The sequence below is a fragment of the Oncorhynchus keta genome, chromosome 26 (genome assembly GCF_023373465.1).
Source record: "Oncorhynchus keta strain PuntledgeMale-10-30-2019 chromosome 26, Oket_V2, whole genome shotgun sequence".
In the NCBI taxonomy this organism is placed as follows: domain Eukaryota; kingdom Metazoa; phylum Chordata; class Actinopteri; order Salmoniformes; family Salmonidae; genus Oncorhynchus; species Oncorhynchus keta.
Genome location: NC_068446.1, coordinates 65,842 through 210,020, shown reverse-complemented (window position 1 = coordinate 210,020; position 144,179 = coordinate 65,842). Strand labels below are relative to the sequence as shown.

At 42.9% G+C, this 144,179-nt stretch overlaps 1 pseudogene; it reads left to right on the top strand.

Annotated features, from left to right (window-relative positions):
- The first annotated feature begins 23,345 nt into the window (after nucleotides 1–23,345).
- On the top strand, nucleotides 23,346–130,581 carry LOC118358603 (cadherin-2-like; annotated as a pseudogene).
- The last annotated feature ends 13,598 nt before the right edge of the window (nucleotides 130,582–144,179 follow it).

The window sequence follows — 144,179 nt, the reverse complement described above, 5'->3', positions numbered from 1 at the left end:
TGTGCGCCTGCAACGGGCCTTCAGGCGACAGAAGGCGAGCACCGACCACCACCTCAGTGAGGCATATGCACTGGGAGACTGGGTCTGGCTCTCGACCCAAAACCTGCCCCTTCGCCTGCCCTGCCGGAAGCTGGGTCCGCAGTTTGTGGGGCCATTTAAAGTCCTGAGGAGACTGAACGATGTATGTTATACATTACAGCTTCCCCTAATTATCGTATTAACCGCTCGTTCCATATGTTTCTCCTCAGGCTGGTGATGGCTGGTCCGTTTCAGCAGTCTGAGGTGCGGGAGGTTCCTCCGTCCCCTTTGCACATCGAGGGGGGGAATAATCTGTGCGAGCCATCATGGACTCAAGGCGATCGGGCGAGGTGCCTTCAGTACCTCGTGGAGTGGGAGGGGTACGGTCCAGAGGTAGAGATGCTGGGTGCTGGTGGAGGACATCCTGGACCCTTCCTTACTGCAGGAATGTCACTGTCTCCACCCAGATCACCCTGCGCCTCGTCCTCCGGGTCGTCCCCGAGGCCGGTGACGGCGCTCTGCTGGAGCCGCACGTCAGGGGGGGGGGGTACTGTCACGACTTCCGCCGAAAGTTGATGCCTCTCCATGTTCAGGCGGCATTCGGCGGTCGTCTTCTCCGGCTTTCTAGCTGCCACCGATCTACGTTTATTTTTCTATGTTGTTTTGTCTTGATTGTACACACCTGGTTCCCATTACGTTAATATTATTTTCCCTGTTTAGCCCTCTGGTTCCCATTATGTTTTAAGCTTGTTTGTTCCTTGTTGAGTATTAGAATGCTGTGTTATGGTGTGTTTTCATTGTGTGGAATTTATGGTTGTTTCTTTTCGATTAAATGCATAAGTAATATTTTCCAAATTCTCGCTCTCTTTATGATATCGATCTCTCTCAATTTCCAACTCAATCCAAACACTCTCTTCGACAATCTTCCACAACTTTATTTTAGTGTAAGTTGAGTAGGACTCAGAGAATATAGAGTCAAGGAGAGAATATACAGTAAAAATAGCTCTATTGACGGGCCTTGGTTGAGTGGATTTCAATGGTATTCAACGGCAAGGCATTTCTGGGTCTCGGGCAAGACTTAGCCATCCTCTACATTAGCCCCACACTTTTAATGGATCTTGCACTGTGTTAGCAAGCCCCATATTAACCCTGTATTACTGTAAACTAGCAAAGCTACATTGTGTGACTACTGCATCCCACAAGTCCCTGACTGACTGATTGGGTTGCTTGTTAGCTTGTCTTTGATCATTAGGCAGAGCGATGTCACGGCCTCTAGTGTCATAAATTATAACGTCGCCAGCCCAACTTTTATCTAGACAAATATTATTCCTCTTTTTCCCCCGTTGCTTGGAAACTTGTTACAGACTACATCTCCTACAGTCTTCCTTGTTAAAGTGAGGCAGCTGATGCATAATTTACATGAGTGTTTTCTGTTCTCTTTTTCTGCTCTGTTCCTTTCATCCTCCTATCCTCCTCTCACGTATCACCATGTCTTCAACCTCTCAACCTGGGTGCTTTTGAGCAGGCAATAAATGGATGAAAATGTCCTGAAACAGGGAGGAAATACCTGAACTTGTGCAATAAGAAACACAACTTATTTTGTTTTCCATTGCAAAGCACTTTAAAGGTTTTCTGTTGCATGGTTTCTGTTGCCCTCCAGCCAGCCTACACACACACACACACACCCACACACACACAAATGCAGACACACAGGGATACACACAAACAGAAACACACACATGCACACTTATTGATTCCCTGTTCACAGAAATACACAAGCGCCCGCCAAAAAACTCACACACTCTCTCGCACACACGCATTTCCCCATATCCAACCCTTTGGCAGGGTATCTGCATCAAAAGCTGTTGAGGAAACAGTGCTAGTTTGTGGTTTGTTTTATAACTTCTCTCCATGGCTCGAGGTGAGATCCGGGCCTGCTTCTCTTGTTTTACACCTCATAAATATGTAGGAACAGTTGGTGCAATTGGCCCTGAGGTGGAGTAGAGATATGGTTGACTTTTTAAGAGAGCTCAACTTGTTTAGGTGCAATGAAAGAAAGCTAAACTTCAAAAGATAGCTAAACTTGTCTGGGTGCGTGGTTGAAAGAATCATCACGCAGTTTAGTAGTAGGTACATTGTGTTTTGGTCACAGTCTTGCGGTAGGAGACATTGTGTGGAAGGAAAGCATCTGCATCAAACTAGTTTCCTTTCGACATCATTATATTACAGCTTGCCAAGCAGAGGTCTGGGTAACGTCCCAAATACTATAGCAACCTATTCCCTATATAGTGCACTACTTTTGACCATAGCCCTATGGGCCCTGGTTAAACATATAGCACACTAAATAGGGAATAGGGTGCCATTTGGGACAAATATATCCTGGCCAAAAAGCGGGCACATCCTTTGTTTTATTCTGTCTTTACCCAGTCTCTGTAGTAGCAGGATACTCTCCTGATTGCTTAAATATACTCTCATTCTGTCTGTGTGACAAAGTGACAGAGGCCAGGTGACATTGAGATCGCATGGGAATACAATTTTGCATCCTAAATGGCGCCCTATTCGCTACATAGTGCACTTTTGACCAGAGCCATATAAGCCCTGGTTAAAAGTAGTGCACTATATAGGGAATAGGGTGCCATTTGGGACACACACCAATGTGAGCCTGAGACCCACTTTATTTACATTCATTGTCACTGCCGTGATACTTAACCAACTCAAGACAAACAATGGCCTTTGCTGTGATTAGCACACTTACGGTAATGACAGTCAATGTTAGTGCTGTATGCTAATGCTATCTCTTAATCTGTTTTAATGAACAAGGGCTATGGAGGACAAATCACTCACTCTCTCATGTGTGACTAGGCTCAGCTAGACCTCCCTGTACTGTGTACAGCCTGCTGAACCATAGCAACCCAGACAGCCTGCAGAAACTAGAGATAACAGAGACAGACACTAAGGCTCTATGACAGAGAAGAGGATAGAGATATAGGGGAGAGAGATATAGGGAATAAGAGGGAAAGACATTTGAGGGAACTGGAGGAAGAGAGAGAAGGAAAGAGAGAAAGGTAGAGGGAGAGAGAGAGGACAATAAAGTGGAGGGAAACAGGGAGAGAGACAGATAATGTGTGTGGGGGGGCAACGAGAGAGAGGGTGGATGGGAATTGGTGGGAGGTAGAAGGGACAACAGAGGAGAGAAATATATAGAAGGAGTTGAGTATCCAAAAGAAGTAGAGAAAAAGATCAGTGTCGTTAACATGTTCACGCTGTCACAGAGATAGATATAGAGATAGATATAGAGATAGATATAGAGATAGATATAGAGATAGATATAGAGATAGATATAGAGATAGATATAGAGATAGATATAGAGATAGATATAGAGCGAGGAGGGGGTGGTTGTACCAAACAGTCAGTCCAGTTGTGTGGGGAGAAATGGAGGAAAGTGTCCCGACATGGTGATGGCTCATAGGCACATCGTCACACACTCATTCTTTGTTTCTATTGCCAAGCACTTTGAAACATTTTCCGTTGCATCAACTGATGAATAGAACCCATATTTGTGTTGGAGGATGTGAGAGAGCATCACAGGCACTCACACTTCTGACATTTTGCTCCGTTAGACCCAGAAAACAATATATCCCAGTGCTTCTATTCTGAGATAATTTCTGTGTTAAACATGTCTCTCTTCTCATGAGGCGTGCACAGTGCATGTGACGGCAAGTCCAACAATAACACTGTTACGTTACAAATGGCACACTATTCCCTGTACAGTGAACTTGTTTTGACCAGAGCCCTTTGACCGGAGCTTGTGAAATCAAATAAACTTTATTGCAAACAGTAACAAAGCCGAGCAATTCCATGGAAGAACTGACTCTCCATTCTTAGTACTTTACTTTTTGTCACGTCCTGACCATAGAGAGACCTTATTTTCTATGGTAGAGTAGTTCAGGGCGTGACTGGGGGTTAGTCTAGTTTATTATTTCTAAAAATTTGATTCCCAATTAGATTCCCAATTAGAGGCAGCTGGTAATCGTTGTCTCTAATTGGGAATCATATTTAGGAAGATTTTTTCCACCTGTGTTTTGTGGGATATTGTTTATGTGTAGTTGCATGCTAAAACTCCATTGTCGTCATGTATCGTTTAGTCTTTATTGTTTTGTTGTGTGGTTCACTTATTTCAAATAAAAGATACGGAACCCAGATCACGCTGCACGTTGGTCCGAGTATGCTTCCAACGATCGTGACACTTTTATGCAGTCTTACCCTTACATAACATCGTCACTCCACTTTATGAATCTTGTTGTCTTCCTAAGTTTCCATTCTCTTATTGGCTCAGACATTGGGGCATAGATTATATTATATATGCCATTTAGCAGACGCTTTTATCCAAAGCGACTTACAGTCATGTGTGCATACATTCTACGTATGGGTGGTCCCGGGAATCGAACCCACTACCCTGGCGTTACAAGTGCCATGCTCTACCAACTGAGCTACATGACATGCACACTCCTATTGCTCTGATGGTGCCTCGAACTGATGAACTAATGTTCCTGTCCATAGTTCTTCATATGACTGTGACTGGTCTGGGCCGATGTTGTCTATGTATGATGAAACCATGTGCATGTCCAGTAGCCTTCACAAGATCAGATATGACCCAGACCAGTCACATCTTCTTGGTCTACCTTGCCTCATCCACGCGGATTCTGCTCAGATATGGCCCAGACCAGTCACATCTTCTTGGTCTACCTTGCCTCATCCACGCGGATTCTGCTCAGATATGGCCCAGACCAGTCACATCTTCTTGGTCTACCTTGCCTCATCCATGCGGATTCTGCTCAGATATGGCCCCGACCAGTCACATCTTCTTGGTCTACCTTGCCTCATCCACGCGGATTCTGCTTACGTTCTGTTTTGTACATGTTTAATATTTAAACTTATATCGATTTTTCTTTCTACTTCAAAGAGAACAGTATATTGTTACTGAAAATCACCAGATGACTCGAAAATCTCTAACAATTCCATTGCAATGTTATAAGAAGAAAATTAAAGAAAATTAAAGATGTTAGCTGCGCCACAATGGGCAAACACATCAAACTGAATCACTGTGTGAAAAGATGCCTTCATGCACTTAAATGATAAATAATTTCCCTGCTACCAGTCAGTGATGTGGCGTCAGCGAGACAATGAGATTCCTATTGATGGGTTTTATCTCATCAAGGTGAAGAAAGCTCTTAGTGGGAACCGGGGAGGGGCAGTGTGTAAAGGTAAACTGGGAGAATAGGGTTGAGTTGATGGTTCAGTATAGTTCTGTTCCCTGTTAACTACCTCTGTCGTGTCTTTTATTATGTCTCACTCAGTACACAGTAGACTGCAATACAGCAGAGTACAGTAGTATGCGGTACAATGTTCATACATCCATCGAGTCCATTCCATTCAAATCTACTTCTTTCTCCTATCCTTTCCTTCCTCCGTTCTTCCTCCACCTCTCTTCCTAGTCACATACTGTATTATCGACACAAACACAAAATAGTATCTTCTTCAGTACAGATGCATTTCATTGATCTAGGTTCCTACTATATCCCCAGCTAGCACATAATGTTCTGAGGACCATATGCTTCTTAGAGCTGAGTGAGACAGTGGTTGTCCTATGGTTATTTTGTACACAACCTTCCCACAATTTTATGGGAATGCTGCAGGATAGTTGCTTGGATTTGGAAAATTCTCAGCACATTTAAGAAATGGAACACTAGTCACTTTAATAATGCCGCTTTAACAATGTTAACATATCTCACATTGCTCATCTGATATGTATAGACTGTATACTTTATCCTTCACCTTCTATTCTTTACCATCTATTGCATCTCAGCTGCTCTGTCACTGCTCATCCATATATTTTATACTTATATATTCTTATCCCATTCCTTTACTAGATTGTGTGTATTAGGTTTTGTTGTGGAATTTGTTAGATATTAGGGTTGATGTGGAATTGTTAGATTATTATCTGTTAGATACTGCTGTACTGTCAGATCTAAAAGCAGAAGCATTTCCCTACACTAACACTTGCTAACCATGTATGGGAGAATAGGGTTGAGTTGATGATATGTGACCAATAGAATTTGATTTGATTTACATTTGAGATTGCTCAGTGTGTTCACAATGCCTGGAGGCGAAGGAGAAATATATTGTTTGTGTAGATGTTAGATGGTATAGATGGTATCTGTGCTTGCCATAATTATTCTATGAGTTTAATTTGTAAAATATTATTTTGTTTGTAGTACATGGAAAACTATACTATGTTCAGTAGTGTAGGGCACTGGTAGCTATATAACACTTAAATAAATCATATCAATCAAAATAGAGTTAACTGTAAATACTACAATATAGTACCGTTTACTACAGTAAATACTACAGTATTCACTGTTGTCACGCCTTGGTCTTAGTATTTTGTGTTTTCTTTAATTATTTGTTCAGGCCAGGGTGTGACATGGGTTTATTGTATTGTCGTATTGGGTTTTTGTAGGCATTGGGATTGTGGTTGATTAGGGGTGTGTCTAGTATAGGCTTGGCTGCCTGAGGCGGTTCTCAATCAGAGTCAGGTCATTCTTGTTGTCTCTGATGGGGAACCGTATTTAGGTAGCCGGGGTTTCACTTTGTCTTTCGTGGGTGATTGTTCCTGTCTCTGTGTAGTGTTCACCAGATAGGCTGTAATAGGTTTCACGTTCCGTTTGTTGTTGTACCTCCAGGCTCTGATCAGGCCCTACACCCAAACAAGGGCACTGCGTTCATCCACCTCTGGCCTGCTCGCCTCCCTACCACTGAGGAAGTACAGTTCCCGCTCAGCCCAGTCAAAACTGTTCGCTGCTCTGGCCCCCAATGGTGGAACAAACTCCCTCACGACGCCAGGACAGCGGAGTCAATCACCACCTTCCGGAGACTCCTGAAACCCCACCTCTTTAAGGAATACCTAGGATAGGATAAGTAATCCTTCTCACCCCCCTTTAAGATTTAGATGCACTATTGTAAAGTGACTATTCTACTGGATGTCTTAAGGTGAATGCACCAATTTGTAAGTCGCTCTGGATAAGAGCGTCTGCTAAATGACTTAAATGTAAATGTGTAATGTGAATGTTGTTTTTGTGTATATTACGTTATTTCATGTATCGTCATAGTTTCATTAAAGACATGAGTAACCACCACGCTGCATTTCGGTCCGATTCTCTTTCGACAAACGAAGAACGCCGTTACAACTGTTGTGTTTCTGCTGACTTTAGTCCACAAAAACAATACAGTGAATACTATAGTATTAATACCATTGTATACTATAGTGTTTTTAAGTGGACTGAAAGGCATTGATTGTCTTCAGAGCTGATTATTAACCCATAAACCAAATAGGACAGTATCTCACTTCCTCTCTTGACCAGTTCAATGGATCTTAAAGGTGTGTGAGATAGATAAGAGAGGCACGCAGAATTCTGCAAAAATATCCTCAGTGTACAACGTAAAACACCAAATAATACATGCAGAGCAGAATTAGGCCGATACCCACTAATTATCCAAATCCAGAAAAGAGCCGTTAAATTCTACAACCACCTAAAAGGAAGCGATTCACAAACCTTCCATAACAAAGCCATCACCTACAGAGAGATGAACCTGGAGAAGAGTCCCTAAGCAAGCTGGTCCTGGGGCTCTGTTCACAAACACAAACACACCCTACAGAGCCCCATGACAACAGCACAACTAGACCCAACCAAATCATGAGAAAACTAAAAGATAATTACTTAACACATTGGAAAGAATTAACAAAAAACAGAGCAAACTAGAATGCTATCTGGCCCTACACAGAGAGTACACAGTGGCAGAATACCTGTCCACTGTGACTGACCCAAAATTAAGGAAAGCTTTGACTATGTACAGACTCAGTGAGCATAGCCTTGCTATTGAGAAAGGCCGCCGTAGGCAGACATGGCTCTCAAGAGAAGACAGGCTATGTGCTCACTGCCCACAAAATGAGGTGGAAACTGAGCTGCACTTCCTAACCTCCTGCCCAATGTATGACCATATTAGAGAGACATATTTCCCCCAGATTACACAGATCCACAAAGAATTCGAAAACAAATCCAATTTTGAAAAACTCCCATATCTACTGGGTGAAATTCCACAGTGTGCCATCACAGCAGCAAGATTTGTGACCTGTTGCCACGAGAAAAGGGCAACCAGTGAAGAACAAACACCATTGTAAATACAACCCATATTTATGCTTATTTATTTTATCTTGTGTCCTTTAACTATTTGTATAATATATATATATAATATGACATTTGTAATGTCTTTACTGTTTTGAAACTTCTGTATGTGTAATGTTTACTGTTAATTTTTGTTGTTTTTCACTTTATATATTCACTTTGTATGTTGTCTACCTCACTTGCTTTGGCAATGTTAACACATGTTTCCCATGCCAATAAAGCCCTTGAATTGAATTGAATTGAGAGCATGTCCGTGGGGGATGTGCGGGTGGGCCTATATCTAGAATTATTGGAAAGTGACATAGCACAACTCTCATACTATAAAAATACTTCAGAAAGTTATCTTTCTCTTACAATTCATTCCAGCTTTATACAGTGGCAATCCAAGGCTTTTGCTGAGGTATTTCTCATTAACTGCTGCTATACAGTCCTGAATTTCTCCTCATATTACTGTGGGCTTGTGCATTGTCTCAATAAATTGCTTTTTTTTTTATTGCAGACAGACAATAAAAACAACCAATAAAATGTCTGAATGGCTATATATTTTTCACTAACCCAATAAAATGTCTGAATGGCTGCATTTAGACAGGCGGCCCAATTCAGATATTTTTCCTACTAATTGGTATTTTAACCAATCACATCAGAGCTTTTCACATCAGCTCTTTATCAGAACCTATCTGATTGTCTTAATGCAGCCTGTGCATCCGTTTTCCAAAAGTGTCTCAATCAGTGAAGACTAAAACTCTTACACATGCATGCACACACAAATAAAAACATACTTTGTCGAACTACTTTGTAATAATACGTTGTATGTGCTTTCTACGCCAACGGATGGCTGTGTGGGTATTTGGTTAACTGGTGTCATTGGGTAACAAGGCTCATGAGCCATTAGTGTGTGTGCCTTGAGGTGTGTGTGTGTGTGTGTGTGTGTGTGTGTATGTATGTATGTATGCATGTATGTATGTATGTATGTATGTATGTATGTATATATATATTATATATACTATATATATACTATATATATACTATATACTATATGTATATAGTATACATGTGATATATATATAAATATAGTATATATAATATATACTATATATACTATATATATATATATATACACACACACACACACACATACACATATATATATTATATATACTATATATATATATATATATATATATATATTATATATATTATATATATACTATATGTATACTATATATATATATATATACTATACATGTGATATATATATAAATATAGTTATATACACATATATATACACATATATGTGTGTTTGCGTGTGTGTGCCCTAATGAAGGAGCAGGTGTTGCTGGTTTTGATCCACTTGACTGAGTGTGATGCTGTTGTTTGACTTGATTCATTGGTCTGATTAGAATTCCCTCTGTTCTTCCTTTTGCATAATTTTGCATTTGTTAGTCTGTGATTTTTTTTTTTACATCATTGGGCAACACAGCCTAGCCCTTGTTACCAAAGAATTTTATACATATACTGTGCTCATATAAAAGTTGTGTTTCATCCTCTGTATAAATGTACTGTAAATTTCATTAGATAAGAATTTTGTGTAAATCTACGTCCCAAACGGCATCCTATTACCTAAACAAAACCCTATGGCCCCTGGTCAAAAGTAGTGCACTATATGGGAAAAACCCTATAACCCTATGGCCCCTGGTCAAAAGTAGTGCACTATATGGGAAAAAGGGGGCAATTTGGGACAAATTCAAAGTTAATGAAAAGTAAATGAAAGGCCACAGAGAACAGGTTGACTGTTTTCCACCAGAGGAGACTCTTTGTTAAAATAGACTAGGAGAGTTTGAGTTTCATCAGTGTGTGTGTGTGTGTGTGTGTGTGTGTGTGTGTGTGTGTGTGTATGTGTGAGAGAGAGAGAGAGAGTGAGAGATAGAGGGAGAGAAAGAGGGGTTAACAGACACAGGTGCATGGCTGATACAATGTTAGACTTTCAAAGTTGCAGACTCATCACAGAGCGTGAACGTCCACTCTATACAAGAAGTTTGCTATATACCAGCTCTAAACTTTTTACTGACAAAGAGAAGACCTCTCTGGGAGTTAAATGTAAGCTTTATTGCATGTGATCTCTCTTTATTGAGTTAAAGTCTAGAGTCGTAAAAGCTGATGGTCAGCAGAAGGAGGCCCAGCAGTGAGTGATTATATACCTTACATTCCCACAGGGATTTTGGGCAGCTGCCCACACGTCTGATGATGTGTAAATAACATGACAGAGCATCATTTAAGTGTCTGTGTTCCAGAGAGACAGAAAGTGGGAAGGAGAGAAAGAGTGAGATAAAACAGTGTGTGTGTGTGTGTGTGTGTGTGTGTGTGAGTGGCGTGCATGTATAAAGGTTCAGGTCTATTACACTGGAGAAATCTGAAGTGTTAAGATCCCTAAAAGGCAGAGGATGATGAGATAAACAGAGAGACGAAGAAAGACTAAGATACTGTACATAAAGAGAAAAATACACTATGGTACACAAAGCTTTTACTATCTCATACTAGAATATACCATTTCTGGGGTCATCTTACTTTGGCCTAAAGAGCAGGAACCCAGACTTCATCAAATAAATTGGAAACACATTGTCCTCCTACAAGAAACCTGGTATAAAGGAGACCTACCCACTGGTTGCCAGCTAGGTTACAGAGAGCTGGTAGTCCCAGAGCTTTGCTCAATCATGAGGCATCAAAGCCAAAGGAACCGAATAATATTAAGAAATTCTATAGATGGAGGGATGATAGTGTGGAAATTTACCAAAAAACATTTAGGCGACAACAAATTCAAACCCTTCTAGACAATTTCCTGACTCGTACATGTCCTCTATGAAAACAATGTAGTGAGCAAATGTCAAATTGGCTTTTTAGCAAATTACCGTGCGACAGACCACGTATTCCCTGAAGGAACTGCAAAGCTCCACAGCGGAGATTGGAGTATCTGTTCATAGGACCACTTTAAGCCATACACTCCACAGAGCTTGGCTTTACGGAAGAGTGGCCAGAGAAAGCCATTGCCTAAAGAAAAAATAAGCAAATACGTTTTGTGTTTGTCAAAAGGCATGTGGGAGACTCCCCAAAGATATGGAAGAAGATACTCTGGTCAGATGAGACTAAAATGGAGCTTTTTGGCCATCAAGGAAAACGCTATGTCTGGCGCAAACTCAACACCTCTCATCACCCCAAGAATATGATCCCCACAGTGAAGCATGTGGGTGGCAGCATCATGCTGTGGGTATGTTTTTCATCAGTAGGGACTGGGAAACTCGTCAGAATTGAAGGAATGATGGACGGACCGAAATACAGGAAAATTCTGTTTCAGTCTTCCAGAGATTTTAGATTGGGACGGCGGTTCACCTTCCAGCAGGACAATTACCCTAAGCATACTGATAAAGCAACACTTGAGTGTTTTACGGGAAACATTTGAATGTATTGGAATGGCCTAGTCAATGCCCAGACCTCAATACAATTGAGTATGACTTAAAGAATGCGGTGCACCAGCGGAATAATAATAATAATAATAATAATAATAATAAATGCCATTTAGCAGACGCTTTTATCCAAAGCGACTTACAGTCATGTGTGCATACATTCGACGTATGGGTGGTCCCGGAATCGAACCCACTACCCTGGCGTTACAAGCGCCATGCTCTACCAACTGTGCTACAAAAGGACAAGCGGAACTCATCCAACTTGAAGGAGCTGGAGCAGTTTTTCCTTGTGGAATGGGCAAAAATCCCAGTGGCAAGATGTGCCAAGCTTATAGAGACATACCCCAAGAGACTTGCAGCAAAAAGTGGCTCTACAAAGTATTAACTTTGGGGGCGTGAATAGTTATGCACGTTCAAGTTTTCAGTTTTTATATCTTTTCTTGTTTGTTTCACAATAAAAATATTTTGCATCTTCAAAGTGGTAGGCACGTTGTGTAAATCAAAAGATACTAACCACCCAAAAAAAGCTATTTTAATTCCAGGTTGTAAGGCAACAAAATAGGAAAAATTCCAAGGGGGATGAATCCTTTCCCAAGTCACTGTACATGGTCTCTGCCCATATCATTGCATAGTGCAGAAAATACATCAGAGTTCAGGGATCTTCCTTTATTACCAAAGTTAACCATTTTCGCCGTGGTGTCCAAAACATCTTTCAAGTTGTCAGGCATTCCCTTGGCAGCAAGAGCCTCTCGCTGGATGCTGCAGTTAACCCAAGTGGCACCGGGAGCAATTGCTTGCACGCTTGTACCACTCCACTATATCTCCCTGTCATTTATTTTGCTCCATCAGTACAGATACCAACATGAGTGGCAACTACGTTTGGCTACATATGGAGCGTTAGTGGAATTCCAGTGAGAGTAACGGTTAATGTGATTGGATGTTAATTATTTGACTAGGCTACCTGTATTTGACATTGTGTTGTTATTTCGCTGAACACTAGTTTTTTTTTAATGTGAATCACATTTTTATTTGGCGTACCCCTGACGGCATTGGGAGAAATACTAAAGCACACAAACAAAAAACAATGCATACAGTACCTTGGCCTAAACATCAGTGCCACAGGTAACTTTCATAAATCTGAGAGACAAGGCAAGAAGGGCATTCTATGACATCAAAAGGAACATAAAATTTGACATACCAATTAGGATCTGGCTAAAAAAGACTTGAATCAGTTATAGAAACAATTGCCCTTTGTGGTTGTGAGGTCTGGTGTCCGCTCACCAACCAAGAAATCACAAAATGGGAAAAACACCAAATTGAGACTCTGCATGCAGAATTCTGCTAAAATATTGTCTGTGTACCATGTAAAACACAAAATAATGCATGCAGAGCAGAATTATGCCGATACTAATTATCAAAGTCCAGAAAAGAGACGTTGAATTCTACAACCGCCTAAAAGGAAGTGATCCATAACAAAGCCACCACCTACAGAGAAATTACCCTGGGGAAGAGCCCCTAAGCTCTGCTCTAAAATACACACCCCACAGATCCCCAGGACAGCAACACAATTAGACCCAACCAAATCAGGAGAAAACAAAAAGATAATTACTTGATACATTGGAAAGAATTGACAAAAAAGAGCAAACTACAATGCTATTTGGCCCAAACAGAGAGTGCACAGTGGCAGAATAGCTGACTACCGTGACTGCCCCAAAATTAAGGACATCTTTGACTATGTCCAGACTATTGAGAAAGGCTGCTGAAGGCAGCCGTGGCTCTCAAGAGAATACAGTCTATTTGCATACTGCCTACAAAATGAGATGGAAACTGAGCTGCACTTCCTAACTTCCTGCCAAATGTTTGACCATATTAGAGACACATATTTCCCTCAGATTACAAAGTATTCGAAAACAAATTCAATTTTGATAAACTCACATATCTTTTGGGTGATTTACCACAGTGTGAAAACACTGCAGCAATGGATGATGAGGTGCATCCAGTAGTGGAAATATGTAAAGAGGGCCCCAATGTTGTGTGGGTAAGGCGGCCCTTACACAAAAGTAGTGCACTATATAAGGAATAATAGGGTGCCATTTGGGACGCAACTACACTGTAACAATGTCACAGGCTGACCTAACTCACTTTATTCCAGTATACAGCAGTGGAGGGAAGCTCTGAGCTTTGCTCACTAATGGTAACTTGACAAATGTTGATGTGCAGCACAGCACTTAAAGGCTGAGTGCTGAGAGCAGGGAGGTTATGGATCAGTGTTTAACAGTGCAGGCCTGGCCAGGACCCATTAGAAAGCATTCTGTGTCAGACCAAGCTAAAGTGCTAAAGATAATTAGAGTACAGTGAGCATATAACTGTACCTAGCCTATTTCTCTAATGGCTAATGTTATGCTAGACTATGCTAGGCCAGTTACTATGAACACACAGCTAGCATTGATGCTAATGCGAAAAGTGCTAAGGGAGAAGGTATCAGTGCTGAACTCCACAGACAGGACTGAATGCTGCTCATTGCCCAGCCCAGATAAGTGCCCGGGCCCAGGGTTATCTATTAGATCCATCTCATCAGAGCGGTTCGCCATTTAGAGCACTAACCCTCCGGCCCTATAGACTGAATATGCGATATCTCATATATAAACAGGAGCTCCAATCATCAGACATCCTGACACTGGGGCTCAGAGTGAAAGTAATATAGTTTTGCATATAATGTTTTTGTTCTAATGACTGAGACCACAGTCAAAATCTTACACAAGCAGTAAAACAAATCAAAACATTTTTATTAGACACACACGCACACACTGCCTAATGCCTAGCCTACACACACACACACACACACATACACACCACAGTGCTAAAAGGTACACACACCACACCACAGTGCTAAAATGTACACACACACAGTGCCTAATGCCTAGCCTACACACACACACACACACACACACTCGCAGCACAGTGCTAAAAGGTACACACACACACACACATTGCCTAATGCCTACACACAAACACAGACACACACTATACTAACATGCCACAGTACCCTAGTAAGATCTCTGGAATGATTTGAGGAAACAGATAGTAATCAAGATGAGACACATGGCTAATCAGAGACAGATTAGGGATAGAGGAAGAGAGTGGGCATGAGAGTATGTGGAAATAAAAAAAGAGACGTGGTAAATGCAGGGAGAGAGAGAAAGAGAGCGAGGGGAGGATGCAATATAGAAAGGGAAGCAAGGAACCCTTACAGGAAAAACACCTGAATTTCACACGCGAAGACATGAAAACATATGATCTTGTGTGATCTCAAGTGATCAATGTGACAATATGTGATTAAAAAAAAAATATATATATATATATATATATTCACCTTTATTTAACCAGGTAGGCCCGTTTAGAACAAGTTCTCATTTACAACTGCGACCTGGCAAAGATAAAGCAAAGCAGTGCGACACAAACAACAGAGTTACACATGGGATAAACAGTCAATAACACAATAGAAAATGAACATGTGATAACATGAAACTACATGTGACAACATGATCTGTGAAATAAATGCTACACAAGGGATGTAACATTTTTACATGTGCTACCATGAAATTACACGTAACAACATTTGAGCACATGTGAAAGCATGATCTTTTGAACCAAATGGGAAAACATGGGGATGCTAGTAAAGAACAAGAAGGCCCGCACACTGTTAAAGCTCCCAATTCACCGCTTTAATGACAACTTTTCAATCCGAAACGGAGCTTTGTCAGGTCAAACAAATAAACAAAATGAGTGCTCACATCCCAAAATATTTCACCTCACATGACCATTGCGGACATGACGCATGGTGGGTGCAAAAACAATTTGTGTATCTCTAATAATTATCTCTATCTCTATAATTTGACAACAATGAGATGGGCACATGTAGTAGTTACAGAAAATAAAATGTATTTATAAAAATGACCAAGTAGGTGACATGGAAGGCAAGACAAATCAAAGTGACATATTCATGTAAGAAATGGTCTGATAGGTCAAACTCTTGGTCAAACTCTTGGTTCAAACTCTTGGTTCAGACCTCTAGGAGACGTGGTACACAAATGGTGAATCCAATACAATTCTCTTCACAATGACATATTATGAGTATCTCATGGGGATCATGGGGATGCACCACTCTGATACCGTCAAACTACACGTGCCGAAATGTGAGCATGTGAAAAACCCGGGTGTCAAATGTTATTGAGAATATTTGACTTTAAAAGTCATAATTTACATTTAAACAGTCATGGTTTAATGCAGGTTCAGCACCTCATTTGACACGGTCTCTTCTGCATACTTTGTAAGAACATTGTAAGAACTCAGTAATTGGCTGCACTGTAAAGAGGTGGGAGTGCATTTCCAATAACTTAATGACAACTTGTTGCCAGAATTTACAGTCAATTTGTCATTTCTTAACTGAAAACCCTTTGTCAGTAAGTTATTGTAGAAATCACAGTAACTTACTGGAAAAATGATACCAATAACCTACAGGCAACTTGCTGTCACTAGCAATAGATGCCATTAATCTACTACACGTGGTTCTTCCTTTAAAAGTTGTGTCGTACTGCAGCACAGCTTGCGGGCTGCCGCAGAATTCTACGGCACGTTATTTACGTGGTCAGCCATTGTTGCCATTAATGCTAGTTAGTGCTAGTTTGACCACCAGAGGGGATCTTTGAGAAGCATTTTAATCTTGTCTGTACTAGGGAATTTAAAACCTTTTTTTATAAGAACATAGTATATGGGATTGATTTTAAGAAATGTATCTTAATTAATTTGATTAATATTATAGTGTTTTTATTCCAAGAAAAAAAAAATCCTCAAGGAAAATATAGAGCTGTACAACGTGACCGGTCGGGAGTAGGCTACTAAGTGACTGCGTTGAAGAGCAAAATAATCCTAACATAATAATCCACACCCTAATTGTAGGCTAACCAATACCCAAATGGAGAGTCAGTGAAAATAAATCAAATTGATTTATAAAGACCAGTCCCCATCAAGGGTGCAAGTAGTACCTGCAAAACACCACTCAACGTCAACAGTGAAGAGGCGATTCCGGGTTGCTGGCCTTCTAGACAGAGTACCTCTGTCCAGTGTCTGTGTTCTTTTGCCAATCTTAATATTTTCTATTTATTGGCCAGTCTGAGATATGTTTTTTTCTTTGCAACCCTGCCTAGAAGGCCAGAATCCCGGAGTCACCTCTTCACTGTTGTCACGATCTTTTGTATAGACGGACCAAGACGCAGCATATGTTGAGTTCCACATAATATTTAATAGTGAAACTTTGCAAAACAAACAAACAAAACAACAAACCGTGACAACAGAGGTGCTACATACACCTACTCAAAACAACAAACCGCAACAGAGGTGCTACATACACCTACTCAAAACAACAAACCGCAACAGAGGTGCTACATACACCTACTCAAAACAACAAACCGCGACAACAGAGGTGCTACATACACCTACTCAAAACAACAAACCGCGACAACAGAGGTGCTACATACACCTACTCAAAACAACAAACCGTGACAACAGAGGTGCTACATACACCTACTCAAAACAACAAACCGTGACAACAGAGGTGCTACATACACCTACTCAAAACAACAAACCGCGACAACAGAGGTGCTACATACACCTACTCAAAACAACAAACCGTGACAACAGAGGTGCTACATACACCTACTCAAAACAACAAACCGTGACAACAGAGGTGCTACATACACCTACTCAAAACAACAAACCGTGACAACAGAGGTGCTACATACACCTACTCAAAACAACAAACCGCGACAACAGAGGTGCTACATACACCTACTCAAAACAACAAACCGCGACAACAGAGGTGCTACATACACCTACTCAAAACAACAAACCGCGACAACAGAGGTGCTACATACACCTACTCAAAACAACAAACCGCGACAACAGAGGTGCTACATACACCTACTCAAAACAACAAACCGCGACAACAGAGGTGCTACATACACCTACTCAAAACAACAAACCGCGACAACAGAGGTGCTACATACACCTACTCAAAACAACAAACCGCGACAACAGAGGTGCTACATACACCTACTCAAAACAACAAACCGCGACAACAGAGGTGCTACATACACCTACTCAAAACAACAAACCGCGACAACAGAGGTGCTACATACACCTACTCAAAACAACAAACCGCGACAACAGAGGTGCTACATACACCTACTCAAAACAACAAACCGCGACAACAGAGGTGCTACATACACCTACTCAAAACAACAAACCGCGACAACAGAGGTGCTACATACACCTACTCAAAACAACAAACCGCGACAACAGAGGTGCTACATACACCTACTCAAAACAACAAACCGCGACAACAGAGGTGCTACATACACCTACTCAAAACAACAAACCGCGACAACAGAGGTGCTACATACACCTACTCAAAACAACAAACCGCGACAACAGAGGTGCTACATACACCTACTCAAAACAACAAACCGCGACAACAGAGGTGCTACATACACCTACTCAAAACAACAAACCGCGACAACAGAGGTGCTACATACACCTACTCAAAACAACAAACTGTGACAACAGAGGTGCTACATACACCTACTCAAAACAACAAACTGTGACAACAGAGGTGCTACATACACCTACTCAAAACAACAAACCGCGACAACAGAGGTGCTACATACACCTACTCAAAACAACAAACCGCGACAACAGAGGTGCTACATACACCTACTCAAAACAACAAACCGCGACAACAGAGGTGCTACATACACCTACTCAAAACAACAAACCGTGACAACAGAGGTGCTACATACACCTACTCAAAACAACAAACTGTGACAACAGAGGTGCTACATACACCTACTCAAAACAATATCCCATAACATACAGGTGGAAAAATGCTACTTAAGTATGATCCCCAGATCGAGACAACGATAGTCAGCTGCCTCTAATTGGGAATCACACCAACATAGAAAAAACAAACTAGAACCCAACATAGAAAATATAAACTAGCCTAAATCCCTAGTCACGCCCTGACCTACTCTACCATAGAAAATAAAGGCGTCCTATGGTCAGGACGTGACAACTGTTGACATTGAGAATGGTGTTTTGAGGGTACTATTTGATGAAGCTGCCAGTTGAGGACTTGTGAGGAGTCTTTTTCTCAAACTAGACACTCTGATGAACTTGTCCTCTTGCTCAGTTGTGCATCCCACTCCTCTTTCTATTCTGGTTAGAGCCAGTTTGCGCTGTTCTGTGAAGGGAGAAGTACACAGCTTTGTACGAGATCTTCAGTTTATTGGAATAAGAAAGAATAGACTGACGAGATAGACTGACAAAATAAAGTTATTTGTTTCTGGACATTTTGAGCCTGTAATTGAACCCACAAATCCTGATGATCCAGATACTCAACTACTCTAAAGAAGGTCAGATGTATTGCTTATTTACCCAACACAACCATTTTCAGCTGTGCTAACATAATCTGTCACGGATCCATTGATATATTTAAAGTACCTAAACTCAGAGTCTAATATCCTGCTGATAGTTGAAATAAACATCTGTATTTTGAAAGAGTATTTTTATCATTATTTTAACGAATGCATAAAAATATTGAAGAAATACTGTACAGTGTATGCTTTACCCGACATTTTGCGGTTGCATGATGTTTGTAGTTAGAAATGTAAAACTTTAAAGTACTTAATACATTGCAATTTTTTATTTTTTTTTCACACCTAGCCAAGCTATTCTTTTGGAAAGGTTGAAGAGTCTATTGTTTTGCTAATTGCCATGGAAACTTTGTTTGCACCAATAGGTTTTAGGCTGCAGTAGGTTATAATATAATCCATGCCTTCTGGGAATTTTTTAAAGTCCAAAAGTTATGGGTGGAGTCAGAACTCTGGCTGTCAGAAGTATTAAAAATCAACCAATGTATTACGCTCCTCCTTTGTAGAATGGTGGTAGGCGTACATTTTCTTTATTAATGTTCCACAAAAAAAAAACACAACGAACGTAAAGCTTCGTAGTGCAAAAACATGCAACAAAACTAGACAAGATCCCACAACTGAAGGTGGGATAAATGGCTGCCTAAATATGATCCCCAATCAGAGACAACGATAGACAGCTGCATTTGACTATTTTTAATATTAGGTCTTTCAGGAGGAACGTAAATGAAGTGTCAATTTATAAATGATGTTGCCATGGAATCGGTACATAAAAAAATCTCTCCCCAACTATTTTGTAATCTAATGTATATGGCACTGTCACGTCTGTTGTAAGGAGGAGACCAAGGCGCACTGTGGTAAGTGTACATTCTTAATTTATTAAACGAATGAACACTGAAACAAACTAACAAAATAAAAAAAATAACAGCGCGAACCGTGAAGCTATAAACATGAGTGCTATAACAGGCAACTACACATAGACAAGAACCCACAAAATACCCCAGGGAATATGGCTACCTAAATATGGTCCCCAATCAGAGACAACGATAAACAGCTGCCTCTGATTGGGAACCAATTCAAGCCACCATAGACATACAAATACCTAGACTTACAAAAGCTCTAGATATACAAAAAACTCTAGTTATACAAAAAAACCTAGACAATACAAAAACTAACATACCCACCCTAGTAACACCCTGACCTAACCAAAATAATAAAAACTAACATACCCACCCTAGTAACACCCTGACCTAACCAAAATAATAAAGACTAACACACCCACCCTAGTAACACCCTGACCTAACCAAAATAATAAAAACTAACATACCCACCCTAGTAACACCCTGACCTAACCAAAATAATAAAAACTAACATACCCACCCTAGTAACACCCTGACCTAACCAAAATAATAAAAACTAACATACCCACCCTAGTAACACCCTGACATAACCAAAATAATAAAAACTAACATACCCACCCTGGTAACACCCTGACCTAACCAAAATAATAAAAACTAACATACCCACCCTAGTAACACCCTGACCTAACCAAAATAATAAAAACCAACATACCCACCCTAGTAACACCCTGACCTAACCAAAATAATAAAGAAAACAAATATAACTAAGGTCAGGGCCTGACAGGCACAGATGTCAGTTTTTGGGTCCTTAAATGAAACTGGTATATATTTTTTATTATAACAATTTTCTTTAACCAATTTTGGTCTTTAATGCAGGGCCAACAGACAAGTTCCTTATTCCCCCCTTCCACTTGATAAAGGACGTGCGCTGTGTTAAGAAGCAGTACGGCTGGTTGGGTTGTGTATCGGAGGACGCATGACTTTCAACCTTCGTCTCTCCCGAGCCCGTACGGGAGTTGTAGCGATGAGACAAGATAGTAGCTACTACAGCAATTGGATACCATGAAATTGGGGAGAAAAAGGGGTAAAATAAAAAAATACAAAATAATAATCATTGGACAACAGATCGTCTCTCGAAACTCATTAGGAGTTCAGTTCTATCTTCAATATGCTTTAAATGCTTTATTATCCAAATATTTAAAGTGCATGTAGGCAACGGAGAGAAAAAAAATGGTGCAGTTGAGGCCATGAGGTGGGGCATGGTTTATAAATCTAGATAGCTGGTGTCGAAATTTGACCGTTGGGTGTCAGCAAATATCATTTAAAGTTTACCCTGTTCATCTATGGCAAAGAAACGCATATGTTTATTGATGGAACAAATGACAAGCTTTGTTACGCACATGCGCTGTATGAGCCTTGAACCTGTACATTTCCACTGTCTGTTTCTCTGATGTAAGAAGAAGCCAGTGTTTTTCCTCTCTTGTTTCTGAGTAACTTAGTCACGTTGCCAAAGACAAAGGGATGTCTGAGAGTGACCCGTTTTTGGTCCATCCTGTTATTTTCAGATGTTTCAAGGGCACAGCTGTGTGGACATATGAAGAGAACAGAGGCTAGCTTGAGCAGCAGTGACAATTCTAATGCAGAAAGGAGTAACAAAACTGCCCCAGACCCACCTGGCCACGGAGTACTCACAAACAGTTGGTAGGTGCGTTCAGTGTGAGTGCCTCCGTGGGGGCAGGATTTCGTCTATGGATGGATTCCATCATGAGGAGGCAACCGTGAACAGTTGTCTGAAGAAAGTCCTTCTGTTCTGAGTGTGTTGTCAGGGTCATGATGAGGGTTATAGAGAAGAGAGTGAGATGGAGAAAGAGAAGGAGAGAGAGAAAAGCACAGGTGGAGAAAGAGAGAGTAAAGGCATATAGAGAAAGCAAAAGCCCGAGGGAGAAAGATAGAGGAAGGTTCAGAAAGAGAAGGAAGAGAGAGACATAGAGAGAGAGAGGGTCTAGAGGTGTGCAGGAGGAGTGTAGTGATCAGCGTTGGGCTTTGACTCCACTTAGTGGAACTGCTGAAAGCTTTTCGCTTCACTGAGGCACGGCATGAAAACACACACACACACAAACAATTAGCCTACAAATAACAAACATACACCTGCAATGTCCTTGCAATCCCAGGACAATTAGTGTGTGTGTGAGTGTGTGTGTATGTGAGAGAGAGAGAGAAAGCGCAAGTATGAAGTAATGAGTGTGTGTGTATGTACTGGCTGCATCACCAATCCTGCAATGTCTCACCATTGTTGAGTCCAGCTCCTGCTTCCGACATCTGCTCACTTCATCCTCGCCCATCTCTCAGCCTGCAGTATAATCCTAGTGCACTAAAAAGCTCCAGTAATTCGCTTTATCGCTCTCAGCACTTATCCTTAACCCTTATTCTAAACCTAACCGTAACCTTAGCAAGCAGTTGCTTATCAACAGATAGTTTGTTAATAGCATGAGCATCTACAGATGGACCATCCGGACTATCCAAATAAAGTGTTAACCCATTGTTCCTCGGTAGACTGTCATTGTAACTAAGAATTTGTTCTTAACTGACTTGCGTAGTTAAACATGCAAATGGCCTCAATGGTGCTGCCTGTGCGCTCAGATAAAATGCCATAGTGGGACAGATACAAAGAAGAGTTCTCTATGGCGTTACCAGAGTTGATTTACTGTCTAGTTAGTTGGGTTAGGCGCCTTTCCTTCGAACTAATATAATCCCTCACTCTGCATGTCCGTTGCAAACATCTTGTCTTGCCTCCTCACTGAAGAGCCAGGTCACCCGTGATACAAGTCAGTATTAGATGTCCATATCCATGTCTGAGGACATCGGGAGATGATGTGGATACCGGCCACTAGGGGAAACAGTGATTGCTGTTACCTTTAAGTAGGTTTCAGTATTGCTAGACTAACCCTTTACTTTAACCCTTATTTTAACCATTAAGAGTTAATGACTAATCTTAAGATTTCGGAGTTAATGCCTAAACTTAACCTTAAACACTTCTAAATGTGATGAATGTCTAATTCTGACATGAGACTGTGAGAGCTCCAAGAGCGCCACTTCACATCATGGTCATTCATTGGCCTCATTTTTTACTGCTCAAACATAGGCTGTCATTGTTTCACATCAAAAGACAATTCCTATACCCAACTCCCTCCTCCAACCATGTTTACCCCTCCAAGAGTTGTGTAGGGTAGGACTAATTTGGTTGTACAGGAGGGGCGTGGTCTGTCATTCTCTGCAGGAAGAGAAGAGGAGAGAGACAGGGCGAAGAGGGAGAGAAAATTATCTTTGTGTGATTCCTGCCATATCTGATGTTATCCGGTAGGTAGAGACACTGAGGCCCGTGTTGTCGGTCGGTCCGACTGGTAGCCAGTTAAGTCATTCAGCCTCAGTACCAGACAGAGTGCACTCCGCTCAGCAGCACAGCACAGAACTGGGACGGCGAGGAGAGAGACGAGGCTGCTACATGCTGCAGCTGCTCGTTTACTACTGAACATTCTCGCGTTGATCCGCGAAGAGAGATTGGGGCTTTTCCCAACACATTCGAAGGAGGGATTTTATCATGTTTCGTACCTTAGTCGCGCTGCTGATGCGACTGGCAGCTGTGCAGGTAGGCTACGAAACCGTTTCTTCGGTTTGGTATAGTGGTGGGGTTCGTTGGTTGGCTATGGGACAGGGGTCTGACGGCTTGGTTTTTGCTCTATGATGATGGTCAACTCACTAGGGGAGACCGGGGTTGGTTGTCACAAGTATTAATCTCATTTGTATTTCTCAGCACCAGTATCCTTTACAGTATTATTTTCAATATTAAGAGAAAGACCAAGGTCTGGGGTTGAAATGAGGACCCTTTTTATATTCCAAAGAAGAGTTATAAGCCACCAAACATTCAGTCCACTTGCGACAACCAGTTACCAGCCCTATTGCAGGGTTGGATGACACACAGTATGGGGTTGGATGACACACAGTATGGGGTTGGTTGTCACACAGTATGGGGTTGGTTGTCACAATATTTGCAAGTAGCTTATTCCTTTTGTAACATGAAATTAAGCAATTTGCATTCAGTCTTATAAATAGCCGAGCCTTTGTTTGATGGAACGATATTCCTAACAAAATTAAGCATTTACTCCGTTAGAATAACATTACGTTTTTTTGTAAATTTGTGTGTGTGCACATAATTATTCAAGGATACTCCCATAATTCAAACATTTACGAGTAATATACCAATAATTTCCTTTTTACTAATTCTCCTCACCTCAAATGTTTTGTCATGTTGACATGAGTTGACCAGGTGGATGAGTTATTTCAAAGAATTCACACTTTTAAACCAAATATTACACAGTGCCATTTAGATTGGGAGTAATTAACGTTGTGACAACCAACCATTGAGACAACCAACTCGGCGTAAGTCTGCAGGATATGACTGCATTCATTTCCTTCTACATTGCCTACATATTAGGCTGTTGGTTTATATTGATTTTAAACTACACTCTTAGAATTAAAGGTGCTAAGTAGAACTGAACAGTGCTGGGTAGAACCCTCTTTGCAGGGATCTGCAAAGAACCCCCTGTATATGGTTCTGCCTCAAACCCTCTATGTAGGCTTCTACCAAGAACCATTTTTATCATCTAAAGGTTTGTCCTAGAAGGACCGTTTAGTTTACGCTCAGCTCTGTATTCACCCATGATTCATAGCGGTCGTTAACTGTAGGCTTGATCTGTAACCTAGGCTATGCAGGGTTATGGGACGGGTGTAGAAAGCTCGACTTTTCTAGCCTATGTGATGCCGTTATGGCTATTTGAGACGATACCGTTAATATTGTGTACTGCAGACAGGTCACAAGGCTGAAGTTGCGCCCGTGCACTAAATCGGATGTGTATTTAGAGATACACTATAACCTAATTTGATTCAGCCCTCACCTAGACACTAAGAAAAGAGGGTTAATCAAGAGTTCTTTGGGAATAGTGATGGTTCTATGTGGAACCATAATTACTCAAGGAACTCTTTGCAGTTCCCAAAAGGTGACGGCTCATTTACATTTTTTGGGGGCGTAGCGTATGGCTCTTTTTTGTGCAATGGTGAGGGAGAGTGCCATTCCAGTTCTTCTAATCTGTTGTGTTATGCCAGTACAACATGTTATAGATGACTATGGCTGGTAGCATTATTTTATGAAAGACTCATCTATGGCCTTGTCAGTGGTCAATTTTTCTTCTCAGCAACATCTAGTGGTTCCAGTGCTATCACACCTGAGTCAACTTGTCAATTAACACAATCATAACACAATCATAACACTCATGGAATTTTAAAGGTCCTGAACAGTCAATCTGATTCCCATGTAAAATAACATTTTGAGTGACTAAAATATCACCCATAATATTTCGGGGGGATAGAAAAGCACAAAATGTAAGATACTTACTTTCTTATCATGGCTAACTACCAATATATTTTAAAAGACAGGCTGAGTGGGCGGGAAGCTTATATTAATTTATTCACTTTGACTGACTCCTCTTTGTAAGGCCTATGTCAAGAAACTTGGGTGCAGTGTTGCAGTAGAATTTTGTTTTTATACATCTCCCATTTGGTGTGTCTTTCGTGATGTGGCACTGACAGATGTGTTGACATGACAACTGCGTCAGAGTTTTGAATCTCCCCCCCCCACACTGTTGTTCCATGCTGACTGAAGACCTAGCTAGCCAGTAACTAGCTAACACCAGACACACATGAAAGGAGAAACATATATGTGTCTTTGCCATAGGTTAATATTGTAATCTTTGAATTATACTTGCTGACACCATACAGTCAATTTATGGCACCAGTAGAGTAACTATCCATCTACTTAAACCACACCCCTATGCATACATGCCTTTTCCGATATTAGTTAGAAGGCGGTGCTTATTTAAATTAAGTAAGAGAATGTCACGCTACCATTGGTGTATTAAAACGAGAGAGTTATGGTGACGTCACCCTATCCCCTTAATAATCCCGCCTCCTGAATCCAAGTGTTTGACACGGGGAGGGGACCAGTAACTTCATGATCAAACTTTAGGTCAAGCACACTTTTACACTCATCACACACACCTTTTGACTGGAAGGAGAGCCAGTGCACATATTTGTTTGACAGTGAATTGTTTTTCACAGGATGTTATGTTTAACAGGCTACAGTCTTTAATCCCTTTAATCTTTTTGGTTGTTGTATTGGCTGTATTTACCAACGGTCTGTATAGGTCCAGAAAAATACATCAGTTATTGTCTATTTTTATTTTTATATTTTTGCTTTGCCTGAAATTGCTGTCTCTGCGCCACGGATGTATTTCCTATGTCTCTTCCCTTGGAGGCTTCCCCAATTCAGGGTAAAAAGCAAGCATCTCATGCACTGCAGGAGCTGTACTTATACTACGCTCTCTTCTGGAACAATGTGGACCAACCAGAATTCCGATGTTTACTCGCAGAGGACCATAGGGAAGAAGCGGCTACTATTAGAAAACAAATTCAAAACTTGCCTAATCTACTTGGGAAAGTACCCCCGCCTACCTTCTCCTTCTCTACACCACAGCCTGGACGCCATTCCGAGGTGTTGAGAGTATCACCACCATGTCAACACTCCTTGACTTAATAGCCAATGCTTTCCAGGGACACCTTCCCGAAGAAGTCTCCCACTCCCCTGGGAAATGGAGCAGGACCGTTACCTCTGGTGGATTTAGCGGATTATACTGTCTCCAATCCTGCTGCCCAACCATGAAAGCATGTCACCCGCCGTAGGCCAAATGGAGGGAAGTGGCTTGTGGCTAGTGGGGCTTCTTTGGTGTTTGGAAGCTCAACCCAAATCCAATTGTTCAACAGCTTCGCCGTCTTGGCTATGGAGATTCTCGCGCCTTCGTCCCTATCCACCCTCCTTCCCAGGGAGATTCTGCCTCGGACTAGGATTCTCCAAGTTCCCGAGAGGGACTCTGCCCCAGACTCAGATCCGCTCACCGTCAAAAACATTGTGCTATCCTGGGGCTTGGTTACAAGACAATAATAGGCTGCTTCCTACCATTTTACACCAGAACATGGGAGCTGTCGCTATAGTAATCCATGTGGGATCTAATTACATTAGGATTGCTAGCTCGGAGTGGCTGAAACAGGATTTAATAGAACTGATTGGAACTCTGAAAGAATCCAACAAGCATCCAAGTATTTCAGGCCCCCAGTGCCACCACTGAGTCGTGTCAGCGAAAGATTCAGTAGGTTGCTGGCACTACATGATTCGCTACCAGTCTACTCTAACTCTGTTGGAGTTACTTTTGTGGATAACTTTGACAACTTTGGAAACAAGAGATACTCTACAGAGAGGATGGGGTCCATCCAAATCATCTTGGTGCCTGGACCCTGGTCTTGCATTTCAAGGCTGCGCTGAGACATTGATTTACCAACACCCCATGTTCCGCTTAGGTAATCCCAACCATAAATTATCAGCATTATCTTCATACTGCATGTTCGCAACAGGTAACCCTCATTGACTCTTGTTTTAGTCCACTTCCTCGCTCAAAGCATAGGCACAATGGTACAGTTCTAGACAATCTTTTATCTATACCATTTCAAACTAGCCCTATGGTATTTTCAAGTAAGGGGTTATCAATTGAGCATAGTATGCTTGTATTAGAGACTCCATCTGATCTGAAATCCTGCAGCTGTGGCATTGAACTGATTCATGTAAATGCCAGCAGTTTGATCTCAAAAATGTATTTTATTATAGCTCTGGCCTCTCAAACCATATTTACAACCAACAAGTGCTCTTAGCCAATTGTCTGACTTGTTATCTGACTATGCTAAATCTGATTTATTCATTTTGGTTGATCTTAATCAGGATTAGTTGATGCTAGCTTCTGATTGAGCTAAATCTAACTCAGTTGATAACTGAATCAGTCCGCCCTTTAAACACACTGAAAAATCTACTATTTTTAGATATTATTTTGACAAATGCCCCTCACAAGTATACAACCAATGGAATATTTGCTAATGAGTTCAGTGACCATTGTCCCATTGCCTGCATAAAACGACCTAAATCTCGCACTCACATTGTTACATGACAAATGATATGACTTTCAATGACAACCATTCTTGTCTGTTCTAGGATTTGTGTGACTGGGGGTTGTGACAGATATCTCTGACTCGGATCAGTCCCTACATTATTTTATTGCAGATAAGCATGCTCCATTCAATAAACTAAGTGTAAGGGATAGAGCTAATCCCTGAACTATCAAAAAAACTTCAGGTGAGAAATTTAGCTTGGGCTAAGACTAGGCTGATTCTATGTAAAAGCTTAAAAAATAGATGCCTATCCCAGGTTAGAAAAGCACAATCCTCATACAGTACTTCTTGAAATGTATATCTGAGAATCGTGGGAATCCAGCTTCATTCTGGAAGGTAGTCAAATCTCTAAAACAAAACGCCATCCCCTCGTTATCAAAGCAGGTTATGACAGCCTCGGCTCACATAACAGATAAGATGGACATTTGGTGTGCTTTTAATAACCACTTTGCCTCAGTAGGTAAAGATGGCGCTGACAGATAGGGCAGCTGTGCTTCTAGCTCCTAAGCAACTTTGCAGTATTTGTTTTTCTGTGTTATTTATTACATTATTATCCCAACATTTTTTGTGGTGTTATTACTGTAAATACAACCGGAAACAGCAGAGGGAGCACCCCTCTATCCACATCGATGGGACTGCAGTAGAGAAGGTGGAAAGCTTCAAGTTCCTCAGTGTACACATCACTGACGAACTGAAATGGTCCACCCGCACAGATAGTGTGGTGAACAAGGCGCAACAGTGCCTCTTCAACCTCAGGAGGCTGAAGAAATTTGGCTTGACACCTAAAACCCTCACAAACTTTTACAGATGCACAATTGAGAGCATCCTGTCGGGTTGTATCACCGCCTGGTACGGCAACTGCACAGCCCACAACCGCAGGGCTCTCCAGAGGGTGTTGCGGTCTGCCCAACGCTTCCCCGGGGGAAAACACCTACAGCACCCAATGTCACAGGAAGGCCAAAAAGATAATCATGGACAACAACCACCCGAGCCACATCCTGTTCTCCCTGCTATCATCCAGAAGGCGAGGTCAGTACATGTGCATCATAGCTAGGACCGAGAGACTGAAAAACAGCTTCTATCTCAAGGCCATCAGTCTTTTATTAAATCGCCATCACTAGCACCTTAGAGGCTGCTGCCCTATATACATAGACTTTAAATCACTGGCCACTTTAATAAATGGAACACTAGTCACTTTAATGATGTCGATATCTTTCGCATTACTCATCTCATATGTATATACTGTATTCTATTCTACTGTATTTTAGTCAATGCCACTCCAACATTGCTCGTCCAAATATTTATATATTCTTAATTCCATTCCTCTACTTTAGATTTGTGTGTATTGTGTGTATTGTTGTGAAATTGTTCAATATTACTTGTTAGTGTCACGCCCTGACCTTAGAAATCCTTATTTATTCTCTATGTTTGGTTAGGTCAGGTTGTGACTTGGGTGGTAAAATCTATGTTTCCTATTTCTTTGATTTTTTTTGTCGAGTGTGGTTCCCAATCAGAGGCAGCTGTCTATCGTCGTCTCTGATTGGGGATCATATATAAGTTGTGATTTTCCCTTTGGGTTTTGTGGGGTGTTATTTTCTGTTTAGTGTCTGTGCCTGACGGAACTGTTCGATTTCATTTTTGGATTTGTTATTTTTGTTTGTAAATAAATATCACTTTCCACGCTGCGCTTTGGACCACTCTTCCTTCCACCGACGACGAGAGTTACAGTTAGAAATGATTGTACTGTTGGAGCTAGAAACACAAGCGTTTCGCCACACCCACAATAACATCTGCTAAACATGTGTATGTGACCAATAACATTTTGATTTGATTCGAGGTCCACCGATTTGATATAATAAGCTTCTGAAAACTCTGATTCCAGCTGAGTTCTTAATGCACTTCGAGCCAAGTCCCAGAGAACGAACGATACATTCCTCATTTTCATTTCAACCATTGGATGTCTATGATATGCTAAGTGTCTTATTGAAAATGTATGTTGATCCTTTTTGCTATAGCTTTCTGACCCACTTATCATTAACCTTAGAATCATTAACCTATGTTTTTAACTTGACAATTGTTTCTGGGGTCATCCCTAAAATCTGGAAGTCCTCCCCGTACACAAAGGCTGAGATCCTTCTGAATTGGATAACTGCTGTCCAATTGCCAAGCTATTTTGCAACGCCAACGAGTCCCTGGCCAACTCTCAGCTGAGAACTTAAACTTCTCATTATATTCTTAATGAGCACCAATCTGGTTTTAGACCTGGACATAGCACTGTTTCAGCAGCTACACTTGTCTTAGATTAGGTGCTGTATTGTTTAGACCATAAAACTATTGTCTTAGATCATGTGCTGTATTGTTTAGACCATAAAACTATTGTCTTAGATCATGTGCTGTATTGTTTAGACCATAAAACTATTGTCTTAGATCATGTGCTGTATTGTTTAGACCATAAAACTATTGTCTTAGATCATGTGCTGTATTGTTTAGACCATAAAACTATTGTCTTAGATCATGTGCTGTATTGTTTAGACCATAAAACTATTGTCTTAGATCATGTGCTGTATTGTTTAGACCATAAAACTATTGTCTTAGATCATGTGCTGTATTGTTTAGACCATAAAACTATTGTCTTAGATCATGTGCTGTATTGTTTAGACCATAAAACTATTGTCTTAGATCATGTGCTGTATTGTTTAGACCATAAAACTATTGTCTTAGATCATGTGCTGTATTGTTTAGATCATAAAACTATTGTCTTAGATCATGTGCTGTATTGTTTAGACCATAAAACTATTGTCTTAGATCATGTGCTGTATTGTTTAGACCATAAAACTATTGTCTTAGATCATGTGCTGTATTGTTTAGACCATAAAACTATTGTCTTAGATCATGTGCTGTATTGTTTAGACCATAAAACTATTGTCTCAGATTATGTGCCATATTGAAAAAAAGTGGAGATTTAAGATTAGTTTATTTTCTAGAAATACATCCAGCCTCATGTGGATTGTTCAAGCAGCGCTTCTCCTCCCAGTGCTTGATAATGGGGATATAATCCACATGCATGCGGCATCCTCTGCTTTAAAACCTTTACATTCAGTCTATTATTCAGCACTGCGTTCTTTTCACTGGGGACCATTTTTGTTGACATCGCTGCATTTCGTATAGTTCTGTTGGCTGGGACTCTCTGACTACCAGAAGGGCTCAAAATGGGTTACTTTTTGTATATACAGCGGTTCTCCAGAGACTCCCCCACTAGCTCAGATATTAACTGGAGATCCATCACTTGTAATACCCACTCTCTACACTGGCTGGTTCTGGAGGTCCCACGGGAACATATCCTTTTAGTTTTTATGCCCCCAGCTCATGGAATAGTCTTCAGGCAACCTTGGAATTAGACTCGCTGGCCCCTATTGGACAGTTTAGTTTTTATGCCCCCAGCTCATGGAATAGTCTTCAGGCAACCTTGGAATTAGACTCGCTGGCCCCCATTGGACAGTTTAGATCGAGTTTAAGGAAGGTCATATGTGAGAGTTGTGTTTGTTTTGAATAATCTTGTTGTATTTATTATATTGATATTATTTATTGTATATTCATGTTCACAGGGCTCCCTTGCAAATGAGACCCTGTTTTCAATGGTGACCCACCCTGTATACATATGAAGTAAATGAATGTATAAGCAACAGTAATTTTTCGTACTTTGGTCATCATACTTTGATCTGGTTTCATCCAAATATCATCACATTTGATTAAAAACATGATTTTGATTTTGAAATGGTTCTTTAAACACTCTTAGAAAAAAGGGTTCCAAATGGGTTCTGTGCAGAGGGATAGGGTTCTACCAAGAACTGTTTTGATCAGAATAAACCTTTTTGGATGACAAGGGTTCTTTGTGAGGCAAAGGGTTCTATCTAGAACATTTAACATCCTAAAGAAATCTCAGTCGTCCAACAGCCTATCGACCAAACAATCAACCTGTCGACTAAATGGGGTCAGCCCTACTACCCAACCTATTTGGTTTTGCATCCTCATTGCATTAATGTATTCATTTAGAAGAGTATGAGAGTGTTTGAAACACGCTTGGAGATGTTTTATGTTAGAAATTAGGCTACGATAAGCAACAGAGATACAAATAAATAGAGACAGATGAGTTATTTGCAGAGTGTTGGCAGATTAGAGGTTTTGATTAGAATGAAATAGAAAAGGCATGAGATGAATGAGTTAGGTCACGTCATGGAAAGGTCAAGGGTTACAGCTTTTTGACACACACATCTATGATGTGAGCTGGTCTGGTTTGTTCTCGGCTCCGTTTCCCCATGATAGTGCACCAATGTTTCAGTACTTCTGTAGTACCCTATTCCTCCATATCTTCCCTGAATGAATCACTGATCTGAAAAGAGGTAGGTGAAAGCAAGCAAGGGGTTCCAAGACATTTCAGTTGTGTAGCCATATCAGATCTGTGATCACCATTTATTTTTTATTTTTTTATTTTACCTTTATTTTACTAGGCAAGTCAGTTAAGAACAAATTCTTATTTTCATTGACGGCCTAGGAACAGTGGGTTAACTGCCTGTTCAGGGGCAGAACGACATGATGGTGGAGAAGAGGGAGGGTGCGTTTCTGAAGTGCATTTCTGAAGTGCTGTATAGGTTCTGCATCCCAAACGGCACCCTATTCCTTATGTAGTGCACCACTTTTGACCAGAGCCCATTGGTAGTGCACAAATAGGGTGCCATTTGGGACGCCGACAGGAGGTCTTTCTCAGTCTAATCATACTACCTGCTTACCCTTTCACTCATTACTCCAATCACCAGCCTGAGTTGACTCTTAACAACAACATATGTCATTGTGCCGTTCTGTGAGGGGGGTAGGGCGGAGGGCATAGAGAGGTAGCCTACACGCTAGATATTAGTTGTCTGTCTGCCGCTGGGCTAGGCCCCTCCTCATGTGCAAATACTGTTGCTGTTATTTGACACAGTTCTAGACCTTTATGTTGTTATGTTATACATTATACATTAGAATAGTATGTCTCTTTTATGCAGCCTATAATATATAATATATTGCATTTGGTGGTGGTTATTATGTCACTTCTCTTGCCTATTATGATAGTTATTAGTGGTTATTACATCGTTGTGAACTCTTTTAATTTAAGCTACTCTGTAGACACTTTTTTTCACATATTTAAGTATGTGTAACCTATCCAGGACTATATTGATCTTTTTTCTCACACCCTTCTGTTCTTCCTCTCTGTTCTCCAGATTGCTGTGCAGGGCGGAGGTGCCGTGGGGTCATTGCCATGGAGGCAGGGATCGTTGCCGTGCACACGAGGCTTCTCCCAGGAGGAGTACAGTGTTGCCGTGGACGAGGAGCTAAGAGAGGGACAAGCACTCCTCACCGGTACACACACACACACAAACACACATACACACACACATACACGCCTTACTTCACCACAAGGGCTGGCGATTCAAACAACAACCTAAAACTCTGGGTGGGGATATTTTTGGAGACCTAACATGATATGTTTTGGGAGTAGCTTCATATTATGTTTGGGTGATATTTGAGTCGTCATGTTTTTAGCTGCGGGCCAGGACTGAGGGTTGGGTAATCAAATCAAATCAAACAGTATTTGTCACATGCGCTGAATACAACAGACTTTACCATGAAATGCTTACTTAAGAAACTTAAGACTTAAGAAAATATTTATTAAATAAACTAAAATAAAACAAATAAAAGAGAAACAAGAAAATAACAATTCTGAGTCAGGGTACCGAGTCAGGGGGTACTGGTACCGAGTCAATGTGCGGGGGTACAGGTTAGTTGAGGTAATTGAAGAACCGTAATTGCTGGACTATTAAGCGCACCTGAATATAAACTGCACCCACTGAATTATTAAAAAATATGTATTTTGTACATAAATACGCAACACATGTCTATAAGTTGCAGGTGCCTACCGGTACATTGAAACAAATTAACTTTACACAGCCTTTAAATGAAACACGGCTTGTAACAAAAATAAATAGGCTTTAACGAAACACGGCTTGTAACAAAAATTTAAACAGTAGCCTACCAAGCCTCCTCCTGTGCACTGAAACCACTAAAGTCATCTCCTTCAGGGTCGGAGTTGAATAGCCTCAGAATTGCTTCATCCGATGTTGGATCGTTTTCATTGTCGCTCTCCTCACTTTCATCCGGAGGCAAATACCCTGCTGAGCTCATGCTGCCCCTTCAACACGCAGCAGTCCAGCCGCCCCTTCAACACGCAGCAGTCCAGCCACCCCTTCAACACGCAGCAGTCCAGCCGCCCCTTCAACACGCAGCAGTCCAGCCTTTCGAAACCCGTTGATGATAGTGGATTTTTTGACAATGCTCCAATGCTCCACGTTGCTCTTCGCATGCGGCCCGTTTTAGTGAAGGATTTCTCCCCACTTGTCATCCAAGCCTCCCACTGAACACGGAGCGCCACCTTAAATGCACGATTTACACTGATGTCGAGTGGCTGCAAATACTTTGGGCCATCTGCTTTTCTTCCCTCTGAAAGGTTTGTTGTCTTTTTGCACCGAGTCAGTTCCTCATGCTGCTGTTTACAACGTCTTATAATCGACTCATTAAGGCCAAGCTCCCATGCAGCAGCTCTATTTCTTTTTCCAACAGCCAGATCGATCGCCTTCAACTTGAAAGCTGCATCATATGCATTTCTCCGTGTCTTTGCCATGATGAGGGTGACAAAATTACTACCGTAATCAGAATGATGGGAAGTTTGAGCGCGCTCGATTTACGTCACATTATGTGACGGTGCTCAGTTTTTGGCGGCATGAATCTTGTGAAAGCGGGAAAAATCCATAAATTAGCTGCGTCATTGTATAAACCGCGAGGTTCAGAGTGTGGGAATAAAGTAGCGGCTTATAGTCCAGCAATTACAGTAATATGTGCATGTAGGTAGGGGTAAAGTGACTATGCATAGATAATAAACAGTGAGTAGCGGCAGTGAAAAAAAGGGGGGTGGCATTGTAAATAGCCCGGGTAGCCATTTGATTAGCTGTTTTATGGCTTATGGGGTAGAAGCTGTTAAGAAGCATTTTGGATCTAAACTTGGCACTCTGGTACTGCTTGCCGTGCGGTAATAGTGAGAATATTCTATGACTAGGATGGCTGGAGTCTTTGGCAATGTTTAGGGCCTTCCAGTGACACCACTTGGTATATCCTGGATGGCAGGAAGCCTGGCCCCAGTGAAGTACTGGGCCGTATGTACTACTCTCTGTAGCTCCTTGCGATTAGAGGCCGAGCATTTGCCATACCAGGCGGTGATGCAACCCGTCAGGATGCTCCCGATGGTGAATCTGTAGAAGTTTTTGAGGATCCGAGGACCCATGCCAAATCTTTTCAGTCTCCTGAGGGGGAATAGGTTTTGTTGTGCCCTCTTCACGACTGTCTTGGTGTGTTTGGACCATTTTAGTTTGTTGGTGATGTGGGCACCAAGGAACTTGAAGCTTTCAACCTACTCCACTAAAGTCCTGTCAAAGGGAATGAGGGTGTGCTCGGACCCCTTTTTCTTGTAGTCCACAAAGTCTCTGACCTCCTCCCTATAGGCTGTCTCATCGTTGACTGTGATCAGGCCTACCACTATTGTGTCGTCTGCAAACTTAATGATGGTGTTTGAGTCGTGCTTTGCCACGCAGTCATGGGTGATTAGGGAGTACTGGTAGGGACTAAGCATGCACTCCTGAGGGGCCCCCCGTGTTGCGGATCAGAGTGGCAGATGTTTTGTTGCCTACCTTTACCACCTGGGGGCATCTCGTCAGGAAGTCCAGGATCCAGTTGCAGAGGGAGGTGTTTAGTCCCAGGGTCCTTAGCTTAGTGATGAGCTTTGAGGGCACTGTGGTGTTGAACGCTGAGCTGTATTCAATGAACAGCATTCTCATGTAGGTGTTGCTTTTGTCCAGGTGGGAAAGGGCAGTGTTTAGTGCAATAACGATTGCGTCATCTGTGGATCTGTTGGTGCGGTATGCAAATTGGAGTGAGTCCAGGGTTTCTGGGATGATGGTGTTGATGTGAGCCATGACCAGCCTTTCAAAGCATTTCATGGCTACAGACGTGAGTGCTACGGGTCAGAAGATATTTAGGCAGGTTACCTTGGTGTTGTTGGGCACAGGGACTATGGTGGTCTGCTTGAAGCATGTAGGTATTACAGACTCTCTCAGGGAGAGGTTGAAAATGTCAGTGAAGACACTTCCCAGTTGGTCAGTGCATGCTCAGAGTACACGTCCCGGTAATCTGTCTGGCCATCCGCCCTTGTGAATGTTGACCTGTTTGAAGGTCTTACTCACATCGTCTACGGAGTGCATGATCACACTATCGTCCCGAACATCTGGTGCTCTCATCCATGATTCAGTGTTGCTTACCTGGAAGCGCGCATATAAGTAATTTCGCTCGTCTGGTAGTCTCGTGTCACTTGTCTACTCGTGGCTGGGATTCTTAGCATCTGCATAATCTGACCACCTCCGTATTGAGCGAGTCACTGGTACTTCCTGCTTTTGTTTTTGCTTGGAAGGACAGAATTATGGTCAGATTTGCCAAATGGAGGGCGAGGGAGAGCTTTGTACGCGTCTCTGTGTGTGGATTAATTGTGGTCTAGAGTTTTTCTTCCATCTATTTGCTCAAGTAACATGCTCAAGTAACATGCTGGTAGAAATGAGGTAAAACAGATTTAATTTTCCCTGCATTAAAGTCACAGGCCGCCTCTGGATTTGCATTTTCTTGTTTGCTTCGTGCCAGCATCGTTTTGTGATGGTAAATAGACAGCTACAAAAAATATTAATTAAAACTTTCTTGCCGAGCAAAACCTCGAGACTTCCTAATATTACATTTCATGCACCAGCTGTTATTGACAAATAGACACAGACCGCCACCCTTTGTCTTACCGGAGGCAGCTGTTCTGTCTTGCCGATGCACGTACATTTTTTTACCGGAACAACCAACTGTATATTATCCATGTCGTCGTTCAGCCACGACTCGGTGAAACATAAGATCTTACAGTTTTTAATGGCCCGTTGGTAATATAAGATATCACAGTTTGGCTTGTTGGTAAGTGTTGCAGTCAGTGGGTGGAGTCTCTGCACTATGCAACAATATGGAGGAGTGTTTCATTATGATCAGGGGAGGACGTGAGGGTTGGGGGAGGATGTGAGGGTTGGGGGAGGACGTGAGGGTTGGGGGAGGACGTGAGGGTTGGGGGAGGACGTGAGGGTTGGGGGAGGACGTGAGGGTTGGGGGGTGGAAGGGGCTGAAACCATCTGCCTCGTCACACACACAGTGGGTGTTTTCCCACACACTCATTCACACACGCACACTCCACATACAAATGAAACATTGTGTGATAAATTATATTCATCTTGTCAGCCTGTATCTATCCTCTGATCAATGACCTTTGTGTGTGTACAGACAGGATGACCCACCCGGGGTCTCACTATTTTGTGTGTGTGTGTGTGTGTTGTTAATACTAGTGCCAGAGGCATACAGAGGCAGACCTAGCTGTGAGTCTGTCTGTTCAGGATGGTTAATTCAGAGTGTATTGTGCTACCTGTCCTGTTGTCGTCTCTAGTCTGTTGGCTATTTATTTTATTTACTTTTCTATTGGCTCCTGTGACTGACTTGTGATCTGACTTTTTATGCTAGTGTTCTGACAGGGTACCATGGTAAAACACAGAGAGGGAGGGAGAGGGAGAGAGGAGAAGGAAAGCGAGAGAGACGTGTGTGTGTTTTACAACGTCACCTGTGCTAAATATGGTTTTGATTGTCCTGCTGAATCATTTTGTTGGTTCTTTGTATCTGGAGATTAGCCATTAGGTTGTATATACACACAAAAACACACACACACACCAGGAGGACACCTTATTGGTTTGGTTTTAGTTTGAAAGGCCAACGTCCAAATGTGTGTTTTAGTTGAAACCACCATTTTTAAAAGAATCAATCCAGTACGAGCATGGTTCTCTTTGTCTCAGAGGGCTTCCTGTATCCCAAATGACACCCTACTCTGTACATGGGGCCCATAGGGCTCTGGTCAAAAGTAGTGCACTATGCAAGGAATCGGGTGCCATTTGGGACATAACCATGATACAGATGGCATAGCCTGGAGATAAACTCTTCCTGTTTCCTGCCTCGTTATTTTCTCATCCAGGAAGTCATGGAATCCCTTTGATATTATTATGTGTGAATATTAACTCAAAAAGAGGGGTCTGGTCAAAAGGGTGTCCTAAGTGATGCAGCCCAACACTTGGTTTAGTGTTGGAGAAACTGCGTCAACCAATCACAGGGAGCTTACATAGAGAGGAGGGGGTGGAGGCATCCTGTATCTGTTTCAGTTGGGAAAAGGCTTTCAACAGTTAAGTCACGGGGTGGTGTGTGTGTGTGTGTGTGTGTGTGTGTGTGTGTGTGTGTGTGTGTGTGTGTGTGTGTGTGTGTGTGTGTGTGTGTGTGTGTGTGTGTGTGTGTGTGTGTGTGTGTGTGTGTGTGTGTGTGTGTGTGTGTGTGTGTGTGTGTGTGTGTAGTTCTGCATGCACCCAGTGTACCAAAACAGGACAACACAGGACAACACAACAGACTGAGAGACAGGATAACATGGCAGTAGAGTGTTGGCAGTAGAGTGTTTGACCATGCCTCTGACTGAGTGTGTATTGAGTGTGGGTGTTAGTGCATGTGTGTGCATGTGCATGTGTGTGTTACCCACACTATATTGTAGCATGCTTAAAAACAGGATAAGGTGACGGAAGGAACAACACACAGTGCGCTGTAAACCCCAATGTGCTGTCATTACTCAAAACGTTTGAGGAAACCCATTGCACTTAATACAGTTGCTTAAAGTGATGTTGTAGTCATTAATCAAACTGATAGTCAATGAGTCACTGTGACACCCCCAATATGCCTCCAATATAATGTCTGAGTGCGCCTTATCGAGTGAATTGTAGGGTTACCAGCCATGACTGTATTTGTGACAGCGTCCCACCTGGCCAAATGCCAGGGAAAATGCAGAGCGCCAAATTCAAATAAATTACTATAAAAATCTAACTTTCATTAAATCACACATGTAAGATAGAAAATTAAAGCTACACTTGTTGTGAATCCAGCCAACATGTCAGATTTCAAAAAGGCTTTTCCGCGAAAGCAAACGATGCTATTATCTGAGGATAGCACCTCCGTAAACAAAGAGAGAAACCATATTTCAACCCTGCAGGCGCGGCACAAAACGCAGAAATAAAAATATAATTCATGCTTTATCTTTGACGAGCTTCTTTTGTTGGCACTCCAATATGTCCCATAAACATCACAAATGGTATTTTTGTTTGATTAATTCCGTCCATATATCCAAAATGTCCATTTATTTGGCGCGTTTGATCCAGAAAAACACCGGTTCCAACTTGCGCAACGTGACTACAAAATATCTCAAAAGTTACTTGTAAAGTTTGCCAAAACATTTCAAACTACTTTCGTAATACAACTTTAGGTATTTTTTTAACGTAAATAATCAATAAAATTGAAGACGGGATGATCTGTGTTCAATACAGGAGGAAAACAAACTGTAGCTTTCTGGACACGCGCCTCTAATCTAACATTACACTACAAGTGACTCTCGTTCAAGATGGCCGTACTTCTTCATTACACAAAGCAATAACCTCAACCAATTTCTAAAGACTGACATCCAGTGGAAGCAATAGGAACTGCAACTTAGAAATCTGAATTCCCAATGAAAACCCATTGAATAGAGAGTGACCTCAAAGAAAAAGAAATCTGAATGGTTTGTCTGTGTGTATAACAGAACTTATTTAGCATTCGAAACCCAGAGGACATGATTCAAACAGTTTTAGAAACTTCAGAGTGTTTTCTATCCAAATCTACTAATAATATGCATATCTTATCTTCTGGGGATGAGTAGCAGGCAGTTAAATTTGGGCATGCATTTCATCCGGACGTGAAAATACTGCCCCCTGTCACCAAGAAGTTAAATTAGTTTATTTTAATTCCTGTGGCCTTCACCAAGTGAGTTCCTAGGTGAATGTTATCATTGTGGGTAACGTCTTTACGACAATACTTACCTAATATGGCCTTATTTTGAGACCTGAAACGGTTTACATGCCACATCAGGCCTGCAAGTAGATTGCAAAATTCCAGTAACTTCGACAAAACTCCAAGATTTTCATAAAAATCCTGGTTGAAGGATTTCATTTCATCTGGGGTTTTTTGGAAACTTGGGAAATTTACTTGGGAAATGCAACCCTACCTGCAAGTCACATTATGTTGGCTTGATGTGTGAAGTGTGATTGCTGTTGGATTCCAGCCAGAGATAATATAGCCACCAGTTGGAATGTTTATTTAACTGCAACCTGCATTCATAATGATTGCATTCATAAATGACCTTAGCCATTTAAACTAAAACAACCATTTCAGTAGTTTAGAAAAACGTATGTTATTCATCTTTGTGTATCAATAATCACTCAATCACTCAATCTACATGAAAAAAAAAACACAGATATGAAAAAACAATTCCCCAAAAGATCAACCTGCAGTAGAGCATGTTGGGAAGAAGCATATATTTGTTATCATAACTTTAACAAATGTAGTTGATATGACTTCTCATTTCATGTTGATTCAGTACCACATAAACATGTTTTTTTTAAACTTAATTAAATTTGAGTTCAACTTACTAGAAATATTTGAGTTAATGTCTTGGGGTTTACAGTGTGAGACCGAGACAAACAGATAGCAGGACAGACAGTCACATACAGGCAGGCCTGTATGACAGAGAGTGACAGGGACAGAGAGATTCTAACATAGACAGAGGAAAAGACAGAGTGACACACACACACACACACACACACACACACACACACACACACACACACACACACACACACACACACACACACACACACACACACACACACACACACACACACACACACACACACACACACACACAGAGAGTGAGAGTGACAGAGACAGACAGACAAATAGAGGGGTACAGGCGGCTGGAGGCTTAGTTAATTATTTAATTGGAGCAGGAGGAAGAGAGTCAATTATTAATGAAGGGATGGAGAGAAGCAATCATTCAAATCAGAAGGAGGGGGATGGAGGGTGCAATAGATGCTTAAAACGGTGTGAGGGGTGGAGAGAGGAGCTAGGCTGTAGTAGAGGTTAGGTAAGGGACAAAAAAGAGGGTTAAGATATGGAGAGATAAGAGTGAAAGGATAGAAAGAGAGGGATGAGGAAAGGGATGAGGAAAGGGATGAGGAAAGTTCATAGATGCTCCATGTATGGGCCACATTCTATGGTCTTTGTTTCCACGTCTTCCTGTGATTCTCTGTGGTTGCTGCTTCTAGTGGTGATCTGGCGTTCCTGGCTGGTGAATAGGTTATTTTTTTTTATTTTTATTTCACCTTTATTTAACCAGGTAGGCTAGTTGAGAACAAGTTCTCATTTGCAACTGCGACCTGGCCAAGATAAAGCATAGCAGTGTGAACAGACAACACAGAGTTACACATGGAGTAAACAATTAGCAAGTCAATAACACAGTAGAAAAAAATGGGCAGTCTATATACAATGTGTGCAAAAGGCATGAGGAGGTAGGCGAATAATACAATTTTGCAGATTAACACTGGAGTGATAAATGATCAGATGGGCATGTACAGGTAGAGATATTGGTGTGCAAAAGAGCAGAAAAGTAAATAAATAAAAACAGTATAAAAACAGTATGGGAATGAGGTAGGTGAAAAGGGTGAGCTATTTACCTATAGACTATGTACAGCTGCAGCGATCGGTTAGCTGCTCGGATAGCTGATGTTTGAAGTTGGAGAGGGAGATAAAAGTCTCCAACTTCAGCGATTTTTGCAATTCGTTCCAGTCACAGGCAGCAGAGTACTGGAACGAAAGGCGGCCAAATGAGGTGTTGGCTTTAGGGATGATCAGTGAGATACACCTGCTGGAGCGCGTGCTACGGATGGGTGTTGCCATTGTGACCAGTGAACTGAGATAAGGCGGAGCTTTACCTAGCATGGACTTGTAGATGACCTGGAGCCAGTGGGTCTGGCGACGAATATGTAGTGAGGGCCAGCCGACTAGAGCATACAAGTCGCAGTGGTGGGTGGTATAAGGTGCTTTAGTGACAAAACGGATGGCACTGTGATAGACTGCATCCAGTTTGCTGAGTAGAGTGTTGGAAGCCATTTTGTAGATGACATCGCCGAAGTCGAGGATCGGTAGGATAGTCAGTTTTACTAGGGTAAGCTTGGCAGCGTGAGTGAAGGAGGCTTTGTTGCGGAATAGAAAGCCGACTCTGGATTTGATTTTTGATTGGAGATGTTTGATGTGAGTCTGGAAGGAGAGTTTGCAGTCTAGCCAGACACCTAGGTACTTATAGATGTCCACATATTCAAGGTTGGAACCATCCAGGGTGGTGATGCTAGTCGGGCATGCGGGTGCAGGCAGCGATCGGTTGAAAAGCATGCATTTGGTTTTACTCGCGTTTAAGAGCAGTTGGAGGCCACGGAAGGAGTGCTGTATGGCATTGAAGCTCGTTTGGAGGTTGGATAGCACAGTGTCCAATGACGGGCCGAAAGTATATAGAATGGTGTCGTCTGCGTAGAGGTGGATCAGGGAATCGCCCGCAGCAAGAGCAACATCATTGATATATACAGAGAAAAGAGTCGGCCCGAGAATTGAACCCTGTGGCACCCCCATAGAGACTGCCAGAGGACCGGACAGCATGCCCTCTGATTTGACACACTGAACTCTGTCTGCAAAGTAATTGGTGAACCAGGCAAGGCAGTCATCCGAAAAACCGAGGCTGTTGAGTCTGCCGATAAGAATTTGGTGATTGACAGAGTCGAAAGCCTTGGCGAGGTCGATGAAGACGGCTGCACAGTACTGTCTTTTATCGATGGCGGTTATGATATCATTTAGTACCTTGAGTGTGGCTGAGGTGCACCCGTGACCGGCTCGGAAACCAGATTGCACAGCGGAGAAGGTACGGTGCGATTCGAGATGGTCAGTGACCTGTTTGTTGACTTGGCTTTCGAAGACCTTAGATAGGCAGGGCAGGATGGATATAGGTCTATAGCAGTTTGGGTCCAGGGTGTCTCCCCCTTTGAAGAGGGGGATGACTGCGGCAGCTTTCCAATCCTTGGGGATCTCAGACGATATGAAAGAGAGGTTGAACAGGCTGGTAATAGGGGTTGCGACAATGGCGGCAGATAGTTTCAGAAATAGCGGGTCCAGATTGTCAAGCCCAGCTGATTTGTACGGGTCCAGGTTTTGCAGCTCTTTCAGAACATCTGCTATCTGGATTTGGGTAAAGGAGAACCTGGAGAGGCTTGGGTGAGGAACTACGGGGGGCGGAGCTGTTGGCCGAGGTTGGAGTAGCCAGGCGGAAGGCATGGCCAGCCGTTGAGAAGTGCTTATTGAAGTTTTCGATAATCATGGATTTATCGGTGGAGACCGTGTTTCCTAGCCTCAGTGCAGTGGGCAGCTGGGAGGAGGTGCTCTTGTTCTCCATGGACTTCACAGTGTCCCAGAACTTTTTGGAGTTGGAGCTACAGGATGCAAACTTCTGCCTGAAGAAGCTGGCCTTAGCTTTCCTGACTGACTGCGTGTATTGGTTCCTGACTTCCCTGAACAGTTGCATATCACGGGGGCTATTCGATGCTATTGCAGTCCGCCACAGGATGTTTTTGTGCTGGTCGAGGGCAGTCAGGTCTGGAGTGAACCAAGGGCTGTATCTGTTCTTGGTTCTGCATTTATATCTCTGTAGGTGGCAGGAAAGTCAATCGCAGGAGAATCAAACCTGGTATAAATTGAGTATTTTATTAACTTCAAACTCCAAAATCAAAGTCCATAATAAAATAAATGTGGGTACAAGAACCCGTCGCACACCGATCAATAAAACATGAACATAACAATAAACCATCTCTGACAAGGACATGAGGGGAAACAGAGGGTTAAATACACATAATATAATGAATGGGATTGGAACCAGGTGTGTAAGAAGACCAGACAAAAGCAATGGAAAATGAAACATACATCAATGATGGCTAGAAGACCGGTGACGTCGATCACCACCCGAACAAGGAGAGGTATCGACCTCGGCAGAAGTCGTGACAATCATTTGACCACAACACTCTTTAGAAATAGGCATGTGGGAGTTTTGGGGCTGTTTTTGGAGTTATTGTGGAGATTAATGCTTGATGTGACTGTCATTGTGTTTGTGTATTTCTGGTCAATGAATCACCTGATCACCCTGGTGACAGAGACTAGGGGTGTGGAGTGGTGGTAGGCTGACTCAAACCATGCTCATCCTTCCAGGTAATGGAGTGTGCGTGTGAGAGAGAGAAAGACAGAGATTTTTTTTTTTTTTTACTTAACTAGGCAAGTCAGTTAAGAACAAATTCTTATTTTCAATGACAGCCTCGGAACAGTGGGTTAACTGCCTGGTCAGGGGCAGAACGACAGATTTGTACTTTGTCAGTTTGGGGATTTGAACTTGCAACCTTTCGGTTACTAGTCCAATGCTCTAACCACTAGGCTAAAGAGCGAAAGAGTGACAGACTGAGCGAGATAGAGGGATTGTATTACGGTTAGCTAGTCAGTGTGTTGTGCAGTGGCATCCTCTCAATTCATTCACACACGTGTAAATTCCACACACAACTGCACTGCCTCTTGGGAAGCAGAAGACACTGATTTGATTCATGCTTGACCTCACTATCTCCCTTCTATCTTTTCTCTATTTCCTCTCTCTCTCACTCTGCTCTCCCTCTTTTCTCTGTGTGGGAGATTGTCCCAGTTACGCTCAACCCCATATGCCGCTGTCTCTGTCTCAGTGGCGTAGCGCAGTTTCGTGCCCCCCACAAGGTCCATACATTTTGTAGTTTAAAGCAAATTCATATTTTTTTTGTTATGGTTTATGACATGTTCATATGCTGGGGGGCCCGACCTCCAGGGGGAACCCAAAACTTGGGGGGTCCACTCGCCTTGCCTGGGCAGCTGGGGTGAATGCTACACATATTTTGAGACTGGAGACAAAGAGCTCTATCTGTCTCTTTATATTCTCTCTCTCTCTCTCTTCCTCTAATCTCTCTCCTTCTGTTTCTGTCCACTCCTTTTCTCTCTCTCCCCCTGTCTCTCTCTCTGTCTCTACCCCCTCCTTATATATGTTTATCTCTCTTACCTCCCCCATGTCCTTCATCACCCCCCCTCTCACTGTGAGAGAATGGAGTTGTATGTATCTGAGGTATAGTGTGTGACATGTGTTAGCGTGTTAGCGTGGGTAGTAGGAAGTGCTGGCGCAGGTCTTCAGGGGAACTAGCTAACAGAGGAGGGAGGGGCTCCTGTCAAACACAATCACTCCACATGTCTGATTAGAGGACTTGACCATCTGAAAACAATGAAAACACATCCCTCTTTTCTCCCCTCTATCCCTCCATATTTTCCCCTCTCTCCTTTGAGACCGTTTCCATGTAGATCAACAGCCGTCAACTTAAAACCCTCTTCTATTTCCTTCTCCATCCCATCATATACTTTCTCCTCTTTCTTTGTTTTCCTCTGAGACTTGCTCCGCGCTCTCTCTCCCTGCCCTGGGCGGTTTCTGTTTTGAGCTACAATCACAGCGGTTGGTTTGTCAGTGGTTGGACCGCACTGGAGCGATAGGGAGGTCAGGAGACGGTTAGTGACCGCAGAGCCAGATACAGTTCAGCGTTCACCATGAACTCTACTCAAAGTACCATGCACAACAACCAGGCAGAGAGGGTGTGTGTGCGTGTGTGTGTGTGTAAGAGGGTTTTGTCTTTGATTTGGACTGGGTCTGGTTCTCATTATATGTCTGTGTGTGTGTGTGTCCGACTTACTGAGAAACACCAGCCGTGCCACGCAGACCTCTACAAGTATCTAAGGAATGCTCGTCAGGGGGAGTGAGGATCAGGAGTTTGGCTCGTTGGCGGACTATGATGACCCTGTGTGTGTGTGTGTGTGTGTGTGTGTGTGTGTGTGTGTGTGTGTGTGTGTGTGTGTGTGTGTGTGTGTGTGTGTGTGTGTGTGTGTGTGTGTGTGTGTGTGTGTGTGTGTGTGTGTGTGTGTGTGGGTGGGTGTGTGTGTTTCTTCGACTTCATTTTCATGTCCATAGTCCTCTGTCTATCTCTGTTCCTGTTTTTTCATTACCTCCTTTTTTGGATAGATCCTGTGTCTTAGAGGATCATGACTGTTTGTGTGGGTGCATGTGTACGTGTGTATGTGTGTCTGTTTGTGTGTTGAGTGTGTGTGCCTTTGCGAGCACTGGTGTGTGTTAATTGATATCAGTGTTTTGAAAGCCTCTCCTCCGTGTGGTACTATCAGATAAGCAGTGCAGCTATTGTATGTCTGTCTGTGTGTCTGTCTGTCTGTCTGTCTGTCTGTCTGTCTGTCTGTCTGTCTGTCTGTCTGTCTGTCTGTCTGTCCGTCCGTCTGTCCGTCTGTCCGTCCGTCCGTCCGTCCGTCCGTCCGTCCGTCCGTCCGTCCGTCCGTCCGTCCGTCCGTCCGTCCGCCCGCCCGCCCGCCCGCCCGCCCGCCCGCCCGCCCGCCCGCCCGCCCGCCCGCCCGCCCGTCCGTCCGTCCGTCCGTCCGTCCGTCCGTCCACTCTGAGTATCTGTCCTTATCCTTATTTAAACTCCTAATGTGACTTACTGACCCTCTGAAGGTTGTGTGTTTAAGAGCGAGAGAGAGAGCGAGAGAGAGAAAGAATATAAGGGAATTTCCTCTCACTGTTTTCCAAAAGTGCAGGAAAACAGTGAGCGGACATTGCTCTTTCCTCTACATTTTTGCTCTTTCCTCTATGTATTTGATTACATTTTTTGTCCAGCTCCTGTGAATATTTTAGATGTTTGTAAAAACCATCTCCTTTCCTCTCCACTGCTTCTCAGCTCCTACCATATATACTAAAATGCAGATATATGGGATTTGTTTCAGGAACCTAGGTGTATGTCGCACGTCACTACTTCACAGGAAAGACATTTGAACATAAACATTTATTTTCTATCAAAATGTTGCCAGAAATGACTTCTGGAACATGTGACCTTTCATGTGCTTTAATAACAAACGTGTATTCCATCCATAAATACATCAAAATAGTTACATTACGAGCACAGTTGGTTTAGCCACGGAAAAGGGAAGGAACCGTCCTGCTTGCCATGATTGGCTGAGATAAGGGATTTGTACCTTGTCAGCTCAGGGATTTGACCTTCCAACCTTTCGGTTACTAGTCCAACAGTTGCATTGCTAGTTATAGCCTAATGTTAGCTAGCTAACATTGAACCTAGTTGGTTAGCTCTTTAGCTACCTGCAGATTGTTTGTATTGGTAGCGGTATGAGTTGGCATTATGCCGGTTCATTGTTTAGCTAGCAGGCTACAAAATACTGAATTTCACCAGATGATTACATCACCCATCAAGTTAGCCAGGTGTGTCTGGGGGTGATTACGGCCATCTATTGTATTTCATCAACATGTGTACATGTCTAGACAATAGTGATCCATCCACTTAGTTAGATGTGGCTGGGGGGTGATTATAGCATTTCCTTCACATCAATTTAGTGTGTTGGGTAAGCGTCATCTAATAATGATAAAATATTTTTATCTGGACACTTTCTGTTTTTGATTTTGCTACTAAGCAAGTAAACATGTGTCAGGTAAGAATTATCAAATAATTATAAAATATATGCAAGTAACCATTTCACTGTACCGTTGACACCTTCTGCATCCTGTTTGTGTTTCTGTCTGTTTGTGTTTGTGCAGAGGGTGTTTCCTGTTGGGGTCTCTGTGGTACTCTTGTATAGTCATCCTTTCTGGTCTGTCAGCTCTGATACACTCAGCCAGCCTGTCAGTCTGAGTCAGGGCTTTAGAGTAGCCACTTGTCTTCAACTTCACAGACACACTCTTAGGCATGTCCAGCACCCGTAGCACTCCAGGTCCATTCTTGTCCATCTCTTTGACAGCGAGCGGCTGTAGGAGGTTCAACATATCCATGTTAGGCATCCAGGAGAAACTCAACACATCAGGGTCTGTGTAGATATAGTAGTTGGAGAGGTGGTCAGCAGAGAGGAGGTGGTCTATGATCTGTCCTGGGCCACACTTCTCCTCACAACTGTGACAAAGGTAGAAAGTATCCCTCCCCTCTGGACTGACACACAATGTCACCAGGCACAGACCGATGATGGGATATGGGGTGTTTTGGGGTTTTCTTGGCCAGATGCTCCAGAACCAAGAAAGGGGCAAAGTAGACTTGACCGTGGTACTGATCTGTCTGGAAGAGCTCTGCCACTTGCTGTTGATGTTGCTTCCTGCGGACATGCTGCTTGAAGCGGCGGATGGTGTCAAACTTCACACCACAGTCCTGACAAGCGAGCCGATAAGGCAACATTTATCTTGCTTGGTTTGCGTTTCGTTTCCTCGACCCAGTCCGTCAAAATCCATGTGACAAATACACTTAGATTTTATTTGATAGAGTGTGTGTTTACCAGAGACGGTAATGTGAAGAACAGCACGGCCTGCACCAAAATCAGATAAAGGATAAAGGCCAAGGACGAGATACGAGGTATTTTTACCTGGGGGTTTTCCTTATTGTAGGCTACTACTTTTACCGCATTTAGTCTGGAAATCTTTGGTTGTTCACTAAACTAATCTCTCTGTTTGTTTAGTACATAGCCTCACATATGAATCCTTAAAGAGGTGGGTGGGGCGAAGGCTTAAGAGAGTGTGGACGATGCTGAATGGGTGTAGACAAAGAAGAGCTCTCCAGTAGGTGTACCAAAACATTCAAGGGACATTTTCTCAAAAGTGGGTTACAAAGTTTATCAACTTTCAAAGCAGAAATACTTTCCCATTGTTCCTCAACTGCAGTATATAATATACAATTTTCCAGCTTTGAGTCTCTACTTTTTATCCAATTCATAAATCAACGTTTAAAATGTTGCTACACAAGACAGAATTGATGCAGTTGGTCACACAGATATGTAGTCGTACTATGACTGACAGATAAAACCCAGTATTATCAGGCATGTGTGTTCTCCTCCCTGGCTGGTCTCTCTCTCTCTCTCTCTCTCTCTCTCTCTCTCTCTCTCTCTCTCTCTCTCTCACTCTCTCTCACTGACTGACTGACTGACTGACAGACAGACCAGTCTGTTTGCATCCCAAATGGCTCCCTATATAGTGCTACCTTTGACCAGAGCTCTACGGGTCTTGGTCTAAAGTAGTGAACCGAATAGTTAATGGAGAGGAAATGTAATCAGTCGGGCTTGTCAGTGGCGTTTAGGCCTGTCACACACTGTTAGATCTCCATCCACATCATGAAGACATACACACACGGACAACAGGCACAACCATTTCTCGACCTCAGAGAGGGAAGCGGTAGGAGATAAGGAGAGTTCATTGCAGAGGCACAGAGAGTTTCTGTGTTGACAGTGTCTCTATAGGCTCTCACACACACAGAGTCAGTGACACACTCTGGGTTGTGTTCAAGGGTGGGGGGGAAAGCGAGTACAGCACATTCATCTGTAATGTCATTTTTCTCACCCACCCAGCTCCCCATTCTCTGTCCACCGTCAGCGACCGTTAGCAGTCGATGTCCGTCATGCTGTGTGTGTGTGTGTGTGTGTGTGTGTGTGTGTGTGTGTGTGTGTGTGTGTGTGTGTGTGTGTGTGTGTGTGTGTGTGTGTGTGTGTGTGTGTGTGTGTGTGTGTGTGTGTGTGTGTGTGGCAGCAACATTCCTAACTACCACATATGTTTTGCTCTTGCGGTTCAGAGGGGTGGACTGGTTTCTTCTGAGAGGATTTCTAGGGGACACGTTTCAGACAGCCTGTATCCATGTCATTGTTGTGGTATCAGCCTGACAAACAACCTTTCTCCATGTGTGTCTGCCTTTGCATCTCTGTGTGTGTAGGCTATATTATACCACCCGTCTGGCATAACCATTTGTTGTTATCGGGGTCAGGAGTATGTGAGTTTGTGTGTGTCCGGCCTGGAATCAGAGTCAGGTCTGTAACATGACAGCTGACCTATAATGATTAGCTCTGTTTGTATTTACAGTCTCCTGTCTGTCAAAACCACTTACCCCTATCAAACTCCTAACCCCTACCCCCTCCGCAACCGCCTACCCCCTTCCCCGACCTTCTCTGTTTAGAACTAGCCACTTGTCATATAGTACCTTTACCTCACCATAAAACAACCTCACACATTGTATGAAACATAGGCCTAACTATGAAGCATAAAACAACCTTACACAATCCATACACAAGGCCACCTTAGATCTAGTAATGTTTACTGCAGCAGCATTATCACGCAACCATTTATTATAATGAGACACAGAGAGACAGGCTACCATATACTGCCTGCTGCTGGAGATTCAACAATGTCTTTTCCTCTCCAACCCTCTCCACAGACAATGTCCCAGATTCATCAATGTCTTTTCCTCCACAGACAACGTCCCAGATTCATCAATGTGTTTTCCTCTCTAACCCTCTCCACAGACAACGTCCCAGATTCATCAATGTGTTTTCCTCTCTAACCCTCTCCACAGACAATGTCCCAGATTCATCAATGTCTTTTCCTCCACAGACAACGTCCCAGATTCATCAATGTCTTTTCCTCCACAGACAACGTCCCAGATTCATCAATGTCTTTTCCTCCACAGACAATGTCCCAGATTCATCAATGTCTTTTCCTCCACAGACAACATCCCAGATTCATCAATGTCTTTTCCTCCACAGACAACGTCCCAGATTCATCAATGTCTTTTCCTCCACAGACAATGTCCCAGATTCATCAATGTCTTTTCCTCCACAGACAACGTCCCAGATTCATCAATGTCTTTTCCTCCACAGACAACGTCCCAGATTCATCAATGTCTTTTCCTCCACAGACAACGTCCCAGATTCATCAATGTCTTTTCCTCCACAGACAACGTCCCAGATTCATCAATGTGTTTTCCTCTCCAACCCTCTCCACAGACAACGTCCCAGATTCATCAATGTCTTTTCCTCCACAGACAACGTCCCAGATTCATCAATGTCTTTTCCTCTCTAACCCTCTCCACAGACAACGTCCCAGATTCATCAATGTCTTTTCCTCTCTAACCCTCTCCACAGACAATGTCCCAGATTCATCAATGTCTTTTCCTCCACAGACAATGTCCCAGATTCATCAATGTCTTTTCCTCCACAGACAACGTCCCAGATTCATCAATGTCTTTTCCTCCACAGACAACGTCCCAGATTCATCAATGTCTTTTCCTCCACAGACAACGTCCCAGATTCATCAATGTCTTTTCCTCTCTAACCCTCTCCACAGACAACGGCCCAGATTCATCAATGTCTTTTCCTCCACAGACAACGGCCCAGATTCATCAATGTCTTTTCCTCTCCAACCCTCTCCACAGACAACGTCCCAGATTCATCAATGTCTTTTCCTCCACAGACAACGTCCCAGATTCATCAATGTCTTTTCCTCCACAGACAACGTCCCAGATTCATCAATGTGTTTTCCTCTCCAACCCTCTCCACAGACAACGTCCCAGATTCATCAATGTCTTTTCCTCTCCAACCCTCTCCACAGACAACGTCCCAGATTCATCAATGTCTTTTCCTCTCTAACCCTCTCCACAGACAACGTCCCAGATTCATCAATGTCTTTTCCTCTCTAACCCTCTCCACAGACAATGTCCCAGATTCATCAATGTCTTTTCCTCCACAGACAACGTCCCAGATTCATCAATGTCTTTTCCTCCACAGACAACGGCCCAGATTCATCAATGTCTTTTCCTCTCTAACCCTCTCCACAGACAACGTCCCAGATTCATCAATGTCTTTTCCTCCACAGACAACGTCCCAGATTCATCAATGTCTTTTCCTCCACAGACAACGTCCCAGATTCATCAATGTCTTTTCCTCTCTAACCCTCTCCACAGACAACGGCCCAGATTCATCAATGTCTTTTCCTCCACAGACAACGTCCCAGATTCATCAATGTCTTTTCCTCTCCAACCCTCTCCACAGACAACGTCCCAGATTCATCAATGTGTTTTCCTCTCTAACCCTCTCCACAGACAACGTCCCAGATTCATCAATGTCTTTTCCTCCACAGACAACGTCCCAGATTCATCAATGTGTTTTCCTCTCTAACCCTCTCCACAGACAACGTCCCAGATTCATCAATGTCTTTTCCTCTCTAACCCTCTCCACAGACAACGTCCCAGATTCATCAATGTCTTTTCCTCCACAGACAACGTCCCAGATTCATCAATGTCTTTTCCTCTCTAACCCTCTCCACAGACAACGTCCCAGATTCATCAATGTCTTTTCCTCCACAGACAACGTCCCAGATTCATCAATGTCTTTTCCTCCACAGACAACGTCCCAGATTCATCAATGTGTTTTCCTCTCTAACCCTCTCCACAGACAACGTCCCAGATTCATCAATGTCTTTTCCTCCACAGACAACGTCCCAGATTCATCAATGTGTTTTCCTCTCTAACCCTCTCCACAGACAACGTCCCAGATTCATCAATGTCTTTTCCTCCACAGACAACGTCCCAGATTCATCAATGTCTTTTCCTCCACAGACAACGTCCCAGATTCATCAATGTCTTTTCCTCTCTAACCCTCTCCACAGACAACGGCCCAGATTCATCAATGTCTTTTCCTCCACAGACAACGGCCCAGATTCATCAATGTCTTTTCCTCTCCAACCCTCTCCACAGACAACGTCCCAGATTCATCAATGTGTTTTCCTCTCTAACCCTCTCCACAGACAACGTCCCAGATTCATCAATGTCTTTTCCTCCACAGACAACGTCCCAGATTCATCAATGTCTTTTCCTCTCTAACCCTCTCCACAGACAACGTCCCAGATTCATCAATGTCTTTTCCTCCACAGACAACGTCCCAGATTCATCAATGTCTTTTCCTCCACAGACAACGTCCCAGATTCATCAATGTGTTTTCCTCTCTAACCCTCTCCACAGACAACGGCCCAGATTCATCAATGTCTTTTCCTCTCTAACCCTCTCCACAGACAACGTCCCAGATTCATCAATGTCTTTTCCTCCACAGACAACGTCCCAGATTCATCAATGTCTTTTCCTCCACAGACAACGTCCCAGATTCATCAATGTGTTTTCCTCTCCAACCCTCTCCACAGACAACGTCCCAGATTCATCAATGTCTTTTCCTCCACAGACAACGTCCCAGATTCATCAATATGTTTTCCTCTCTAACCCTCTCCACAGACAACGTCCCAGATTCATCAATGTCTTTTCCTCTCTAACCCTCTCCACAGACAACGTCCCAGATTCATCAATGTCTTTTCCTCCACAGACAACGTCCCAGATTCATCAATGTCTTTTCCTCCACAGACAACGTCCCAGATTCATCAATGTCTTTTCCTCCACAGACAACGTCCCAGATTCATCAATGTGTTTTCCTCTCCAACCCTCTCCACAGACAACGTCCCAGATTCATCAATGTCTTTTCCTCCACAGACAACGTCCCAGATTCATCAATGTCTTTTCCTCTCTAACCCTCTCCACAGACAACGTCCCAGATTCATCAATGTGTTTTCCTCTCCAACCCTCTCCACAGACAACGTCCCAGATTCATCAATGTGTTTTCCTCTCTAACCCTCTCCACAGACAACGTCCCAGATTCATCAATGTCTTTTCCTCCACAGACAACGTCCCAGATTCATCAATGTCTTTTCCTCTCTAACCCTCTCCACAGACAACGTCCCAGATTCATCAATGTCTTTTCCTCTCTAACCCTCTCCACAGACAACGTCCCAGATTCATCAATGTCTTTTCCTCTCCAACCCTCTCCACAGACAACGTCCCAGATTCATCAATGTGTTTTCCTCTCTAACCCTCTCCACAGACAACGTCCCAGATTCATCAATGTCTTTTCCTCCACAGACAACGTCCCAGATTCATCAATGTCTTTTCCTCTCTAACCCTCTCCACAGACAACGTCCCAGATTCATCAATGTGTTTTCCTCTCTAACCCTCTCCACAGACAACGTCCCAGATTCATCAATGTCTTTTCCTCCACAGACAACGTCCCAGATTCATCAATGTCTTTTCCTCCACAGACAACGTCCCAGATTCATCAATGTCTTTTCCTCTCTAACCCTCTCCACAGACAATGTCCCAGATTCATCAATGTCTTTTCCTCCACAGACAACGTCCCAGATTCATCAATGTCTTTTCCTCCACAGACAACGTCCCAGATTCATCAATGTGTTTTCCTCTCTAACCCTCTCCACAGACAACGTCCCAGATTCATCAATGTCTTTTCCTCTCTAACCCTCTCCACAGACAACGTCCCAGATTCATCAATGTCTTTTCCTCCACAGACAACGTCCCAGATTCATCAATGTCTTTTCCTCCACAGACAACGTCCCAGATTCATCAATGTCTTTTCCTCCACAGACAACGTCCCAGATTCATCAATGTGTTTTCCTCTCCAACCCTCTCCACAGACAACGTCCCAGATTCATCAATGTGTTTTCCTCTCTAACCCTCTCCACAGACAACGTCCCAGATTCATCAATGTCTTTTCCTCCACAGACAACGTCCCAGATTCATCAATGTGTTTTCCTCTCTAACCCTCTCCACAGACAACGGCCCAGATTCATCAATGTGTTTTCCTCCACAGACAACGTCCCAGATTCATCAATGTCTTTTCCTCTCCAACCCTCTCCACAGACAACGTCCCAGATTCATCAATGTGTTTTCCTCTCTAACCCTCTCCACAGACAACGTCCCAGATTCATCAATGTCTTTTCCTCCACAGACAACGTCCCAGATTCATCAATGTGTTTTCCTCTCCAACCCTCTCCACAGACAACGTCCCAGATTCATCAATGTGTTTTCCTCTCTAACCCTCTCCACAGACAACGTCCCAGATTCATCAATGTCTTTTCCTCCACAGACAACGTCCCAGATTCATCAATGTCTTTTCCTCTCTAACCCTCTCCACAGACAACGTCCCAGATTCATCAGTCTTTTCCTCTCTAACCCTCTCCACAGACAACGTCCCAGATTCATCAATGTGTTTTCCTCTCTAACCCTCTCCACAGACAACGTCCCAGATTCATCAATGTCTTTTCCTCCACAGACAACGTCCCAGATTCATCAATGTGTTTTCCTCTCTAACCCTCTCCACAGACAACGTCCCAGATTCATCAATGTCTTTTCCTCCACAGACAACGTCCCAGATTCATCAATGTCTTTTCCTCCACAGACAACGTCCCAGATTCATCAATGTGTTTTCCTCTCTAACCCTCTCCACAGACAACGTCCCAGATTCATCAATGTGTTTTCCTCTCCAACCCTCTCCACAGACAACGTCCCAGATTCATCAATGTGTTTTCCTCTCTAACCCTCTCCACAGACAACGTCCCAGATTTATTTTAACCTTTATTTACCAGGACATGTTTATCAATGACAGCATCCCCTGTGTCTAGCCGGTCTCTCAGGTTCTCATGTCACGTGTTACTCTTTTGCAACATTGTGCAACACCATTCATATGTTTTGTATGTGATATGCTATATGTACTGTACGTAGTTGTACATGCACACTCCGCCTCCTCCCTTGAGTGTCAAAATATAGTTAAGTAGAGTAGTGATCTATGTCGAAAAACATCCTTCATTTGTTCAGCTATAGCTCCATCAGTTACAAAGTCATGCCCGATGAGCTACAGAGATCCTATAATTCATAGTGTTTCTATATATACAGTAATTGTGTGCGGTGATCCACCTCTTTATTGTCTGGCTAATCTTCCATAAACCCACTAATCTATGCTGTGTTTGCTGTATGTCTGTATCCCGAAGTGCACATTTGTCCAGAGCCCATCTGTCTGCCCCCTCACACACACACACACACACACACACACACACACACACACACACACACACACACACACACACACACACACACACACACACACACACACACACACACACACACACACATGGATGGATGTTATTATGTTACAGTATATGTGTAAATGGCTTCAAACAGTGAAAATGGCCCTACCATTACTGGTGGATAGAGGGACTGAAGGAGGCTGACTTTTGAGTGGATGTCTTCTACTCTGACTGTAATGAATCTGCTGTGTGTGACTGGGTGGATATCATTCATCAGGACTTCTCTTCAGTCTTAATGTTGCATGGTGGATAAATGCAGGTGGATGGGATCGACAGTGTAGCCTAGCACATCACACTGCTTACTTACTGTATTCACAAAGCAACACAACTCAACACAGCTATCTACAGTAAATCAAATCAAATCAAATTTATTTATATAGCCCTTCGTACATCAGCTGATATCTCAAAGTGCTGTACAGAAACCCAGCCTAAAACCCCAAACAGCAAACAATGCAGGTGTAAAAGCACGGTGGCTAGGAAAAACTCCCTAGAAAGGCCAAAACCTAGGAAGAAACCTAGAGAGGAACCGGGCTATGTGGGGTGGCCAGTCCTCTTCTGGCTGTGCCGGGTAGAGATTATAACAGAACATGACCAAGATGTTCAAATGTTCATAAATGACCAGCATGGTCGAATAATAATAAGGCAGAACAGTTGAAACTGGAGCAGCAGCAGTCAGGTGGAATGGGGACAGCAAGGAGCCATCATGTCAGGTAGTCCTGGGGCACTGTCCTAGGGCTCAGGTCCTCCGAGAGAGAGAGAGAAAGAAAGAGAGAATTAGAGAGAGCATATGTGGGGTGGCCAGTCCTCTTTTGGCTGTGCCGGGTGGAGATTATAACAGAACGTGGCCAAGATGTTCAAATGTTCATAAATGACCAGCATGGTTGAATAATAGTAAGGCAGAACAGTTGAAACTGGAGCAGGAGCATGGCCAGGTGGACTGGGGACAGCAAGGAGCCTTCATGTCAGGTAGTCCTGGGGCACGGTCCTAGGGCTCAGGTCAGTTGAAACTGGAGCAGGAGCATGGCCAGGTGGACTGGGGACAGCAAGGAGTCCTCATGTCAGGTAGTCCTGGGACATGGTCCTAGGGCTCAGGTCCTCCGAGAGAAGAAAGAAAGAGAGAAGGAGAGAATTAGAGAACGCACACTTAGATTCACACAGGACACCGAATAGGACAGGAGAAGTACTCCAGATATAACAAACTGACCCTAGCCCCCGACACAAACTACTGCAGCATAAATACTGGAGGCTGAGACAGGAGGGGTCAGGAGACACTGTGGCCCCATCCGAGGACACCCCGGACAGGGCCAAACAGGAAGGATATAACCCCACCCACTTTGCCAAAGCACATCCCCCACACCACTAGAGGGATATCTTCAACCACCAACTTACCATCCTGAGACAAGGCCGAGTATAGCCCACAAAGATCTCCGCCACGGTACAACCCAAGGGGGGCAACCCAGACAGGCCGACCACAACAGTGAATCAACCCACCCAGGTGACGCACCCCCAGGGACGGCACGAGAGAGCCCCAGCAAGCCAGTGACTCAGCCCCGTAACAGGGTTAGAGGCAGAGAATCCCAGTGGAAAGAGGGGAACCGGCCAGGCAGAGACAGCAAGGGCGGTTCGTTGCTCCAGAGCCTTTCCGTTCACCTTCCCACTCCTGGGCCAGACTACACTCAATCATATGACCCACTGAAGAGATGAGTCTTCAGTAAAGACTTAAAGGTTGAGACCGAGTTTGCGTCTCTGACATGGGTAGGCAGACCGTTCCATAAAAATGGAGCTCTATAGGAGAAAGCCCTGCCTCCAGCTGTTTGCTTAGAAATTCTAGGGACAATTAGGAGGCCTGCGTCTTGTGACCGTAGCGTACGTGTAGGTATGTACGGCAGGACCAAATCAGAGAGGTAGGTAGGAGCAAGCCCATGTAATGCTTTGTAGGTTAGCAGTAAAACCTTGAAATCAGCCCTTGCTTTGACAGGAAGCCAGTGTAGAGAGGCTAGCACTGGAGTAATATGATCAAATTTTTGGTTCTAGTCAGGATTCTAGCAGCCGTATTTAGCACTAACTGAAGTTTATTTAGTGCTTTATCCGGGTAGCCGGAAAATAGAGCATTGCAGTAGTCTAACCTAGAAGTGACAAAAGCATGGATTAATTTTTCTGCATCATTTTTGGACAGAAAGTTTCTGATTTTTGCAATGTTACGTAGATGGAAAAAAGCTGTCCTCGAAATGGTCTTGATATGTTCTTCAAAAGAGAGATCAGGGTCCAGAGTAACGCCGAGGTCCTTCACAGTTTTATTTGAGACGACTGTACAACCATTAAGATTAATTGTCAGATTCAACAGAAGATCTCTTTGTTTCTTGGGACCTAGAACAAGCATCTCTGTTTTGTCCGAGTTTAATAGTAGAAAGTTTGCAGCCATCCACTTCCTTATGTCTGAAACACATGCTTCTAGCGAGGGCAATTTTGGGGCTTCACCATGTTTCATTGAAATGTACAGCTGTGTGTCATCCGCATAGCAGTGAAAGTTTACATTATGTTTTCGAATAACATCCCCAAGAGTAGCTCATAACATTGTGTGTGGAGTCTCTGTGTGTGTGTGTCCGTGCGCGCATGTGTGTCGTTACAGTGTTTGTGCATGTGATGGGTCACTGTTCCCTTAGGAACAGTGTTTATGGGCACCATATTGGCTTTTCAGGGCGTGGCCGATTGATTTGATATGATTTCCATGCTGGTGTCAGAGGAGCTGGTAGTGAACAATGGAGCCACGGCCCCTCCCCCTTAATACCCAGCCCCGCCACCCGGGCGAGAGAAAGGCATCACCTTCTGGGGGTTGTCGGGGTGACCAAAGCAGCGCTAAGCAACCAGCTCCTCTCTGCAGGAGTGGGTGCCTGTGTCCCAAATGACACCCTGTTCTCTATATATCTTTATCCCAAATGACACCCAACTCCTTATTTAGTGCACTACTTTTGACCAGAGCCCAAAATAGTGCACTACCTAGGGAATAAAGTGCCATTTGGTATGCAGGCTGTGTTCTTAGCAGAGACTGGGGACAGAGCTGATGGTCATGTTTAATTACTAAGGGTCATGTTTAATAACGATATAATGAAGGGGGTTGAAAATGGCTTTGCAACTGTAACTGGTTGCTGTCGTTTCTGAGGGGTAGTTATTGGAGCATGTATGGTATAGTATGTGGGAGTTGAAATGGACATGTTTTGTTAATGTGGAGTTTATGAGGCAGGGAATAGTATCTGGTGCCCGGTTAGTGATTGTGACAGGAGAGGAGAGGGAGGCTTGGATGGAGGGAGGGATGTATAGAGGCTTGGATGGAGGGAAGGAGGGAAGTTCTATCATCCACTGACCCCCAACTGTCACTGTAACCACACACACACACACACACACACACACACACACACACACACACACACACACACACACACACACACACACACACACACACACACACACACACACACACACGTTTAACAGCTGTTATACCCATCAATCATCTACAGCCGTGGCCAAAAATATTGTCACCCTTGCACCAAGTAACTCAAAATGTTCCCTATTAATAAGTTGAAATTTAACAATGTATTTGGTCTCCACAATTATTTAATTCATTGTTAATATTACAGAACCTTTGTTTTTGATTAAGATTAATGTATCCATTTAAATCAGAAAATAAACAGAAATGGCAAAAGACAAAATTATTGACACCATAGACTTAACCCATTTAATCCCCAATTCTTCCCACACATGAAAATATTCAAATCATATGTCATTAGTAACCCTTTGAAATAATCAATCATCATTTGTTGACATTTTCATGGGAAAGTAGGTGAAAAAGTGTGTTTATGGTCGGTCACTGACAATTGTGACAATTGTGACCGGTGGGATAATGTTTATTTGTATTTTTTTATTTCACCTTTATTTAACCAGGTAGGCAAGTTGAGAACAAGTTCTCATTTACAATTGCGACCTGGCCAAGATAAAGCAAAGCAGTTCGACAGATACAACGACACAGAGTTAGTTACACATGGAGTAAAACAAACATACAGTCAATAATACAGTATAAACAAGTCTATATACGATGTGAGCAAATGAGGTGAGAAGGGAGGTAAAGGCAAAAAAGGCCATGGTGGCAAAATAAATACAATATAGCAAGTAAAACACTGGACTGGTAGTTTTGCAATGGAAGAATGTGCAAGGTAGAAATAAAAATAATGGGGTGCAAAGGAGCAAAATAAATAAATTCATTAAATACAGTTGGGAAAGAGGTAGTTGTTTGGGCTAAATTATAGGTGGGCTATGTACAGGTGCAGTAATCTGTGAGCTGCTCTGACAGCTGGTGCTTAAAGCTAGTGAGGGAGATAAGTGTTTCCAGTTTCAGAGATTTTTGTAGGTCGTTCCAGTCATTGGCAGCAGAGAACTGGAAGGAGAGGCGGCCAAAGAAAGAATTGGTTTTGGGGGTGACTAGAGAGATATACCTGCTGGAGCGTGTGCTACAGGTGGGAGATGCTATGGTGACCAGCGAGCTGAGATAAGGGGGGACTTATCTAGCAGGGTCTTGTAGATGACATGGAGCCAGTGGGTTTTGGCGACGAGTATGAAGCGACGGCCAGCCAACGAAGCGTACAGGTCGCAATGGTGGGTAGTATATGGGGCTTTGGTGACAAAACGGATTGCACTGTGATAGACTGCATCCAATTTGTTGAGTAGGGTATTGGAGGCTATTTTGTAAATGACATCGCCAAAGTCGAGGATTGGTAGGATGGTCAGTTTTACAATGGTATGTTTGGCAGCATGAGTGAAGGATGCTTTGTTGCGAAATAGGAAGCCAATTCTAGATTTAACTTTGGATTGGAGATGTTTGATATGGGTCTGGAAGGAGAGTTTACAGTCTAACCAGACACCTAAGTTTTTGTAGTTGTCCACGTATTCTAAGTCAGAGCCGTCCAGAGTAGTGATGTTGGACAGGCGGGTAGGTGCAGGTAGCGATCGGTTGAAGAGCATGCATTTAGTTGTACTTGTATTTAAGAGCAATTGGAGGCCACGGAAGGAGAGTTGTATGGCATTGAAGCTTGCCTGGAGGGTTGTTAACACAGTGTCCAAAGAAGGGCCAGAAGAATACAGAATGGTGTCATCTGCGTAGAGGTGGATCAGAGAGTCAGTCCAAGAATTGAACCCTGTGGCACCCCCATAGAGACTGCCAGAGATCCGGACAGCAGACCCTCCGATTTGACACACTGAACTCTATCAGAGAAGTAGTTGGTGAACCAGGCGAGGCAATCATTTGAGAAACCAAGGCTGTCGAGTCTGCCAATGAGGATGTGGTGATTTACAGAGTCGAAAGCCTTGGCCAGATCAATGAATACGGCTGCACAGTAATGTTTCTTATCGATGGCAGTTAAGATATCGTTTAGGACCTTGAGCGTGGCTGAGGTGCACCCATGACCAGCTCTGAAACCAGATTGCATAGCAGAGAAGGTATGGTGAGATTCGAAATGGTCGGTAATCTGTTTGTTGACTTGGCTTTCGAAGACCTTAGAAAGGCATGGTAGGATAGATATAGGTCTGTAGCAGTTTGGGTCAAGAGTGTCCCCCCCTTTGAAGAGGGGGATGACCGCAGCTGCTTTCCAATCTTTGGGGATCTCAGACGACACGAAAGAGAGGTTGAACAGGCTAGTAATAGGGGTGGCAACAATTTCGGCAGATAATTTTAGAAAGAAAGGGTCCAGATTGTCTAGCCCGGCTGATTTGTAGGGGTCCAGATTTTGCAGCTCTTTCAGAACATCAGCTGAACGGATTTGGGAAAAGGAGAAATGGGGAAGGTTTGGGCGAGTTGCTGTTGGGGGTGCAGTGCTGTTGACCGGGGTAGGAGTAGCCAGGTGGAAAGCATGGCCAGCCGTAGAAAAATGCTTATTGAAATTCTCAATTATGGTGGATTTATCAGTGGTGACAGTGTTTCCTATCTTCAGCGCAGTGGGCAGCTGGGAGGAGGTGTTCTTATTCTCCATGGACTTTGTGTCCCAGAACTTTTTTGAGTTAGTGTTGCATGAAGCAAATTTCTGCTTGAAAAAGCTAGCCTTGGCTTTTCAAACTGCCTGTGTATAATGGTTTCTAGCTTCCCTGAACAGCTGCATATCACGGGGGCTGTTCGATGCTAATGCAGAACGCCATAGGATGTTTTTGTGTTGGTTAAGGGCAGTCAGGTCTGGGGAGAACCAAGGGCTATATCTGTTCCTGGTTCAACATTTGTTGAATGGGGCATGTTTATTTAAGATGGTTAGGAAGGCATTTAAAAAAAATATCCAGGCATCCTCTACTGACGGGATGAGATCAATGTTCTTCCAGGATACCCCGGCCAGGTCGATTAGAAAGGCCTGCTCGCTGAAGTGTTTCAGGGAGCGTTTTACAGTGATGAGTGGAGGTCGTTTGACCGCTGACCCATTACGGATACAGGCAATGAGGCAGTGATCGCTGAGATCTTGGTTGAAGACAGCAGAGGTGTATTTAGAGGGCAAGTTGGTTAGGATGATATCTATGAGGGTGCCCGTGTTTAAGGCTTTGGGGAGGTACCTGGTAGGTTCATTGATCATTTGTGTGAGATTGAGGGCATCAAGTTTAGATTGTAGGATGGCTGGGGTGTTAAGCATGTTCCAGTTTAGGTTGCCTAGCAGCACGAGCTCTGAAGATAGATGGGGGGCAATCAGTTCACATATGGTGTCCAGAGCACAGCTGGGGGCAGAGGGTGGTCTATAGCAGGCGGCAACGGTGAGAGACTTGTTCAAATACCTCTATCCTAAATGTTACTTTTATGTTCAGTGGGAATGAATTACACGACTGCTATACAGTTGTTAGTGAATGTTGCACTGAAATGTCACAATGACAATGTTACGATGAATATTGCACTAAAGTACAAGTTCAAATGTTACAAAATGATTGTTTCAATACATGTTGCACTAAAGGAACAATGTTGAAATACCTTGATGTTTTTTTGTCTTTGCTCTCGGTGTTCATATCGGTGTTGTGTAAGGAGTTTAGAAATGTGAAATAGTCACACTAGACGGGTCATTCTAGTGGCAATGCTGGGGACTGCCAGTGACAGAGTTGTAAATGTGTTTATAACTGGGCTGGGATATATAAGAAGTTTGATGACGGCATAGGAGAAATACGTTAATTCAGTATATATCACATCACCAAGATGGCATAGCAGTTCAGACGTCTTTTGTCCTCGTCTTGTCGTGCCCCGTATATATATATATATTCCACTTTTTTCACTTACATTTTATTTTTTAATCTTCAAAACACTCTCCTGCAACCCGCCTCACCAATTTATATTTATAAAAAAGTATTATTTACCTCAAATCTGTAATCCTCCAAGAAGCTAGCCAGAAACTTCAAGAAGCTAGCCAGAAACTAGCCAGAAGCTAGCCAGGAGCTAGCCAGAAGCTAGCCCAGAAGCTAATCCAGAAGCTAATCCAGAAGCTAATCAGAAGCTAGTTCAGAAGCTAGTTAGCTTCTTTACTGGCAAATCGTTAGTATTCAGCTAACCACGGTTTGTGGTCATCAGCTATCCTTTAGCTCGAAAATCTATCCCCAGTTTTGTACAGCGCAGCGCGGCTCGGAACGGAACATACCGGACCAATTTTTCTCTCCATGTCCCTGGATTTCAACTGCTCTCTGGACATTCATATCTGGATCTCACAGCTAGCTAGCTGCTATCCGTGTGACTATCGGCTTTCGTCGATTCCGGAGCAAACATCAATTATTCTGGAGCTAGCCAGCTCCGTCAATCACTCCTGAGTTCCATCAATCACTCCTGGGCTGCAGTCACCTATCCGGACCCGTTTTACTGCCTACGTGGAGCCCCACCGGGCCTTCACAACTGGACTGCCGACGTTATCTACCCGAAGGAGTTATCCGGCTGGCTCCTCCGTCGCAACGTTACCTGAACGCCCATCTATACAATCCATACAACACTCCTTCCGTGGCCTCCAACTGCTCTTAAACGCTAGTAAAACCAAATGCATGCTTTTCAACCAATCGCTGCCTGCACCCGCATGCCCGACTAGCACCACCACCCTGGATGGTTCCGACCTTGAATATGTGGACATCTATAAGTACCTAGGTGTCTGGCTAGACTGTAAACTCTCCTTCCAGACTCATATCAAACATCTCCAATCGAAAATCAAATCAAGAGTCGGCTTTCTATTCCGCAACAAAGCCTCCTTCACTCACGACGCCAAACTTACCCTAGTAAAACTGACTATCCTACCGATCCTCGACTTCGGCGATGTCATCTACAAAATTGCTTCCAACCCTCTACTCAGCAAACTGGATGCAGTTTATCACAGTGCCATCCGTTTTGTCACTAAAGCACCTTATACCACCCACCACTGCGACTTGTTTGCTCTAGTTGGCTGGCCCTCGCTACATATTCATAGCCAGACCCACTGGCTCCAGGTCATCTACAAGTCCATGCTAGGTAAAGCTCCGCCTTATCTCAGTTCACTGGTCACGATGGCAACACCCATCCGTAGCACGCACTCCAGCAGGTGTATCTCACTGATCATCCCTAATGCCAACACCTCATTTGGCCGCCTTTCGTTCCAGTTCTCTGCTGCCTGTGACTGGAACGAATTGCAAAAATCGCTGAAGTTGGAGACTAATCTCCCTCACCAACTTCAAACATCTGCTATCTGAGCAGCTAACCGACCGCTGCAGCTGTACATAGTCCATCGGTAAATAGCCCACCCATTTTTACCTACCTCATCCCCATACTGTTTTTATTTATTTACTTTTCTGCTCTTTTGCACACCAATATCTCTACCTGTACATGACCATCTGATCATCTATCACTCCAGTGTTAATCTGCAAAATTGTAATTATTCGCCAACCTCCTCATGCCTTTTGCACACAATGTATATAGACTCCCCTTTTTTCTTTTTTTTCCTACTGTGTTATTGACTTGTTAATTGTTTACTCCATGTGTAACTCTGTGTTGTCTGTTCACACTGCTATGCTTTATCTTTGCCAGGTCGCAGTTGCAAATGAGAACTTGTTCTCAACTAGCCTACCTGGTTAAATAAAGGTGTTCTCAACTAGCCTACCTGGTTAAATAAAGGTGTTCTCAACTAGCCTACCTGGTTAAATAAAGGTGTTCTCAACTAGCCTACCTGGTTAAATAAAGGTGTTCTCAACTAGCCTACCTGGTTAAATAAAGGTGTTCTCAACTAGCCTACCTGGTTAAATAAAGGTGTTCTCAACTAGCCTACCTGGTTAAATAAAGGTGTTCTCAACTAGCCTACCTGGTTAAATAAAGGTGTTCTCAACTTGCCTACCTGGTTAAATAAAGGTGTTCTCAACTAGCCTACCTGGTTAAATAAAGGTGTTCTCAACTAGCCTACCTGGTTAAATAAAGGTGTTCTCAACTAGCCTACCTGGTTAAATAAAGGTGTTCTCAACTAGCCTACCTGGTTAAATAAAGGTGTTCTCAACTTGCCTACCTGGTTAAATAAAGGTGTTCTCAACTGGCCTACCTGGTTAAATAAAGATGAAATAAATAAATAAATAAAATCGGTCCACAGGACATTCTCCCATAATGATTTTGGCATGTTGAGGTGTGTTTTGGCAAATAGCAGTCGGGCTTTCTTATGTCTCTCTCTCTGCAGTGGGATCCTCCTGGGTCTCCTACCATATAACCCCCTTTCCGTCGTTGGCTACGGACGGTGTGAGTTGAAGCTGTCGTACCTTGTGTCTGAAGGTCAGCTTGAATCTGTGTGGCAGTTGATCCAGGTGTTTTCTCCACCAATCCAAACAATCCTTCGCTGCAATATTCCATCAATGTTTCACTTGAGGCCACATCCAGTGAGGTTTGTAACAGTGGCACGGGCCTTAAACATCTTGATAACATTACGTACGGTGGAAACAGGAACATCAAGGACTCTGGAGATGGACTTGTAGCCTTGAGATTGTCCATGCTTGGCTACAATCTTGTGTCTGACCTCCTCAGATTATTCTATTTGTTTCTTTCTTTTCTCCATACTCATTGTGGTACACACCCTGGTTGAATTGGTGATTTTCATATTTTGCAGGCACCTGCAACTCACCACAGGTGATTTCAATTCGAAACTAAAGGAGAATCACCTGCTTGAAATCAAATTATTTCTAACTACTTCTAGAAGGTGCCAATAATATTGTCCAGGCCATTTCTTTGTGACCAGTCCAAATATATTTTGGGCCCAGTTGACCAACCCCCCCTTCAGGCATTGATTCTTGTGGCGTCTCTTTGTTGTCTTCTTCAGATAGCTTTACGGTTCAAAGTGGATGGCCCATGATAATGTCCCAATTTCAATGTCTCACCTGGGCAGCCAACACCTTTGCCACCCATTATGTTTGTCCATTCCTCAACCAGTATACCAGCAACATAAGAGAACATATCTCTTCCCATGCTCACTCCACGTGGACTCCTGTCACACTCCTGAGAGAAAAGACATGAGAGCTAAAGCAGTTGATAGCTTAGATTGGATGCTGTACACCGGTTGCTCGGACTCGGGTCTCTTGGTAGAAGTGGTGAGGGCCGTATTTGAATGCCTTTGTCTCTCTTCTTCAGCCAGTTAGAGGGGGTTTTGTGGTTCACATCATTACCGTGGTCAAATTATCCCTTCCATGCATTAAGACACCGACTGACGTCACCTTTCATGAAAACCTCAAGAGAGGACAGATCAGAACAACAGTTTAGTTCAGTTCATTTCTGATTCAGGAAATCCAGACAAGCAGTGACGATATGACAAATTATTACGTTTACCAATTATTCTTAATACAAACCTCTATATCAAAGAAAATAACAACACATTCTATTGAATTTTTAAAAATCGCTTATACTCCCCATCACACTGTCAACTTGATCGCACAGCCACAGGGTCAGGAAGTTAGGCCTCTAACCCATCAGAAGAAATCCCAACATTCCAGCAGACCTAATCGAGATTTGTATCAAAACACAACACAACAGAACAAACAACACAATACACTCCTTATCATATCACTCAATACACTCCGACATATCACTCAACATGTGTAAACTTCAATCCAAAACCTCAGAGGAATGGTAACTCCCACATTTTGACACGTGACTCAATTTCAAATAACAAAATCAAATTAGAATCACTACCCTTATGACTCCATGAATAAAAATAATTGTACCCATACAGTCATAGTAAAATAGACTTAAGACATACTACTCTTATTCAAAGGCAACGCCCTCTCCTTCTTCCCATTGGTTCAAATCACAATTAGGGCTATGAACTATAAACTTCATCATAATTATCAATATTACAAATGACCTTCAAAACGGTATTACAAATGACCATACATTACATTCATTATCCAAATGGCTTTCCAGTGAGGGTGATCAAACCACACTGGTAAGTCAGGACAGATGTCAGATGTCATACAAACCCTTCAAAGAAGGGTTTCTAACTATATTAGATTAATTAATTAAAATTAGTCAAACATTTCATGCATTTTGTATCCCATGTTTACATTAAGTTTCCAGTACATTTCTTATCAAAATAATTCACGTGTTTATTTATTTTTTAAATCCATGTGTGTGTGTGCCCCTTTAAGATACCTCAGCACTGAGACAAATGGGAAACCCACTAAACCAAATGAAATAGAACACTCACAATAAATCATACATAGTATTTTAAAAACATCAACAAATATTCATAACAAGTGTGTTATGTGTGAGTATTTACAAACCATATGGTAAAAACATAAACAATGGCCAGGCCTTATTTAATTTGGTAGTTTATGGCCTAATCTCACTCACTGCTCTCCCAAGACCATTGCCTCTGGAAAAATTCCAAAGAAAGAATTTCTTTAGCATTCACTATGCTAATATCATAATCAGCAACCTAAAGGTTTTATCTACAAACAAAACATGATAATAAAAAGTCCACTGTACTCCCTCAAATAGATTTTTTTATCTACCCCAACATTTATGTGTGCTTAATTTAGCATGCACTACTCTCAGACACTGTAACATGTATCTCGCCACAAGTCTAACAATTCACTCCCATATTATATTATATGACTGGTCTCTCTTTTCCATAACCATGCAAAATTATCTTGGTGTCGTTACTAACTGTAATAGAATCAGGCATCCAAATAAGTTGTTTGAGACGTGGTCCCCTACGTCTCCCTTAACATACATACTGTCGTGGACTTCCAACAGTCCTCAAAGAAAGAATCCTACTCAAGACACATCAGATCTTCCCTTAAGTGGAATCGACACCTTCTAGGATAAACAAACAAACCCATAACCCCTTTCCAGTAATCTAATCATTTCAACCTGTTGCTTTAATTTAGTAAAAACATATACCTGTTGTTAAATAACAAATCTAGACCCTTCAAAAAGTTGGTTGTTGTCTCATCAGTGTAATAGTCTAAACTAACTGCAATCCACTTTAATGACCTGACTCTGTTCCACGTAATGGAAACAGATTCAACAGAACCATATAGGCCACAAAAATGTATTACCTCGAAATTGCCTCGCTATTAATGTTGAATAAATGATCCTTCCAATTAAAACTATGTACACTGTTAAAATGTTCAGTTTAACATCTTAAAACAAACACTGGCAGCAGTATCTGTCAAGGCAAAACATACCAATAGTGTGGTATGTTATAATCAGAAACCCAGATTTTAGTCAATGCCATGGACCCAATGCTTTTGAAATGATGAAGAAATCCTGCAAATAACCCAATTACAATGGTCTGTGGTCATAACGTCGGTCACATAATAATGACACAATTCCCAGAAAATAGCCTATCAGGTCCAAGCGTTTCTCTGCAGAGATTCTCACATGCGCAAAAGGAATAGGTTAGCAGTCAACGGGTTAAATCGACATTCATTGATTAGGAAACAGATCTTTAATTAAAGTGGATTATGTTTCCTCATGCGACATCAATTATGACTAAAGAAGAAGATGGCTGATGTTTTACATTCTCCCAACCAATTGTGCTATTTTTATTAATTTTTTTGCATTTTGTGTAACTTATTTTTAACTTATTTTGTATACATAATGTTGGTGCTACCGTTTCTTATGACCGAAAATAACTTCTGGACATCAGAACAGCGATTACTCACCGCGGACTGGAATAAACTTTTTCCTTTAAGGAGTCCGACGAGCCTCTTGCGCGAAGAAAAGACACAGGTAAAGGGGCCGCAGATCGGGCAGCCTTGTGAGAATCCGTAGGCGAACGAGGAAACACCCACTGCCATTCATTCTTCTTGCTAACGTGGAATCATTGGAAAATAAAATGGATGATCTACGATGAAGATTATCCTACCAACTGGACATCGGAAGCCATGGATTACAGGCAACATCCGCATCAAGCTAAAGGCTAGAGCTGCCGCTTTCAAGGAGCAGGAGACTAATCCGGACGCTTATAAGAAATCCTGCTATGCCCTTCAACGAACCATCAAACAGGCAAAGCATCAATACAGGATTAAGATTGAATTGTACTACACCAGCTCGGATGCTCGTCGGATGTGGCAGGGCTTGAAAACTATTACAGAATACAAAGGGAAACCCAGATGTGAGCTGCCCAGTGACAGGAGCCTACCAGACGAGCTACATGCCTTTTATGCTCGCTTCAAGGCAAAAAACGATGAAGCATGCACGAGAGCACCAGCTGTTCTGGATGACTGGGTTATAATGCTCTCGGTAGCCAATGTGAACAAAACCTTTAAACAGGTCAACATTCACAACTATCCAACAGTCAAGTGTCTTCCAGGTCACAATTGTAAATGAGAGCTTGTTCGCAACTTGCCTACCTGGTTAAATAAAGGTGAAATAAATAAATAAATACAAATTCACTGATGTTTTCAACCTCTCCCTGACCGAGTATGTAGTACCTACATGTTTCAATCAGACCACCATATTCCCTTTGCCCAAGGAAGCGAAGGTAACCTGACTAAATTATTACTGCCCCGTGGCACGTTGGTAGCCATGAAGTGCTTTGAAAGGCTGGTCAAGGCTCACATCAACAGCATCTTCCCAGACACCCTAAACCCACTGAATTCGCATACCGTCCCAATAGATCCACAGATGATGCAATCTCAATCGCACTCCACACCCCCCTTTCTGACCTGGTCAAAAGGAACACCAATGTGAGAATGCTGTTCATCGACTACAGCACAGCGTTCAACAACAGAGTGCCCACGTAGCTCATCACTAAGCTAAGGACTCTGGGACTAAACACCTCCCTCTGCAACTGGATCCTGGACTTCCTGACGGCCCGCCCCAAGTGATAAGAGTAGGCAACAAAACGTCTGCCACGCTGATCCTTAATACTGGGGCTCCTCAGGGGTGTGTACTTAGTCCCCTCCTGTTTTTCCTCTTCACCCACAACTGCTTGGCCAAACACGACTCCAACACCATCATTACGTTTGCTGACGACACAACAGTAGCAGGCCTGATCACCGACAACGATGAGACAGCCTATAGGGAGGAGGTCAGAGAACTGGCAGTGTGGTGCCAGGTCAACAACCTCTCCCTCAATGTGAGCAAGACAAAGGAGCTGATCGTGGAATACAGGAAAAGGCCGAACAGGCCCCCATTAACATCGACGGAGCTATAGTGGAGCGGGTCGAGAGTTTCAAGTTCCTTGGTGTCCACATCACCAACAATCTATCATGGTCCACACATACCAAGACAGTTGTGAGGAGGGCACAACATAACCCTTTTCCCCTCAGGAGACTGAAAAGATTTTGCAATGGTCCCCAGATCCTCAAAAGGTTTTACAGCTGCACCATCGAGAGCACCCTGGCTGGTTGCATCACCGCCTGGTATGGCAACTGCTCGGCATCTGTCCGTAAGGCGCTACATCACTGTACATCAGTGCATCACTAGGCCAAGCTTCCTGCCATCCAGGACCTATATAATAGGTGGTGTCAGAGGAAAGCCCATAAAATTGTCAGAGACTCCAGTCACCTAATTTTTATAGAGTGTTTGCTCTGCTACCGCATGGTAAGCGGTACCGGAGCGCCAAGTCTAGGACCAAAAGGTTCCTCAACAGCTTCTATCTACCCCCAAGCAATAAGACTGCTGAACAATTAATATAATCGCCACCGGACAATTTACATTGACGCCCCCCTCCCTTTTGTACGCTGCTGCTACTCGCTCTTTATTATCGATGCATAATCACTTTATCCCCACCTTCAAGTACAATTTTCCAAACTAACCTGTATCCCCACACACGGACTCGGTACCGGTACCCCCTGTATATAGCCTCTTTATTGTTATTCTTATTGTGTTACTTTTTATTATGACTTTTTATTTTAGTCTACTTAAATCTTTTCGTAACTCTTTTTGAACTGCACTGTTGGTTAATTAAGGACTTGTATTTGACGCATGTGACAAAGTTTGATTTGATTTGACTTACTTTACAATGAAAAGTAGTTTGATGGAGACTCTAATTTGGCATTGCATGATGTTACATATTACGTCGAGATTCCTCGTTAATTCGCTCTAACTTTATGGAAATAGCATTTATTCAATAAATATAGCAACTCCTCTCAACCTGGGTAGAAGAAGAAAAAAAATCAGGGCTTCAGTGCAGTTTTATTTAAAATACTGAGTGAGAACTCAGAAAACTGACTGAGAAAATCTATTAAACGTTTTATGGTTACATTGTGGGGAAGTTAACCAAAAGTGGACACACTCCAGTCAGTTTCTGAGACAATTGACCAGACTTTATAGACATTGTGTAAACCACATCTTTATCAAATGATCCATCAGAGGGACTACGTATGGGTTGTTTAAGTTGCATCTCATTATATTCCCAGTATTACTTAATCAAATCTCTAGGAATTGATTATACACACATGCAATTCATCATATTTTCATATCTTCACAGAATTCATATAGAACATTAGAAATTATTAGGTCCTCACATCAACCAACCCATTGGCTCAGCAAACATTCTCCCGGACACAGCCCTGCCCTCCCAGAAACGTCTAGCCTCTACTTTCTAAAAGAGCATCCCGCTCTCAATACCACCACGAGATATGCTATGATGGGCAGTGATGGACGGAACCCCAAGATAGCTTTATATCAAAACGTTTTATCCAAATTTCAATCATTGTATATTGCAAATTCTATATCTTATTTCCACACTCACACACTATCGTATCACATTCACAGAAAACATAAACAAAAGACACACAGACGAGGAAAACCGCTAGATCGTTTTTTTTTATTTTCAACCCCTGTCTATATGAACAGGGAAACCCATACCATTATCAAAATATTGCCTAATTAGTGGTCCCAAAACAAAACACTCACAATAGCCTCTAACAATAGTGGGTTACTAGGCGTCACCTGCACTCTAGTTCCTCGTTCAATAAGTTAACCTCACCAGTCCTACTGTGATCAACCAAGTAAGGTGGTGTAGTAAATACAAATATTTCAAGATTAAAAGTGTTGACCGTAGTAGCAAAAAATACACTTTATATCCTAATCTGACTTTGGTGCAGGTCATGTTGTTCTTGACATTAGCGTCTCTGGTAAACACACACAATATCAAATAAAATCAAGGTTTATTTGTCACATTCAAATGATACAGAAGGTTTAATTGGTACAGTGAAATGGCTACTAGCATATTTTCATAGTAGCAATATAAAAAATAGAAAGTGTCCAGATAAATATTTTATAAATATTTTATAATTATTAGATTCTTCTTATCCAGACTTGTCTAAATTGATGGGTCATGTGAAATAAATGCTATAACCATCCCCAGCCACATCTCGCTAAGCGGATGCATCACTATTGTCTAGACATGTACACAACTTAATGGGTCTTGTAATCATCTGACAAAGTGAGTCTTTCGTTTAGACACGTAGCCTACTAGCTAGCTTGCTAGCGAAAAACAATGAACCTAATGACGTTTTCATGACAACTGAGAGAAATATGAGGTCAAATCATGACGTCAGTGATCTTCTGGAAATTTGGGGCTCTGGAAGGAGGTTAGATTTCCCAAGCTGGGATTCCGAGTTGGATGACCATTCAAAATATTATTTTCCCAGTCAGAGTTTTTTTTCTGAGTTCACAGTTGTCTTGAATTCAAAGAACTCAGAGATTTCTAGCTAATGTTAGCTAAAAGTATGCTTTAACTTGCAGTGAAAGCAAATTAGAAACGTGTATATACATGAAAATGTAGCTAGCTAGACTCTCTTACTCGTATACATGGATGAACGCTTCTGCCTCCCTGTCACAGATGCCATGGTTTCTCTTAGTTTGAAGATGTAATCCAGAGAAAAGGGGTTTTATAAAACAGTCTTCTGTGTGTTCTCTTGTTGACTCCCTCCACATATTTGCAGTCAAATGCCAGAATCCTTAACTATCATACACTGCTTTTTCACTGATTTCAAAACTTGGTCAACTTCTTCTGAGACAACAACACCGTTGATCGCCGTTTGAGAAGACTGTACAATATCTGGTTCAATTCAAATGTTTTTACCTAAAATCAGGGATTTCCTCATTGTCTGATTCATTTTCAGATTCAGAGAGAGAGTCAGCATTGCACGATCGTCCTCCAGAAAGTGGAGAGCAATACATGAGCAACACTTTTGTAGTTCGCCAAATTCAAATTACATTTCTAAAAATATTAAATTTTCATGAAATCACAAGTGCAATATAGCGAAACACAGTTTAGCTTGTTGTTAATCCACATGGCGTGTCTGATTTCAAAAAAGCTTTTCGGCGAAAGCTATCCAAGCGTTTATGTTAGGACATCTGTCTCAGCAGCAAAGTAGATTGGTCACGAAAGTCAGAAAAGCAATAAAATTAATCGCTTACCTTTAATGATCTTCGGATGTTTGCACTCACGAGACTCCCAGTTACACAATACATGTTCCTTTTGTTCCATAAAGATTATTTTTAAATCCAAAAACCTCCATTTGGTTGGCGGGTTATGTTCAGAAGTCCACAGGCTTGAGTGGGGCAGCCTGGGCAGACGAAAATTCAAAATAGTATCCATAAAGTTTGTAGAAACATGTCAAACTTTTTTATAATCAATCCTCAGGTTGTTTTTACAATAAATAATCGATAATATTTAAACCGGACCATAGCTTCTTCAATAGAAGAGAGAAAAGGTCTGCTCCAAGCTGCTTGCGCATGCAAAACTCTGCTGGCACACAGCCATTCACTGACCCTATGTGATCTTTCTCGCTCATTTTCAGAATAAAAGGCAGAAACTATGTCTAAAGACTGTTCACACCATGTGGAAGCCATAGGAAAAGGAATCTGGTTGCTATCCCTTTAAATGGAGGGAAGGCATGCAATGGAACAGGGAGCTTTCAAAATAAGAGGCACTTCCTCTTTGGATTTTTCTCAGGTTTTCACCTGTAATATCAGTTCTGTTATACTCACAGACAATATTTTGACCGTTTTGGAAACTTTAGAGTGTTTTCTATCCTAATATGACAATTGTATGCATATTCTAGTTTCTGGGCCTGAGAAATAGGCCGTTTCATTTGGGTCCAAACATCAAAATACTGCCCCTACACTCAACAGGTTAAAAAAAAGACGCAGTAGAAAGGATTACCTACACATACTGAGCATCTCATGTTATAGACATCAGCATGCTACATGGCAGACCAATCTGAACTGATCTCTCTGCATGTCCAGCCCGTCCATTATCTCAGCAAATCATGGCTAGAGGGAAGATTCCTGTCTTTTTCCGTGGCTAAACCAACTAGGCTCGTAATTTAAGAATTGTATTCATATTTACAGTTGGCATACAAGTTTGTTATTGAGGCACATGAAAGTTCACGTGTTCCAGAAGCCATTTCTGACATTTTGCTAAAGAATTAATGTTTACGTTCAAATGCCTCTCCTGTGAAGTATTGACTTGCGACATACAGTGGTTCCTCCTTTAAGAAATTGCAAGCTTACACCGCTGGACTTAGAGAAACCGAGTTACACGCTTCATTGCTCCAAACCATCGCAAGGGGGAGTTAAAGCAGTCATTATGCATCTGGGTCCCAAGGTTTTTATAGGACCAATCATATCGAGTGGTTCCAATGGCGAATTTGACGCGAGCCGCCCGTCGCTGGTGACTTTCTTCATCAAAGATGGCTGACAAAACAATATGGTGGATGCAAATGTGAATAATTAGTCAAGCAACAAATGTATGATTGAGAGGAATATGTTAGTTAATGTAGAGACAAACGATTGTGCATATTTCTTTCGTCAAAGTTAATTCACGAAAATAGCTAGTTAGCAAGTTTTTTTCAGTCATATCCAATACCAGGTGTGTCAAACTCCATTCTTTGAATGGTGCATAGTGTCTGCAGGTATGTATCAGAATTATACACTTCAACAGAGTTAACCACTCCTGCTCCAGGGACATCAATGATTACACACTGTAATTATAAAATAGGCTACAGACATTATTTAAGTAAAGGCTGATTTGTAATTCATATATACAGAAAAAAAACACTACACTACACTACACTACACTACACTACACTACACCTCCTATGCAAATCTAACTCCCTTCATCTGCATTAATCTGAGGAGGTTCTCCCAGACGTGACGATTGGAAACAGGGCAGCAATGTTTGTTTGTCACCAGAGCGGTTTAGAGCATAGTACTATTTGCCTGTGAATAACCAGACCTTCTTGCTATGCTGAATTCTTGACGCACAGCCAATGGTGCTGCAATATCCTGCCAGCATGCCCACAAGCGAGCCACTCTGGTGGACCAGCATAATAATGTAATGAAACAAGCAGGGAGAAGGTTTCAAACCCTCAACATTCTAGCCTGAAGTCCAGCACGCTATCGATTGTTCCCAAATGCATTAATTGGGGTTGGGGCTGATTGTGGCTAAAAACACTTTATCAATTGGAATCTTTAACAAGTGGGAAGAGGGAAAAGTATTATTATTAATTATTATTAATGAACATGCAATTGTGGAACGGTCGTTAAGACACTAACAGCTTACAGACGGTAGGTCTGTAAGTCACAGTTCTGAAAACTTAGGACACTAAAGAGTACTTTCTACTGACTCTGAAAAACACTAAAAGAAAGATGCTCAGGGTCCCTGCTCATCTGTGTGAATGTGCCTTAGGCATGCTGCAAGGAGGCATGAGGACTGCAGATGTGGCCAGGGCAATGAATTGCAATGTCTGTACTGTGAGACGCCTAAGACATCGCTACAGGGAGTCAGGATGGACAGCTGATCGTCCTCACAGTGGCAGACCACGTGTAACAACACCTGCACAGGATCGGTATATCCCAACATGACACCTGCGGGACAGGTACTGGATGGCAACAACAACTGCCCAAGTTACACCAGGAACGCACAATCCCTCCATCAGTGCTCAGACTGTCCGCAATAGGCTGAGAGAGGTTGGACTGAGGGCTTGTAGGCTTGTTGTAAGGCAGGTCCTCACCAGACATCACCGGCAACAATGTTGCCTATGGGCACAAACCTATGGGCACAAACCTATGAGCACAAACCCGTCGCTGGACCAGACAGGACTGGCAAAAAGTGCTCTTCACTGACGAGTCGCGGTTTTGTCCCACCAGGGGTGATGGTCGGATTCACGTTTATCGTCGAAGAAATTAGTGTTACACCGAGGCCTGTACTCTGGAGTGGGATCGATTTGGAGGTGGAGGGTCCATCATGGTCTGGGACGGTGTGTCACAGCATCATCGGACTGACCTTGTTGTCATTTCAGGCAATCTCAATGCTGTGCGTTACAGGGAAGACATCCCCCTCCCTTATGTGGTACCCTTACTGCAGGCTCATCCTGACATGACCCTCCAGCATGACAATGCCACCAGCCACACTGCTCGTTCTGTGAAAATCCCACAACTTGCAATGTCTTCTATGCTTAAGTACTCTAAAGTGTTACATTTCTAACTCAAAACAGCAGTACAGCAGTATTTCTTCATCAACATCTTTATGTGTTCATTAATAAAATAACGGGAAAAAAGACATTCAAATGGGGATGTTTCTTTAAACTAGATTTTATTCGCACTTCCACCCAGCTCCACGACTACAGTTAAAACCTTGCTGAGATGATCAATGTATTTGTTGCGTTGTTGAATGGTCAATTTATCTAGCCAAAACATCTTGATGGCCTTGACCAGTTCATCTTTGCTTGTCGGCTTGGCAGAGTTGTGGATTAATGTTTTCAGTTGATGCCAAACAATTTTGATCGGGTTTAAATCAGGAGACCTACACTTACCGTAGGTGTTGAAGGTTTGTTTTTTTTGTTTTTTTTAATCTTTATTTTACTACATGAAGGTCTACTTACTCTGCTGGTGTCTTGACCCAGTTTATGCCCCAATTTGTAATGCAAATCTGGCGGCAGTGTGTTTTGGGTCATTGTCTGCATTTGGATAAGAAAAAAAATACATTTAGCCTGACAGCCAAAATGAGGTACAATAATAGAAATATACATGTAACTAGGCCTAAACGCAACAAAATGTTGCTATAATCCTACCTTGAAAGAAACAATGTGGTCCCAGAAACACCTCTCTGACATAGGTTCCAGCATATCCTTTGATGATTTCTTCCTCAAAGAAATCTCGAGCCATGAAACCTGAAAAGGAGGCGAGATTGAATTATTGTGGAACACATAACAGTCCATGAGGTGTCGGCTACAATATTTGATGTACCTTTTGCTTTGTAAATAGCCAAACTTACCATTAAAAATCAAATATTGAGTTTGAGTGGATGCTTGGAACTCAGCTTGCTTGGTCTTCTTCCTGTTTTTTGAGTAAATTTCTCAAGGGCCACGGTTGATTGGTCTGTGAAGATGACATCATTGAATGTCTCGCCAGCTTTGATTCGTGCCTGGGCCTGCAGGACGCAAAGTTCTATGTTTGTCAGATTAATCATCGGGTCAAAACTACAGAACACTATGGCTATTAGCAGGGCTATAGTTCGGCCTTTTATAAATATTATTTTAACCTTTATTCAGATTACAAACGCTCACTGTCATTATATATAGTCTTCCCGCTGAGGACCTCTATTTTCAGCACCGTTTCGCACTGCTCTGAGACAAACATGGAGAAACCAAAATGTTAAATTAAGTGATTTCTGCTAAATAATAAAGTTAGGTTTCTTCAGAAATAAATCATTCTAAATAGCAAACTGGCTTTATTTACAAATTAGTGAGAATGTCTCACCCCATGTTCAAGAATTGCCTTGTTCTCACTCTAGGATAAATGAAAACAAAATCTGCTATATATGTTTACTTTTAAAACAAAGTGATTATTATTATTATTAATTCATTTAGAATGATATAAAAGCCCCTTAGATATTCTCAGATATTCTCACAGATCCTAACGGAAAATACCCCTTAGATATTAATTTAGAATCCTCCAATCCTCTAAATGTAATTATTGGCTGCTTTTTTAACAAATTTGTGAGAATGTCTCACCCCATGTTCAAGAATTGCATATTTCTTGCTCACTCTAGGTCAAATGAAAATGAAATGTCCTAAATATCATTACTTTTTAAACAAATTCCCGGGACCACCCATACGTAGAATGTATGCACACATGACTGACTGTAAGTCGCTTTGGATAAAAGCGTCTGCTAAATGGCATATATTATTATATATTAAATTGATTATTATTATTATTAATTCATTTAGAATTCTATAAAATCCTAACGGAAAATGCCCCTTAGATATTCATTTAGAATCCTCTAATCCTCTAAATGTAATTATTGGCGGAGAGTCACGTCATTGAAAAAAATATTTGTAGATATACTGTAGGCAAACCATAGGATAAATTAATCTCACAAGTGTGTTGAGTAATGTGCTGTTAAAAGTGGTGCAGGTCTTATTTATTCAAAAAGCTTATTGAAGTTAGAAGCAATAAGATTTTTGAAGCAATGCGATTTCAGCATCGTTTCGCACTGCTCTGAGACAAGCATGGGGACTGGTCTTGATAAACCAATGAGGTTTTTATTTTCACTGAATCTCAGTTTGGGTATTGGTTAGATAACATTTGCGCACCCTAAATTTCAAATGCTATGCTCTTACTGTAACCTTTATTTAAACAGGCAAGTCAGTTAAGAACAAATTCTTATTTACATGGACAGCCTACTCCTTTCTCTCCATCAGGGAATTGAACCCCGGTCTCCCGCATGTCCTGCCCTCATGACACAGGGATTCTTTAGCTATATAGCCCAGTACTGTACTGCCCACCTTCACCTTGTACAGTGCCATACTTTCTGTTCCATCCTAATGGAAACCCAGAGAGTTTTTAGTTTTTCTTGGAATAGAAACACCATAATATTAATCAAATGAATTAAGCAAGTCCCAGTCAAAGGTTTGGACACACTAACTCATTCCAGGATTTTTCTTTATTTTTACAGAATATTTGTGAAGACATCACAGCTATGCAATAACACACATGGAATCAGTTAAGAACAAATTCTTATTTACAAGGACAGCCTACTCCTTCCTCCCCACCAGGAAATTGAACCCCGATCTTCCGCAAGCCCACATTCTCTAGTACATACATGGCCTGCTCTCCGTCAGGCACTTTCTCATGTTTACTACAGTATGTATTATAGGCTATGTTTGCTTGTCAGACTGTACAGTAGCCTAATAAACAAATGCAATTAGCTTATATCTTCAAAATGCTTTATTATCCAATTGTAAAAGCATATACTGTACAGTACTGTATTTCTTCATCAGTATCTTTATGCTTTCGTTAATAAAATATTGATCAAAAAATACTCTTTCAAAATGCAGATGTTGATTTAGTTCTGATCCATAACAAATTACTATGGGAATAAATATAACTGATTTACAGAAATATTGTCCAATGAAGGAATCCTCCAATCCTCTTATGCTGTAGCCTACTCCTGACCATCACATTGTTCCATCCTAACGGAAACCCTGAGGGCTTCGATTTTAGTTTTTCTCAGAATAAAAACATCATAATATCAATCAAATGTATTAAGCTAAATTTATTCAAATCTATCCCATGTACTGTGTTATTACAAAAATGGTTTTAAATTCTATAGTAATGCCAATATGGGAGACTATCAAATGCTTCTCAAAGATGCCCTCTGATGGTCAAACTCGCACTAACTTGCATTAATGTAAAAAATGGTTGACAATTAAATAACGTGCCATAGAACTAATCATATAAATATTAATAAACTAGGAAGTTGGGGAATGTTTAACCTTTTGTGACTAGGGGCAGTATTTTCATTTTGGAAAAATAACGTTCCCGTAATAAACGGGATATTTTGTCAGGACAAGATGCTAGAATATGCATATAATTGACAGTTTATAAGATGCTAGAATGTGCATATAATTGACAGTTTAGGATAGAAAACACTCTAATGTTTCCAAAACTGTAAAAATATTGTCTGTGAGTATAACAGAACTGATATTGCAGGCGAAAGCCTGAGAAAAATCTAATCCGGAAGTGCCTCATGTTTTGAAAGCGCTGCGTTCCAATGTGTCCCTATTGATCAGTGAATGGGCTATCAACCAGATTACTTTTTCTCCGTATTCTCCGTATTCCCCAAGGTGTCTACAGCATTGTGACGTAGTTTCACGCATTTATGTTGAAGAATACCCGTAAGCGGCTACATTGCGCAACTGGTCACCTGATGGCTCCCAGAGTGATTCTCGCGTAAAATACAGAGGTAGCCATTATTCCAATCGGTCCTACTGAAAAACCAATTGTCCCGGTGGATATATTATCAAATAGATATTTGAAAAACACCTTGAGGATTGATTATAAACAACGTTTGCCATGTTTCCGTCGATATTATGGAGCAATTTGGAATATTTTTCGGCGTTTTCGTGACTGCAATTTCCTGGATTTCTCAGCCAAACGTGAAGAACAAACGGAGCTATTTTGAGAAAAAGGAACATTGGCTATCTACCTGGGAGTCTCTTGAGTGAAAACATCCGAAGCTCATCAAAGGTAAACGATTTAATTAGATTGCTTTTCTGATTTCCGTGACCAAGTTACCTGCTGCTAGCTGGACAAAATGCTATGCTAGGCTATCGATAAACTTACACAAATGCTTGTCTAGCGTTGGCTGTAAAGCATATTTTGAAAATCTGAGATGACAGGGTGACTAACAAAAGGCTAAGCTGTGTCTCAATATATTTCACTTGTGATTTTCATGAATAGGAATATTTTCTAGGAATATTTATGTCCGTTGCGTTGTGATAATTAGTGTCAGTCGATGATTACGCCCCCTCGTGTGGGATGGGGAGTCACTAGAGGTTTTAAAGAGTCTCTATTTCCCAAATTTAACTCTTCAGAAATGTTCATATCTTATTGATTACAGTCACTTATTCATGTATTATTACCTCAAGAGTCATATTCTGAATGTTGCAAACATTTGTATATCTGCACGAACCCTAGCATAAATCATGAATCAGTGATATACAAATTGGCTTAATTATTTATTAACCAACTAACTAAATAATCACAGAATTGCATAAACACATACACAATAACATTGGTTACTAACATGACACAAAGAAAAAGTCCCTTGTGGACGCAACCGATATGACGGCTTGGTAGACAAAGGAAAGGGGGCGGGGACAGATAAGAAACAGAGGGAGAACAGAATGGACCCACTACATACATAGGGTTGAATACGTTTATCGTGAATATGGATATTTAGCACCCTAACAACCGCTCATTTGGATTTTAGAAATGCGATGTACATATTTCCGTTTGTATGTCGTGGCTGTCTCTCCGTTGAAAACACTGGATCAGTCTTTGGAGAATAGTTCATCAAAGAGTCTCTGGTCGCCGTGTCCTTTGTAGCTCTGTTATGATGGATAGATCAGGCAAACTAATGGTTGTTGCATAGGGACATGTTCTTGAGAATGGATCTTTCAGAGTACCATTGTTCTTACTTTATATAAAAACTCATTCTCTCATTTAGAAGGCTAACATCACAATGTTATCTTTCCAAAAGTATTCTTACACTTAATCATTTATTTTATACATCATTCAGATGCAAACCCCATAATTGAGAAGTGTATACAAACAAATACACAGCAATGTGTGTCTCATGTTCTTCATTGTCACGCCTTGGTCTTAGTATTTTGTGTTTTTGTTATTTATTTGGTCAGGCCAGGGTGTGACATGGGTTTATTTTGTTGTATTTCGTATTGGGGTTTTGTAGTTATTGGGATTGCGGCTGAGTTGCATAGGCTTGGCTGCCTGAGGCGGTTCTCAATCAGAGTCAGGTGATTCTCATTGTCTCTGATTGGGAACCGTATTTAGGTAGCCGGGGTTTCACTGTGTATTTCGTGGGTGATTGTTCCTGTCTCTGTGTAGTTTCACCAGATAGGCTGTAATTAGGATTCACGTTACGTTTGTTGTTTTTGTATTTATTTAGTTATTTCATGTATCGTCATTTTCTTCATTAAAGACATGAGTAACCACCACGCTGCATTTCGGTCCGACTCTCTTTCGACAAACGAAGAACGCCGTTACATTCATGAGGTCACCAAATGAAACAAATGAAACATGACAGTTCCTTAAGTGTCCACGGACCAGTCCATTTGTTTGGAATACAGAAATAATGTTCCATTTTTCAACATTTTGATGTCAAAGTTTGGCCAAGTGTCTCTCTGTGTTACACAGTCACATTCCAATCTCAATACTACAGAGCCCAGAAGTCAATACTACCAGAAGCAGAGTATTTTACGACCGCCATAAAGCGGCCTACTGCACCTCTCCCCTTCTGCGATAGAGAGAGTGGGCTATAGAGCGGCCTACTGCACCTCTCCCCTTCTGCGATAGAGAGAGTGCGCTATAGAGCGGCCTACTGCACCTCTCCCCTTCTGCGATAGAGAGAGTGCGCTATAGAGCGGCCTACTGCACCTCTCCCCTTCTGCGATAGAGAGAGTGCGCTATAGAGCGGCCTACTGCACCTCTCCCCTTCTGCGATAGAGAGAGTGGGCTATAGAGCGGCCTACTGCACCTCTCCTCTTCTGCGATAGAGAGAGTGGGCTATAGAGCGGCCTACTGCACCTCTCCCCTTCTGCGATAGAGAGAGTGGGCCATAAAGCGGCCTACTGCACCTCTCCCCTTCTGCGATAGAGAGAGTGCGCTATAGAGCGGACCCACTGTAACCTGATCCTTCAAATCTTCACAGGAGAGTCATGACATCTTCAATGCTTTTCAAATAGCAAAATGTGGAATTGGAATCTGGTTTCTGATGCATGCACAGACACACACACACACACACACACACACACACACACACACACACACACACACACACACACACACACACACACACACACACACACACACACACACACACACACACACACACACACACACACACGCACGCACACACACACACTAAACCTAAACCTAAACCTAAACCTAAACCTAAGCCTTAAGCTTATAATAGCATTTGAACAAATTCAGGACCTGAAAATCTTCCTGACTTTTCAAACAAGTTATTGTTCTCCAACCTTTCCAGGACATGAATTAGGGTGAAATATTAGGATATCGGGGTCCTACTAATGTAGGAAAATAAGTGCACACATACACTCTCACAAACACACATGGACTCATGCACCAACATAACAACTCCCTGCAGAAACTTACTGGGTAGAATTAATGCAGCTCATTGACTGTGGTCCAGCCAGCCATATTGTACGTAACCATTGTACCATAACAGATCTATGGAGAACCATGTGGAATGGCAGTTACAGCGTTTCCATCTCTATGCAGATATTCACTCACATTCACACATTCTGAATCTGTCAGACGGGCTCTGCTGTGGCTCATTGGTGAAGCCAGAGATCAGGCAAGAACATAGGAGGTGATCCATAATGGTGAGTCAGTTGCTGCAGAACGAACAGAGAAGATGTGCAGCTCCACAGCCCTGACTTCTCTGTCTGTTGACTGGATGAAACAAAGAAAAACAATCAGCGTGTGTGTGCGCGTGTGTGTGCGCGTGTGTGCGCGTGTGTGCGCGTGTGCGCGTGCGTGCTTGTATTTGAAATTTAATTATTTTTGTCTGGTCAAGCCTGGCACAGCTTATGGAAAAACCATATTATTTTATGTAATCTTTTTTATTTGACCAGTTAAATTGACTGAGAAGACATTGTCATTTTACAGCAATGACCTGGGCAATAGTTACAGAGGTGAGGAATGAGTCAATTGGAAGCTGGTGATGATTAGTTGGCCAAGATTGTATGAGGGCCAGATCGGGAATTTAGCCAGGACACCGGGACGACACAGCTACTCTTATGATAAGTGCCATCTTTTGGTGACCACAGAGAGCCAGGACACCCGTTTAACATCCCATCCGAAAAACAGCACCCTACACAGGGCAATGTCCCCAGTCACTACCCCTGGGGTATTTTTTTAAACCAAAGGAAAGAGTGCCTCCTACTGGCCCTCCAACACCATCTGGTCTCCCATCCAGGGACTGACCAGGACCAACCATGCTTAGCTTTAGCAGCAAAACAGCAGTGGGATACATGGTGTTAGAGTATACTGCTGGTTTGAAGTAAATGTGACAACATGGGGTTGCAGAAATTCAAAATGTGATACCATGAAACTATATTTGTGAAAACATTTCAAAACCCAGTTGTCATTGAGAATATTTTACTTTGTGGCACATTATTGATGTATAAATTCATTGTCCCTTGCAGGTTTTGTCTGATTCCCATATTGTTTCAGGGATCAATGTCTTTAGAACATTTTGTCATGGTCCTCTGGATTATTTGGGACTCAAACTCACAACCTTTCGGTTGCTGCACCACCAGGACTGTGGACATAATGGAGATTGGCTATACATACCTGTCTGTATATTGCCAAGAATATATTTTTGCACTTTGCCTAAAATATACACAACAAGGTGTCATTTCTGTAAAAAGACAGTATGCTGCAATCCTACAATGTGATTTTCTGTTTTTTTTCTCATTTTGTCTGTCATTGTTGAAGTGTACCAATGATGAAAATTACAGGCCTCACTCATCTTTTTAAGTGGGAGAACTTGTACAATTGGTGGCTGACTAAATACTTTTTTGCCCCACTGTATATGTATATACAGTACAAGTCAAAGGTTTGGATACACCTACTCATTCAAGGGTTTTTCTTTATTGTTACTATTTTCTACATTGTAAAATAATAGTGAGGGCATCAAAACTATGAAATAACAAACATGGAATCATGTAGTAACCAAAAAAGTGTTATATATTTAAAAATATATTTGAGATTTGAGATTTTTCAAAGTAGTCACCCTTTGCCTTGATGACAGTTTTGCACACGCTTGGCATTTTCTCAACCAGCTTCATGAGGTAGTCACCTGGAATGCATTTCAAATAACATGTGTGCCTTGTTAAAAGTCAATTTGAGCCAATCAGTTATGTTGTTACAAGGTAGGCCCTATTTGGTAAAAAGTCCATATTATGGCAAGAACAGCTCAAATAAGCTAAGAGAAATTACAGTCCATCATTAATTTAAGACAGGAAGGTTAGTCAAATCCGGGAAATTTCAAGAACTTTTTAAAGTTTATACAAATGCAGTCGCAAAAACCTTCAAACTTTATAATGAAGCTGTCTCTCACGAGGACCAGCACAGGAAAAGAAGATCCAGAGATACTTCTACTGCAGAGGATAAGTTCATTAGATTTAACTGCACCTCAGATTGCAGCCCAAATAAATGCTTTACAGAGTTCAACAGTCACATCTCAACATCAACTTTTCAGAGGATATTGTGTGAATCAGGCCTTCATGGTTGAATTGCTGCAAAGAAACCACTACTAAAGGACACCAATAATAAGAAGAGACTTGCTTAGACCGGTAGAAATCTGTCCTTTGGTCAAATTGGTCCAAATTTGTGATTTTTGACTCCATCCATCATGTCGTTGTGAGACGCAGACTAGGTGAATGGATGACCTCCGCATAAGTGGTTCCCACCGTGAAGCATAGAGGAGGAGGTGTGATGGTGTGGGGGTGCTTTGCTGGTGACACTGTCTGTGATTTATTTAGAATTCAAGGCACACTTAACCAGCATGGCTACCACAGCATTATGCAACAATACGCCATGCCACCTGGTTTGCGCTTATTGGGACTATCATTTGTTTTTCAACAGGACAATGATCCAAAACACACCTCCAGGCTGTGTAAGGGCAATTTGACCAAGAAGGAGAGCGATTGAGTGCTGCTTCAGATGACCTGGCCTCCACAATCACCTGACCTCAACCCAATTGAGATGGTTTGGGATGTGTTGGACTGTAGAATGAAGGAAAAGCAGCCAACAAGTGCTCAGCATATGTGGGAACTGTTAGAAAAGCATTCCAGGTGAAGCTGGTTGAGAGAAGGCCAAGAGTGTGCAAAGCTGTCATTAAGGCATAGAGTGGCTACTTTGAAGAATCTCAAATAGCAAATATATTATATTTGTTTTTTTGCTTACTACATGATTCCATATGTGTTATTTCATGGTTTTGATGACTCCACTATTATTTTACACTGTAGAAAATAGTAAAAATGAACAAAAACCCTTGAATAAGTAGGTGTGTCCAAACCTTTGACTGGTACTGTATGTTGTCTTCCTCTGTTTTCAAATCTTGCTGACATCTCTCTCGCTCTCTCTCCCTGCAGTGAGGTTCGCAGACTGTGGCCTGGGCGACAGGGTGCTGTTGGAGGTGGTTGACGTGGAAGACTTCAGGCTGGATGAGGATGGCACGGTGTATGCCCGGCATGCCTTCCGTCTTGCCGACAGGAAGAGCGCCTTGGTGGTGCGAGCGAGGGATCTGGAGACCAAGGAGGATTGGAAGACGCATGTTTACCTCCTCCTCCGGAAGGAAGGAAAGCGAGAGACGACAGAACACAAACTCATCAAACAGGTCTGGGATATAATACCGATTTTCTTTTTCATTTAACAGACGACTTATCCAAAGCAATACACTTTTACCCTACGCATATGTGGCCCATGCGGGAAATGAAAACACAACCCACGCATTCTGTAAAAACTCCTGGCCCTAAACATGATGATGAAGTATAATGTTATCAGGGGTATATACCTACTCTGTTAGTCGTTGATGGCCAGTAAAGTGCTGATAACCACAGAAAGAAGACAAGGCTCACTACAGTATAGTGTGCATCCCAGATGTCACCCTATTTCCTTTATAGTGTGCTATTTTTCACCAGGTCCCTGGTCAATAGTAGTGCACTATGTAGGGAACAGGGTAGCATTTGGAATGCAGACAGCATCTGCACAGAAATGTTCCATTTTCTGCTTTCAAGGTGATTTGTAATTCTTATTGGAAACCAGACAGTGTTGGGATGTCCACCTTTTTATCACCCACAACCTGTATTCAGACAATTTGCCAGGGTTGGAAAGACTAAGCTATAAGACTACCTAAAGCATCTAAACTGGATCAAACGTTTCAGTAATGGGTACAATAATTCACGTTTCAGGACCCCATGTTAGTGTAAAACTAAGCCCTCAAAATAAGGCCTTATGAAATACATATTGTGTTAAATATGTATTATTTTTAATGGTAACATTTTCACTTGGTGAAGGCCACAGGACTGAAAATGGATGAATGCAGCTACCATGTCTCTGTCACTAACAAATAGAGTCATAGGTGGTAATTCTACAATTTACTTGAAAGCCAAGGCACTCTGGGAAATATTTGAATAAGGTTTTACACTAAGCAGTGTTTAACACTGTTTTGGCATCTATATGGGATTCAACACTTTCAGTAATGATTTAAAACTTTTTTGTTCTTTAAACCTCGACAATTTGCTTTGTGGTGCTACTGCCTGCTGTGTGTTAATTACATTTACATTACATTTAAGTCATTTAGCAGACGGAGGTCCTCTATATATGAGGATACATTCCCCAGTAAACATTGTTAATTAGAGCAATAAGGAGGTCCTCTACATATGAGGAGACATTCTCCAGTAAACATTGTTAATTAGAGCAATAAGGAGGTCCTCTATATATGAGGAGACATTCCCCAGTAAACATTGTTAATTAGAGCAATAAGGAGGTCCTCTATATATGAGGAGACATTCCCCAGTAAACATTGTTAATTAGAGCAATAAGGAGGTCCTCTACATATGAGGAGACATTCCCCAGTAAACATTGTTAATTAGAGCAATAAGGAGGTCCTCTATATATGAGGAGACATTCCCCAGTAAACATTGTTAATTAGAGCAATAAGGAGGTCCTCTATATATGAGGAGACATTCCCCAGTAAACATTGTTAATTAGAGCAATAAGGAGGTCCTCTATATATGAGGAGACATTCCCCAGTAAACATTGTTAATTAGAGCAATAAGGAGGTCCTCTATATATGAGGAGACATTCCCCAGTAAACATTGTTAATTAGAGCAATAAGGAGGTCCTCTATATATGAGGAGACATTCCCCAGTAAACATTGTTAATTAGAGCAATAAGGAGGTCCTCTACATATGAGGAGACATTCCCCAGTAAACATTGTTAATTAGAGCAATAAGGAGGTCCTCTACATATGAGGAGACATTCCCCAGTAAACATTGTTAATTAGAGCAATAAGGAGGTCCTCTATATATGAGGAGACATTCCCCAGTAAACATTGTTAATTAGAGCAATAAGGAGGTCCTCTATATATGAGGAGACATTCCCCAGTAAACATTGTTAATTAGAGCAATAAGGAGGTCCTCTACATATGAGGAGACATTCCCCAGTAAACATTGTTAATTAGAGCAATAAGGAGGTCCTCTATATATAAGGAGACATTCCCCAGTAAACATTGTTAATTAGAGCAATAAGGAGGTCCTCTATATATGAGGAGACATTCTCCAGTAAACATTGTTAATTCGAGCAATAAGGAGGTCCTCTATATATGAGGAGACATTCCCCAGTAAACATTGTTAATTAGAGCAATAAGGAGGTCCTCTATATATGAGGAGACATTCCCCAGTAAACATTGTTAATTAGAGCAATAAGGAGGTCCTCTATATATGAGGATACATTCCCCAGTAAACATTGTTAATTAGAGCAATAAGGAGGTCCTCTATATATGAGGATACATTCCCCAGTAAACATTGTTAATTAGAGCAATAAGAGGTCCTCTATATATGAGGAGACATTCCCCAGTAAACATTGTTAATTAGAGCAATAAGGAGGTCCTCTATATATGAGGAGACATTCCCCAGTAAACATTGTTAATTAGAGCAATAAGGAGGTCCTCTACATATGAGGAGACATTCCCCAGTAAACATTGTTAATTAGAGCAATAAGAGGTCCTCTATATATGAGGAGACATTCCCCAGTAAACATTTTCCCAGAAATAGTGCATTGCCATATGCTTAGTGGGTCCATTAATGTCTCTCGGCATTCTGTGGGAAAACAGTGTGAGGAAAGAAAAAGCTGTTAAAATACCACCGATACCAAACTTGTGAATAAAAGCTGTGAAATTGAACAAGTGGAGTGTTAGGCAGCTATTAGTCAGCTAGCTCGCTCAACAGACGGATGGATCAGAATACTCTGAGAAAAGGGAGGAAGGAAGGAGAGGGAGGGTTTGGAGAGGCAAGTGGGAGAGTTATGACGTAGAAGAAGGCTGTTGGGTATATAGGGGAAAGATGGAGAGAATGAAGTGAAAGAGAGAAAGGAGGAAAATATAGGGATAGAGATTAGGTGGAGGGATGCAGCGAGAGGATGAGATGGCTGAAGGGTTGTATTCAGATTCAGATTAGAGTATGGAGGAAACAAAACTGCATTCCTAGGCTGCAAATATTTATGAGGACACACACACAGGTTACATACACAGCCAGCCAGTCTGATCATTGGTCAGGTCCTCAGAAATGATGTCAGTAATCCAGCTCTGTGGAACGAGGCCATGAATACACTAAATCATAGTATTTGTCATAGTGTTTTTGTGTGTGTTGGTGTGTGGGTCTGAGTAATCTGCGTGTCTCTGTCTCTCTCTGTGTGTGTGTGTGTGTGTGTGTGTGTGTGTGTGTGTGTGTGTGTGTGTGTGTGTGTGTGTGTGTGTGTGTGTGTGTGTGTGTGTGTGTGTGTGTGTGTGTGTGTGTGTGTGTAACCTTGTTGTTGTCTCATCTCTGCAGGTGAACTCCAGCTCTGCAGCTGTGACTCAGCAGGTGCGAGAGATCGTGTTTCCATGGCACAGCTTGGTCGTTGGGGACGATGGATCTCTGAGGCGGGTGAAGAGGGACTGGGTCATTCCCCATCAACGTCCCTGAGAACTCACGAGGACAGTTCCCCGAGGAGCTAGTCAGGGTAGGGGAGACACATACATGGAGACACACACAAACGGGTTGTAAGTAAGCATTTCACGGTAAAGTCTACACATGTTGTATTCGGCGCATGTGACAAATACAGTTTGATTTGGAACACAGAGACACACACACACACACACACACACACACACACACACACACACACACACACACACACACACACACACACACACACACACACACACACACACACACACACACACACACACACACACACACACAACACACACAGTTCAAATGCCACGTTTTACACATTTCCCCACTAGCTCATAGGATTTTATAGTGTGTGTTTGTGTGTTCAGTTTTTGTGTATATGTACAGTATGTACTGTATGTGTGTGGTTCCAGTGTATGAAAAGCGCACTATTTCCTCCTAACACCATCTGCTGATATATTTATATTGTAATCCGCGGCATAAGGCTGAGTCAGGGGGTTAATGGCAGTGGGATGGTGATTTATACATGTTTATTAAGGTTTATGGTGCATCTGCTGTTTCCTGTCTGTACTATACAGCCCATGTATGGTGTTGAGGGGAGCTAAAGATGTTTTGAATAAAAGTGTGGTTGTAAATGTACTGTATCTAAACTGGGAATATCTCTCACTCTACCTCCCTCTGTCTCTCTCCCTCCTGCTAGATCCGGTCGGACCGTGATAAGAACAGTCTCCTGCGTTACAGTGTGACTGGGCCCGGTGCTGACCAGTCTCCGACCGGGATCTTTATCATCAACCCCATCTCTGGACAGCTCTCTGTGACCAAACCCCTCGACCGGGAACACATCTCCAACTTCCATGTAAGTGTTCAGCTCATAGAATTAGAATGAGTAGATTTAGCATCCACATTCCTGTCAATTACTCCATAATGGGTGGCTTGGTGGCCAACAGTCTTTATCGGTCTATGTTAAATGTAGTAAAACGCCATACAGAGTAAGTTGGACAGGAAACTTTGATCTTGAGAACTCACTCAATGCAGACACACAAGCAACTATGATCTGCAGCAGAGCATTTGCATGAAGGATGGGGCCACCTCGTGAATATTCATAGAGTGATGTAGCTGTCAGAGTCACTGAAGCTCTGTCATGAATACTAATTAGGTGTGGCAGTACCGGAGACATGGTATAGGGAGCTGCACAGCCAGGATTGCAGCTATGAGACAGGGTATAGGAGTAGGTACTGTAACAGCTGTATATTATGGCCCGCCTAGCGGTAGGCGTCTATCATGGCTGTTTTGGAGACGGGGTACAGCGTACAGGGGAGCGTACTCAGCTTTCATCCCTGTAGTGCTCTCTGTTAGAGAGCAGTAGGGGAGAGGCCCTAGGAGAGAAACACTTAAGAATCCTTAAATCCAACCTTGAGAGGCCAAGTGTATACAAACCTCAGAGTCAATAGCCCTGTTCCCAATCCCGATAAGTTACACCCTTCCCCTCTCTCTGCCCTTGGTGGATTGCCCTATGAAGTGTAAGCAAAACGCTGAAAACTACACCAATCCTATCCAAGGTCTACGAGGAGCTATTACCATATTGCTTACACATATGGAATCCTTTCTGATCCATGTGAGAGAGAAAACAAGAGAAGAGGGAAAGTCATGAGTTATCGAGTTGGAAACAAATGTGATAGAAAGAGAACAGCCATGGCCTGGTGAATTCAGACTGAACGCTATGCTAACAGTCTGGTTTAACCAGGTTAAGACAACCATGCCCTAACCCTGTATTAGTCTCTGGAACTGCGAGCCCATACCATTCCCATAAGTGTGCCTAACCATGAACCTGTATTTGTGTGCCTATAGTTGACAGCCCGCGTCCTTACCATGCGTTTAACCTGTACTACTGTATGCATCTGTGTAGCTGCGAGCCCATGCTGTGGACCTGAATGGGAACCAGATAGAGAACCCCATAGACATCGTCATCAACGTCATAGACATGAATGACAACAGACCAGAGTTTACACACACCATCTACAACGGATCAGTACCAGAGGGATCCAAACCAGGTAACAGCGCACACGCACGCATGCACGTATATTCCATTGTGTGAGAGGTTTTAATTGACTTGTTTGGTTCACGTTCCCAGGGTCCTTTGTGATGACAGTTACGTCACTGGACAAGGATGACCCTAAAACAGCCAATGGGATGCTCCGATACAAGATTATATCTCAGAATCCTGAAAACCCCTCCTCCAACATGTTCACAATCAACAACAAGACAGGAGGAATCATCACTGTGGCTGCAGGGCTAGACAGAGAGGTGTGTGTGTGTGTGTGTGTCAATGTGTTTCAATGTTTTTATGATTGTGTGTTCACAATATAGACTGTCTATATTATACGCTGTAACATGGACCTGTACCCTGTTGTCTTCCTTCTTCCAGAAAGTTCCTCAGTACACGTTAATCATCCAGGCTACTGACATGGAGGGGAACCCAACCTATGGCCTGTCTAACACAGCTACGGCTATCATCAGGATCACTGACGTCAATGATAACCCCCGGAGTTCACCGCTGACAAAGTAAGTCACAGACAGACAAACAGACATACTGACAGATAGACAGACATATACACACACACGAATGTGCACACACAGATGCATACAGACACACAATACACCAACACGTGCAAACAGACACACTTTCTCTCTCAAACACAGGGGGGACACACAGAATATCTTTTTCAAATAAACCAAATGTTTTATCATAAGAGACTATCTTTCTCCTATTATTGAGCAATATTTTCATCTTTCACTCCCGCCTCTCTCTTTCACTTCCCCTCGCTCTGTAGTTCTATGGAGAGGTGCAGGAGAACCGTGTGAATGTGATCGTAGCTAATCTGACAGTAACAGATAAGGACCAGCCCCACAGTGCAGCCTGGAGGACTGTGTACAGGATCACAGCTGGAGACCCCACTGGACGCTTCACCATCCCCACTGACCTCACCACCAATGAGGGACTGGTCACTGTGGTTAAGGTATGGATTTACACAGCTCTGATGAGAAATATTTTTTTATATGAATGGAAAATGAACTTTTACAGCATATACCTGTATATACATGCAGACAAAGAGACAGAGATACAGCACAGACTTATTTTACATTTTGTTGTGTTATAGCCTGAATGCAAAATGGATTAAATAGATGTGTTTCTTACCCATCTACACACGAAGTGAAAACATGTTTTTTGGCATTTTTGCAAATGTATTGAAAATTAAATACAGAAATATCTCATTTACATAAGTATTCACATCCCTGAGTAAATATGTGTTAGAATCACATTTGGCAGTGATTACAGCTGTGAGTCTTTATGGGTAAGTCTCTAAGAGCTTTGCAAACCTGGATTATACAATGTTTGCACATTAATTTGAAAAATTCTTCCAGCTGGTTGTTGATCATTGCTAGACAGCCATTTCCAAGTCTTGCCATAGATTTTAAAGCTGATTTAAGTCAAAACTGTAACTAGGCCACTCAAGAACATTTAATGTCATCTTGGTAAGCAACTCCAGTGTACTTTATATTTTGCCTTGTATTTTAGGTTATTGACCTGCTGAATTTGTCTCCCAGTGTCTGTTGGCAAGCAGACTGAAGCAGGTTTTCCTTTAGTTTTTTTCCTGTGCTTAGCGCTATTCCATGTCTTTTTAATCATAAAAAAAACTCCCCAGACCTTGGCAAGCATACCCATAACATCATGCAGCCACCACCATGCTAAAAAATATGAAGAGTGGTACTCAGTAATGTGTTGCGTTAGATTTGGTGAAATCGATTAGTGGTTTCCTTCATGGTGAAATACCTTAGCGGTTTCCTTCATGGTGAAATACCTTAGTGGTTTCCTTCATGGTGAAATACCTTAGTGGTTTCCTTCATGGTGAAATACCTTAGTGGTTTCCTTCCACTCCGGCAACTGAGTTAGGAAGGATGCCTGTGTCTTTGTAGTGACTGGGTGGATTGATACACCATCCAAAGTGTAGTGAATAACTTCACCATGCTAAAGTGAGTCCATGCAACTTGACTTATTAAGAGCATTTTTACTCCTGAACTTATTTAGGCTTTCCATAACAAAGGGTTGAATACTTGACTCAAGACATTTCAGATTTTCATTTTTAATTCATTTGTAAACATTTCTAAAAACAAAATTCCACTTTGACATCGTGGAGTATTGTGTCAAGAAATCTCAATTGAATACATTTTAAATTCAGGCTATAACACAACAAAATGTGGAAAAAGTCAAGGGGTTTGATTACTTTCTGAAGCCACTGTACATTACGGCTGTTTTCAAAGTGAGAGCTTTGGTATGTAAGATTTACAAACAAATTGAACTTTAAACTGCGTGGCTAACTGGTATGTGTGTATCTCTCCAGCCTATAGACTATGAGGTGAGTCGTTCCTTCGTGCTGAGGGTACTGGCTGAGAACGAGGTTTCCCTGGCTCGTGGTATCCACCTGCCCCGTCAGTCCACCGCCACCGTGTCTGTACGCATCACAGACGTCAACGAGAGCCCAGAGTTCTCCCCTAACCCCAAAGTCATCAAACTAGAGGAGGGGCTACCGGGCAGCTCGCTACTCACCACCTTTACAGCACAGGACCCTGACAGATACATGCAACAGAACATACGGTAAGTAGATGAGAGAGGGATCAGCATTGGCATGTTAGCTAATATATATATTTTTAAAACTTTTATTTAACTAGGCAAGTCAGTTAGGCAAATTGTTATTTACAACAACAGCCTAGGAGCAGTGGATTAACAGCCTTGTTCAGGGGCAAAACGAAAGATTTTTACCTTGTCAGCTCACCAAGGGGGCGGGGCTTAGCAAAGGGTAAATTGTGTACTGTCATCTCATTGGTTGATTTTAAGGTACGCCAAGGTGTTCGACCCTGCTAATTGGCTGAAGATAGACCCTGTAAACGGGCGGATCTCCACCATCGCTGTGCTGGACAGAGAGTCTCCATATGTGAAGAATAACCTATACAACATCACCTTCATGGCCACTGACAATGGTGAGAGTGGACCTGTACTGTTTTTGGAACTTACAGTGTATAGCTGTGTGGGGTACTCATGCAGAGAAGCACTTAGAGCTGAATCTCACTATTCACATCAATTCAATTCAATTACAATCCATTTAGTTTGACTCACTTTCTTGGCACGATAAGATAAATATCTTGTCCCCCAAAAAAAAAAGAAAGGAAAATATCAGATGACAATGGTAGGTGGTCCTTCTGTAGCTCAGTTGGTAGAGCATGGCGCTTGTAACGCCAGGGTAGTGGGTTTGATTCCGGGACCACCCATACGTAGAATGTATGCACACATGACTGACTGTAAGTCGCTTTGGATAAAAGCGTCTGCTAAATGGCATATATTATTATATTATATATTAGTACTACTACAGAAAAGTATATGTATACACATGAGCACACAAGTTAGTGTTCACATACACAGACTCTAAAAACACCACTCACGCACAGAAAGCCCCTGCTGCGTCTCAGCACAATCCTGACTGAGCTCTTCATTGTGCTTTTGGCAAATACACACACACACACACACACACACACACACACACACACACACACACACACACACACACACACACACACACACACACACACACACACACACACACACACACACACACACACACACAGGTCAGCTGTGTATCTCAGGCAGCCTCCCTAACGTACTGATTTCCCTCTCCCTCATTCCTTTACTCACCCTCCTGGTGTGTTTGATCATACATTTCTCTCATCTCTTATTTAGGAGGTTAGTTTCACTGAAGTCATATGTAGCTGTTGACAGAGTGTTGTTTTAAGACATTTGAGTGTTGCAATATGGTTTGGCGTGTGACATAATATTATGTATGACAGCATGAATCCTGTTTGGTATGAGTGCTGTAATGTGCCTGTAATGTCTTCCTTTCAACACATAGTTCAGTACAGTATCTAAGTTGCACCAAACATTGTTTTATTATTCCTGTCTATGTAAGGTGCCATTTTCTTCACTTTACTTATCTCACTAGTCTCTCCATCTCTCTTTCCTCCATCCCTTTATCCTCCCTCTCTCAGGCATCCCCCCAGCCAGTGGTACAGGTACATTACAGATGTACCTGTTGGACATAAATGACAATGCTCCTCGTGTCTTCCCTCCGGAGGTGGAGATGTGTGAGAAGCCTGAGCCCAACACCATCAACATCACCGCCAGTGACCCCGATCTGACCCCTAACGCCGGCCCCTTCGCCTTCGAACTGGCCAAGCGGCCGGCAGATGCACGCAGGAACTGGACCCTCACACGCCTCAATGGTTAGTCTGTCTGCTTTTTCCCCTCTTTTGCTCCATTTCTCTTTCTCAAATGAATTTAATTCAAAAATGTTTTATTGGCATGACTAAATAACTTGTTGAACATTCTCCCCCATCTCGCTCTCTTTCTTTCTTTATCCTTCCCTCTATTACTCTCCCTTGCTCTCTCTCTCTCTCATTCTTATTTCCTGTCTTTGTCTCTAAAACTCTCAACCTCCATCTGTAACTCCCCACAAACTCTCTTTTCCTCCCCACCTCTCTCTCTCTTCCCCCTCTCTCTTCCTTCCCCCCTCTCTCTCTTTCTCTCTTCTCCTCCCCTCTCTCTCTCTGTGTGTCCCTATCCCAGGTGAATATGCTCAGGTCAGGCTGCGGATAGGTTTTCTGGAGAGTGGTATCTACGAGGTTCCTATCATCATCACAGACTCAGGCAACCTGCCCATGTCCAATACATCCTACCTACAGGTCAAGGTGTGTCAGTGTGATCACCATGGAGACTGCGTGGACATGGAACGCATCATCGCAGCAGGGCTGGGCACTGGAGCCATCATCGCAATCCTCATCTGTATCATCATACTGCTAGGTGAGTCTGGTTATACAGGCTAAGACGAGCTTACCCACACACTCAAGCAGACTTGCACACACCAACACACAGCCATATCCCCTGCCTTATCTCCCACATTCTCCTATCTGGGTATTTTTATAGCTCCAGTACAATCTCAGAAATAAATGTTTGGATTTGTTCCGAAACGTTTAGTTATACTGTAGGTACATATGTCAGATAATACCTTTCTCTAGTGATGGAGAAATTAAGTTTCCTGAAGCGTCGAGATTTTCCAACCAATTGTGTCAAAACATGTTCATTACGAGGCTTTGATCAACATAGTGTACACTAGCGGCACCTCGCGATCAAAATAATTTAGAGCAGCCAAATTATTATAGTTGACATCCCATACCCCATAGCGTGTGCGCAGCGTGGCCTTTTTTGTCTAATACCAAACCAATACCAAACCAATACCAAACCAATACCAAACCAATACCAAACCAATACCAAACCAATACCAAACCAATTAGTTCGACCAAACGAAGCTTCGGATGCCATTGATCACGTGCTTCTGATAAAAGGATACAGGCATCGACACACTGCTCAGCAATGTTGACGGATGCCCCGGGAACTCCAGCATCAAACGTAACATCACTACCTTTCTCGACGGGTAAAAAAAACATGCTTTTTGCCTTCATATGTGACCAACTGGCTCGATTCGGACTTATGTAACAACATTTTCAATGGTGTTTTTTACATTGGATAAAAGTAGAGACTCAGAGTTAGAAAATGTTATTTCATGCACTACAGTTGAGGAACAATGGGAAAGTATTTCTACTTTGAAAGTTGATAAGGGTGTAACCTCACTTTTGAGAAAAACGCCCTTCAATGTTTTGGTACCTACTAGAGAGCTCTTCTTTATCTACACCCATTCAGCATCACTCATATCCTTTTAATCTTTAGCCCCACCTATCTCTTTAAGGATTCACATGTGAGGCTATGTACTAAACAACAAAAAATGTCAAGACTAAAGGCTGACTTATACTATGGGTATGTTCTTAAATTTGTGCCAGAGTGTGCTCTGGGAGTTCGTTATCTCAGAGCATTGTCAGATTGTCCATTCGTAAATTCACAGCGTTTTGCTCTCTGAGAGTTCAGAGCGCACACTGGACGCTCTGGCCTAACAACAGCAGTCAAGCACCCAAGCTAACTAGCTAACGTTGGCTAGCTTGCTAGCTATTTCCAGACACAAATGAGAGAAGAGGTCATTCTGACCATTTTACTCCCCCTAGCAGAGCTGGTTAGGCTGTGTTTATGTTATCCAGAGCGTTGGTGACTGCAACTGTGCTGCTGGCAACAATTTAATTACGTTTTTTTTGCAACGTTTACTGACACCGGCCATTTTCATCGGGTGTTGAGCGTTCGTAAATTTGTCAGTTATTCGTCAGTGAGCTCTGGCACACTCAAACAGGAGTGCTCTGAAATCAGAGTTGATAGCCAGAGTGAATTTATCAGCTACGTCTAACGACAGTTATCGCAGTATTTTTTTATTTATTTTTATTTCACCTTTATTTAACCAGGTAGGCTAGTTGAGAACAAGTTCTCATTTGCAACTGCGACCTGGCCAAGATAAAGCATAGCAGTGTGAACAGACAACACAGAGTTACACATGGAGTAAACAATTAGCAAGTCAATGACACAGTAGAAAAAATGGGCAGTCTATATACAATGTGTGCAAAAGGCATGAGGTAGGCGAATAATACAATTTTGCAGATTAACACTGGAGTGATAAATGATCAGATGGTCATGTACAGGTAGAGATATTGGTGTGCAAAAGAGCAGGAAAGTAAATAAATAAAAACAGTATAAAAACAGTATGGGAATGAGGTAGGTGAAAATGGGTGAGCTATTTACCTATAGACTATGTACAGCTGCAGCGATCGGTTAGCTGCTCGGATAGCTGATGTTTGAAGTTGGTGAGGGAGATAAAAGTCTCCAACTTCAGCGATTTTTGCAATTCGTTCCAGTCACAGGCAGCAGAGTACTGGAACGAAACGCGGCCAAATGAGGTGTTGGCTTTAGGGATGATCAGTGAGATACACCTGCTGGAGCGCGTGCTACGGATGGGTGTTGCTATCGTGACCAGTGAACTGAGATAAGTTGGAGCTATACCTAGCATGGACTTGTAGATGACCTGGAGCCAGTGGGTCTGGCGACGGATATGTAGTGAGGGCCAGCCGACTAGAGCATACAGGTCGCAGTGGTGGGTGGTATAAGGTGCTTTAGTGACAAAACGGATGGCACTGTGATAGACTGCATCCAGTTTGCTGAGTAGAGTGTTGGAAGCCATTTTGTAGATGACATCGCCGAAGTCGAGGATCGGTAGGATAGTCAGTTTTACTAGGGTAAGCTTGGCAGCTTGAGTGAAGGAGGCTTTGTTGCGGAATAGAAAGCCGACTCTTGATTTGATTTTTGATTGGAGATGTTTGATGTGAGTCTGGAAGGAGAGTTTGCAGTCTAGCCAGACACCTAGGTACTTATAGATGTCCACATATTCAAGGTCGGAACCATCCAGGGTGGTGATGCTAGTCGGGCATGCGGGTGCAGGCAGCGATCGGTTGAAAAGCATGCATTTGGTTTTACTCGCGTTTAAGAGCAGTTGGAGGCCACGGAAGGAGTGCTGTATGGCATTGAACCTCGTTTGGAGGTTTGATAGCACAGTGTCCAATGACGGGCCGAAAGTATATAGAATGGTGTCGTCTGCGTAGAGGTGGATCAGGGAATCGCCCGCAGCAAGAGCAACATCATTGATATATACAGAGAAAAGAGTCGGCCCGAGAATTGAACCCTGTGGCACCCCCATAGAGACTGCCAGAGGACCGGACAGCATGCCCTCCGATTTGACACACTGAACTCTGTCTGCAAAGTAATTGGTGAACCAGGCAATGCAGTCATCCGAAAAACCGAGGCTGTTGAGTCTGCCGATAAGAATATGGTGATTGACAGAGTCGAAAGCCTTGGCGAGGTCGATGAAGATGGCTGCACAGTACTGTCTTTTATCGATGGCGGTTATGATATCGTTTAGTACCTTGAGTGTGGCTGAGGTGCACCCGTGACCGGCTCGGAAACCAGATTGCACAGCGGAGAAGGTACGGTGGGATTCGAGATGGTCAATGACCTGTTTGTTGACTTGGCTTTCGAAGACCTTAGATAGGCAGGGCAGGATGGATATAGGTCTATAGCAGTTTGGGTCCAGGGTGTCTCCCCTTTGAAGAGGGGGATGACTGCGGCAGCTTTCCAATCCTTGGGGATCTCAGACGATATGAAAGAGAGGTTGAACAGGCTGGTAATAGGGGTTGCGACAATGGCGGCAGATAGTTTCAGAAATAGCGGGTCCAGATTGTCAAGCCCAGCTGATTTGTACGGGTCCAGGTTTTGCAGCTCTTTCAGAACATCTGCTATCTGGATTTGGGTAAAGGAGAACCTGGAGAGGCTTGGGTGAGGAACTACGGGGGGCGGAGCTGTTGGCCGAGGTTGGAGTAGCCAGGCGGAAGGCATTGCCAGCCGTTGAGAAGTGCTTATTGAAGTTTTCGATAATCATGGATTTATCAGTGGAGACCGTGTTTCCTAGCCTCAGTGCAGTGGGCAGCTGGGAGGAGGTGCTCTTGTTCTCCATGGACTTCACAGTGTCCCAGAACTTTTTGGAGTTGGAGCTACAGGATGCAAACTTCTGCCTGAAGAAGCTGGCCTTAGCTTTCCTGACTGACTGCGTGTATTGGTTCCTGACTTCCCTGAACAGTTGCATATCACGGGGCTATTCGATGCTATTGCAGTCCGCCACAGGATGTTTTTGTGCTGGTCGAGGGCAGTCAGGTCTGGAGTGAACCAAGGGCTGTATCTGTTCTTAGTTCTGCATTTTTGAATGGAGCATGCTTATCTAAAATGGTGAGGAAGTTACCTTTAAAGAATGACCATGCATCCTCAACTGACGGGATGAGGTCAATGTCCTTCCAGGATACCCGGGCCAGGTCGATTAGAAAGGCCTGCTCACAGAAGTGTTTTAGGGAGCGTTTGACAGTGATGAGGGGTGGTCGTTTGACTGCGGCTCCGTGGCGGATACAGGCGATGAGGCAGTGATCGCTGAGATCCTGGTTGAAGACAGCGGAGGTATATTTGGAGGGCCAGTTGGTCAGGATGACGTCTATGAGGGTGCCCTTGTTTACAGAGTTAGGGTTGTACCTGGTGGGTTCCTTGATGATTTGAGTGAGATTGAGGGCATCTAGCTTAGATTGTAGGACTGCCGGGGTGTTAAGCATATCCCAGTTTAGGTCACCTAACAGAACAAACTCTGAAGCTAGATGGGGGCGATCAATTCACAAATGGTGTCCAGGGCACAGCTGGGAGCTGACGGGGTCGGTAGCAGGCGGCAACAGTGAGAGACTTGTTTCTGGAGAGAGTAATTTTCAAAATTAGTAGTTCAAACTGTTTGGGTATGGACCTGGAAAGTATGACATTACTTTGCAGGCTATCTCTGCAGTAGACTGCGACTCCGCCCCTTTGGCAGTTCTATCTTGACGGAAGATGTTATAGTTGGGTATGGAAATCTCTGAATTTTTGGTGGCCTTCCTGAGCCAGGATTCAGACACGGCAAGGACATCAGGGTTAGCAGAGTGTGCTAAAGCAGTGAGTAAAACAAACTTAGGGAGGAGGCTTCTGATGTTGACATGCATAAAACCAAGACTTTTTCGATCACAGAAGTCAACAAATGAGGGTACCTGGGGACATGCAGGGCCTGGGTTTACCTCCGCATCACCCGCGGAACAGAGAAGGAGTAGTATGAGGGTGCGGCTAAAGGCTATCAAAACTGGTCGCCTAGAGCGTTGGGGGCAGAGAATAAGAGGAGCAGGTTTCTGGGCATGGTAGAATATATTCAGGGCATAATAAGCAGACAGGGGTATGGTGGGGTGCGGGTACAGCGGAGGTAAGCCCAGGCACTGGGTGATGATGAGAGAGGTTGTATCTCTGGACATGCTGGTTGTAATGGGTGAGGTCACCGCATGTGTGGGGGGTGGGACAAAGGAGGTAACAGGGGTATGCAGAGTGGATCTAGGGGCTCCATTGTGAACTAAAACAATGATAACTAACCTGAACAACAGTATACAAGGCATATTGACATTTGAGAGAGACATACAGCGAGGCATACAGTAATCACAGGTGTTGAATTGGGAAAGCTAGCTAAAAACAGTAGGCGAGGCTAATCAGCTAGCACAACAAACAGCAGGTAAAATGGCGTTGACTAGGCAACTGGGTGGACAGATAAACAAACAAGCAGAATGGGGTACCGTGATTAATGGACAGTCCAGCGTGCGTCAGCTATGTAGCCAAGAGATCAGTGTCCAGGGGGCAGCGGTGGATGGGCAGGGAAGCTGGGCTGGCGAGTGTTATCCAGGTTTAAAAAAAACTAACAATGACTAAATAGCTTGTAGCTAGTTAGCTGGTTAGCGTCTGGAGGTTCTTGAGTGTGTCATAAAAATAAAATAAAAATTAAAAGTAATAGCGATTCCGTATCACAGTGGGTGAGGCAGGTTTCCAGAAGGTATAAACAAAATAAAAATCAAAGAGAGATAGAAAGTAAATGGGTTCAGAGTGTTTGGGATGCGGTGATTCAGATGGTTAGCAGGCCTGTGCAGTAACATCATAAACATGGTATTGAAATAGTTACTTGCATAGCGGAGTCTTTTGTTTAGATCTGTAGCTAGCTAGCTAAACAATTAACCATAATCCCAACTCATAACATTACTACACTTGATGAATATGCAGGTAGCTAACCAACCAGGTTCAATGTTTGCTAGTTATAGCCTAATGTTAGCTAGCAATGCCAATGGCTCTGAAATACAAATAATATTACTACACAGATCACACAAGTAACGTTAGCTAGCTAGCTAATAGTACACTTTAACTTGAAATGAAAACAACTTTTCTGACAAAACTAAAAATGTGTAATATCTGAAAATGTAGCTAGCTAGACTCTCTTACCCATATACAAGGATGGACGCTTCTCCCTCTTTGTCACGGATGCCGTGGTTGTCCTTAGTTTGAAGATGTAATCCAGAGACATGTGTTTTCAACAGCCTTCTGAGTGTTTTCTTTTCAACTCCGTCTGCATATATGTAATCAAATGCCAGAATGCCAGAATTCTCTCCATCTTCTTTGCTATCATACTTCATTTGCTATCATACTCTAATTCCATTTATTTAAAAACTCGGTCCTCCAGAAAGTGGAGAGCAACAAATCAAAATCTAATTTTATTTGTCAAATGTGCAGAATACAACAGGTGTAGTAGACCTTACTGTGAAATGCTTACTTACAAGCCCTTAACCAACAAGGCAGTTAAGAAAAATAAGTGTCATGAAAGTATTTCCTAACATAAATGGAAGTTAAAAAAATAATGATAATAATTAAAGAGCAATAATAAAATAACAGTAACCAGGCTATATACAAGGGCTACCGCTACAGAGTCAATGTGCGGGGGCACAGATTAGTCGAGGTAATTGAGGGAATATGTACATGTAGGTAGACTTATGCAGCTCTACTACGTGATATCTTTTTTTTAAAAGCAGCATTAGAAAGGATTACCTACACATACTGACCAGCTCACATTATAGACGGAAGCCAATCATGGTTAGGGGGAAGGTTGCTCGCTTTTTTTCGTGGATAAACCAACTAGGCTCATAATTGAACAATTGTATTCGTATTTACAAATGGTACAAGCTTGTTATTAAGGCACTTGAAAGTTCACATGTTCCAGAAGGTATTTCTGCCAAAAAAAACACATTTTGCTAAAAGAAAAGTTTACGTTAAAATGGCTCTCCGTTGAAGTAGTGACGTGCGACAGCTGCCTAGTTTCCTGAAACAAGTCACATATAGTACCACCACAGTTACAAAGCCATTTGGTCCTTGTAGACTTCAAAATGTTCCTCTACCATAGCACAGTTAAACTGGTACAACACTTCCACTCGCGGTTGGCCAAAAATAATTAGCGGAAAGCCACACCCCGCCTAAGCCATAACACCTATATAATTTTCCAATGTGCCTTGTCTTTTAGACAAGGACACACAGCTGTCTTCAAACATGGAAAATCAAGCCGCTCATGAGTTCAGCAACACCTTGTGAAATGGCACAATATGCTTCTGTGGATAAAATTCAACCCACTCAATCAATTAACAATGCCAGCCTACCATAAACACATTTCCAATACATACAGTTCCATTTACAACCACGAAAACCAATACACCCTGATTTATTTTGCTATCTGGAACCTAAAAGAGTTCTTCAGCTGTCCCCATAGGAGAACCCTTTGAAGAACCGATATAGAACCCAAAAGGGTTTTCCCTTCAACCAAAAAGGTTATCCTATGGGGACAGCCAAACAACCCCTCTGGGGAATAATATTCTAAGAGCTAGCAAGAAACCATAATATAATGTATCTATTTCTATGATGAAACATATTGATATGTAGCTATACCCAGGGGTGTCATTTTGGTTTCTTGGATTGGAATTGTGTTGAATTTGGCTTATATCACGCTATACCACAATGAACAACGAAATCTCCGCTGTGCTTTAACAGTGTCATGGATAGTGCCCTACACACTAAACAAGGCTGTTGTAAACCTAGGCTAGCTAAGGAAGTCATTTTGCCATTGCATGACCTAGGTTTTTCCTGAAATGACACCACTGGATATTCCACCAAGATTTTGATAAAAACCAACCAGCTAAATTGTTTCTTACCTTTTCAGAAGAGTTGCAGTGTTGTGGGATTGTGGGATATGGTGCTAAACACCTTGACAAGTTCCTTGTCTTTTCAGAGACTATATTCCAAAAAAAATTCACTGCCCCCTCCCCTCTTGGCTCTATTGCATCCAATGTCCCCCTCTGTGGTTGCTGGTTTGAAACAAGGAACTCAATAATGTCCATAATCATAGTCAAATACATGCGATTTCTTGCCAGCTACCTATCATGAATTAGTGTTGACAGCGATGTTCCCATAGCACATCAAACTAGTTTTTCTTTACACAGTGCAGTGTATTTAAAATTCTCTTTGCTTGATGGGTGCCTAGCAAATCATTTGGTACTATCAATAGCATTCCTCCAGATAGAATACCCAGCTTTATTGCAGGCCTTGTCTGCGTTAGCATTGGACCTTACACATAACTTTCGACAATGGGGGAAAAAAAGGCTGCATCTACACTCTCTTCCTATGAACTAACCTGAATAAAAATAGGTGTGGCATGACAAGAAGCTGATTAAACAGGAAAGTAACTGGAATTATGCAACCCTACCTGCAAGTGACATTCTACTGGCTTGCAAAGTGATTTGTAAATCCTATTGGAATCCAGCCATAGTTAGGATACAGTTGGAATGGTTTTGTTTCTCTTTTGGTGAAATTGTATTAACACAATTTCACTTGCACAGCTCATATATTTACATCATCGTATGTACACTTTAAAGCAGTATAAATATGCATTCAAAACAGCATTGAATATTACATTGGTTAGTTGAATGTGTTCTTGATTGAAACAATAAAAAACTACCTAAAACAAAAGTGCTTAAAAAATATCCAATCTGTAAAGCCTTTAAATGTGCACACATGATTTAAAACAAAAGTAAACATTTTTAAGACATGGAAAACATGTTAAAAATGTACTTTGTTAAAAAAGCTATCTTCGGTTCTTTGTACGGGAACGGGGTGTCCTTATCAAAAAAGCTTCCACCTGCTCTTCCGAATCAACTCCGTACCCATCCACCGGGGCCCGGAGGAGACTCCTCCCCTAGGCGCATCGCCCTAGGTCCCACAGCGCTGACAGGCCATTACCGCCAGGACCTTAGGTGTAATAATATAATATATGCCATTTAGCTGACGCTTTTATCCAAAGCGACTTACAGTCATGTGTGCATACATTCTACGTATGGGTGGTCCCGGGAATCGAACCCACTACCCTGGCGTTACAAGCGCCATGCTCTACCAACTGAGCTACGGTGTGGTGGGGGACCCTTCTTCTGGGGTCTATACCCCATTTCATTCGTACCACCCCAAGGCTTCAGTGTCTACCAAAGCCATTACCTGGTGGGTGGTCTCTACTTGTTTTCCTACCAACAGTGCATCTGTAAGGGAAGGGGGGTGAGCCAGAGCTTGGTGAAGCCCTGCGGTGGGATATAGGCCTTCGACCCACCCCATATAGCACGAGCTGAACAGTTGGAATAGTTATTCACCCACAACCTGCATTCATAATTCATGTCAGGGTTTGGAACACTATGAGGAGTCTAAGGTAGCCATTTAAACAGAAACAACCACTTATGAAACGGGTGCAAAGAATCTGATTGGATTAGTTTCGAAAAATGTTTGTGTAGCATAAAATTAAATCAATAAATCAATCCAATTTTATTTATATAGCCCTTCGTACATCAGCTGATATCTCAAAGTGCTGTACAGAAACCCAGCCTAAAACCCCAAACAGCAAGCAATGCAGGTGTAGAAGCACGGTGGCTAGGAAAAACTCCCTAGAAAGGCCAAAACCTAGGAAGAAACCTAGAGAGGAACCAGGCTATGTGGGGTGGCCAGTCCTCTTCTGGCTGTGCCGGGTGGAGATTATAACAGAACATGGCCAAGATGTTCAAATGTTCATAAATGACCAGCATGGTCGAATAATAACAAGGCAGAACAGTTGAAACTGGAGCAGCAGCACAGTCAGGTGGACTGGGGACAGCAAGGAGTCATCATGTCAGGTCATCCTGGGGCATGGTCCTAGGGCTCAGGTCAGTTGAAACTGGACCAGCAGCATGGCCAGGTGGACTGGGGACAGCAAGGAGCCATCATGTCAGGTAGTCCTGGGGCATGGTCCTAGGGCTCAGGTCCTCCGAGAGAGAGAAAGAAAGAAGGAGAGAATGTAGAATTAGAGAACGCACACTTAGATTCACACAGGACACCGAATAGGACAGGAGAAGTACTCCAGATATAACAAACTGACCCTAGCTCCCCGACACAAACTACTGCAGCATAAATACTGGAGGCTGAGACAGGAGGGGTCAGGAGACACTGTGGCCCCATCCGAGGACACCCCCGGACAGGGCCAAACAGGAAGGATATAACCCCACCCACTTTGCCAAAGCACAGCCCCCACACCACTAGAGGGATATCTTCAACCACCAACTTACCATCCTGAGACAAGGCTGAGTATAGCCCACAAAGATCTCCGCCACGGCACAACTCAAGGGGGGGGGCGCCAACCCAGACAGGATGACCACAACAGTGAATCAACCCACTCAGGTGACGCACCCCCTGCAGGGACGGCATGAGAGAGCCCCAGTAAGCACTGTTAGAGGCAGAGAATCCAAGTGGAAAGAGGGGAACTGGCCAGGCAGAGACAGCAAGGGCGGTTCGTTGCTCCAGAGCCTTTCCGTTCACCTTCCCACTCCTGGGCCAGACTACACTCAATCATATGACCCACTGAAGAGATAAGTCTTCAGTAAAGACTTAAAGGTTGAGACCGAAATCAAGCAATGTACATACAAAAACAGATACACATTTGGCAGAGAGAACAATCTATGGCTTGGGTGGCTGGAGTCTTTGACATTTTTTGGGGCCCTTTGACACCACCTGGTATATAGGTCCTGGATTTGTTTTAATTTAAACTTGATTTAAATAGAACAAATTCTTATTTATAATGACAGCCTACCCCAGCCAAACCTGTGCCAATTGTGCGCCACCCTATGTGACTCCCAATCACGGCTGGATGTGATACTGCCTGGGTTCAAAACAGGGACTGTAGTGATGCCCCTTGCACTGAGATGCAGTGCCTTACACCGCTGCGCCACTCGGGAGCCCATGGCAAGGACCTAAGCCCCCGTGATGTACTGTGCCATTCTCACCACCCTCTGTAGCATCTTACGGTCAAGTGCCTTGCAGTTGCCGTACCTAGCGATGATGCAGCCAGTCAAGATGCTCTCAATGGTGCAGCTGTAGAACCTTTTGAGGAACTGAGGGCCCATGCCAAATCTTTGACCCACACCTCTACAGCCCCACGATGTAGATGGGGTGTGCTCACCCCTTCATTTCTTGTAGTCCACTATCAGCTCCTTTGTCTTGCTGACGTTGAGGGAGAGGTTGTTGTCCTGGCACCACACTGCCTGCCAGATCTCTGACCTCCTCTCTGTAGGCTGCCTCATCGTCGTCTGTGATCAGTCCTACCACCGTCATGTTGTCAGCAAACTTGATGATGGTGTTGGAGTTGTTCACGGCCACGCAGTTCTAGCTGTGCTAGCTGAACAGTTAGTACAGGAAGGGACTAAGCACACACCCCTGGGGAGCCCCGTGTTGATGGTTAGAGCGGTGGATGTGTTGTCAACTATCCTCACCACCTGAGAGCAGGATTCAGTTGCAGAGGGAGGTATTCAGACCCAGGGTCTTGAGGTTGGTGATGAGCTTGGAGTGGACTATTTGATCTCAGTCTTATATTGACGCTTTGCCTGTTTGATGGCTCGTTGGAGGTCGTGGCGGGATTTCTTTGAAGCGTCCAGATTACTGTCCTGCTCCTTGAATGCGGCAGCTCTAGCCTTTAGCTCAGTGCGGATGTTGCCTGTAATCCATGGCTTCTGGTTGTGGTTTGTACGTATGGTCACGATGTCGTCGATGCATTTATTAAAGAAGCCATTGACTGATGTGGTAAACTCCTCAACTTTATCGGATAAATGCCAGAACATAGCGAAACAGTCTCCTTAGCTTAGCATCCGCTTCAATGGACCTCTTCCGTATTGAGCACATCACCGGTACTTCCTAACCCCCTTTCCCCCTTTTACAGCCCTTTGACCCCTCTACCCCCCTCGCCCAGTCTACCCCAACCTCCCCAGTCTAGCCCTTTGCCTCACCCTTAATGCACCTGTCACAACCCCAGCCTCACTCCCAGCCATGTTCTGAAATCTGCACTGAATATGTGGATCAAAGCAGGGAATTGCTGATCAAGCTCCTTTCAAGCTTAAATACCTCCCCTCTTTAACATGGCAGAGAAATATGGATGAATAAAAACTGAAGCTACATGTTGTTCCCTTCATCCTTACCTACTTTCTATCTTCTCTCCACCACTATCCTTTTTATTGTTCTCTCTCTCTCTCTCTCTCTCTCTCTCTCTCTCCCTCCCCCTCCCTCTCTCTCTCCCCCTCTCTCCCCCCTCTCTCTCTCTCTCTCTCTCTCTCCCCCCCCTCTCTCTCTCTGTGTGTTTTTGAGTGATAAGGGAATGTAGTGTAAATGTGCCCTTGGATGCAATGTGCACTGCTCAAATGAAATGGTTGTGAAGTTCTAATTATTCCTCTCTCTCTCTCCCATCCTACCTCTGTTCCTTCCTCTCTCCCCTCATCCTCCCTCTCTCTCTCCCCTCCTACCTCTGTTCCTTCCTCTCTCCCCTCATCCTCCCTCTCTCTCTCTCTCTCCTACCTCTGTTCCTTCCTCTCTCCCCTCATCCTCCCTCTCTCCCTACCCTCCTCCTCCCTATTTTTCCCTCCCCCTCTCCGTAGTGATGGTGTTGTTCTTTGTGATGTGGATGAAGAGGAGGGATAAGGAACGTCAGGCCAAGCAGCTGCTCATCGACCCAGAGGACGATGTCAGAGACAACATACTGAAGTACGACGAAGAAGGAGGAGGAGAGGAGGACCAGGTAGAGAAAACACACACTAACATTAGCATAATGATAGCATAGCCAATCAGCTGTTGAATCAGATGGAGGGTTAGTCCGCTAACTGCTAGTGGGAGACAAGGTCAGTGCTTGGGTAAAGGGGGGAGGCAAGGACGATTTACAGTGGTTGACACACAGACAAACACACACACTGAGGGACTCTCACATGGGGGCAATTCCACGAAAACGGAACTATTCTGAGATTTTTCACTTTAAAATGTATGTCAAATTTACAATCTACACAGAAAAAAATATATACAAAAACACATTTACTTGAAGAACAGTGCAGATGCAAAGTTTGGTAAAACAATGAACTGCAAAAATCATCATTCTGTAAACAAACTTTGCACTTGTTTTTTAAAATTGTATTTGTGAATTTTTACAAGTAGTACTTGTTCATAGAGGTGTATGGTTTGTTAATATTAGCAATCAATGAATGAGTCTCAGCGTCATTTTGTTCCAGTGGACTTGCCCATGGGGGTTGTAGGACCTAGCTGACCAATCATTGGATATTAATAATGGCACTCTGAGAGGGGGTGATAAACATTTATTGCCATGGAAATGGCATGGGAGGCGGGGGGTAAGGCGAGAGACCATCTTTCACTGCGATGGATGCTACTTCCCACCCATTGTTCGGGGAAATTGTCATGTGGAGGAATCGGCAGTGACGGGAAAATTAACTGTTGGTGAGCGTAGCGGCTAGTTCCCCCTGATCAGCCCCCCCAGCTGTGAGATGGATTAGTAATGTCTGTCTGGGACTCCCAGTGGTGAGGGGCTATGGGGAGTGGTCAGGCCAGGGACAGCTACAGGAACAGTCACAAAGTCTGGTTCTCTGGTTCTAAACGGATACTATGCTACACTGATGTCAATGGCAGAGCCGTAGAATGTGCAACCCATAGGGCCTTGGTCAAAAGTACACTATAAAGGGGATAGGGCGACATTTGGGATGTAGACAAAGTCTGGCCCTCTGGTCCTAAATGGTTACTATACTGAGGCTAACACCATTGTGTGTTGATGGTCATATAGCCAATGTTAACAACAGCACAGGCCTGACCTGTAACAAATCCAGACAATCCAAAAAGTAAGGTGTACAGTCTCTCTATACATTAATCGCACATTGTGGCTCTCTTCTGTGGTACTAACGGCCATATCCTCTTCAACCAGCCACTGCTAAGAAAACCACAAACCTCTTTCAGAAGACCCAAACGCAAATATATAATAATAATATATGCCATTTAGCAGACGCTTTTATCCAAAGCGACTTACAGTCATGTGTGCATACATTCTACGTATGGGTGGTCCCGGGGATTGAACCCACTACCCTGGCGTTACAAGCGCCATGCTCTACCAACTGAGCTACAGAAGGACCGCAAAGACTTCCAGACATACAGTTATAATACAGCCTCTCAAATGACAAACACACACACATTGCACATGTTACTTTAAGCGTTTTTAAATGGATAAAACAAATACATCAGCTTTTTGCCTATCATCCTGGTGTCAAAGACTAAGAATGGTGAGCAATGATAAAACCCAGCTATTTTCCTCCGGTAACAATGGCTGAGTCCCTTTCAGACCTGACTGACTAGCTGGCTGTCTGTAGAGATGTCTGTGGTCGCATTCCAGATGGCACCCTATTCCGTATACAGTGCACTTCTTTTGGACCCTGGTCAAAAGTAGTGCACTTTAAAGAGAATAAGGTGCCAAAGGGAAATACGCCTGCATATGTGTTCTCCTCTGTCTAAGAAATAACAATAAAGCCTAGCATAGTGACAAAGCCATCTGTATTTATCCATCCATTTCCTCGACCTCTCTCTCTGTCCATCATGTTATGGTGGCATTCACAGCTCTCCCCTGAAAGTGTTTCATTGGTTAGCTATTACGGTGAACAAAGCCCAAGGTCATTACTTGGCCAGGCTTTAATGTCTCTGAAAATGCTCTTTAAGTCGATCCCCCTTGGAGATGAATGTTTCATCGTGTTTTTCAATGAATCAGACACTGGCAATTCAAAAGGAGATCAGAGCCTATCTCTCTTAGCCTTCTATCTCTCTCACGCTCTCTCTCAATTCAATGTAATGGCTTTATTGGCATGGGAAACATGTTTACATTGCCGAAGTAAGTAAAATAGATAGACAAAAGTGAAATAAACAATAAAAAAATGAACACTCTCTCATTCACTGAGTCAGTGTAATAAGGTCATGTTGGAATGAGAGAGAAGGATCATGACAGCAGTTACATACACTGTTAAAAATTACTCTTTGGATAAACCTAAAAAAAAATCTTCACCTGCTTACAAGTAAATTAGTTTTTTTAAATGCAAAAATACGGCATGTGTTGAATTCAAATGTAATGCTTCAATTTTATTTATTTTTTATTTTCTAGTTGAGAACAAGTTCTCATTTGCAACTGCGACCTGGCCAAGATAAAGTATAGCAGTGTGAACAGACAACACAGAGTTACACATGGAGTAAACAATTAACAAGTCAATAACACAGTAGAAAAAAAGAGAGTGTATATACATTGTGTGCAAAAGGCATGAGGAGCTAGGCGAATAATTACAATTCTGCAGATTAACACTGGAGTGATAAATGATCAGATGGTCATGTACAGGTAGAGATATTGGTGTGCAAAAGAGCAGAAAAGTAAATAAATAAAAACAGTATGGGGATGAGGTAGGTAAAAATGGGTGGGCTATTTACCGATAGACTATGTACAGCTGCAGCGATCGGTTAGCTGCTCAGATAGCAGATGTTTGAAGTTGGTGAGGGAGATAAAAGTCTCCAACTCCAAAAGTCTCCAACTTCAGCGATTTTTGCAATTCGTTCCAGTCACAGGCAGCAGAGAACTGGAACGAAAGGCGGCCAAATGAGGTGTTGGCTTTAGGGATGATCAGTGAGATACACCTGCTGGAGCGCGTGCTACGGGTGGGTGTTGCCATCGTGACCAGTGAACTGAGATAAGGTGGAGCTTTACCTAGCATGGACTTGTAGATGACCTGGAGCCAGTGGGTCTGGCGACGAATATGTAGTGAGTGGCAGCCGACTAGAGCATACAGGTCGCAGTGGTGGGTGGTATAAGGTGCTTTAGTGACAAAACGGATGGTACTATGATAAACTGCATCCAGTTTGCTGAGTAGAGTGTTGGAAGCAATTTTGTAGATGACATCGCCGAAGTCGAGGATCGGTAGGATAGTCCGTTTTACTAGGGTAAGTTTGGCGAGTGAAGGAGGCTTTGTTGCGGAATAGAAAGCCGACTCTAGATTTGATTTTCAATTGGAGATGTTTGATATGAGTCTGGAAGGAGAGTTTACAGTCTAGCCAGACACCTAGGTGCTTATCGATGTCCACATATTCAAGGTCAGAACCATCTAGGGTGGTGATGCTAGTCAGGCGTGCAGGCAGCGAACGGTTGAAACACATGCATTTGGTTTTACTAGCGTTTAAGAGCAGTTGGAGGCCACGGAAGGAGTGTTGTATGGCATTGAAGCTCGTTTGGAGGTTAGATAGCACAGTGTCCAAGGACGGGCCGGAAGTATATAGAATGGTGTCGTCTGCGTAGAGGTGGATCAGGGAACAGCAAGAGCAACATCATTGATATATACAGAGAAAAGAGTCGGCCCGAGAATTGAACCCTGTGGCACCCCCATAGAGACTGCCAGAGGACCGGACAGCATACCCTCCGATTTGACACACTGAACTCTGTCTGCAAAGTAGTTGGTGAACCAGGCAAGACAGTCATCAGAAAAACCGAGGCTACTGAGTCTGCCGATAAGAATATGGTGATTGACAGAGTCGAAAGCCTTGGCAAGGTCGATGAAGACGGCTGCACAGTACTGTCTTTTATCGATGGCGGTTATGATATCGTTTAGTACCTTGAGCGTGGATGAGGTGCACCCGTGACCGGCTCGGAAACCATATTGCACAGAGGAGAAGGTACGGTGGGATTCGAGATGGTCAGTGACCTGTTTGTTGACTTGGCTTTCGAAGACCTTAGATAGGCAGGGCCGGATGGAAATAGGTCTGTAACAGTTTGGGTCCAGGGTGTCTCCCCCTTTGAAGAGGGGGATGACTGCGGCAGCTTTCAATCCTTGGGGATCTCAGACAATATCAAAGAGAGGTTGAACAGGCTGGTAATAGGGGTTGCGACAATGGCGGCGGATAGTTTCAGAAATAGAGGGTCCAGATTGTCAAGCCCAGCTGATTTGTACGGGTTCAGGTTTTGCAGCTCTTTCAGAACATCTGCTATCTGGATTTGGGTAAAGGAGAACCTGGAGAGGCTTGGGCGAGTAGCTGCGGGGGAGCTGTTGGCCGAGGTTGGAGTAGCCAGGAGGAAGGTATGGCCAGCCGTTGAGAAATGCTTGTTGAAGTTTTCGATAATCATGGATTTATCGGTGGTGACCGTGTTACCTAGCCTCAGTGCAGTGGGCAGCTGGGAGGAGGTGCTCTTGTTCTCCATGGACTTCACGGTGTCCCAGAACCTTTTGGAGTTGGAGCTACAGGATGCAAATTTTTGCCTGAAGAAGCTGGCCTTAGCTTTCCTGACTGACTGCGTGTATTTGTTCCTGACTTCCCTGAACAGTTGCATATCGCGGGGACTATTCGATGCTATTGCAGTCCGCCAGAGAATGTTTTTGTGTTGGTCGAGGGCAGTCAGGTCTGGAGTGAACCAAGGGCTATATCTGTTCTTAGTTCTGCATTTTTTGAACGGAGCATGCTTATCTAAAATGGTGAGGAAGTTACTTTTAAAGAATGACCAGGCATCCTCAACTGAAGGGATGAGCTCAATGTCCTTCCAGGATACCCGGGCCAGGTCGATTAGAAAGGCCTGCTCACAGAAGTATTTTAGGGAGCGTTTGACAGTGATGAGGGGTGGTCGTTTGACTGCGGCTCCGTAGCAGATACAGGCAATGAGGCAGTGATCGCTGAGATCCTGGTTGAAGACAGCGGAGGTGTATTTGGAGGGCCAGTTGGTCAGGATGACGTCTATGAGGGTGCCCTTGTTTACAGATTTAGGGTTGTACCTGGTGGGTTCCTTGATGATTTGTGTGAGATTGAGGGCATCTAGCTTAGATTGTAGGACTGCCGGGGTGTTAAGCATATCCCAGTTCAGGTCACCTAACAGAACAAACTCTGAAGCTAGATGGGGGGCGATCAATTCACAAATGGTGTCCAGGGCACAACTGGGAGCTGAGGGGGGTCGGTAGCAGGTGGCAACAGTGAGAGACTTATTTCTGGAGAGAGTCATTTTTAAATTAGTCGTTCGAACTGTTTGGGTATGGACCTGGAAAGTATGACATTACTTTGCAGGCTATCTCTGCAGTAGACTGCAACTCCTCCCCCTTTGGCAGTTCTATCTTGACGGAAAATGTTATAGTTGGGTATGGAAATCTCAGAATTTTTGGTGGCCTTCCTGAGCCAGGATTCAGACACGGCAAGGACATCAGGGTTAGCAGAGTGTGCTAAAGCAGTGAGTAAAACAAACTTAGGGAGGAGGCTTCTGATGTTGACATGCATGAAACCAAGGCTTTTCGATCACAGAAGTCAACAAATGAGGGTGCCTGGGGACATGCAGGGCCTGGGTTTACCTCCACATCACCCGCGGAACAGAGGAGGAGTAGTATGAGGGTGCGGCTAAAGGCTATCAAAACTGGTCGCCTAGAGCGTTGGGGACAGAGAATAAAAGGAGCAGATTTCTGGGCATGGTAGAATATATTCAGGGAATAATGCGCAGACAGGGGTATGGTGGGGTAAGCCCAGGCACTGGGTGATGATGAGAGAGGTTGCCAACTGTTTCATTGGATTATTACCAAACCTATATTTCAAGTTGCAATTTATTTCATACAACACTCAACTTAAGTTTCCCCTTTGATTAAACTTAATAAATAACAAATCCAAAACTAATGTTTGGGGGGGTCAATAACTTGAAATTATGTTTCCAAACACATTCGACTTTCACATGCCACAAGATCCTAACCAAGCATTGGCTACCATAACATAGAAACATTATCCGTTTCTTTTGAATCACACGCACCTACATACTGTATCGTCACAGATGCTGGCAGTGTACAAGTTTGAGTAATGAATAGAATAGGCCACATTAACTGGAATGACATTCCCTCTCAAGGGTGAGCAAAAATAACAATGTGAATTGTTTGGAGAGCCTCAATGCTTCAGGAAGTGTCATTTTCCCACCACTACCGCTATCCAATGCGCATGAGGTGTTGAAAGCAATTTAGAAGCTTTCATTCCATAAAAAACATTGAACCGTCAAATTTGTTATTTGATTTCAGACTAATTGAAAATAATAGGTTGAACAAACCAAAGTGTAATGTTCAATCATTCCAATCAGTAAAAGCACTTCAGGTGTACAACAGCCTCATGTTGCTTTTTACAGTGTATAGTGTGTACAGTGCAGTGGTGTAGTAAAAGGCAAACGCATGCAGTTTATGCACCTTTCGTTTTTTTACAGAAAACCACGAGATTCTCATCACAAAATTGTCCAAGTTCAACTTTTCCCCTGATGCCTTGAGATGGATGAAATCATACCTTGAAGGCAGAACTCAGTGTGTCAGAGTGAGCAATGAGCTGTCGCCCACTCGTAGCTATGATGTGGGCGTGCCCCAAGGGTCAATACTGGGGCCCCTCCTGTTCAGCCTGTACATTAATGATCTGCCTTCTGTATGTACTCGGTCTGAAGTTCAAATGTATGCAGATGTACAGTGATATATGTGCATGCAAAGAGCAAACAACAAGCTGCACAAGAACTCACTACTGTAATGGTCCAGGTTACAAAGTGGCTCTGTGACTCGTGTTTGCATCTCAATGTGAAAAAAACTGTTCTTCACAAAAAGGGCAACAGATGCTACTGAGCCAGATGTCTATGTGTCAGGGGAGAAGCTCCAGGTGGTATCCGATTTTAAGTACCTTGGCATCATACTTGATTCCAACCTCTCTTTTAAAAAGCATGTGAAAAAGGTAATTCAAATAACTAAATTCAATCTAGCTAATTTCCGATTTATACGAAATTGTTTGACTACAGAGGTAGCAAAACTGTACTTCAAATCTATGATACTCCCCACTTAACATACTGCTTGACTAGTTGGGCCCAAGCTTGCTGTACAACATTAAAACCTATTCAGTCTGTCTACAAACAGGCTCTCAAAGTGCTTGATAGGAAGCCCAATAGCCATCATCATTGTCACATCCTTAGAAAACATGAGCTCTTGAGTTGGGAAAATCTTGTGCAATACACCGACGCATGTCTTGTATTCAAGATCCTTAATGGCCTGGCTCCCCCTCCACTCAATATTTTTGTTAAACAGAAAACCCAGACATATGGCAGCAGATCCACAAGGTCTGCCATGAGAGGTGACTGTATAGTTCCCCTAAGGAAAAGCACCTTTAGTAAATCTGCATTCTCTGTGAGAGCTTCCCATGTCTGGAATACACTGCCATCAGACACACATAACTGCACCACATATCACACTTTCACAAAATGCTTGAAGACTTGGCTAAAGGTCAATCAGATTTGTGAACATGGTCCCTAGCTGTGTGTTGCCGCTTTCCATGTTGTCTGTAGCTTGTGAGGTATGGAAACACTTTGTTGCTTTTATGAATTTTGTCTTGCTGCTTTTTGTTCTATGTTGCTCTGTCTGTATGCTATGTCTTGCTTGTCCTATGTTGCTATGTTGCTATGTCTATGGTGCTATTGTCTATATTGTAATTGTTTTTAATAACCTGCCCAGGGACTGCGGTTGAAAATTAGCCGGCTGGCTAAAACCGGCACTTTTACTGAAACGTTGATTAATGTGCACTGTCCCTGTAAAAATAAAATAAACTAAACTAAACTAAACTAAAATGCTTTGAAAGGATAGTGAGCATGACTTTATTCACAGCAAATGGCAATCAGCATTTACTCACATATTGTTTTCACCACCACATCACAGCATTTCCAACCAGTGTCACAAGCTCATCTCATAACCTTATGCGATCTCTGATCATGTTTATGTTTATATAGAATAAACTGCTTATGACCGTTTCAGTCACCTCAGTGTCACCAACATTGGAATAATACGTAAGGATCGACGTGGTAGTGCAGCCTGTGTTACATTGTTTGATTCAGTGTATTCATCTCTCTCTCCCTCCCTCCCTCCCGCCTTCATTCCCTCCCTCCCTCCTTCCCTTCCCCCTCCAGGACTATGACCTGAGCCAGCTGCAGCAGCCCGACGCCTTGGAGACGGAAATGGTGAAGGTGGGGATCCGACGTATGGATGAGAGGCCCCTACACCAGGACCATATATACCCCCTCCGTTCTGCTGCACCCCACCCCGGAGATATAGGAGACTTCATCCACGAGGTAGCTACAGAGTGTGTGTGAGTCTGATTGGGAGCATGCTCACTTACATGTGTGTCATTGTGTGAAACTATGCGTATGAGCTTGTGTGTGTATGTGTGTGTGTGTGTGTGTGTGTGTGTGTGTGTGTGTGTGTGTGTGTGTGTGTGTGTGTGTGTGTGTGTGTGTGTGTGTGTGTGTGTGTGTGTCATTGTGTGAAACTATGCGTATGAGCTTGTGTGTGTGTGTGTGTGTGTGTGTGTGTGTGTGTGTGTGTGTGTGTGTGTGTGTGTGTGTGTGTGTGTGTGTGTGTGTGTGTGTGTGTGTGTGTGTGTGTGTGTGTGTGTGTGAAACTATGCGTATGAGCCTGTGTGTGTGTGTGTGTGTGTGTGTGTGTGTGTGTGTGTGTGTGTGTGTGTGTGTGTGTGTGTGTGTGTGTGTGTGTGTGTGTGTGTGTGTGTGTGTGTGTGTGTGTGTGTTGTGTGAAACTATGCGTATGAGCTTGTGTGTGTATGACTGTGTGTGTGTGTGTGTGTGTGTGTGTGTGTGTGTGTGTGTGTGTGTGTGTGTGTGTGTGTGTGTGTGTGTGTGTGTGTGTGTGTGTGTGTGTGTGTGTGTGTGTGTGTGTGTCACAGAGAGAGACAGCCTCTATGAGTAATTCTTAATTAGCTTTGCTAACAGTGAGGATTAGCGTGATAACAACATGGGCTGGCCCGGCTGGCTATTTTAAGATAAATCCATTGAGTTTCATTAATCCCCAGAAAGAGACTGGCTTTGGGCTCCACCTCTAGACAGCTCCAGTTGGCTCTACAACAGAATAGTCATAGCTCAATCTCAGTTAGGTAGATTTAATATGTGTGTTGAATCTAGTGAGTTGATGTCTATACTGTATCTAGGCGATGAGGACAACTCTTGGCCAAGGGTTAATACAGTATGTTTTTCTATTGAGCAGTGGGACAGTAACCGAATGGTTGCTTGTTCAAATCTCTGAGCCGGCAAGGTGGAAAAATCTGCTGTTCTGCCCTTGAGCAAGGCAGAAAACCCCCACAATAACTATTCCCAGGCACCGATGATGTGGATGTCGCGTAAGGCAGCCCCCGCACCTCTCTGATTCAGAAGGTTTGGGTTAAATGACCATGTATCCCCATCCCTTTCGCTGTGTTTCCTAGGTCTTGTGTGTCAAATCAAATCAAATGTTATTTGTCCCATGCTTCATAAACAACAGGTGCACTGTAACAAATTGCTGAAAGTTTACTGCAAAACTTTCAGTTAGTTACTGTAATTCTATATTACAATACTGTAAAGAGCAATGCATTATCGGGGATCATCGGCGTTCTGCTACACTGCTTTAAAATAATTTGACAGTACAATTTTACAGTAAAGTACTGTATTAACTGTATATTTAAAGCAGCATACTGTGAATTATATTGCATTGTGGGAAAATGTTGTGGGAGTGTGAAATAATCTCTGGATCATTAACATATTTTGAGGTGTGCCTTGAAAGAGGTTATAACCAGTATTTGTTGCGCCCATTAGTGAGAATGCTGTACCCCACAGAGTACAGTACCATACAATTTTATATGTACAGTACCAGTCAAAAGTTTGGACACACCTACTCATTCAAGGGTTTTTCTTTATTTTTACTATTTTCTACATGGTAGAATAATAGAGAAAAACATTCAGAACTATGAAAAAACACATATGGAATGATATAATAACCAAAAAAGTGTTAAACAAATCAAAATATATATTTTTTGATTCTTCAAAGTAGCCACCCTTTGCCTTGATGACGTCTTTGCACACTCTTGGTATTCTCTCAACCAGCTTCACCTGGAATGCTTTTCCAACAGTTTTGAAGGAGTTCCCACATATGCTGAGCACTTGTTGACTGCTTTTCCTTCACTCTGCGGTCCAACTCATCCCAAACCATCTCAATTTGGTTAACGTTGGGTGTTTGTGGAGGCCAGGTATCTGATGCAGCACTCCATCACTCTCCTTCTTGGTCAAATAGCCCTTACACAGCCTGGAGGTGTGTGTTGGGTCATTCTACTGTTGAAAAACAAATGATAGTCCCACTAAGCGGAAACCAGCAGGGATGGCGTATCGCTGCAGAATGCTGTGGTAGCCATGCTGGTTAAGTGTGCCTTGAATTCTAAATATATCACTGACAGTGTCACTAGCAAAGCACCCCACACCATCACACCTCCTCCATGCGTCACGGTGAGAACCACACATGTGGGGATCATCTGTTCACCTACTCTGTGTCTCACAAAGACACTGCGGTTGGAACCAAAAATCTCAAATTTGGACTCATCAGACCAAAGGACAGATTTCCACCGGTCTATTGTCCATTTCTAGTGTTTCTTGTCCCAAGCAAGTCTCTTCTTCTTATTGGTGTCCTTTAGTAGTGGTTTCTTTGCAGAAATTCAACCATGAAGGCTTGATTCACACAGTCTCCTCTGAACTTTGAGCATTCAGAAATGCAAGCTGCCTCACTTTCGAGGGGCTGATGCGGTTTCTTCTCTCAGTAATTATTATCCTGTTTTCGAGAAGACCCTCTCAAAGGGAAAGGATGTGGCCACTATGCAGAGTCTCCCTGTCATGACTTTAGTAAGCCGTGGGTAGACAGAGGCCTTGTTCTTCCACCAGCTCAGAGGATCTGCAGATCTTTGGCATTATGGCATCTGCTGAGGGATTCCTTCGTGCTGCATCCCCAGTTGCTCTCTCCTCAAACAGCATCCAAACAGCAGACGTTTGTGGCACTACTGCTGGTGCTTCTGCTCCATCTGATCCTTCTTCTCCCTGTTGCTATGGTGCATGAGCCAGCTGACTGCTGGGGCTGTCCCTCCCTGCTGCTCAGGTTATTCTTTGAAGAGCATCATCAATTGCTCTGGCCTCACTGAAGTCTGACTTCATAAACCTGGGGTCAAGTGCAGCAGTTTCTGATAGCACGTGATTATATTCCACTCTTTGGAACTTTCTGTCCATTGATGAACATAGGGTGTCCATCAACTCTGTCACATGTCCTGTGGTTACATTTGCTTCTCTCCGGCGGCTGCCTGTGATTGGCTGCAGACCCTTACACAGAAGTATCATTTTTGAGACTGTCACATAGCTGAAAAGAGAGAACAGTACGTTTATTAGTTCAGGTTTTGTCTACTGGAACTACATTATCATCTACTGCTCATATACATATATAATATTGATTAAATAATGATGTAGTAATAAGTGCTTACTGTACCTCTCTCCACTGATCTCCACAGTGACCTGCTCAAAGGGTTCCAGGACTCTGCACACCTCCTCCACCACCTCCCATTCCTCTTGGGTCAGAGCATCAACAGGTGCATTGACAATGGCAGAGGTGATGGCATCCTTGACTCAAGAAACCGCTTCAACATATAAAACGTTGAATTCCACCTTGTCGTGCAGTCTTGTTTAGGCCTCAGCTCAGGCATCCCGATCTGACATTGTGTAGACTTTAGTTTTTCAGCATCTACTGTGCTCCTGTGGAAGTATTCCACAGCTGCTTTCACTTTGTCGACAGTGGGCTTCATCACCTTCAGAGCATCTCTTACAATCAGGTTGATTGTGTGGGCAAGACATGGATGATGGGTTATGTTAGCTGCATTGACGCTAACACAATAGCACTTTTCCATCGACTTTCTATTCTCTGGCCACTCTCAACAGTTCCTCTGCCAAGTTCTCTGAGGTGTGTCTGCGGCTGAACTCAAAGCAGTCCAGAAGACAGCTAGACATCAAAAATCTTCAATGAAGTGACATGTAACCGACTGGTAAGAAGTGGTTACCCTTGATGTCCAGCAGTCAGTGGTAAGGCAAACTACAGTAGCTTTTTGGACTCTTTCCCGCCCTGAAGCCTGTGTGCTCTCGTACAGTTGAGGAATAAGTGATTTTGAAAGGGTTTTCCTGCTTGGAATAGTGTACATTGGATTTAGACTATTGCTATAATTTCTAAAAAACCTCAGTCCTCCACGATCTAAAATTACTGTAAATTGGTGGCAATCATTTTAACCAATGCAATAACAATTTGGCCTTGTCTTGCTACAGACATAGACTTTGGCATAAACTGGTCCTTAGAAGACTGCGTTGCTGTGGGTCGCGGAGTAAGCCTACTTGACTGAGTGGATACACTAGCAGGCCCGCTAGTTTCTCAAAGCTCCGCAACAGCTAGCTTAACAGTTGGGTGCACAGTTCCCATATTTTATTTTTTTATTTTACCTTTATTTAACCAGGCAAGTCAGTTAAGAACACATTCTTATTTTCAATGACAGCCTGGGAACAGTGGGTTAACTGCCTGTTCAGGGGCAGAACGACAGATTTGTACCTTGTCAGCTCGGGGGTTTGAACTCGCAACCTTCCGGTTACTAGTCCAACGCTCTAACCACTAGGCTACGCTGCCGCCCCATATGATGGTGTAGGTTGTGCATAGAACCCGGCTTTATATGAGATTTTGTTTTGGCAAATTCTACACTGTGCTCTAACAGTGTCTACATTATTAAAATGTATCCAAATGCTACTGTGCTTCCAACTCATTTTCCAGCTGTTGTTTTCACAGCTGTCCTTCCTCTCTCTCCTCGGCTGCTAAGTGTGTGACTGTGAGTGAGTTGGCTCGGCCCTCACGGATCTTTGGTTCATTGGCTGACACTGTATGTCTGATTGACAGGATCTACAGGTGAGGCTGCTAGCCTGAGCAGACAGTCAGAACAAATGTGTGCGCGATTGAGCATTTAGGCCTATATTGTTTAATATTTTTTTGTTCTTTGAATTGGTTCATTCTATTTATTTAGATCTTTTGATTATTCATATCTTAATTTTTTATTTATTTTTATAAATAGATTTGGCTATTCTGATATGCGAGGCGGATTAAAAAGTTCTCTCTTAGAGCCGACTCGTTTGCGAACGACCCATCACTAGCATAAACGTGAAACACCAAATAATCTTAAATATACTGTAATATACAAGTACCTAGCAGACAACCAGTTTGCCCTAATCCAAAGTAATTAGAGTAAAATACTAAAATACCAACATGATTACAGTAGCATTTACATTCTTACAGTATTGGACCATGTCATTGCTCTGTATGTTGCAGTAATTTACTGGACACTGGTGGCAAATTACTGTGAATATGACAGCAATTTACTCTGAACTTGCCAGAGACTGGCAAAGATTCATCCTAAAGAAATCTTATTACAAATATAGGATATTTTGAAGACCTATGTATCCTTAACTACAACAGCATTCCCAGTAATGGTTCCAGAAATCTTACTTGTTAAGACTATGATGTTTTTTTTATCAACCTTACGTGAATGCACTGACTGTAAATCACTCTGGAAAAGCACGTCTTTGGCCTGCACTAGACTTGCAACGAGCTGCTACAGCCCTGAATATGAAAACCTACTTGCCTCCATTGTAATAAGTGTGTAGCAGTGGCGAAGTCAGGTGCAGGAGAGCAGAGGGTAGTGAACAGGCGCAATTTATTCTGGTTTAGAAAACAGCACAAAATAAACAACAAATGTGCCTAAAACACAGAACATAGACAAAAATAAATGCATATAACAAAATCCACAATATCCAAATACACGTAACATGAAACAATCCTACACCTAGACATGATAGGGAACAGAGGAATAAATACATATGAATTGATTGGAGAATGAAAACCAGGTGTGCAGGGAACAAGACAAAACAAATGGATACATGAAAAATGGAGCGTCAATGGCTAGAAAGCCGGTGACGTTGACCGCCGAACGCCGCAGAACAAAGAGAGGAGCCGACTTCGGCGGAAGTCCCAGCCTATGACGCATCCACCTCCACTATGAATGCCAAAGAGGGATCCCGATGGGCCAGCACGTGAGCCGGGGTAAACAGAGCCCTCAACTGCCCAAAAACCCTATCCGTCTCAACAGACCACTGCAGACGTACCGGATCCCCCTTCAGCAGTGAGGTAATGGGAGCAGCCACCTGGCCAAAACCCCGGATAAATCTCCGGTAGTAGTTGGCAAACCCTAAAAATCACTGCACCTCCTTTACCATGGTGGGAGTTGGCCAATTACGCATGGCTGCTATGCGGTCACTCTCCATCTCCACCCCTGATGTGGAAATGCGATACCCTAGGAAGGAGACGGACTGTTGAAAGAACAGGCATTTCTCAGCCTTGACGTACAGATCATGCTCCAACAGTCGTTCAAGTACCTTGCGCACCAAGGACACATGCTCGGGCGCGTGTAGCGGAGTATATCAGAATGTCATCGATATACACCACTACACCCTGCCCGTGCAGGTCCCTGAAAATCTTGTCTACAAAGGATTGGAAGACTGAGGGAGCATTCATCAACCCGTACAGCATGACGAGGTACTCATAATGCCCTGAGGTGGTACTAAACGCCGTCTTCCACTCGTCTCCCCCTCGGATACGCACCAGATTGTACTCACTCCTGAGATCCAGTTTAGTGAAGAAGCGCGCCCGTGCATTGCCTACATTGCCGTGGCGATAAGAGGTAGCGGGTAACTGTACCTCACTGTGATTTTTTACATTTAAAAAATATATATATATATTATTTCACCTTTATTTAACCAGGTAGGCTAGTTGAGAACAAGTTCTCATTATAACTGCGACCTGGCCAAGATAAAGCATAGCATTTCGAGACATACAACAACACAGCGTTACACATGGAATAAACAAAACATAGTCAATAATACAGTAGAACAAAAAAAATGGAAGTCTATATACAGTGAGTGCAAATGAGGTAAGATAAGGGAGTTCAAATCAATCAAATCAAATTTTATTTGTCACATACACATGGTTAGCAGATGTTAATGCGAGTGTAGCGAAATGCTTGTGCTTCTAGTTCCGACAATGCAGTGATAACCAACAAGTAATCTAACTAACAATTCCAAAACTACTGTCTTATACACAGTGTAAGGGGATAAGGAATATGTACATAAGGATATATGAATGAGTGATGGTACAGAGCAGCATAGGCAAGATACAGTGGATGGTATCGAGTACAGTATATACATATGAGATGAGTATGTAGACAAAGTAAACAAAGTGGCATAGTTAAAGTGGCTAGTGATACATGTATTACATAAGGATGCAGTCGATGATGTAGAGTACAGTATATACGTATGCATATGAGATGAATAATGTAGGGTAAGTAACATTATATAAGGTAGCATTGTTTAAAGTGGCTAGTGATATATTTACATCATTTCCCAATTCAGTTTGTCTGTGATGTGTATGCCGAGGAACTTAAAACTTGCTACCCTCTCCACTACTGTTCCATCGATGTGGATAGGGGGGTGATCCCTCTGCTGTTTCCTGAAGTCCACAATCATCTCCTTAGTTTTGTTGACGTTGAGTGTGAGGTTATTTTCCTGACACCACTCTCCGAGGGCCCTCACCTCCTCCCTGTAGGCCGTCTCGTCGTTGTTGGTAATCAAGCCTACCACTTTTGTGTCGTCCGCAAACTTGATGATTGAGTTGGAGGCGTGCGTGGCCACGCAGTCGTGGGTGAACAGGGAGTACAGGAGAGGGCTCAGAACGCACCCTTGTGGGGCCCCCGTGTTGAGGATCAGCGGGGAGGAGATGTTGTTGCCTACCCTCACCACCTGGGGGCGGCCCGTCAGGAAGTCCAGTACCCAGTTGCACAGGGCGGGGTCGAGACCCAGGGTCTCGAGCTTGATGACGAGCTTGGAGGGTACTATGGTGTTGAATGCCGAGCTGTAGTCGATGAACAGCATTCTCACATAGGTATTCCTCTTAAGGCAATAAATAGGCCATGGTGGCGAAGTAATTACAATATAGCAATTAAACACTGGAATGGTAGATGTGCAGAAGATGAATGTGCAAGTAGAGACATTGGGGTGCCAAGGAGCAAGATAAGTAAATACATACTGTATGGGGTTGAGGTAGGTAGATAGATGGGCTGTTTACAGATGAGCTATGTACAGGTGCAGTGATCTGTGAGCTGCTAAGACAACTGGTGCTTAAAGCTAGTGAGGGAGATATGAGTCTCCAGCTTCAGATATTTTTGCAGTTCGTTCCAGTCATTGGTAGCAGACAACTGGAAGGAAATACGAGCTAAGGAGGAATTGGCTTTGGGGGTGACCAGTGAGATATACCTGCTGGAGCGCATGCTACGAGTGGGTGCTGCTATGGTGACTAGTGAGCTGAGATAAGGCTGGTCTTTACCTAGCAGAGACTTGTAGATAACCTGTAGCCAATGGGTTTGGCGACGAGTATGAAGCGAGGGCCAACCAACGAGAGCGTACAGGTCGCATTGGTGGGTAGTGTATGGGGCTTTGCTGACAAAACGGGTGGCACTGTGATAGACTGCATCCAGTTTGTTGAATAGAGTGTTGGAGGCTATTTTATAGATGCAAGTAAAACTAAATGCATGCTATTCAACCGATCACTGCCCGCACCTGCTCGCCCATCCAGCAGCACTACTCTGGACGGCATGTCTGGCAGCATGAGTGGAGGATGCTTTGGTGCAATATAGGAAGCCAATTCTACTTGAGATGCTTAATGTGATTCTGGAAGGAGAGTTGTAGGACATTGAAGCTCGTCTGGAGGTTTGTTAAAACAGTGTCCAAAGATGGGCCAGAAGTATACAGAATAGTGTCGTCTGTGTAGAGGTGTACCAGAGAGTTACCAGCAGCAAGAGCAACATCATTGATGTATACAGAGAAGAGAGTCGGCCCGAGGATTGAACCTTGTGGCACCCCCATAGAGACTGCCTGAGGTCCGGACAACAGGCCCTCCGATTTGACACACTGAACTCAGAGAAGTAGTTGGCAAGGCAATCATTTGAGAAACCAAGGCGGTCGAGTCTGCCAATAGGAATGTTATGATTGACAGAGTCGAAAGCCTTGGCCAGGTTGATGAATACTGCTGCACAGTAATGTCTCTTATCGATGGCGGTTATGATGTTGTTTATGAACTTGAGCGTGGCTGAGGGGCACCGATGACCAGCTCTGAAACCAGATTGCATAGCGGAGAAGGCACGGTGGGATTCGAAATGGTCGGTAATCTGTTTGTTAACTTGGCTTTCGAAGACATTAGAAAGACAGGGTAGAATAGATGTAGGTCTGTAGCAGTTTGGGTCTAGAGTGTCACCCCCTTTGAAGAGGGGGATGACCGCTGCAGCTTTCCAATCTTTGGGAATCTCAGATGATACGAAAGAGAGGTTGAACAGGCTAGTAGGGGTTGCAACAATTTTGGCAGATCATTTTCGATTTGATTGAGACCTCTAATCAATGCACGGGCGCAGACCTCCATCCTTCTTCTTCACAAAAAATAAACTCGAGGAGGTGGGTGAAGTGGAGGGCCGAATTTACCCCTGACGCAGGGATTCAGAGACAAATGTCTCCATAGCCACCGTCTCCACTTGTGACAGGGGATACACGTGACTCCTGGGAAGTGCAGCGTCTACCAGGAGATTTATCGCACAATCCCCCCGCCGATGGGGTGGTAATTGAGTCACCTTCGCGACCATAGGGTGGTCGCACTCTCGCGACCACCCTATGAGAGCCCTCTGTTGCCAGGAAATGGTGGGGTTATGCAGAGCTAACCAGAGAAGACCTAGTACCACGGGAAACACAGGAGAGTCAATGAGAAAGAGACTGATTTTCTAATCAGGAACCCCCTGCGTCTCCATGGCCAGGGAGATGGTGGCCTCCCTGATTAGCCAGGACCCCAATGGTCGACTATCCAGAGCGTGAACCGGAAAAGGTCTATCCACAGGAATAATGGGGATACCTAAACTAAGTGCTAAAGCTCTGTCAATAAAATGCGGGGAGAACTCAGGAAAACAAACAGGTACAAACAGATGAACAGCAGAGGACTCTGGATGAGGGTGGTGCATACTCACCTGAGGTGATGTAATGTAAATGTACATGTTACATTTAAATGTAAATGTAAATGTAGGTGACGCCAGAGTGCCCTGCCTGCTTCCTCGACTCCCAGAGGGACCAACCCGGCACCGACCGGCAGTGTGCCCTCTGCTGCCACAGATGGTGCACGTGAAGGCTCCTCCTCCAGCCTCCCTACGCGCTTCCCTCCCAACTCCATGGGTGTGGGAGCGATGGGCGATGGAACTGACAGAGCCCACTCAGGACGTCCACAGATGACCAGCAGGTTATCCAACCAGATGGACATATCCACCAGTTGGTCAAAGGTGGTGGTGGCATCCCTGCAAGCAACCTCCCGTCGGACGTCCTCACGTAAGCTGAATCGATAGTGGGCGTTGAGGGCCCTGTCGTTCCATCCTGATCCGGTGGCCAAGGTCCGGAACTCCTCGCTCCTCATCCCCTGCCTCAAATGGAAAAGTAGTTCAACCTCCGCTCTACCTTCAGGCGGATGGTCAAAGACAGCCCGGAAACGGAGGGTAAACTCCTCGAAGTGGTCCAACACCGCGTCTTCCTACCCCACACCTCTCCCTGAGAGGCAGGAGACAAGGGTGGATACTCTCTCCCTTCCTGAGGGAGCTGGGTGAATAGTGGCCAGGTAAAGGTCCAGTTGCAAAAGGCACCCCTGGCACTGTGCGGCTGTCTCATCATACTCCTGGGAAGGGAGAGACGTATGCCACTGGAGCTGGATCCGGACGGGACGGGTAGAGATAACCCCGGTTGAGCTGGTCGAGGCGCTGGAGAGACTTCCTGTCTCTCCCAGCGGTCCATGGTCTGGACAACGCGATCCGTCATTGCACCGAGATGATGTAGCATAGCCGTGTGTTCCTGGACGCGTTCCTCGACCCCTCTGACCGGTGTACCTGCTCCTGCTGACTCAATGGTTGGTGTAGAATTCTGTTAGGAGTGTGTATCGGAGGCGAAGTCAGGTGCAGGAGAGCAGAGGGTAGTGAACAGGCGCAATTTATTCCGGTTTCCGGAATTCGAAACAAATGGATACATGAAAATGGAGCGGCGATGGCTAGAAAGCCAGTGACGCCGAACAAGGAAAGGAGCCGACCGGCGGAGGTCGTGACATCCACCCAATGCCAAAAGTCACACAATGGTAAGTTGCACTTATTTGTGGAAAACATGTTATTTGTCCACATTATATTTGGCTATCAAATAGGTATCATAGCTTCAGGTCCATACTCAGTGGTGTGTTGCATTGTATACATTTTGTGGGTTGGTTTCGATTTAGAGACTGTAGATCTCATCAGGCTGGCAAATGAAAAAGTAGATCTCAAGTCAAAGAAGGTTGGGCATACCTGCCTTACAGTTTTAGAACAACACCCCAAAATGAGTTACTGTAACAACACATGTGTTATTTCCCTAACACTGAGAAAGTGTAACAGCATCAGCAAGTGTTAATTTATGGGGGGTTTTGCAACACCCATGGTATTTAAGGACTCAACACTCTTGGGGTGTTAACTTTTCGAAGTGTTGATAAACTAAGGTTAACACTATTTGAGATGGTCCAATATATTTTCTAAGGAAGTGTTACATTTAACACTGTGGTTGTTAAAATTCTGATCACAAATTTGCTGTGACTGAGACTGACATGTTTCAAAAACATGTCTAGAGCCTCATCTTATCAGATTTATTTGATTGATTTTAGCACTCTGACAAGATGTCCGTCAATGACAAAGTTATTATTATATTATAACAAAGTCTGTCAGCTGTGGTGTGTTAGTATGTGTGTGCACGTGTGTGTGTGAAGTATGGGTTGGTTTTAAATATAGTGCTGTGCTCAGTAATCTGCTGAATCTCCTCAGAGAGACAGACCCAGCATCTGTCTAGCCTGACCTAAATCCTCCTCTTCTCTCCTCCACCCTCCATAATCCCTCCTTTTTCTCCTCTACCCTTACTCTCTTGCTCCCTCTATCTCTCTCATTCTATATATCTCATTCCCCCTCTTTTTCTCTCTCCTGACAATTTTTTCCCCTTTTTCTCTCTCTTTCCCCTACCTCTTTCGCTTCTTCCCTTTTTATCTCCTCTTCTTTCTCTCCTTTACTCCCTCCTTTTACCTTTTATCTCTCATTATTTATTTATCTCCCTCCACAGGGTCTGAAGGCAGCTGATAATGACCCGACAGCGCCTCCCTACGACAGTCTTCTGGTGTTTGACTATGAGGGCAGTGGCTCCACTGCTGGCTCCCTCAGCTCCCTTCACTCCTCCTCTTCCGGCGGAGACCAGGACTACGACTACCTCAGCGACTGGGGCCCGCGCTTCCGCAAGCTGGCAGACCTCTATGGTGGAGGGGACAACTAGGACTAGCCCCGTGCTGGGGGGAATTGGCAAGGGGTGGGTGGGATGGGGGAGGGAACATGAGTGGCACTTTTCTATCATGGGACAGGGAAGGAGTGCTGGTTGTAAAGAGACTATTTTGGCTGACTTGAACAGAGGACAGAAACAAAGTGGAGTATGTTGGTGTGGCAACTGCTAGCGTAACCTGCTAGCATACAGGATAACTGAGCCTAGTGGATTGTTCCCGTATGCTTAGGATAGCTAAAACTCAGAGGAGAATATGGTGACTGCTTGCCTAGCCTGCTAGCATTAAGGCTAACTGAGGTTAGAATGGAGTCTTAGCCTACATGCTAAGGGTCGCTAACAGCTCGAGTACATTTCTGTGGCAACTGCTAGCCTAGCCAGTTAGCATACAGGTTAACTGAGGCTAGCGGAGTGTTAGCCACACGCTCGGTGGAGAACATTGAAGTAAACCGACCGTTGGTACTTTGACGGGTAGTTAACGGCGAATGAGAGAGTCTGGGTGGTCGCTCAGCAGTTAACGATGTTAAGGACGCTTAGTTACACTTGAATCTCACAGTACAGAAGCACTGGGGTGAAAACGTGCCTTGTTGTACATTATTTTGATTCTGTTTTTGTTTTTTGTTCTTCATGACTTTCAAGGTCCTGACTCTAGCAGGGATTTTCGTCTGTAAGAGAGCGGATGTTTAAAATGAGGAACGCATGCTTCACCACGTGTGTTTGATGTGTGAAATAAAGTGTTGTTCAGGTTACACCTCACTGCCAGAGTGTGTAAGTCATCTTCGTTGCCATGGAGACACACAGGATGAACAGTCCCCATTGCTGGATCGAGAGCATTGAGAGATGACATGTACAGTAGATGCTAAAAGACTAGATAGTTTCCCTGGTTTTCTTTGTTTTGTTTTAAGCTTTTTTCACATTGTAAGTTTTTGCTAAGTAAAGTCACCAGTCCTACATTTTGTAGTAGACATATTGTTTAGTTACTCTGAGGTTTGGTCGGTGGAGACGACCAAAACCAGAGTGGGGTCAATTCCACTTCAATTCAGTCAATTCAGGAAGTAAACTGCAATTCCAATTCCAAATTTTTAACTGTAATTGTAATTTCAGTTTACTTCCTGAATTGATTAAATTCAAAAGGAATTTACTCCAACTCTGACTAAACCAAGATGACAATGATGATGAAGATGTTCATCTGCCTTAGTGTTCATCTGGTACTCTTCTCTGATTGGCTACTCACTGTAAACACAAATATGTACAGATTGTATTTTATTTTTGGTTGTTGTTCTATTTTGAGCGTGGTCTCTGAAAGTAATGCTACTATCCAGAACATTGTATATGTATAATTTGGATTACAGATTAAAAATGTTTTGCATGTTTTTATCTTTTCATTATACAAAAAGGTATTTTCCAAATTTTTATGCACACACACACACTCCCTTTATTCCCAACTCAGGGATTCCAGCTCCTTTTCAGGGCTATATTTTCTCTCTCTCTCCTCTCCGTTCTTCCATCTCTATTATAGACATTAGTGTGGTGAGGATAGTGGAAGGGGTGTGGGCTGTTAATATGTATCTGTGGTTTGGAGTTTAGGTTGCTAATGCCTTAGGCAGCATACAAACCACCACGCTACCTCCATCCTACTCCTCCACCTCACTGCGTGCGTGTGTATGTACGCAGTCCTCTGTGGGCAGTTCTGCAGTCCGGTATCTGTTGATCAATCAATGTCATATTCAACCAGCTACTGGCAAGTCCTATTTTTAAACTACACAATCTATCTCTCTCATCCCTCTTTCCCATCCCTTTTCTCTTTTCCTATTCTGCTTTTCTCATTCCAATATTAACACCCCCCACCACCACACACACAGACATCTATCTTTACATTATTTCACTCTTCCAAGGGCCTTTATCTACAAACACACACAAGGCCTTAATCAATCAACACCAGTAACTGGTGACAGCTGGGTCAGCCTGCAGGCACCCGGCCAGCCACAAGGAGTCGCTAGAGCGCAATGAGCCAAGTAAAGCCCCCACCGGCCAAACCCTACCCAAATGACGCTGGGCCAATTGTGCGCCGCCCTATGGGACTCCCGGTCACGACCATTTGTGACACAGCCTGGGATCAAAACTGGGTCTGAAGGGACGCCTCTAGCACTGCGATGCAGTGTCTTAGACTGCTGCGCCACTCGGGAGGAATATGTTTTATTTTTAATTGCACCTAGTTTATTATCTAAACATTGATTTCCCAATTAACTGAATGGTGGGGGTGTGTATATAATTGTCTTATATAAACACCACATGCTGACCTACTGTACACACACACAGACACACTCTTTCTCTCTCACACACACACTGTAATTCCCAGTTTGTTATTCTGTGTTTGTCCTCTAATTCTCCCAGTGGGGATGCCTGAGCTGTAGCGTACTGTGGAAGGTTTAAATCTTCTCCTTTCTTTCTCTTCTTCCTTTGTTTTAAATCCAACATGAAACACATTGTGGTTTCACACTGGTTTCACTCTCCAGTGTGGCATCCATTAACTCCCTCAAGGGCATGTCAGCTACTGTATATCTTTACTCTACAGCCTGCCGGAGACAGAGAAGAAAGAGGGGAGAAGAAAGAGGGGGAGACAGAGAAAAAAAATGAAAGGATGCTGTTTGAATAAAACAGAGTTGAAAGAATTATTTCCAACTGAAAGAACGAGGAGGGCAATATGTTCAACCAACACCACTTTATTACCTCGATGCACTCTACCCGAATACAGAAGGAAATGACAAAGACAGAGCGTTTTATGGCTTATTTGGTAGGAGGAGCTAATCATCCTTCCCCCTTGGTTCGTAGCAGACTATTGGCAGTTACAAAGTGTAACAGAAATGACAAGTAATACCCCTCCCTCTGTCCCTCAAATGTGATAATGGGTTCTACTATGTCCAAGTGTCACAGACAAGGTGCACCTTGCTTTCTTTCCCCTTCATTAGTATGTTCTTAGGTGACAGTTTGTTAACAGTAAGTCCATATACAGTGCATTCGGAAAGTATGCATATCCCTTGACTTATTCCACAGTTTGTTGTGTTACAGCCTGAATTCAAATGACATGAAATATATATTTTTCTCTCACCCATCTACACACAATACTCCATAAAGACAAAGACATCTACACACAATACTCCATAAAGACAAAGACATCTACACACAATACTCCATAAAGACAAAGACATCTACACACAATACTCCATAAAGACAAAGACATCTACACACAATACTCCATAAAGACAAAGACATCTACACACAATACTCCATAAAGACAAAGACATCTACACACAATACTCCATAAAGACAAAGACATCTACACACAATACTCCATAAGGACAAAGACATCTACACACAATACTCCATAAAGACAAAGACATCTACACACAATACTCCATAAAGACAAAGACATCTACACACAATACTCCATAAAGACAAAGACATCTACACACAATACTCCATAAAGACAAAGACATCTACACACAATACTCCATAAAGACAAAGACATCTACACACAATACTCCATAAAGACAAAGACATCTACACACAATACTCCATAAAGACAAAGACATCTACACACAATACTCCATAAAGACAAAGACATCTACACACAATACTCCATAAAGACAAAGACATCTACACACAATACTCCATAAAGACAAAGACATCTACACACAATACTCCATAAAGACAAAGACATCTACACACAATACTCCATAAAGACAAAGTGGATTTTTTTAATATATATGTTTGTACATTTGTAAAAAAAAATTGTACAAAAATATGTAATTTACACAAGTATTCACAACCCAAGTCAATACTTTGTAGAAGCACCTTTGGCAGTGATTCCAGTGTTGAGTCTTTCTGGATAAGTCTCTAAGAGCTTTCCAGTCCTGGATTTTGCAATATTTGCCAATTATTCTTTTTATAATTCTTCAACCATACATTTTCAAGTAGATTTAAGTCAAAACTGTAACTCGGCCACTCAGGAACATTCACTGTCTTCTTCATTTATTTTTATTTAGGGGTACATCAACTTTAATATTACAGATATATTGTGGCTTCCATCAATGTAATTGTCTGAATAATTTCCCATCCCCATATATTTTTTAATAAATATATATACATCAAATATATACTGTAAATGTATTGTTTTCCCCTAACCCTACCATCCCTTCCGTAATTGGAGTAAACTAATGGAAAACAACTCTTAGGCCTTTACCTCCAGCTTATACAAACTATACTGTATATATTTTACAGACATAGTATATTTTACAATAACCATATTTTGTTTGTTTTTATTCCCATCCTTCAACTCCACTCAACCCCTCCCATCTATCTCTGAACATCATTAATTTCTATTTGTCACATATTTTTCAACTGTGCTGTGATATTTCACTGTCTTCTTGATAAACCACTCCAGTGTAGATTTGGCCTTGTGTTTAAGGTTATTGTCCTGCTGAAAGGTGAATTCTTCTTCCAGTGTCTGGTGGAAAGTAGACTAAACCAGGTTTTCCTCTATGATTTTGACTTTGGGTTAGGGTTAGGGACTAACCCTAACCCTAACCCACCATTCCATTTTTTTATCCTGAAAAACTCCCCATGCCCTTGACAATTACAAGCATACCCATAACATGATGCAGCCACCACTATGCTTGAAAATATGGAGAGGGGTACTCAGTAATGTGTTGTATTTTCCCCTGTCACGCTGGTATGAATGATTCGGGAAATAGGGGTAGGAATGCATCATAGTTTTTTTATTAAGCCCAAATTACGGTGTACCGTGTAAAGGAATGGGGATGAAGACCAAACAAACACGTAACAAAATACAGAGCACAGGTACAAGCACACAATGATTAACACACGGGACAAGACCCGTGATCATTTGCCCAATCCACAATGACACGAAAGCCCAAACACAGAGCACAGGTACAAAGCACACAATGATTAACACATCGGACAAGACCCGTGATCATTTGCCCAATCCACAATGACACGAAAGCCCAAACACAGAGCACAGGTACAAGCACACAATGATTAACACACGGGACAAGACCCGTGATCATTTGCCCAATCCACAATGACACGAAAGCCCAAACACAGAGCACAGGTACAAGCACACAATGATTAACACACGGGACAAGACCCGTGATCATTTGCGCAATCCACAATGACACGAAAGACCAAACACAGAGCACAGGTACACGCACCAACGGATATTGTAACAATAATCGACAGCCCAATGGAAACCAAAGGGCACACTTATACAAGTACTAATCAGTGGGAATAGGGGACAGGTGTGCGTAATGAAAGTTCCTGGAGGGATCTGTGACGGTTCCCCCTGAAGCGCTGCACCAGCAGGGCAACGACACCGGCCTCGAGGACGATCACAGGAATGCAGTGCGGGTTGATCAGGACCCGATGCAGCTGTCAAAGTTGCGTCGTCATCGGGCAGGCCAGTTTCCGCTGCCAAAGTTGCGGTGGTGTCGGACGGGCCAGTTGTAGCTGCTGAAGATGTGTCGTCGGACAGACCAGTTGTGGAGACATCGGACGACTCAGTTGCAGCTGCCGAAGTTGTGGCTGCACCGGACGGACCAGTCACAGCGATGTCGGACAGGCAATTCCCGCTGTCTCCCTTAATGGTCGATTATTCTTTCACGCTGGTATGAATGAGTCTGGAGACATGTGCAGGAATGCGTAATATGTTTTTTTATTTTAGCCAAATTACGGCGTGTAAAGGCACAGAGACGAAGACCAAACAAACACGTAACAAAACACAGGGTAGAAACCCAAAACTAAGAGCGAGGAATACCTTGTTTAAATAACACACATGCACAATGATTAACACACGGGACAAGAAGTACTCACACGTACCAAGGAACATTATAAAAATAATTGACAGCCCAATGGAAACCAAACGGCAGACTTATACTAGTACCAATCAGTGGGAATAAGGAACAGGTGTGCATAATGAAAGTTCCGGAGGGATCCGAGTCATCCCCAAACATAACATTTTGTATTTGAAAGAAAAAGTTCATTGCTTTGCCATTTTTTGCAGCATTTCTTTAGTGCCTTGCTGCGAACAAGATGCATGTTTTGGAATATGTTCATGTACAGGCTTCCTTCTTTTCCCTCTGTTAATTAGGTTAGTATTGTGGATCCATCCTCAGTTTTCACCTATCACAGCCATTAAACTTTGTAACTGTCACCATTGGCCTCATGGTGAAATTCCCTTCCTTTCCGGCAACTGAGTTAGGAAGGACGTTTGTATCTTTGTTATGACTGGGTGGATTGATACACCATCCAAAGTGTAATTAATAACCACCATGCTCAAAGGGATATTCACTGGCTGCATTCCAAACACTTAAAAGACACACCCTCTCCCCTCAGCCCTCAAATGAAGTGAACACTTAAAAGACACACCCTATCCCCTCAGCCCTCAAATGAAGGGAACACTTAAAAGACACACCCTATCCCCTCAGCCCTCAAATGAAGGGAACACTTAAAATACACACCCTATCCCCTCAGCCCTCAAATGAAGGGAACACTTAAAAGACACAACCTCTCCCCTCAGCCCTCAAATGAAGGGAACACTTAAAAGACACACCCTATCCCCTCAGCCCTCAAATGAAGGGAACACTTAAAAGACACACCCTCTCCCCTCAGCCCTCAAATGAAGGGAACACTTAAAAGACACACCCTATCCCCTCAGCCCTCAAATGAAGGGAACACTTAAAAGACACACCCTCTCCCCTCAGCCCTCAAATTAAATGGACACTTCTGATGACGTACGATGATATCTGATGAGTTGACACGTGAAATGCAAGGGGCAAGGGAAGAATTCATTCATTTTAAATGGACCGCTCATCATGCTAGCTGTTGTGTGTGCATTATATGCGCTACAGTCAATTATGATTGCATTTCATATCTGGCTAGAAGACAACGCATCCGCAGACATATCGAATGTTAGCCATCCGATTATATCAGGAAAAATAAAAAATGACAATGTATAAGTGTGATGCCAGGGAAAGTTGTATTCGCAGAGCTAACGTTTTCAAAGGCTAACCAAACAAAAACATAATTACTTTGATGATACATGTTTGAGCCCATTAGTAGTCAATTTCGAACTTAATTACATTTGTTTTTACTTACACTTGTATGTTGACTTCTCCATATTAATGTTGGTTTTAAGTTTTGGCTGACTTTTGTTAGTGTGTGTACAATCATCGCGAATTGAATTATGGGGCATTTCAGGCACCGTCATGAACATAATTGTACACTCGCAAACACGATCAAAACCGAGGGCTGAGGGACTTACTTTGCCAACTTCCCTTGGCTTATCGTTTGGACCGACGACAAAGATGGCTGCGGGGATTCCCCCAAGGGCATAAGGTGAGGGAATTGAGGAGGGTGTGTCTTTATGTGTTTGAAACACAGCCACTGTCTGCATTTCTGTTTTTACCCATCTACCAACAGGTGCCCTTCTTTGCGAAGGCATTGGAAAACCTCCCTGGTCTTTGTGGTTGAATCTGTGTATGAAATTCACTGTTCAACTGAGGATAATTGTAAGTGCGGGCTACAGAGATGACGTAGTAATTCAAAATCGTGTTAAACACTATTTTTGCACACTAAGTAAGTCCATGCAGAGGGTTGAATACTTATTGACTCAAGACCTTTCAGCCTTTCATTTTTATTACAGTTTTTCTCAATCGCTAAAACACAATTTCTGAAGCCTTGCTCCATTTCCTGAAAACATTAAACACAAAACCTCATCTTCAAGCACTATTTACATAACCTCTGACTCCTCTGGCAAAATGAAACAGTCGCCTCAAAACAGTTTTACCTGTGTAGAAAATCGAACACTGCTCTCAAATCATAAACAAAGTGATCAAAATTATATACACTATCAAGCAGTCAGTAAACAATACACCGAAAAATAGAAGACACTGTTCAAAACATACCATTCTCAGGGAGAAGTACATTTTTTTATCTAAAAACAATATCCATATATTCCATACTTATTTTGATGAACGAAAACATGTTCTATCATAGTAGCTCAAAATTTATCAGAAATTACTACTCTGCTTTGCTCTTTGCAATTTAGTTTTTTTGTTCTTCCTCCTCCTCGTACCCCTATTTTTACAGTACTGTACCCTGCATCTCACAAACTTGTCCTTTGTCTCTGTGATACTGTAGATCTTGTTCTTTGTTGATATGAACCTGTAACCAGTCAAAATCTATTGAGCAGTCAGTACTGTTAATAAATGGAAAGCACAATGTTCAGGGCCATACAATTTGTCCATTGTACAGTATACAGCATACAATGCACTGTACTACAGTATCCATTCTCAGACTTGACATGTGCATTAGAGTGCAGAATGTGTTTTGAGAATGAGAATGTGTTCAGAGTTTTGCTGAAATGTCTAAGTGAGATGTGCAAATTGTGTTTTGACAACAGACTGCATAATTAGCTAAATGAGTCCAGTCAACTGAGAACTTTGTTCAGCCAATGGGGTTTAGTGTTTTAACAATTGAGAAAAACTGCAATTTGTACAAATGTTGAAAAACACAATTCCACTTTTACATTATGGGGAATAGTGTGTGTAGGTCAGTGACCAAAACATTTTAAATTCAGACTGTAAATAATAAATAAATAAATGTGGAAAAAGCCAAAGGGTGTGAATATGACACTTAGTACATGTATATGCATAAAGTGTACTCAAGCAGCCCTCTGGGACGGAAGGCCTACTGTATGTGTGAGTGTGTTTGTGTGTAAGCGTGCATGTCCCTAGGATTAATATTTGACCCATGCCACATCCCTTGCTCCCTCACATCGTATGTGTACATTACTGGAAGGCACACACACAAACACAAGCAGCAGGTATGCTGTTAGGTAGGAGCGTTGGGCGAGTAACGGAAAGGTTGCTGGATCCAATCCTTGAGCTGACAAGGTAAAAATCTGTCGTTCTGCACCCTGAGCAAGGCAGTTAAACCACTGTTCCCGGTCGCAGAACACATAGATGTGGATTTTTATTTGACCTTTATTTAACTAGGTAAGTCAGTTAAAAACAAATTCTTATTTTCAATGACAGCCTCGAACAGTGGGTTAACTGCCTGTTCAGGGGCAGAACGACAGATTGTACATTGTCAGCTCAGGGATGTGAACTTGCAACCTTCCGGTTACTAGTCCAACGCTCTAACCACTAAGCACACCACACCTCTCTGATTCAACCCTCGTAGGCCTCACTCCCCCTATCTGAGATATCTACTGCAGCCATCAGCTTTCACATACAACACCAGTTCTGCCAGTCACATTCTGTTAAAGGTCCCCAAAGCACACACATCCTTGGGTTGCTCGTCTTTTCAGTTCGCTACAGCTAGCGACTGGAACGAGCTGCAACAAACACTCAAACTAGACAGTTTTATCTCAATCTCTTCATTCAAAGACTCAATCTTTGACAGTTGTGGTTGCTTTGCGTGATGTATTGTTGTCTGTGCCCAATAATATTTGTACCCTGTTTTGTGCTGCTACCATGTTGTGTTGCTACCATGTTGTTGTCATGTTGTGTTGTGTTGCTACCATGCTTGTGTTGTCATGTGTTGCTGCCATGCTATGGTGTTGTCTTAGGTCTCTCTTTATGTAGTGTTGTGTTGTCTCTCTTGTCGTGATGTGTGTTTTGTCCTATATTTTTATTTAATTTGTTTTTATTTTGAATCCCTGCCCCTGCAGGAGGCCATTTTTGGTAGGCTATCATTGTAAATAAGAATTTGTTCTTAACTGATTTGTACATCTGGTATCCCCCTTTCCCACACACACACACAAGCATGTACAGTCAGGTCCAAAATTATTGGCACGCTTGATAAAAATTGTCAAAAAGACTGTAGAAAATAAATAATATAAATACTGAGCCTTATTGTATGCTCGAAAATAATTGTGCATCATGCTAGCTGTCACTCAAACGGCGAGGGGCTGAATCTCATCGACTGAAACTCAAACGGTGAGGGGCTGAATCTCATCGACTGAAACTCAAACGGCGAGGGGCTGAATCTCATCGACTGAAACTCAAACGGCGAGGGGCTGAATCTCATCGACTGAAACTCAAACGGCGAGGGGCTGAATCTCATCGACTGAAACTCAAATTGCTGGGGGAAAATGTAAGGAAAATTGCGCTTCTACAAGTTTCCAGATAACAGTTGTTTTCAAACTAAGGATTTTGTGGCTGATTGTGGTAAAACAGTAATTATGCTCATAGATTATGCACGTATGAACTACACATTGACACATCCAGCCCAAAACAGAAGGCTTAAAAAAGACTTTCAACGCATGGTCACTTTACCGGGACATTTTATCCCAAAACCTGGTTGCCTCTGAAACTTGGCCGCAAGTGGATCTTCCAGCAAGACAATAACCCCAAGCACACATCAAAATCCGTAAAGAAATGGGTAATTGACAACTAAATCAAAAAATGTCAATGGCGATTTCAGTCTCTGGACTTGAAGAGGGCAGTCGATAAGTGCAGATGGAGGATATCAAGGATCTGAAAAAATGTTGTATGGAGGAATGGTCTAAGATCAGTCACAATGTGTTCTCCAATCTCATAAAAACCTTTTTGAAAAAGGCTCAGTGTCATTGAAAACTTTCTTTTTGAGAATACAAAAAAATGCTAATCAAAATCAATTCTTCTGAGCAAGTGCCTGTTTATTTTTGCATTGTAGAATCTGTCACAAGATGGGTAAAAGTAATAATATATGTAAAATAAGAAATAACCATTACATCTCTGAGAACTTTGAATTGTTCAGAGGCATAAAACACGGTTGCCCTCTGTCACCATACTTATGTAATATGGCCATTGAACTGTTAGCTATAAAAATCATATCTAATGATAAAATGTGAACATTACTAGATTAATGGCCTAAAAATGAGACAAAAGTATCAAGGAACGCTGAAGATTCATCATCAGAGTCCTTAATATTCAACCTTGAAGAGCCTTATTGAGGACCTGAATGATTACTCCAGTTTCTCTGGACAAAATCCAACTGTATTAAGTGTACTGTACTCTAAAAGATAAACTTGAAATTGCCATGTGGTCTCCCAATTAAATGAGTGGATGTGTTCGGTGTTCATATTCTGGAAAGGTTGAGCGATCTTACAACTATTAGCTTTGATTGAAAACTTAGCAAAATAGATAGGGTCTTGAAACCGTGGAGAAAGAAACACTTGTCCATATATGGGAAAATTACCCTGATTAATTCTCCAGTGATATTGCATTTGGTCTACCGACTCCAGGATAAACCTTTTTCAAATCATGGAAGAATCAATTATTAAAAATGTTTTCAAATGGCAAACCAGATGAAGTCAAATGGGCATATTTATTTAATAATCATATATTTGGAGGGCTAAAACTATTCAATATTAAGGCATTAACCCTCTCTCTTAAATCCTCCATTACACTGAAATTATATCTAAAACTGGTTTTCTAGCAGGAATATCCAATATTCAAAATTGGTATTTTTGCTGTTATACAGATTAAACCAACAATTTCCAGTAGATTGACTATGGATCCTGCCCTTCTTAAATGAAGCCACACAGAGTTGGTTACAATTCCAATTTCTTCCTCCAGGAGAGGCAGAACAAATATTACAACAAATAATATGGCTAAACTCCAATGTACTGCTAGAGGAAATACACCATTTTGTGGATTTTTTTTATAGGGAAGGTATCATGTTTGTGAATGACATTGTAAATAATGACAGTAAAATTATGTCAAACAAGCAATTATCAAAGGTGTATGGAGATGTATGCTCAATACAAAAGTATAACGAACCCATCGCAGCTTTGCCACAAGAATGGAAGAGGCAATTGCTCAAAATCGAAAAAAATAGCTAGATCTTCTAACGCAAGTGGGACGGGTCTGGCTTTGTGACAATGATTTGACAGGTCCAACATAGTTACACATCCAACACCGCCAAAACATCAGCTATGCGGGTGTCAGCTAACACTGGTCAATGCTCGATCTAATTGAATCTAGGCCCAATGCTGTTTCCCAAATGGCACCCTATGGACCGTGGCAAAAAGTAGGGAATAGGTTGCCATTTGGGAGACTCGTGTAAAGTGGTATAGTAAACGTATAATAACTATATTCCCTACTTCTGAGCTAGCTTGTTGATGGCCCCTAGACAGCAGCACTGTGTGTGTGTGCGTGCATGCGTGTGTGTGTGTGTGTGTGTGTGTGTGTGTGTGTGTGTGTGTGTGTGTGTGTGTGTGTGTGTGTGTGTGTGTGTGTGTGTGTGTGTGTGTGTGTGTGTGTGTGTGTGTGTGCGTGCATGCGTGTGTGTATGTATGCGTGTGTGTGTGTGTGTGTGTGTGTGTGTGTGTGTGTGTGTGTGTGTGTGTGTGTGTGTGTGTGTGTGTGTGTGTGTGTGTGTGTGTGTGTGTGTGTGTGTGTGTGTGTGTGTGTGTGTGTGTGTGTGTGTGTGTGTGTGTAGCATCCATATGTGTAAGGGCACCTAAAAGCTAACTGGAAGATGTTCATGTACCTGTGTGAGCGGGCGGGACAAAAGTTATCAATGGAGGGGTAAGTGGATGAATGTCCTGAGGCAGTAACGTCTGTAATTATATCAGCTGCAGATGTGATTGTTCCAGTGTGTTCGGTGGGGGAGGAAGACGGCAGGTGGTGTCGTGGTGGTCAGATGACTGCTCAGGTGGTGCGGGAAAGGGATATAGCTCAACGGCTACTTAAGAATTGCTTGACAGAAAGGAATTTCATGGAGCAGCGGTTCATAGATGTGAGTACCTGTGTGATGAGAGCGAAGAGGAGACAGGGAAAGTTAAAGGAACATGGAGATGTTTTAAAGAGAAAAGGGGAGTCAGGAGAAGCTATGGATGCAGAGTTCTATGTTTGAGATGACAAGGGCGTTGGAGGCTGTGGGTGGACTGCTCCTGGTAAGATAGGGTGTGTTATGTGATGTTTAAGCATGCACCGATGAGTGTGTTGGAAGCAGTCTTAGGGTTGTATGATAAGTTATGGATGATTGGGGTGATACCTGCTGGGTGGAAACGTGCAGTGGTGCTGCCGTTTGTAAAACCAGGTAAAGATCCCACTAGGGCGGGCAGTTATAGGCCTATCGTGCTGGCATCCATCATGTGTAAATTGATTGAAAAGATGATAGTGAGAAGGATGATGTACCTGTATCTCTTGGAAGTTTGGGGTTTGATGAGTGTAGCACAGAGTGGGTTCAGGAGAAGGAGGTTTGCCATGGACGCCATGGTGACAGTTAGTACAGCGATAGCCGAGACCCTGACAATAAAAGAGGTGATGATTGTTGTGTATTTTGACATTGAGAAAGCTTACAATAACATGTGGAAAGAAGGGTGGATGATCAAGTTGAGTGCATTTAGCATTGTGGGACATCTGTATATCTGGATCATGGACTATATGAGTCATACAGGTGAGGGTGGGGTCAGAATTGTCAGTGGGTTTTGAAATGGACAATGGTACTCCTCAGGGGGTGTGGTCAGTCCAGTGTTGTTCACCCTGATGATAGATTACATGCCGTATTTAAGGAGGTGGGACAGGCAGGGGGTGTGGTCTTGTGTGCTGATGA